This window comes from Osmerus mordax, chromosome 19 (genome assembly GCF_038355195.1).
Source record: "Osmerus mordax isolate fOsmMor3 chromosome 19, fOsmMor3.pri, whole genome shotgun sequence".
NCBI lineage: Eukaryota > Metazoa > Chordata > Actinopteri > Osmeriformes > Osmeridae > Osmerus > Osmerus mordax.
In genome coordinates this window covers 5,500,673-5,601,781 of record NC_090068.1, presented here as the reverse complement: position 1 = coordinate 5,601,781, position 101,109 = coordinate 5,500,673, and the positions used below count along the sequence as shown (strand labels likewise).

The window sequence follows — 101,109 nt, the reverse complement described above, 5'->3', positions numbered from 1 at the left end:
TCATTTGAGATTGTTGTTCTTCTTACTCTTCCTCTGCCTCTTCCTCTCCTTTGTCCACCTCCTCTCATTCTGACAATTCTGCCTCTTCCTCTGATATTTGCATCCATGATTTCAAAGTACAGATGAACTTACCTTTGTATTCATTCCAAACCCCTGATTGCTTGTTGAGTATTTTTCCTTGTTAGTGCTTACACATGGATAATTGGTTGTTAAGGGTGTTTGAATTGTATTGGTTTGAGTTTACTTATCAAACGGCAATGTTTTCTAAATGAGATAATGGTGACAATTGTGTCTTAAAGTGAGAGGTGTATTTAGACTTTTGCAAAGAAGTGTGAATGAACCTGAGTAATGTGTCAAAAAGGGTAAATTGTATTTAAAGACTGGGGTACATGGTCTTTTTGCTGGGAATTGGCAAAATGGATTTGTGAGGATGGCTTACACATACCATTTTTGTGTGTTAGCAATCGAGAAAAACTGTAATGTCATAGTTTAAACATACAGTATATAGATACCATGTAAAAAAAAAAGAGAATTATAAACTTAGCACTATAAACTTTGGAAAAATATGTCTGCTAAATTAATAAAACATAATGTAAATGTAATACAACATGCAATCATCTTTAGAGGATTTTTTTTTTTACATTTGAAAAAAGTTGCTTAAACAGGTGACCCTGTTTTATTCAGTAAAACCTTCAAAAAGAATGACTGCCATGTAAAAAACAGGACTTCATGTAAAAAACAGGACTTTTTTTTATCAAAGTCTTCGTACCCTGAGATTTTCCTTGAAATTATAATCATGTTCGAGGAAATGACGCGACTACTGAAGAGATCAGAAAATGTCCCCACCATGCAGCTACTCTCAACAATGACTCATGGGAGGAACGTGTTTTGACTACGTTTAGTAGTCGAGTTTCCACACAGCTTAATCTATGCTTTCCAAACACAGCGCAAGGTAGATTTCATTCAAATAAAACCACCGACTTTCTTTCATACTGACAGGAAGTAGCTACAATGCAAGAGAAAGTTGCATATCTACCTAGATAGAAACAGGATATGCGCAGGTTCACTTTCCAAGCACAAAAGGGACGGAGACAGAGAGAGTAAGGGGAAGGTGGAAGGAAGGTAGTGTCCCCATGGGAACAAGGTGATCCCACCTTTGTTTATTGTTGCTCTCCTGACGTATGTAGCTGTTTGTCAGCGTCTCGCACACGCATGCATGCGCGTGTGCCGGAGTTTGCTTCCCTCACAGATGTTGCACAGGTCTAACTATCAAGAATCGGTGCCAGCCCTCACTCCAAGGTCGCCAGGTGTGTGTGCTTTATCAGATGGGCCAGCCAGCTGCTGCGTTGGGGTGGCTGGATCTCAAGAGCTGGAAGGAGAAAGGATTTGGCAGCTCCCCAAGGTCGGATAGTCACCACCGTTAAGAGCGTGCTGGAAACTGGACTACAAGAGACCAAATGACAACCCTTCACACATCGTACACATTTCCCACAGGCACAAATTCTAAAACTTATCAAATGTGCACACCCACACAAATGTGCGCACGCACGCAGGCTCGCACGCCCGTCCCCCCTCCACACACTCCCACCCACCAACTCACTCACACATTCACTGACAAAAACATACCCACACACCCAGCCTCCCCCCTCATCTCCCGTCCCCTTGAGACACACACACCCACCCACCCACCCACACACATACACACACACACAGCATTAAAAGCATGTGTGTTCTGCTTGTCCCGGTCTGGTCAGTGAGTCACCTGTGAGTGCCTGGAGTTATTTACCTCCTGCCATTTACCCCAGAGGACAAGAGGCTGCATCAAGGACACTTTGCAGCGCTGTCATCTGAGATGTCACCACTCTGCTATATACGTTGTCTTTGGAGTGAATCACAACATGGACAAGTTCTTTGGAAGTTCCTTGGAAGGTCAAGTCCTCTGCACAGTACTGAGGAAACCGTTGAGTTGCTTTTAGATTTAATAGGTGGATTGATATTCTAGCTCTAATTTCTCTGCTCAATATTTGAGTCATCTTTTTTGAAGATAAAAAAAAAAAGATTTAGCCCTTCAGTTCCCTGACCTTACCAGAACATCGCAAATCGAGTCTCTTATGACTTTATTATTCTGCCCTCATTCATCCAAAAATAACCTCTGTCGCAAAAGAATAGTTTGAATCCTGTTTTTGATTGAGCGATAATGATAATAACTGTGTTTTTCCGTATGAGAAGACGGTCATAGGCTTGTGTGTCGTGTCCAAAAAGTGTGGTGATGTCATTGCTTCAAGCAACCCATGAGTCACATCGGATTATCAGGTTCCTCTCAGAATCTCCAGAAGTCCAGAGTGTCTGTCTCCATCTCTGTGGCTCTCCCTGTCTGTGAAAACGGTCAAACTGTCAACTCACCAGGCATTTCTGTCTAATTCTCTTTACCTTACATCATTTAGACTTTATATAATTGAAAAGGGTATTTTGAGAAACAAATACGGCATGACATTTCTGCCTTTAAAATGGTTACATCCAATGTTTTGGCTTTGATTCAGATGGATACATTTGAGGCGGTATGTGAGGGATAAGGGTGGTAACCTTAAAGATATCACCCACGCACACACACACACACACACACACACACCCAAACACGCATACACACACACACCCCAGATAGCCCGGTGTATCCAGTCATGTGTGTCATGTGTGATAATCCGTGACGTAAGCGTGGGGAGTGAGAGGACGAGGGGCGCCACGGGAAGCTACTTATTATTGTTATCATCATCAGCATCATCATTATCAGAGCCGGCAGATGCTGAGAGTCCCACCGTGCAGCGGTCCGCGTCACCGTTCTGACCAGAATGCTGGCCGCCCCCCCCTCCCCACCACCACTACCACCAGAAAACTACCCAACACCACCCGCTGCAACGCACCCGACCAAACAAAAGAGGTAAAAAACAAAACAAAAAAACAACCTCTGTTCGAATCACCCACCCTGGCACTATTTGGATCTCAGCCCCCCCTCTCATCCATCCCCTCGTCCATAGCCTGCCCCTCCCCTCCGTCCAATCCCTCCTTGCGGTCGTTCGCTTGCCTTTTTCCGTCTGGTCTCTCTCAGGCTTTTTTTTTTTTTTGTCTCCTTGTTTCTCCTCATCATACCGTTGTCTCCCGCCATCGCTTTTTCGCTGAAATCCCGGAATATCGCAGACTATGATGCGGTCCCGCCTCGCTCTAACCCCCGCCCCCCCCTCCCCCCCCCCCACAGTCCGCCATTATCTACCCCTAGCAGCCGACCTCTTCATCTCCCTCTCTCTCTCTCTCTCTTTTTCTCTCTGTCTCACACGCACAAACACACACGCGCACCCCTCCCAAAAATCCCTCCCCCACTCCACCATGTACCCACCCCCACCCAGACGCCCCCCCGCTAATCCCTGTCACGCCACCACCACCGTCATCGGTCCTTATCTCGCTCCACCAAATCTGCGATGACTCAAAAAACAATTTTCCTCTTATTTGTCATTTTACTGACACCCCCTCCCCAACCCCCCCCATCCCGGCCCCCCCGCAACACCGACGCCCGCCCGCCCGCACCTCCCGCCCCCGCCTACACCCACCCACACCACCCATCCCCCCTTCCACCGCCTACACGTCCATAAAACCCCCGACCGCACCGAGCCCCCGCCCCCCTCTGACGAAAAACCCAACCGAGACACACACACACACTCACAAACACGCCCAAAACTGAACGGGCGCCGTTGTTCTCCGCGTGCGAGGCGACTCGCCACTGGCATCCTGTGGAGGCTGCTGGGAACTGCATTGTGACGTCACGGCGGACTCAAGCCCGCTGGTTGGTGGGAAGAGGCTACGTGAATGAGTGTGTGTCTGGTGGGGGGGGGGGACCTATGTGGGGGCGAATGATTAGATGTGGGTGTGTGTATCGTGTGTTTGGACAGCGGGCGGGGGTGCCTCGTGTGGCAGCGAGCCCACTGCATCAACGAACCCGTGGACGCTCCACCTCCTCCACCCCCTCTCCTTCACCCCCCCCCCCCCTCCTCCTCCTCCTCCTCCCCACTCCTCGACGCCACTCCACGGCTCTCCTGTCCATCTTCTTTCCCGGTTCCTCCAACACATTGTGACTCAGGCCGCTATTGTTTTCACGTCTTTATTCTTCACTGACACACAAAAATGACAGTATTGGAAACAGCGGAAAGGAAGCGCTTCACTCAGGACAGTGGAGCGTCTTCACTACTGACTAATCCAAGCACGCCCAGAAGAATGGTACGTCAAACGTTCACATCATCGCGGCACGAGTGGAGTGGTGCACCGGCAGGAGTCTGAAGCTGTGACAGACACACACACACACCGACACACACACACTGCAAAATCAAATAAACACCGAAACGATGTGTTCGTATCTACACAGACACACAAGAAAAACCCAATCGAACACCTCACGCGTGAAGATTTTGCATTTTCTGTAGCCTTTCGCTCACCCCTTCCCTCTTTTTTTTGCCCTGTTTTATTTTTATTTTTTTATCTCCCTCCCTCCATCCCTCTACATCCATCCCACTCATCCCCTCTGGCTGCTCCATCCCGTTCAGACAAAGGAAAGCTGATTGACACACACACACACACACACACACACACACACAGCCAGGGTTGAGCAAGGGGTTGAGAGCACTGGTGAATGGACTGATAAGGACTGATTATAGTGTGCACCGTGCATTTAAAGATGTGTGTGCTTCTGTGGATGTGTATAATGTCCGTGTGTGTGTGTGTGTGTGCGTGCGCAGGTCTGTGTGTGTGCCCGCGTGTGTGCTACTATGTGTGTGCATGCGTGTTTGAATATGTGCCTGTGTGTGTGTTACTAAGTGTGTGCGTGTATGTGTGTGTGTGCTGGTGTGTGCGTGCCCTTGTTTCACTGTAATTCTATGCCTCTTTGTTCTGTCTTCGCCTCCTCTACCTCCTTCACTGCACCTTCTCTTTCCTGCATCCTTTTCTCACACCGGGGCCTTTTTCTCCTTCCATTTGACTCCTTCTCCCTCTCTTCACTCACTTGTTTTGTCATTTGATCCCTTACTCACCGAGTCTTATTTAAAGTTCACTCTCTCTCTCTCTCTCTCTCTCTCTCTCTCTCTCTCTCTCTCTCTCTCTCTCTCTCTCTCTCTCTCTCTCTCTCTCTCTCTACTGTCTTTCCTTCTCTCTCTCTCTCTCTCTCTCTCTCTCTCTCTCTCTCTCTCTCTCTCTCTCTCTCTCTCTCTCTCTCTCTCTCTCTCTCTCTCTCTCTCACACACACACACACACACACACTCGCTCGCTCGCTCGCTCGGTCACTCTTACACACACACTCACACGCTCTCTCTCTTTTTTACTCTCTGTCCAAGATCTCCCTCTCCATCAGCACCTGATCCCACTGCACCTCACACCTCCTGGCCGCTCCGCCCTCACAGAACTGGGCCAGGCGCTCCAGCAGAGAGCTGTGCATGAACACGTGCACCAGCACCGCCCTGAACACGTCCAAGCTCGCCCTCTCCAGGTGCTGGGTCAAGGCCTGCCGAGCTAAAGCCACACTGGTCCCAAACAGGTCCACACTCAGGCACTCCGCCCCGCCCCCAAGCGGGATTGGGTAGGGCCGCGTGTGGAGGCTGAGGAAGGAGGGACTCTGAGGTTGATCCACCAACCAGATGTGCTCCGGCCTGTCTAGCAGGGGGAGGTTGCTGTGGATTGGTCGAACCGGCAGCCAGTCACGTATGATGGATCCGGCAGGGAGGGAGACCCTGGAGGGGAGCGAGGGCAGGAGGAGGACCGACCTCAGATCTCTACCTTCAAGGAAGAGCAGCTCAGGCGCAGGACTCTTCTCCCCCCCCTCCTCCTCCTCCTCCTCTTCCTCCTCCTCCACACCAGGGTTCTTCCTCCCCTCCTCCTCTCCCAGCCTGGTCCGCAGATGAAACAGGAAGTCGTGGTACTGGCCAGCCTCACAGCAGAGGGAGAGGACAGACTAGGGGAAGAGTCAAACAGGAAGAGGTCAGTCTAGAGGCTGGAGGAAAGAGTCAGAGAAGAACAATGAGATACACGTCCCTAACTATGTAACTTTGGGACATTCATAGAAATTCCCTTTTTAAAATCTGGCGTTGTTACGCTTACTGGGAGATCCAGGCAACGACGCTCCCTATCTCCCAGATATTAGGAATCCTCGATCCCCTCCGTCTTCGGGAGGGGATCGAGGGATGCGTGATGACGCGCACCTGTTTGCAAGTCCTCAGCTGTCGCCAATTACGTTTTGTATATTTAAGGTGTGAGTTTGTGTTGTCATTTTTCGGGTATTGTCATGTTTTTCTTGTCTTACTATGTTAGAGCATGTCGGGCACCACCATTGCCTCTTTGAGCTCCGCTAGATTCAAGCGTGATTTGTTTTCCGTTTATAGTTTTTTCTAAGACCACCTAAATTTGTTTGCTGTCTTGTTTTTGCTGATGGACATCCATTAAAACACAACCTCCTGCATCATATCTGTCTCCTGCCTACGTTCGACTCAACATCCTTGTGATAGGAATGCATTTAATTGTTTTTACTAAACAACCCCCTTCCCACACCAGATATTCTATATAGAATTGTTTGTTAGCTTTGACGCACTTCCAGTCTAAAATGTAAGAGCTTACATCTGCATTTTATTGACGCAAACACAAAAACTTGACGGCTAAAAATCCATTTGAGATGGAAATGCGCACCCTTGCCATTTCCTTGCACCTGCACTCAATAAACAGCTTTTCACTCAAAGTACACTTCCCCAACGACTGATACTGCGTTCAGGCTTTGTGAGTGACTGTGAGCGTGACTGTGTGTGTGCGTATGTAAGAGCGCATACGTTTCTGTTTGTGTGTGTGTGTGTGTGGAGAGGGGTGCTTTGTATGGGTAATTGCGCGCTACCCAGCTGGCTCCATTATATGAGTGAGTGAAGGGGGTTTAAGCTAAAGGGGAAACGTGGGGAACGGTCGGATCAAAGTGTCATGTTGGCTTTCGATCAATCTTTTTAAAGTCCACAGTCCATTTATCCTTAGTCCCCTGTCTTCAGCAGGCCCCCTTAACCAGGCCCCAGTCATAGGATCTACTCTGAGTACTTCTCATCTCCACTAGACCATCAACCCCTCCCTCCCTTTCTCTCTCTCTCGCTCTCTTTCTGCCACTTGTCTCTTTCTCTGTCTGATAACTTTCCCTCCCTTTCCGTCTCTCTCTCTCTTTCTGTCTTAGTCTCTTTCTATCTCTGAAGAAAATCGCTCTCCTTTCTCTCCTGTCTCACAAATCGCTCTCCTCTCTCTCTCGACACCTCTCTTTCTCTCTCTCTCTCTCTCTTTCTCCCCCCTACTCACTCTCTCTCTCTCCCTCTCTCTCTCTCTGCCAAGCAGCTGATGAAGAGCAGGGCTGAAGGAGCCACCAGGGGGATGTGTAGCCACATCAGTCAAGGAGCCGTGGGGGGAAAAAAAATCCTGTCTTCGTCTTGGTGTTGATGTAGGCGGAAACAGCTGTTCTGGTGCAATTGACTGTCAATCTCGTCTCCTCCCGTGCGCTTCCCCTCTCTCCCACACTTCTCTCTCTCTTACTATCTCTCTCTCTCTCGTTTTCTTTCATTTTCTTCCTTCCTTCCTACAGCCTGCCTTCACTGCCCCCCCCCCACCCCCACCCCATCACACACACTCACACTTCAACGTCCCCCCCCTCTTTTCTACTCCACCCCCCCCCCCCACCTCCCCTGGGCCCTGTGATAATAAACCTCTTAGTCTGTTCCCTCTCCCCTGGGCCCCACCACCCCCCCCCCCCCCCCCCCCCCCCCCCGCCCCATAATGAGGCCATTTATAACAATCACAGCCTGTAATCAGCATGATCACCACCTCACCGTCAGAGCACATGTCACGGGCAGGGTTGAGGAGGGGGAGAGAGACGAAGGGGGAGAGGGAGTGGGGGAGGGTAAAGGTGCACAGAGAGCGAGAGGGGGGAGAGATTGAGCGAGAGGAGACAGACAAAACGGAGATAGAGAGAGATGGGGAGAGAGGGGGATAAGAGGGAGAGTGAAAGAGAGAGAGAGAGAGAGAGAGAGAGAGAGAGAGAGAGAGAGAGAGAGAGAGAGAGAGAGAGAGAAAGGGGAGATAGAGAGAGGGAGGGGGACAAAGAATGGAGAGGGGAGAAACAAAGGGCAAACGGAATAGAAGACAAGGTAAGGGAAAGACGACTGGATTAGAAGCGTCGGGAAAACATGGGCTGTAGCGTGACAGAAACGGGATGGAACACACAAGCGGCTCCCACCCCTGGCAGGAACCGCGCCAGAACAAAACCAAGAGCCGCGTGACCTCTGTCCTGCTCACCCGTTTGTCCAGCCAGGTGAGGCTCCGCTGTGGGCCGGGGTCGTCGATGCGGGTCAGCCTGGCCCGCTGCAGCGTGGGATAGCGTCTCTTGAAGAAGTCGTCAACGAAACACTGGAGGATCCCCGCCATGCCTCGGCCCCTCTCCTCAGGACTCACTCTCAAGCCCTCCACCACGACCGTCTCCGCTCCGTCCACCACCAGGCCCGATTCCAGACCCACCTCAGACACATTCAAGAAATACAAAAGATGTCCATGATACAGGTCATATTGTGGGCAGTTAGATAGCCAGACAGCTGTCCGTTTCACACCGTCTTTCCTTGCTGCTGCTGCTGCTGCCTCTAAACTGCCATTAAAACTCTAAAGCAGTGCTGTAATGTGTATCATTCATTATCAATCATTTAACAAGTGAACGTGTGAGTGTGTGTAGTGTAGCATTAGCGTTAGCATTATTGGGTGAACGGTAATACACAGCAGGGTCTGAAGGTGTAGGCTGACACCCAAGGCTGCTCGACGTGCTGACCAGCTGGGAGGAGCACTCAGAAAGTTTCAAACACTACAGTTCAAACACTTCATGCCATTTAATTACATAGCAATCAACGTGTACCTATGATGTTTTTACTAGAGGTATTGCTATGGGGATACGAGGTAGTTAATGTCACCTTGACGCAGGGCTCTCAAGTATTATCAAATGTTTGATAATTTTTTTTTATAATACTTAAAATGAATACTTAAATAGACAGTAAAGCTGTCCCTTTTTGACAGTATAGGTACTGGTGATGTTTCTGTTTGGCTGGTAGGTGGCATTTAACTCTGTATAACTGTTTAGCTATCATCACGGCAGAAAACTTTTCTCCTTATGCCTGTGCCTCGTCCATTAATTGTATATAGGGGGACAAGTTATCCCTTACTTCTCAGTGTGAGAAATACAAGGTGTTGCGTAAGAGCATGAGAAATGATTGAAATAAGTGAGTCTCACAACAAATGCGTGAGACTTGAGAGCCCTAATTAATGTAAAGTGTCACCTCAAATAGTCTAGCGATAATTTGCCACATATTAGTGGCAACTACAGAGTGTTAATGACTCACAATTATGGAAAATTCCAGGGTCATAGCGGGAAGCTTCCTAAAACTTGCAACTAAACTTTACAACTAATACATTTAATCGCTGTCAGCATGTTCAAACTTCTGGATATCATGGTCTGGCTACATGTCATCACATAAAGTAACCTGCAGTTTGTTAGTCCTGTCAGTGCAGCTAGCTTGTTGGTTAGCCTCTTATTTTGCTAATCCCATGATATCTGTACCATTGTGGATGGATTTCTAAAACGAGGACCTGGAAATTATATTTTTCTGTGAAAAAAAAGAAATAAAATATCTTAGAAAGTTAGAGATTAAGGGCCCTTTTCTGTGATCTCTCCTGAGTTTGACCTCTTGTTATCTATTGCTCCTGATGCAGTAGTACACAGTGTGTTCTCCGTTCTCACAGATTATTCTGTTATCTGCAATGCCCATGTGATTCATGTTCTACTGAAGACATTGTTTATATGGCAAGTATTAAAACTTCGGTCCCCAAGGAGATCCTTTAGAGAACGCTGTAAAACGTTTCTCTTTGTATCTCTTTTTGGGGGGATCTTGACGTCCCAGACTGGAACAGGTAATGCTTTACATCAATTTAGGATATTTAAGCATTGAACCTGAGAACGTCCCAAGTGTGTGTCCCAGTGTTGCCAGCAGTTCTAGCGTTTCCAGTCTCACCAGTTTGCTGTTCTTGCGTGCCAGTATGACCAGTCGATGGGGCTGAGTCATCCAGATGTGGTAGCGATAGGGCAGGTAGTCATTCCCCCAGTAGATGTCATCAGAAATGGACATGACCTCCTGGTAATCCTCCGGCCTGGCCAGCCAGAAGGTCAAGCCCTGACTCTTCCCTATGCACTCTGCCTCCTCCCCAGCCCTGCCACCACTCTGCCCTTCCATAACTCTGGGAAGGGCAGAGAGGAAGTGAAAGAGAACAATAAAAGGGAGAGCGAAAGGAGACTGAAGGAGGTTCTGAATTACCTGTTTTCTGAAGGAGGTTCTGAATTACCTGTTTTTCTAATAACTTTTTAACACTAAAAGATTATTCTTATAAGACTATATAAAAACTTCTGAAATACGTCTCAACATGACAGAATGCGATAATGGAGAATGTTAGTTTCAACTTTCAATGCAAACTTTCACTTACCTAGAAAGAAAGACGGTGAAAATGCCGGAACATTCACAAGCGTTGAATTTTCAGTGACCAAACACTTTTGAGTTTATGTTCTCTTCTGTCATGTGTCTAGGGATACTGGCTGAGATCCAGGTTCTGTATACCCTCCCTCTCTAGACCCTCATTTTTGCCATGCACACACACACACACACACACACACACACACGCACACTCCCTCTTGATCTTGTTCCAAGCACAGTCCAACTGTGAGAATATGTAACTCAGGAAAACTGTGGGTTATTTTTATGCTTCCTTTTTGGGGAAGTGCACTGGATTTCTTTCACACACACCCTTAATCTCCTAGTGACACACACACACTACATTCTGATGTATTCTCGGGTGTTTGTGCCCCCTCTATGGGTAAGCATATGGCACTGTCACCCACAGTGTAGCCGACAAAGGAAAGTTCATGGTTACCTTGAAAAAGAAATTTCACATAATGCAGTACTTATTGTAAGTTATATCATTTGTAGTTATTACAGTAATGTTTTTTATATACTGAAGAACTATTTGGCAATTTTGTAGTAGATGTATTTTTTGTTAATTGCATTTTTCATAACTACCAAGGACATTTTCTCATTACAACAATAACAGTAAGGATGGATTACAGTAACTTTTTATTGGAATATTGCGTAACCAATCTAATTGAGATGTTGTAGTGCTAAAACATTACTTATTCATAAGCTAAAATATTTAATTTCAGTGATCTCTCATTGCTACAATATTCAAGTTCAGCATCAGTAAATGCATGATAATGCATGATAAATAAAAATATACTGTAACTACAAATTTTGGAAATCTATTCAATTTAATGAAATGTTTCAGTAATGATAAATAGGTTTTGGAAAAAAAGAATAATTGTTTAGGTATTTACAATCAATTAATATAAAGATTTTGAAACAAAACTACATGAACCTTGAAAAACTAACCATAACGAAATCCACTCCACTTCTGCCAACTTCCAACAATTGCTGCTGGTGTTTTGCCAGCAGTCTTTCTTTTTTTTACTCTCTTTGAAGGTCTAACATTCTCCTTACATGCATGTCTTGTTGCCGTGGTCACACCGTGGTGGGTGGTGATCAGTTCTGCAAGTGATAATGTGTCAATGACCCCCAGCTGGTGCAGCCCTCTCTCTCTGACATATTTGGCCTTGCAATCCAAAAAGGCTGCATCGTGCAGAACTGTGTCTGTGATGCCATGATTTCTAAATGCCTGTCCCTTTCAGTGGATATTTGGATTTGCCGTTGATAACTGGACAGACGTCATTGCTGTGCAAACTTTCTTACCATCGTCTCCATCCTCTTACTCTGGCTGTTAATTGATAAAGTGGGTCTCTACCACGCCAGCTCTTTGTTTAACTGGAAATTGACCTGGACAGTGTTCATCCTCTGTTGAAGTATTTCAGTCTTTTTTTCTAAATGATCCATCTCCTTGCCTTTTGTCTTCAGTTTTGACTCAACCTTTCTTAAGTTGCTCCTTTGTTTTACAGGAGAGTGCATGTGTATTTTGGTTGAATTGAGGTTGATGCAAAAGTTGGGGTTGGAACTTTTTGATGGCCTAATTTTAGGAATTTCTAAATTACGTTTTTATTATTTACCCATTTGAGGGTCTTTTAATCATACATAGCAAGCATAGAGAGTGAACTCTTAGCCCATGATGTTGGCTGCAATGGGTTTGCTTGCCAATGTTTATATTGAACACCACAATAATGGTGGCCAGATAATGGACAGAAAAAATGACCATGCTGTGCATTATACGTCAGGTCAGATTATATTCTGAAAGCAGTTTGAGGTCAGTAGGTCAAATGACCAAGGAGGTCTTGAATTCAAAAATGTGAAAAATGCAAAATTGTATGGGATGAAAATGGACAATCAAAAGGGTGTGCAGTGCAATACTTGAGGCTAGTCAGTGTATATTCTGAAAGTAATATAAGGTCAGTAGGTTGCAAGACTGGAGAGCTATTGACATTTCAATAAATGAAATGGACCAGAAATTGAAAACTATTACATTTAGTCATTTAGCAGACGCTCTTATCCAGAGCGTCTGCTAAATGACGCTCTGGATAATAAAATATATTAAAAGCATGCGAGTTGACAATTAACAAACAAAAGGGTGTTCAATATGTGTGCATACTCAGAGGAAATTCTGAACCATATTTGAAGTAATTAGTCCACAATTTAAATAAAAATGTCAAAAATGATTGTACAATAGTGTGAGAATTGACAATCAAAAGGCACTATTTGGAGCTAGTCAATGGATACTCTAAAAGCAGTTTGAGGTTCTTAGGTCACATGACCAAGGGGCTACTGAAATTCGAAAATTATGTAAAATTGCATTAAACATTTACAAACAAAAGAGTGTGCTACATAGAAGGCTTATTTTTTAAGTAGTTTGAAATGTGTAGGTCACAGGACCATGAAGCTGATGAAATTCAAAACATTAAAAACACAAGGCAATATTAATTTAGTTAAATAAGCAATATATAGTCCTATTTTTTTCTACCTGGCTCCACAAAACAAGACGATGGCCAGATGTAAAATGACCTAATTTGTGCCGACACAAGGTTTGGAGACATCCTTTTATTTTATTTTTTGCATTTTCTGTCTTTAAAAAAAAGGTTTTACTATTCTTTCTTCTAATGTAAAGTAATAATTGTAATGTCTGTTTCGAGCCCCGCCGTTATTTGTGTCTCTGTAGGCCTAACAGGTCGACATGTTTTATTTCAACCTTGCTTATGAGTGGAGGCTGTAAAATACCCAGGCCGTTAAAGCTAGCCTACTCATGTTTGATGATAAACATTGCTATTACATATTGTTATTTATGTTACTTTCACGTACAAATAGGCTAATAATTAGTGTTTCTCGCTGGTTTCACCCTGCAGGGTTGTGTGAATCACAGAATACCGGTTTACAAAATGCCACTGTAAAAGTGCTACCTGGATGTAATGGATAATCTGGTGTTGTTATTGTAGTGTCAGACATAATTGAATAGGTAATGGTCGTAAAATAATTGTCCGGCATCCTAAATACTATGGTAGAAATGAAAAGTAGTCTGATTCAACCAATTATTTTGCCCTGGCTATGCGGACGTCATAAGAGGGCGTCACTACCGGTGAAAAACATGGCAGCGTACACATGAAAGTCATGCTACTCGCTTATGGTAAATTCATGTAATTTCATTACAATTTCCTTTCTCGTGTAATCTGCGGTTTTTGTACCCGATTTTAATAATATACCATAAGAACTCTTTACATATACGTCGTAGACATAGATTGCTTCAAGCAGCCCAAGTCATTTAAATTTCTTGGCTACAAAACTAGCTAGCTAGCATTAGCCTTTCTGACAGCCTTGCCATGGAATCTGAGCAACAACAGCTACGGAATGTAAGTTAACCTCTTAACGCATATAATATTGGCAAGGATTAGCAAGTTTTTGAACAGACATGTTTTTATAAACGTCGTTATTTCTAATCAACCACTGACTGTCTCCGTAGCTTCGGGACTTTCTCATGGTCTACAACCGCATGACAGAGATTTGTTTCCAGCGATGCTCCAGCAATTTCAATTACAGAAGCCTCACTATGGACGAGGTATGTCAGAAATGGGTCAAGTAGAGTGGTTTTCCATTCAAGTAGTCATCTGACTAGCCATTTGAAATGCTGCCCCACATGCACGCTTAATAAATTCCTGTCACTCGCTCGTCATTGTTGTTCAGTGAGCTTTGGCTTATCTAGCAGTCAGATAATAGGCTTCAATCATACGGTGTTATGAATTTATGGAGCTGAATGCTATTGATGATCCAATATGGGTGGCTAAATATCATAATGTTGTCCTTTAGGAACGCTGTGCGGATAACTGTGCAGGGAAGCTGATCCGCTCCAACCACCGCTTGATGGGCACTTACGTTCAGCTGATGCCCAAAATGGTGCAGCGCCGCATGGAGGAGATGGAGAGCAAGGCTGCGGAGGCAGCCAGGGCGGTGGAAGCAGCCGGGGCGGGGGCCTCAGAGGAGGCTGGGGCTGGTGCTCTTCCAGGGGGGTCTGCAGTAGCGGAATCTCCACTTCCCTTGGTACCAGCAGAAACACCCCAGACGATCTCCTCTGCGCTGAGTGGAGCAGGAGATTTCACAGGCCTCCAGACCACTACAACAGGACTTCCAGCTGATGTCCCTGTCATGCAGAGCCCAGGCCCTGTTCTAGGTGACACCCTAGGGACAGCAGAGGTACCGGCGATGTCCACCCCGGTCCTAAACCCAGCGTGGTTAGAGTCCCCTGCTGACCTAGTTCCTACTTCCTCTGTTTCAATTGCTGCTCCTCCCATGCAAGATGGCAAAATGGCCATCGCTTTGCCCGCCATCACCCCAGCAGCAGTGCCTCTCTCCTCACTATCCGAAGCTGTGAGCGGAACAGCTTTTACCGTAGTCCCACCTTTAGAGTCTCCCTCTGTTCTACATGGGCTCACAACTACAAATGTAGGCGTGTCGGCCCCTATCGTGCCAGGAAACTCTTCACAGGTAATATCAGTTCCACCTACGATGACATCGGCAGCAACAGCGATACCAGTAGAGGTTGCATCAGTGTCTAGTTCTGGGCTGCGTGATATCCCACATGCTCCAGCAGCCCCAGGGGTTCCTGCCGCATCTGCCCCAGTAATGACACCCAACCTGGGCCTGCCTGAAGGGGTCACTTCTCCTCCCGTCCTGGCTCCTTCTGGAGCCCCTTCACAGATGGTTAGCATCCCAGTTACCCGCAGTAGCGACGTATCCTTCTCCCCCAGTATAGAATCATCCGCTGTGACCAAACAGGACTCTCTGCCCCCTTCTTGAGTGAATGAGCAGATTAGTATGGTAAGTAAGCGTGGAGCTGGTTAAAGAAGGGTATCAGGCCTCGTCAATTTGTTTCAGCTGTTACCCGCACTTATAACCTTTTAAGATGGAGCAACTGTCCATTAATGACTATAATGAGGAGATGACAAATACCATGTTCATGCCTATGCTATGTTATTGTACACAGTATAGCCATGTGCAGTGTTGGATGACCAGAAAACATTTTTCAAATAAGAATAAAATATTATTCTGTGGAATTCCTGTGTCTCTGGTTTTCATGTGTGTTTCAGTCCTGTAGGAATGAGTGCAGTCTTAACAGCGGTTCTTATGATCAAGTTAAAACAGAGCCAAGACATCCATCTTGTTAATGGTGCAGTGAAGCTTACTTTACCTACTAGATATTCCTGTCTACACAAGAATGCTGGTTACTGAATACATCAAGGCATTGGTCTGGTGCAAGAGGATGGATGTATCTAGTGAAGACTTAAATGGGGTGTCATATAATTCCATTAGCATCAATCATGGATTAAGTTTTAAGTTGGTATATGTGGGCAAATGTGAAGCCATGTGTGACAATGCTTGTGAAAAGGGCCATGAAAATGCGATTTGTAGCCCATATATATCAACAGGTCCAATTTCAGTCTGAGGCGAAGTAGGGACTGTTTCGTTCCACAAGAGGGGGCAAATGTCTAGCAATACTCATCGTGACAGAATTACATCAAGCAAAGATGTTGAGTGGGGCGTGGGCACTGGGAGCGGGCACAACAAACTGTACCAAATGAAAAGGGACTTAACGGGAGCCGCTTTCTTGCACCGAGCAGGTAAGACCGCACGACTAATTATCATTCCTTCCAATTCGTGTGGTTTTTACCTCTGTTGTTCGATGTCAGACAGTGAAGTATACAGAGAGGTAGCGAAAGACGAACTGCACGCACAGTGAATTTATATTTATTTAAACCTAGAAGTTTGGATTTGTCGAGAAACTTTTTACGAGGTTTAAAACTAGGCTATAATTGACATTATTTACTAAAGTCGCACGGCTCCGTTGGCGTTGACTTTGCTCCGTGAAATATATCCGCCGTCACTCAAATGCTGCTTTGTGTATACCTCTAAAGAATTATGTGCTTTGTCTGCAACACGTTTATTAAGGACACATCATTTATGTCCGTTTTGGGAGGTGTAGGCGGCGTTGACTGTCTCAATCACTCATCCACCCCTTTCCACTTCCAGACTAGCTTAGTGACTGAACAGTTGCTCCCTGCACCCCAACCCTTAGTTGCCGTCCGACCACCGACCCCAACTGTCACAGCCTCCTACAGCCCAGAGAAACGAGTCAGGAGGAGTAGAGAGGGGGGAGGAGGAAGAAGGAGCCTGGGTAGAGGAGAGAAAAATGGATGACATCTTCACTCAGTGTCGGGAGGGCAATTCTGTAGCTGTGCGTCTGTGGTTGGACAACACAGAGAATGACCTTAACCAGGGGTGAGTGGAAACACACCTAGACACACATGCGCGCGCACACACACATATACACAGAACCACTGCAACAGGTCTCCATCTCTGGGATTGTTTCATGGGTATAGTGGTGTGGATGATGAAGATGACAATGACCAACATTCAGACTGCTGCACTTTTTTTAATTTAAAGCTTGAGTTTGGTGTTAAACATTGCCTCAACAAAATCTAATGCTTCATATGGGCACTTCTTTTGGAGGGGGCAGCAACAGTATCTCTCCCAGCTATACTCATCAATTATGTTAGTCTGCTTTTCCAGGCTTGGCGAGATGGGAGTCACCACACCACATCTGGTCATAGTGAGTGAGTGTGTGTGTGTGTGTGTGTGTGTGTGTGTGGAGGGGGGTGCATGTGTGCTGACTGCTTAGAGGGATCCCTGGCTCAGGAGAATGGGACCGAAAAATAGTTTCCATGTTACTCACTTTTTGGATTCCGAGGTTCTCTTTTCTCCTCAATTCTTTTTCTTCTGCTGATGTCATCTCCAGACAGAAATAGAACACAAAGTCCTGGCCTCCACAGCCTGTAGCGCCGAGAGCTCAGAGAAAAGACATGAGAGATGGAGGGAGTGAGGGTATGGATAGTCAGAGTGAGAGATGGATGACTATAAGGATCCCTTTCAGCCAGCCTTCAGTTGGAAGTGAAATAAACACACCTATCTTACCTTCACATCTCAGTGGAAATAAACAAAAAGTGAGCTTGACTTCAAGACCTTAAGTCTCTTATCTTAGTTTGGGTCAGAGGATTGGATTCCTAGAAAGGCAGAGACAGTTGCTACAGGAGTGCACATATAGCACACAGTAAAAGTTGACCCTCCCTCTGTCTAGTCTTTAGTCTAGATTGCTAGCTAGCTCGGGGTCAGTTACATTACATTTTACATTTAGTCATTTAGCAGACGCTATTACCCAGAGCGACTTACAGTAAGTACAGGGACATTCCCCCCGAGGCAAGTAGGGTGAAGTACCTTGCCCAAGGACACAACGTCATTTGACATGGCCGGGAATCAAACTGGCAACCTTCAGATTACTAGCCCGGTTCCATAACCGCTCAGCCACCTGCCTCCTCCCAGTTCATTGAACCATTCAATCACTGGCTTCTAATATTTAGTCATGGTGGTTTCCTCCCACACCCTGAGGAAAGCCCGACGGACAAATCTAGTTCCCTATTGAAAAAAAGTGTTGTCATCCTGCCAAAGAGAGATTAGAAAGACAGAAATGACAAGAGATGAGGGTGCCAAACTTTTCTTCATTTCGTAGGATTTCCGCAAGGCCGGGAGTTACCAGTACCACGGCGTGTAAAGGAATGTGCGTATGGTCTGATCACAGATGCGCTCATTACTAAACCGTGTGGTGCTAGCTGCACTCTCCTCCCTTCTACTCCATTGCTGTTTTTGTTCCAGGAATCAGTTTCAACGCCAGGATGTTAATAACAGAGTTGCCTTCCCAAGGCCAGCCCTTATATGAGCAGCGCATTGGTGTGTGTTTGTGTGTGTGTGAGCGCGTGTGTTTGTGTGTGTAGCCAGGGCTATTTCCTCTGCTCTGTTCGAGGGCTGGGCTACTCAGCAGTCATGTAAACACATGCTGGAACGCATCTGTACGTGCACGAGCACGCACACACACCCACACACTCACACATACACACACAAACACCTCGGAGTCCTGGTTTGGACATGATCATAGTGCCTCAGTATTTGTTTAAAAGGAACTACTGACAATTAATCGTAGGGGCTGGGAGACAGAGCGCTGACAACTTAGATACGTCATTGTGAATGTCTTTCTAAGGAATTGTCTGCCTGTCTGCCTTCCCCACTGGGAAGGCAGACAATTCCTTAGAAAGACAGAGAGCGATGAGAAAGAGAGACAGGAAAAAAGAGGGAGCGATTGGGACGAGGAAAGACGGGGAGAAACTAAGAAATCAAATGAGTTTTAGTTGGAAAACAGAAAGCAAAAGAATTGCAAAGGATGTGACAGAGGATTCCACCCTTGTTGTTTTTTCTCTCTCTCATTCCTGAGTTTTTTTCCCCCTCCATCCTGTTTATAGCCAACAGAGTCAAAGCATGGAGTCCCTTCCCATGCTATTGTATCCCAGGGATTAAACAGACAGGACAAGACAGGACACAGAGATCTATGGTTTTTCAGACACATTCTTGTGAAATGGCCAAATCACCTACTCTTGGGTTTTCTCAACCCTGTCATACCTATCATAGCATGGTTAAGAGGCCCTACTGGACATAGTGTTCTGTTGACAAACAGACGTGCGCGTGTGAGTGTGTGTGTTCTCTGGTGGTCTGGGGCTTGGCAGAGGATTGTGAGAAAGCCCAGCAGCTGCATGTGGGGGTCATGGGGTCAGATGTAGTAGGGGGAGGTCGCAGGGAACAGGAACAGGGATGTGACGTCACACTGGGCTTTTAACTGAGGGAAGCGGTCAGCGGGACACAGTCATGTGCTTACGTGAGGTCCATAAAAGTAAATTTAACCCACCGAGGCTCTGCGCTCGACACGGTAGGTCACCCAAGGGCAGGGGAGGGGAGGGAAAAGGGAGAGGGGGAGCTGTCGAATTAGCATTTTTGTCATTGCTAGTTCGCCACATTGATTTCCACCGCGCGAAAAACGCAACCAAATATGGCATTCGGCAAAATGAGTTGAATGAAAACCCGGTTCACAGTATCTGGTAACGTCTTCTCTCTCTCTCTCTCTCTCTCTCTCTCTCTCTACTGTCTTTCCTTCTCTCTCTCTGTACTGTCTTTCCTTCTCTCTCTCTCTACTGTCTTTCCTTCTCTCTCTCTCTCTCTCTCTCTCTCTCTCTCTCTCTCTCTCTCTCTCTCTCTCTCTCTCTCTCTCTCTCTCTCTCTCTCTCTCTCTCTCTCTCTCCCTGGTCTGTGCCCCCCTCCCTCAGGGATGACCATGGTTTCAGCCCCCTTCACTGGGCGTGTCGGGAGGGGAGGAGTGGGGTGGTGGACATGCTGATCATGAGAGGGGGTCGCATTAACGTGCTGAACAGAGGTGACGACACACCCCTCCACCTCGCCGCCAGCCATGGGCACAGGGAAATTGTGGCTAAGGTACACACACACACACGCACACACACACACACACACACAGACTCCTTAACCTTGCAGACAGACACGGCCACAGGGACATTGTTATCATTCATTATTATTAACCAGAACTTTTTCTATCAGTTGATCCAGTGCAAAGCAGACACCAACACAGTCAACGAACATGGCAACACTCCACTCCACTATGCTTGCTTCTGGGGACAGGATCTGGTGGCAGAGGTATTTCTGAACACACGCACACACGCACACACGCACACACTAAAGGTTACATTGCCCTCTACTGGTCCAAAAAAAGCATGAACAGCTTCATTATCTCTGGCTACCAGAATTCAACTGTTGTGATGCTGTTACCGAAAGTATAGTTCCTAAGGAACTTCTACACAATGTAAACAACATTTGGAGACACTGTGTGTGTGTGTGTGTGTGTGTGTGTGTGTGTGTGTGTGTGTGCGTCAGGACCTGGTAGCCAGTGGAGCCCAGGTGCATGTGTGTAACAGGTTTGGGGAGACCCCCCTGGACAAGGCCAAGGACCACCTCAGACAGATCCTCAAAGGTCAGAGGTCATTCTACAGCCATCTTCACTCATCACAATAAATCGAACTATATCATGGTTTATGCTTAGGTTTTGAGTTTTACTAACTCTATCTCAGGATGGCATTATGTGCCATTGGATCAGTGTATCTGATAGCTGGCTAATGGCATTGTGGATTGTGTGTGTATTAGAGAAGGCAGAGAAAGAGGGCCAGAGTCTCACCAGAGTCCCCTACAAGGAAACCTTTTGGAAGGGCACCATGCGAACACGGCCCCGTAAGTCCCACTTTGATGACACGCACGCATTCCAAATGTCTCCCCAAATTTGGCTCGTATTCCACGTTTTTGAGTGCAAGTGTGTTTCGAACTCAAGCGAGTAGACTTGGTCCTCTCGTTCTCTTTCACCTGCCAGGTAACGGCACTCTGAACAAGCAGGCAGGGCTCGACTACAAGCAGCTGTCCCTCCTGGCCAAGCTCAACGAGAACCACTCTGGAGAGGTCAGTCCTGGCTGCTCTGTCTCTCTCTGTGTGTGTCTCTCTCTCTCTTTCTCTATGTCTCTCTCTCATTCTCAGCCACCAACTCCATCAATCTCTCTAACTCTCCTTTTTCCCTCCCACGTCTCTCCATCTTCCTGTTTCTTTGTCCTCTCTTGCCCCCCCCCCCCTCCAGCTTTGGCAGGGTCGTTGGCAGGGGGACGAGATCGTGGTTAAGGTTCTACATGTCCGAGACTGGACCACGAGGAAGAGCCGAGATTTCAACGAGGAGCACCCCAAACTCAGGTACTGCCCCAACACTGTCCACGTAGCTACCGCTGGGAGAGTTACTGTCAGAACATGCTAGTCTCCCTCAGCAGATCTGACAGCATGCCTCTTATTAGAGATACAGTACACGGCACAGAACCAGAATGCACTGCATCCTGACACAGCACCATATCGAGGACCTACACACTGTATCTGGTGTGTGTGATTTAATAACCGTGTGTGTCCTTGTGGCCTAGTTGGATCTAACTGTGGTTACTGTGTCACCGACAGTAGCTCTCACTCTTTCTCCCTCCCCTGTTTCCCTCCCTCCCCTGTAGGATATTCTCCCACCCTAACATCCTCCCTGTCCTGGGGGCCTGCCAGTCTCCCCCCTCTCCCCACGCCATCATCATCACCCCCTACATGCCCTACGGATCCCTCTACAACATACTGCACCAGGGCACCAGTGAGTACTCGAGTGTGTGTTTACCAGAGCGCCAGTGTGCCATCTGTTACTGACGGCTCCTAGAATTCTCACCGTTCTCCATCTCCTCTTCCTTTTTTCTCCATCTCCCTCTCCTCGCCACTCCCCTCCCCAGCTTTGGTGGTTGACCAGACTCAGGCAGTGAAGTTTGCGTTGGACATAGCCAGTGGGATGGCTTTCCTGCACACTCTAGAACCCATGGTTCCCCGACTGTACCTCAACAGCAAGAGTGTCATGGTGAGAACACCACAACCTGGCCATCACACCTGGGTCGGGCCCTGCAATCCATGACATGAAAGTGCATTAAAAGGAATTTAAGTGTGCTGTCTTTTGGTACTGATCCACAAGTGTGCTCTCATCAGGCAAACGAAGTGTGACTAAGTATTTACCGGTATTGGAAATGAGAAATCAAGTGTCATATTTACGACACAAACACAACCCTATCTCTATTTAAACATGGGATGAGCACGCAAGATGATGGCATTGTATTGTTTGGTTCATGCTTGGTGTCATGCTTTGACACACTGTGTCTTTGATTGGCAGATTGATGAGGACATGACTGCTAGGATCAGTATGGCTGATGCCAAGTTCTCTTTCCAGTGTCCTGGCCGAATGTATTCTCCTGCTTGGATGGCACCTGAAGGTACATTACGTCTCTCTCTCTCTAGCTTTCTGTCTTTCTCCTCATCCCCCTCCCTTAGGCCTTTCCAAGTACACACACACACACACACACTCAATCTCTCTCTCTCTCACTCACACACATAGACACTCTCTCTGTGTGTCTCTCTCACACACATTCAGTGCACTTTACTAAGGACCAGGCCATGTTATTTAGCTCCAACTGTTAAGGGTTAGTCAGACTTAGTTCATCTTCTGGGCAGATCACTTTAACCCTTGTGCTGCCTTCGGGTCACATGACCCAAAGGTTCATAACGAACCATCGTTGTGTTTACCCAATTTTACCCAATACAAAAACAAATAAAAATAATTTTCTTTTAACTTTTGCAATGTGGGGGGTCTGAGACAGCCCAACAGTTAAAAGAAAATGCTTCACTTTGTTTTTGTATGCGGTAAAGTTGTCGCAATACGACGGTGGGTCACAATGACTGATGGGTCAGAATGACCCGAAGGTAACACAAGGGTTAAACGTGTTACTGTTACGTTCCCTCCCCCTCTCCTCCCCGTGCGCCTCAGGCTTTCTCACGCCAAATTGAATTCCGCCTCCCGTCTCCCTCCCTTCACATGTCATCCCTAACCCTCCTCCCTCTCTCCCCCATCCCCCCCCCCCCCGCCAGCCCTCCAGAAGAAGCCCGAGGACATCAACAGGAGGTCAGCTGACATGTGGAGCTTCGCCGTGCTAATCTGGGAGCTGGTTACCAGGGAGGTTCCCTTCGCTGACCTGTCACAGATGGAGATAGGGATGAAGGTGTGTGTGTGTGTGTACTGGTGTGTGTGTGGGTGTGTTGGTACAGGCCCTACATTACCGCCTTGTCGTCCCGTTCCTTAGGTGGCTCTGGAGGGTCTACGGCCCACCATCCCCCCTGGGATCTCCCCGCACATCTGCAAGCTGATGAGGCTCTGCATGAACGAGGACCCCGCCAAGAGGCCCAAGTTCGACATGATCGTCCCCATCCTGGAGAAGATGCAGGACAAGTGAGGGCCCGTCCAGACCCACTGCCCTCCCTCCGCTTCCCAGCGCCCAGCTCCGGATTCTCCTCCAGCTGTTCCCATCAGCACCACTTGAGTGTCCCTGTGTATTTATAATGCTGCCTTTCCCTTCGACCGTCCATCTATCTATCTTTCCACTGACTAAGCTAGTATCTACTCATTTTTTTTAAACGTTGGGCCAAAGTGGTGTCAACCAAAGGTTATGATGCTCTAGCTGCATAGAGCTTTTAATAGTTCACTGTGGCTGCAGAAAATCACCAAAGTCCTCATTCCTGTACTGAGTTACTGCATATTGCTTATAGAGAGACACGTGCACATGAAATCGATTTAAATATATGTACAAAAGAGCATTGTATTGTAACATGTTTCAACATCTATGCATATCAATAAACTTGATGCTTTCATGTCAAATGTTGTGTCATTTAGTCCATTTTACGCCTGAAAGCCTTTTTTTGCTTATTGAATGACTTTTAATGTTGTCATTGATTATTTGGAGAAAGTGTATGTAACCCGGTAGCCCATATCTGTTGTGAAATGAGCCATTGCGCAATGTTGACACAGTCATGCGATACGCAAAATTAATACATGATTCTTTTAAATGGAAACCCGTGCCAAAAAGACCAATTTAACAATACATTGCTGACTTAACCTGACTCTGATCTGACAATCATTCAATTAGTCAGCACATTTCTTATAAACACAACAGCCGCTGGTGCTCGATCACATGACCAGTCAGCTGATATTTTGTAGTCTGATCCTAACTTGAGAAAAGACAACGAAGTGATACCGATCATAGACCGTTGCTGAAGGTTTCACTGACCTTCATTTCTGTGAACTTCTTTTATGTACGGACATTTATCGTCGTTTCTAGTCCATAGGCTGAAAAGGGAAGATCGTGTTTGTCAGCTAGGCAGCAGAGCATATTTCCTGTTTGTTGACTGCGGTTGTTTTCTAAAGGAGGTGTTAACTGACTACATGCTTGATATAGTCGACTGTAAACCAGGTTTCTTTATGTCTGTTTTTTTTCGGCTACTTAAACCGTTTTACAGATCGTTTTCAATTAGCTCTGAACAATGAGGCTTGCATCCCTCCCGGTGACTCTTGGGTTGATATGTTTTGTTTTGGTGGTGTCGTCGCCGTACGGTTTGTCTCATCCCGTTCTTGATGAGCCGAACCTGACGTTTATGGACGAGATCGATAGACTTCGGGTCGGGTTCAACTGGCGGAATCTCACCTGTCCTATATGCAAAACCCTGTTCACTGTACTGGATATAGCTTTACTGGTAAGATTTTCTGTGAATTCGGTAATGTAAACAACGTGTCTAGCTCACTACACATTATTGCAATCAGGAACACTGTTTATACTGCGATAAAAACTTTGACAGCTTTTAAAGTTGTGCTGTGTTCCCTAGCAATCTGTATATTATTGAGAAACGACATTCTGTCTCTTTTAAGTATCTGGGTTTCTAGATGCGCTAAACGTAGGCTATTCTTTTTTTATGCTATATGTGCATGTACCTACCACTTTGAGTCATAAAAGAGCATTTGTATTGGCTGATTTATTTTCCTCACACTTAGCCTACAACTAATAATGCTGAAAGAGTTGGCTTACTATGCTTCCGCAAGATGAAGTTTCTCATGCCCCCCCCCTTCCCCCCTAGAGTGACGACAATATGGAGCGAGTGGCGTACGCGGTAGGCGAGGCGTGCATGCGTCTCCACCTGGCCGACGAGCGCGTCTGCCGCGAGATCACCGAGCTGTTCAGGGACGACTTCATCCGGGCACTGCAGCGCTCACTGCTATGGCCCTCCGAGGCCTGCGCCCTGCTGGTGGGCTCCTCCTGCGGCCGCTTTGACCTGTACGCGCCCTGGAACATCACCCTGCCCAAGGTCCCCAAGCCCCCGGTCGTCCCTCCCAGCCCCCCCAAGCCAGGGTCCCCTCAAAACAGGGTGCTCTTCATCACAGACATCCATTGGGACCAGGTGAGTTGGTGTGTGCAGCGGAGCAGCACTGTTCATGTTGAATAACCCTCACATTAATATTTGTTCTAGCTGTGTAGACTGTGGTAGTTATACAGTTAAAAGTCCCACTGGTAAAAGTGTTTATTTGGATTCCACCTGACCTGTTACAATAGCTGTAGTTTTGTCTTTGATGGCCAGGGTGTAAATAGAAATGTAACTGGATAACTGGTACAACCAGACACAGTGCTCTCCCTGTAAACATCTTTCATCTTGTTTCATTTTTCATCAGGCGTATGCAAAAGGAAGCAGTGCTGACTGTAAGGACCCCCTGTGTTGCCGTAACGATTCTGGCTCACCCAGCTGGCGTCAGCGGGAGGCGGGCTACTGGGGTACCTACAGCAAGTGTGACCTGCCACTGCGTACTGTGGAGAACCTTCTGGAGAATGTTGCCAGAACAGGGCCCTGGGACTGGGTGTACTGGACTGGCGACATCCCGGCTCACAACGTCTGGTCCCAGACCAGGAAACAGCAGCTCTCTGAGCTGACGGTTATCTCCAGGCTCATACACAAGTATGAGATTGATTGTCTCGTTTTGATCTCATACACACACACACACACACACACACACACACACACACACACACACACACACACACACACACACATATATATGAATACACAGGTCAGTCACAACCTCTCTAATTCTCCATCCCCCTTTTCTACCTCCCTTTCCAGACACCTGGGTCCCCACGTGAAGGTGTACCCCGCAGTGGGGAACCACGAGAGCACCCCGGTCAATAGCTTCCCCCCGCCCTTCGTCCACGGCAACCGCTCCTCCCGCTGGCTCTATGACGCCATGGCAGAAGAGTGGGCGCCGTGGCTACCCGAGCCGGCACTAAAGACCCTCAGGTACCGAACTCCTCTGAATCAGGAAGCGGTGATGAGGAAGCGGTGCTCCTGACGAGGAAGCGGAGCAAGGCGTTGGAATGGAGTACCTGGTTTACCACAGCTCTGTAGCTAGCTTCTGTAGCTAAACATAGTTGTGTAATGAAGGAGATTGGAACCCAGGTTTACCGACACGAAAGACCACGCACAAACATTGAGCTGAAGGTGACCTTAGTGTGAGTCTCAGTGTGTAAGTGGTGGTCTTAAGGTTTTGTGGCGGTTTGTTTTTTCCACTAGTTATTTAACCACCTGTGAACCCTTGCAACAGTTGATTTTATAGCCTCCAACCCCTGGATTGGTATATTGATATTTTGACAAAAGGGTATTAGCATCACTGAGGCTTGGACTCTCGCTCTCTCTCTCAGGCGTGGAGGTTTTTACACAGTGGAAGTCCAGCCTGGACTTCGCGTGGTGTCCCTCAACATGAACTTCTGCGCCAGGGAGAACTTCTGGCTGATGGTGAACTCCACAGACCCAGCCAACCAACTCCAGTGGCTGGTCCACATCCTGCAGACCAGCGAGGAGAAGGGAGAGAAGGTAATGGAGGAAGGGCGGGTGAAGGAATGAGGATCTTGGAAGATAAGGGGATGAGATGTTTCAGGAGATTTTGTTTGTGTGTGGGGAAGAAACGTCTGAATAGTAGTAAACTGAGTCGGTGTTAAAGAGGGTTGGTGCCGAATAGTCTGAACCAGCCTACATGGCTGGTTGTCAGATAACCCACCTCGATCCAGGTCCTACAGCTTTCTGACTTTCTCTCCGTCTGTCTCTCAGGTCCACATAATTGGACACATCCCTCCTGGGCTCTGTCTGAGTAGCTGGAGCTGGAACTACTATCACATCATGAACAGGTCCGTGTGTCAACATTTCTGACTTGATTCTAGCTACTTCCCAGAATCCCACTGACAGGTCAATGACTGCTGTGGCCACACTTTTCACAACAGTTAATTCCATAGTTCATTCTGTTCATCCACTGAATGACATCCATGAGTTCTTAGTTCTGTATTTAATGCAACTTAAAGCTAACGTAGATAGATGGATGAATGGATAAGCTCACGTCAGTGTATTTAGCACAATATTTCTGCCAACAAGCTTTTGAGGTGCTTACAGAAATGGTTGTACTGTTTGTGTGTATGGTCCCACCCCCAAACGAATATGATTTGTATGGTGGATAGATGGTAAATGTGTACCAAATAGATTTCTGGTAAAATCCTTTTTCAGATGATCAGCAGTATTGTGGCAAAAAAAAAAAAAAACACTAATCAGCTTAAACGTTGGCATCAAATCCTAAAACGGCAGTTTAACTTCCCCGTTAAGTTTCCCGTTTTAGTTTTTCTTTTACTGCGTAGAGATGAAGTCTACTCTCAGTTCTGACTTACTCGTAGGTGGGTTTATATGATGGGCTGGGCTTACGGAAAGTCAATAACCAGAGGTTGACTGAAAGGTTAATGATTTAAAATAGCATGTGATGCGTAGCCTAGGCACCTGACTATCATGTTGTTGTGTTTGTTGAGTTTATAGCTGGGGGATCAAATTGGTGCATGAAATGAGTGTGTGTGTGTGAGACAGTGACTTGAACAGTGTTTGCCGTTGTCTGGGGGTTCCACCAGGTACGAGAGCACCATCACTGGGCAGTTCTTCGGTCACACGCACCTGGATGAGTTCCAGATGTTTTACGACGAGGCCACCATGACCCGCGCGGTGGGTGTGGCCTTCATCGCCCCCAGCGTCACCACCTACATCAACCTCAACCCAGGTGAGGACGCGCCCCATCTCAATGCTTGCCAGAGGCCACCCTCCGTTGAGTTTCAGCCACAGCATGCTATTTGAACTGATACACAAAGTTTTAAGTGCTAAGGATCAAACGGCCACTGCAATTTTGTCGGGAACTCTTTGATGTCTGCAGACGAGGAGGGCACACCTGCTATCGGGCTCGAGGTGTGTTGCTCAAACGAACAATGATTTCAACAAGATATTATACACCCTCTTGTAGCGCTTCTTCAACAGTGGACTTTGGCGTTCTTGCACTTCATCTCAAACAGACGCCCACAAGTCGCATTGCTTCAGAATAGTTTTTCTGTTGTCTTTGTCACAAGTTAATCACATCAGTAACAGCAACGGTCAGTCACATGTCGACACTATCAAAGTACAAAGAATTGATGACATTGATCTGTCCTCAGAGCACTATTTCATACATGAAATGATAGAAATGATACTTCGGACATGTACAGCAATACATCAAACATCCTCACAGGTACCTCGGGAGTCAGGTGGCTGAGCGGTGAGGGAATCGGGCTAGTAATCCGAAGGTTGCCAGTTCGATTCCCGGTCTTGCCAACTGACGTTGTGTCCTTGGGCAAGGCACTTCACCCTACTTGCCTCGGGGGAATGTCCCTGTACTTACTGTAAGTCGCTCTGGATAAGAGCGTCTGCTAAATGACTAAAATGTAAATGTACCGTGTGTGTGTGTGTCACCAGGGTACCGTGTTTACTTCGTGGACGGCAACTACCCAGGCAGTTCCCGTATGGTTCTGGACCACGAGACCTACATCCTGAACCTAACCGAAGCCAACCACCCCCCTACCTCCTCCCCCCTGGCCCCCCACCCGGACCCCACCCCCAAGTGGACCCTGCTGTACCGGGCCTCGGAGGCCTACGGGCTGTCCAGCCTGTTCCCCTCCGACTGGGACGGCCTCCTCCGGACCTTCCAGAGTGATGACCGGGTCTTCCAGCGGTTCTGGTACCTCAGGCACAAGGGCCACGTGTCTGTGCCCTGCAAGGAGACCTGCAAGACGGGCCTCCTCTGTTTCCTGCGCAGCGGGCGTTACGACGAGCTGGAGCAGTGCGACATCCTTAACGGCTTTGGGGGGGACATGGTCCGAGCCGTCAGGAAGACCCTCTGCTAGACCGGGCCGAACCGGATCCGTCTGGTCTGGGCTGGACTTGGACAGCAACTTCCAAGTCCAATGCGAGCGAATGCCATATCAACCTATTGAAATTGTGACGCAGTATTGTGTGTGGGTTTTTTTGGGGGGGCGGGGTCAGAATGAAGACATGGTTTGATATAGCTACTCTTTTATCTTTGGTCTGGGATGACCACTAAGTCTACTATGATTAATAACCATGACAATAATGAATTTGTTGATACAGTATACAACCTCAGGGCCTCAGCTATCCTAAAAAAGGGGTAATAATCGAGGAATCCAACACATTGCGTCTACGTGTAGCTCTACCCAGAAGTTACGTCCAAAAATGGCATTGTTTATGACGGATTGTGCTGCTGTCTGGTTATATGTTGGGTCAGATGCCTTGGAATACTTATGAATATTGGATGTTATGTTTTTAAAAGTGTGAATCCCAAAGTCTAGCAAGTCTTGTTGTGGTGGGCTGAGGGGACCACTACAGTTCTGTTAGGATATTTTTGTTGCTTACAGAGTAAAAGACCGATTGATGGTGCCTTGATCAAATGTTTTTTTTTTTTTTGCCTGTCTTGTGAGGGGTTTGACCTGAAACGGTGTGGTGTGAAAGTGCTGTCTGAATTTCTTCCTGATTTCTGAAACGGCCTATAGAGGGTGCTGAAACAGCCTTCAGACCTCTGGTATGTGTTCTGACTATCAAGCTTCTCCTTAGTCTTTGGGGTCTGGGGTTTTGATCAACAAATTACTCAAATCTTCTGACCTGTCAATCAATTCAACTACTGGTTTATCCAAACCGCTTTGGTTCCCAGAAAGGCATCAGTCTAGTATCTGCACATGACTTGTTTAGGTTCAAGCGGTAGGGGTTGACTAGAGAATGATTGAGGCTAACAGGCAAGGCACAGCTTGTTTCGACCACAGTAGGATTGTAGAGATGTACGAATGTATGCTGCGAGTTGTTTGTCACACACTTGTAAGTATTTCAAGATTTGTCTAAAGTCATGTAAATAAAGAAACGCTGAAATTGACTTCTATTCTCCTGTTTAAGAATGCTTAGTCACCGAGTTCTTCAATAAAGGATTGGCGTTCCAGATCATTCAACACACCTGATTCAAATGAGTGGTCGTTAACAGGCTTCTGCAGAGCTTGATAACGACCATTGATTTGAATCAGGTGTGTTGGAGCAGGGGAAACGTCTAAAACATACAGGACAGTGGGCCCCAAAGACCCCTCCCCCCAAAAAAAACAGTTCCATACAAATTACTTTTTGGTTTATTCAACAGTACAGTGAAGAATGAACAAATGACATTGAGGGTAAACATTAATTTCTGCTAATCCTCACATCACAGCAATCAGTTCAGTCCAACAATACTAAGACTCCAGCTCACTTAATCCTCAATGGTCCCTTCAGAAATACAGGTACAAATGTAATGCAAATAAACAGGAGTGGTCTATGGCACAGTGCAATTAAACTTCATATTGAGGGATTCAACGTGTGGGCCCTTCCTTGTTCTCTCTGATAGGAGTGTAGACTAGCCAATCACAGTCCTCATATCAGATAGCTATTTGAAATATCAAAAGAAAGGTTGAAGGAAGGTGAAATATTGCTGTTGTGAGGTGGACAAACTGATCGTCAGTGCATCTCAATCTAGTGTGGCATCGCATGACATGAAGCAGCACTGACCAAAACAAATTGTCAACCATCGAGCACTTTTCCTTTCCACTATCCTGTGCTTTGACATCAACAGGGAGAGTAAAAGCAGTTTTGGGGGACGTGCATGGCTGTCTGAGAACCGCCCGCCACCTCGCTCCCAATCTTTCCACACTATTCAGGCGCTGTGAAAACGACGGTGACGCCAAAGTCCTCCTTGTACAGGTCCCAGGTCTTGGCTTTGTGGGGGTTATCCAACTCCTCTCTGGACAGGAACAGCCTTAAGGAGAGGGGGGGGGGGGGGCGACAGAGGGGAGGGTTAATGCAGGACTGAACATAGACAGCCTTGTTTTTGTAACGTCCTGTGGGAGTAAGCCCTGATGACATACCTGTTATCCTCTATGAACGACGCGTTGAACCAGAAGTAGAAGGGGCAGTCCTCGTAGCCCTTAGGCAGACCCTGGGGGTATACAACAACAAGATTTAAGAGGCAGGTAAAAAGGAAAGACAGAATTACGCTTGTGAATAATAAACCCTGTTCCCCCCCCCCGGCATGGTAGGGATCCTAGGTTGAACTCACAGCACTGGACTCAAACATGACCTTCACGTCTCCGCTGACCACTGGTCCGTCCTGCAGGCTGATGACAACCGCATTGCTGCCCACGTCAGGGAACACCTGGGGACGGATTGGTCAATGAACCAATCAGGCAGCCAATCAAATCAGCCATCAGCAATCACGAGTCATTCGGTCCAACTACTCGACCAGTTTATAAATCAGTCAGACACCGAGTGTATTAATCAGTCTATCCCATAACGCAGCTGTGCATGGAGTGTGTTTGTACTGGTGTGGCTGTGATTGTTGGGATTGGCCCACCTTGCAGTTCTCCTGTTTGGCACACACACACTGGAACACCAACTCCTTCCTCACTATGATCTTCACTTTCAGATCGCTGCCATTCCCCTTTCCAACACCTGCACAGATACATACAGTAAATACACACACGCACACACACGCACGCGTTGACATGGCCAACTGAAAGGTGCAGTGTAGCGCTGCGCTGACAGGTTGGCAGTGTGGAGATGTCTGAAGGTGTCTACCAGCGATGGAGTGGATACGAATGCTCTTGATCTTCAGGCTCTGTGGAGGAGGCAGCTGTCTGTTGAACTTGGACTTCATGACCTCATAGTAGCCTACGTATCTGCTCTGGAGGTGAAGAGAAGCCCAAAACACATAAAGGCTCCGTCTGTCATATTTCTCTCATGTGTAGACACGTTCAGTACATGTGCCGCAGTTCAGATTTACACTTGTTTTATACTTACATTTGTACACTACACGTGTTTTTTCCATTCAGACACATGCACAAACACTGTGCACCTGTAGGCTATAGGGTGTGTGTGTGTGTGTGTGTGTGTGTAAGTGGCTAAGTGGGTACCTGAGAGGGAGTCTCCACGCCCTGGAACTTCGAGCTGTGACTCTTGTCTGTTCTCCTCTCCCCAAAGTAGTCGAGACTGTCCTGGATCACGCGTTTGACACGTCACACAAGCCTCCAGTTTGTAACAAAAACTTAACAGTTCCACAACGCAAGGGTTTACTTTTACCACTGGGGTGCCTTACTCTGACGTAGGTCTTACCTGTGCACTATCAAACTGGTCACTGTCAATCAGCCAGGTACACACCAAGGTACCCGTCCTTCCTGTGAAACAGACGAGTCTCAATATGCAGGAAACGAACGAATGATCTGTTCTCCGGGTATCAATAGAGGCAATTCCCAGCTGTTACTTGTGAGAGCAGATGATTGCAACTTCAATGTTTCACCAGTAGGGGGAACACCAAGACTGCTCGTTATCTGGGAATGCAATGCTAACTCAGGACAAACCTTTGCCTCCTTTGCAGTGAATGGCAATTATGTTTTTATCGTCTGCAGCCATCCACTCCCTTACGTTGGCCGTGTATTTCAGCATGTCCCTGTAATACACACGCAAACAGCATGTAGACACGCAGACAACACATTTGGGGGGGGCGAAAACGCATTACAACTGCCCTGCCTGCAGACAATGTTATCAGTCACCTGGAGTCGACCTGTATAGACCACTGTTGGTACTTACTCCAACGAGGGGACATTGTGGTCATCGATGAACACCCTCTCCACCCGGTAGTGGAAGAACTTGGGGTCGTAGCCCTTCTCGCCTGCAGAGAGACAGGCACAGAGACGATAAACAGACGGAACAGATAGGAATGTTCCAAGTGTCTGGAACAGGACAGCACCTCAAAGACAAGCAGCAAGGTAGCATAACAACTTAAAAAACGGCTGAATGAATGTCTCAATCTTAGCTGCGGCAGATCAATTGTAGTCCTAGTACGAATAAAGCAGGCTAAAGTAGTGCGCACTTACTGCACAGGTTGTAGACTTTGTAGTGGTCTTCATGTTTGGCATCCAAGAATCTGGCAACTTCCTGACAGGAGAGAATAAAAACACGGGCTTAGTATGGTGTGTGTGTGTGTGTGCATCCATGTGTGTGTGTGTCTGTGTGCATTTTTACTCCAATGGGATTCCTGTAGAAAGATTGCTTTCCAGAAGAGGGGAAGCTCATGGCAATAATGCGATCTACAGAGAACAAGAAGGATATTAAGCTCAACACATTCATTCATGTAACAATAGCCATGTCTCTATCAAGCACAACTTAACCTTTTACACAACAAACTCTTGCCTTGATATCCTCTTTCTGTGTGTGCATCATCTCACCTGTGACATAGGTCAGATCAAGATCGAATCCATCCTTCTGGTAACGTCTTTTGTTCTCCGAGACCTGCCCAAAGGTCAGAGGTCAGGTAAGGAACGCACCTGGGTTCGCACAGGGTTCCCAAACTACAGCACAGCCTTACTCTAGACAGTTTGTCCAGTGGGGGCCACCGTAGGTGTGAAGGAGCTCACCATCCTCCGGGTGACCTTCTCCAGCTCCTTCTTCTGAGACGCCAGTCTGAAGAGCCTCACCAGAATCACGATCCTCAGAGCACGCAGGAATGTCACCACCCTGACGACACACACACACACACGTGAGAACGCACGCCAGTGAATTGACCCCTACAGGGATTCAGAGCACAGTAAGAGCCAGGGGTGTTCAGGTACCGTGGTATGAGGCTGGCTCCGGTCAGCTCAGTGAAGGTGTAGATCATGGTGACCACCAGGGTGATGATGACGATACAGGCGTCTATGATGTTGAACGTTGAGCTGAAGTACACTCGGAACCTGTAACGGGTTAGTATGTTAGCTCCTGCTTCCTTTAATTTGTTCAAAATGTGTTGTCCTACAAAATACCGCAAAGCAAAGAAAGTACGTTCTTGTGATTAAAGTGTGAACTTGACTGGCGCTGGGAAGAATGTTATTTGGTTCCTTGACCCCATTCATGAGTCATCAAGATTCCTAGCCGAGCAGCAAAAAAGTATGCCAGGACCATTTCCTGTCTCCCTTCCTGTTTTCCTGCTCCTCTCTACCTCTCTGTGTCCAGGAGTGCAGTACACACACACACACACACACAGGCTCACCCCTCCACGTAAATGCGCAGCAGAACATCAAAGAGGAAGAAGAAGGAGATGGCGAGGGACACTGCCTCCAGAATATCTCCCATATGTGCGCTCTTGGCCAGAGAGAAGTCCACGATCACCAGCACAATGTCCACTATGATCAGCACAATCCCGAACATACTGGTGAGGGGGGAAGGAGGGATGGGATGGGGTAGAAAGAAACAGAGCAGAGATACATTGAGAGAGAGAGAGAGAGAGAGAGAGAGAGAGAGAGAGAGAGAGAGAGAGAGAGAGAGAGGAGCAAAAACACAAAACATCACAGTAGTTTACCCTATAGGCATCCCAATGATCACCATCCTTCTCCATTCCCACCTTGTGCTCGTCCATACTCACCGAAATCCAAACGACATGACAAAAGGGGCGATCTTTCTCCGGATGAGACTGTAGGGGTGGGGCAGAGAGAGGAGGCAAAGGAATACTGGTCATTGGGCCTGTGTTTCTGGAGGGGGGGACGGGGACGGGGGACAGACGGACAGGGTGCAAGTCTTCCCAACGGTCACGTCAGACACTTACTGGTACATGGTGTCGGGATCATCCCTCACATCCTTCCCATCGTCGATCTCTACCTTAGCATCGTCCATCTTGTCGATCTTGTCGATTCTGGAGCAAGGGATGTGGAGATACAGAGATGGGGGGAGGTCAGAGGGGGGAAACAAATCAAACGTTCTATTTACTTGTACAACAAGTGCTGCCGTGGTGTTGTATTTCTGTTTGCATTTGTGCTGGTTTATACGAATCGCATCGCTCATCAACATCACTGCCTTGCAGGATAACATATAACTCGTATAAACAGGGTTCTAGTTAAAGGTTGACAGTTTTGGGTGTGTGAATGTGTGAGTGAGTGTGTTAGCTGTCTTTCTCAGATGAATGTTTACGTGATGCGCTCACCCATTAACTTCTTTGGAATCTGACCCTGGACTGAAATGAACAGATGACATGTTTGTTTGTTTGTTAGTGTTTTTGTAGCTGTAGCTCTTTCTCCTCTTTCCTTTTTGTATTCTCTCTTCTGAACACCTTTGTTATTTTCTCCTTTTCCTGAAGATAAATGAATCAATAGCACACACTCAAATTTCCTTTTAGTTTTCTTGGAGGAATTCATTGTTGGAGATTAGAATTTAGGAGCAAGGAAAGGGCACTGGACCATGACATGTGAGGACTGTGTGTGTGTGTGTGTGTGTGTGTGTGTGTGTGTGTGTGTGTGTGTGTGTGTGTGTGTGTGTGTGTGTGTATGAAATGTTACCACATTTTTAACAGTATCCTACAACCAGGTCCTTTGTTTGATATTCTTTTTTGTTGTGAGTACAAATGTTTTAAATATAAAGGAATCAATATTGCAAAGCCGTCAAAATTGTAATGATGATCATGATGATAATCAAGCAAGAAATTAAATTATCCGTACAACAATGTCGAATTTTGAACAATTTGAGCTAATTTGATTTCTCAAAGCAATACAAACCAAACCCACCGTTTTCAGCTCATGCAGACAGGAGCACTTCCAGAGATTCTCTCCCTTGCCTCGAGTTGGTTTGTTTGTCCCCCTAGTATCCAAACCTTTAATCCGCATGTAGTATCAGTTCATCAGATGTTTAACACCGCCTGGGCTTCGCTGGGGAGTAGACATTCGGGAAACTGTACGAGCTTTGTCTTGTGACTTTGTAGTAAAGGACGGTTCAAAGGTTGACGGAGCGGAGATAGTTTTTCTCTTCCATCCACAAGTCCGTTTCAGCTCTGCAAACGTAGCGGTTTTGAACTTCCTGAAGAGAAAATAAAAGCTCTGCCTTTTCCTCTTCCATCGCTTTCCTCAGCTCCTAGAGTCATTTTAACAATCCCGCAACAATGCGCTCATTGTTCATCTCTTGCGAATGTAGTTCAGCCATAAATTACAAGATGCAAAAATAAATACCTTTGTCAGGGCCGCGCTCTTTCACAGCAACTGTGAAAACATCTGGAGTCAATGAAGATTCCTGAAGTGTCCCAAAAACCTATAGAACCGCCCAATTTGGATAAGGACTAGCCAAGACAACTGGAAACTTACAGACATTACAATTTATTTTATAATTTAAAAAAATATGTTACTGTGTTTGAACATAATCAGAAAACATTCTTCCACGGTAGAGTCTAAATGTTACCATGGTATGTCAGGAATTAAGTGCGTTTGTGCCTGTAAAGTCATTCTGCCTGTCTGCAGATCTAGAAACAGACATCTTCAGGAAACCGTAGGCCTCACTAGTATAAATAATGAAGCTAAACTGACCGAAGTTCAGTTCTTAGGGCTACCTTAACCTATCCCAGTCTAACGCGGACCATGCATGACCGAGCCTATAAATATGAAGTAAAAACACCACCAGAGAACATCCCGCACCTGAACAGACCGAGCAAATCAGTACAGGATCTTGTGAAATAAAGGTAGGAATAACAGATGTCTGTTTCGGAGATACCGTTTGTTGTAATAATATTACTTTAACTGTTTTTGAAATTATGGGAAATTATATTTTCCTATAATTTATTTTCAGATGTCTCAACAGACACCTATCTGACAACTATGTCGTTGCTGCTTCTGGTGCTGTTTTGCCAAGTCATGGCCTCTGCGGATTTCTTTGTACGTATCCTAGGGTGCTGCTCCATACAAATCAATCCATGTAATTGTAAAACAATGAAAGTACTTGCTGATCCTAAATTCTTCCACCATTTTAATGTTCCTTCCTTCCTTTCGTCCTCCCGTCCTTCCTTCCTTCCTTCCTTCCTAACTTCCTTCCTTCTGTCCTTCTTCCCTCCCTCCCTCCCTCCCTCCCTCCCTCCCTCCCTCCCTCCCTCCCTCCCTCCCTCCCTCCCTCCCTCCCTCCCTCCCTCCCTCCCTCCCTCCCTCCCTCCCTCCCTCCCTCCCTCCCTCCCTTACTTACTTCCTTCCTTCCTTCCTTTCGTCCTTCCTTCCTTCCTTCCTTCCTTCCTTCCTTCCTTCCTTCCTTCCTTCCTAACTTCCTTCCCTCCCTCCCTCCCTCCCTCCCTCCCTCCCTCCCTCCCTCCCTCCCTCCCTCCCTCCCTCCCTCCCTCCCTCCCTCCCTCCCTCCCTCCCTCCCTCCCTCCCTCCCTCCCTCCCTTCCTCTTCCTTTCTTCCTTTTCACCATACTTCCTAAGTCCAGTGACATGTGATTTCTCTGCAGGCACATCAGGCCCCCTGTGAGCTGGAGCTGGAGGAGCTGAGGCGAAGTGTTCGGATGTTGGAGAACACGCTGTTGATTGGTGCCTGGAAAATCGACCACATGCGTAGACACAAGCACTTCGGCCTTCCACAACCCAGCATGAATCAGTCTGACCCAGCTCCTGACTCAAACCCCAAAACAAACCCACACCGCAACACGACAGAAGAGTTCGAAAGAGTACCACAAAACCCACATCCCACAGCAGGGAACCTCATTGTCCATGATAAAGGTGAGAAAGAGAAATTCCACTTAATTTTCGTCTTCTACAGTGCCTTTGTCTTTTTTTGTTCAAATGTAGCATTGGCGGATATGACCCACAACTTACAATCCTATTCATCACTTCTGCTACATGTCCTTCATCTTGACTCATGATCAACAACACAATATTAAATAATCACATCAATATGAGGGAGTCAGGTGGCTGAGCGGTTAGAGAATCGGGCTAGTAATCAGAAGGTCGCTGGTTCGATTCCCGGCCGTGCCAAATGACGTTGTGTCCTTGGGCGACGCACTTTACCCTAATTGCCTCGGGGGAATGTCCCTGTACTTACTGTAAGTCGCTCTGGATAAGAGCTTCTGCTAAATGACTAAATGTAAATATAAAATACACGATCAAAGTGTTAATCCCAGGCCTTGCTGTCTTCAGACTGCTCTGAGCTGTATGACAGACTGAGGCCTGTCAGCGGTTTCTACCGGATACGACCCAGAGCGACCCTGGAGCCGTTCCTGGCCTACTGCGACATGGAGGACGGTGGCGGCTGGACGGTCATTCAGCGGAGACGCCACGGGAGGGTCAACTTCAACCGGTACAAGAGACCAACAAAAGTCCCAAACTTTATTGACACAGACACTGTCTTTTGTGAATGGAAACATCAATAGGAGATTGGATTTGGAGGGTGGGGATTCCTTTCTGTGGCCTGACTCCATTTTTTTTCAGAGACTGGGTTGACTACAGGGACGGCTTTGGAGAGTTTAAGCTGTGGAACGATGAGTTCTGGCTGGGGAACGAACTCATACACTCCCTGCTGGAGGAAGGTGAGAGCCCTGTGACTGGTCCAGATCCCCAGTCACGTCGGTCAGACTTGGTTGTCCGTATGTGTGTGGATACCTGTCTCTCTGTCTGCAGGTGAGAACCTGATGAAGATAGACCTGACAGACTGGACTGGAAAGAAGAGCCACGCCATGTACAACAACTTCAGGGTCGCCGACGAAAAGGTCAGCCTGACAAACTCCTCGTCGTGGCAGTCAGCACCCTCAGACCCTCAGATAAAAGCAATCCTAACATCTGCAAATAGGGACATAACATTGTCAACAAAACTCTTCCAAATGACAGTTAGAAGACCCTGCTTCGGGAAACTCTTACTTTAGTAAACACTAGCTTCACACCTCACTAGGACTGAGTTTCAACACTCAGATTTTCCCCCACACCCCTCTCCCTCTCTCTCTCTCTCTCTCTCTCTCTCTCTCTCTCTCTCTCTCTCCCTCTCTCTTTCTCTCCCCCTCTCCCCCCCTCTCTCTCTCCCCCTCTCCCTCTCTCTCTCCCCCCCCCCCCTCTCTCTCTCTCTCTCCCCCCCCCCTCTCTCTCTCTCTCTCTCTCCTCCAGGATAAGTACCGCCTATCCTTCGGTCAGTACAGTGGGCGTGCAGGGGACGCCCTAAGCGGGGGCTCGAACATGGTGGAGCAGTGGTCTGCCTCCCAGGCTGGAATGTACTTCAGCACCAGGGACCAGGTCAGTCCAGTGACCAGCGAATGCCTCACACACCCAAACCCTCCCATCCCTCAGGATCCATATACATCTATCATCACTAGCTATTTGGACTCATGCCCCCTTGCCCCATCGACCCTTGACGAAGGTAAGGATAAAGAGGGAGATTCTTTTTCTGCTTTTTGTTGACAGGACAATGACCGCTTCCTGCAAGGCAGCTGTGCCCAGGAGAATCAGGGGGGCTGGTGGTATAACAGGTCTGGAAACACAAACAACGGGACTGGAAATGTTTGGAGCGCATCACTGTCAGCTCCGAATACGACGGCTCGCATGTCAGCCTATATCTGTATATCTCCAGGTGCTAAACGCCAACCTGTTGGTGTTGTGTCTGTCTTTCTCGCTGTCACCTTCTTGACCTCTCTTTTTTCGCTCTCTCTTTTTTTCTTTTTTCCTTCTCTCCCTCTAGGTGTCATGCTGCCAACCTGAATGGAAAGTTCTACCGGGGAGGGGAATACAAGGCTAAGTTTGACAATGGCGTGGTGTGGGGAACGTGGAAGGGCCTTTGGTATTCCCTCAGACACACCACCATGAAGGTGAGGCCCCGGCTCTTCCTGGACAGCAGCCTGGGCAGTGGAGCAGGGCCGGACGGATAGCTCCATCAGGAAAGTCAGAGGCTTCACCCTTGTTTTAGGCCTCAGTAAATGAAGGGGCTGTTTCAGCTAGACAAATAATATGTGTAATAGTGATAACGTGGAAAGACTTAGAGCCAATCAATTGATATCATAATGACTTAAATTCATTTGTATCTTTGTATCTTCATCTTACATTGTTTACACATCGTGTTCATATATTCCATAACTTTTTGTTCAAATAACAACAGATACGTCGGCATGCTAAAATAATAAATGTGCATTACAAACACAAAGGTCTCCCTGATGTTTCCCAAATTGCAACTAGAACAGTATGCCTCATATGAATACTGAAACAAACAGACATGTTACATCAGGTAGATTGCTTTTTCATACATAAAATACTGAGAGGCGCACATTTCATGGCGTTATTTTTCTGCTTCACAAAAACTTTCTGCCTCAACCCCCCCAGCCCCCCCCCCCCCCCTCAAACAAATACCAAGACTGTATCTCGACCCAACTTGAGACTCGACACGATGTCTATCATTCCCCTTGACAGAGAGGGAGGACAGAGCCCAGGGTGGAGGCAGAGCTGGGTGCTCACTTAGCCCTAGTGTTGTATCATGTGTGTGCCAGTTTCCCTGGCCTTTCAAGACACCGTCCTGTTCAATGTTGGTGAGTGTGACTGAATGTGCTTAGTATAAATGTTTGATTTCAATCAACTGACAGTGACCGAGTCTCAAGAGCCTACCACCGAAACCTTAGAAAGTATGCTTTGAGATGATAAGGAAGAGGCATTTTCTTTTGAGATGAGCAATAGTTGTCTTTGGAATAGTCACATTCAAGTGGTCCCTGGAAACAAGACACTTACAAAACAACAGGACAATTGACACATTTTACAGTGTAAGACATTGACATTGGTTCCCTTGAAACATTATGCAAATGGTGACATTATGGCTGCTTCTCATTCTTCTCCCTAACTGCTAATAGGTCCATGGACCTAGTAGCAGATAGGGAGAAGAATCATTGATACTAGATTCATGTTGTCACAGAACACTGTGGAATGACAACATTATAGAAGTAAAGACTGTACTCTTGATATGTAAAAAATACTCGATATAAAAAGCAAACAAACACTGACTTGACAATGTGTGACAGTTGAAGATGTCCACAGATATAGACACCCGAAAGTCTTGAGATTGTTTGAGCAGTTATCCCCCTCCCCTCCCCTCAGGTGTGTCCAGGTGAGTACTCCTCTTCCCCCAGGTAGGCCAGGTCCAGGTCCAGCATCCTCTGCTCCTCCTCACTCAGCCCGTAGGGGGAGCCACTGCTGCTGTAGTCCCCCGACAGGGGCAGCGAGCGGCAGCGGCTCTTCCTCTGCTCCGAGGCTGACGCGCTGAAGGTGGAGCTGCGCTGGCGCCCCCGGGGGCCGGAGGCCGGCGAGCAGGACTGGGCCTCCTTCAGCTTGCGGGCCAGGATGTTCCTCTGGATGGGGGACGGGCCGCGGCGGCTCCACTTCTGCTCCGCCCGCTCCACTCCCAGGTGGGCTCCGTCGCCACGTGTCCCCGGCCCACCGATCCCAGAGGTTCCCCCTCCTCCTCCTCTTCCACCGCCCCTCAGCCAACCCGGCATTCCCCTGACCTCTGCTTTACCGGCCAGCTCGGTCATGGAGGTGGCTGCTGAAGTGTTGGTCCCTGTGTGCTTGGTGTCGCTGGTAAGAGTGGGACCCGATGTCTCCAACCACGGCCTTCTCCGGTTGTCCCCAGGGGCTCTGGCTGGGCTCCTCGCCCAGTCGGCGGGCCCCTGCTCTGGGATGGGGTAGGAGTGGTAGGGAGGGTAGGCCTGGTTCTCCCAGGCTCCCCTGGTTTTGCAGCTGCCCTCTGGGAGGGTTCTGGGAGCCACCTGGAGTAGACAAGACAACAAAGAAGGGAATTAAACATTCCATTTATGAAACTCTTCATTTTAATTGTTGCTGCCCTATAGGTGATAAACACCCAGTGTAGAGACACTACAGAGACACATGATAGGGTAGAGTAAGTCATGGATTGATAGATTGCCGACCTGAGACATGCTCCTTTCTCTGTAAGGCCGAGAGGAGGCCAGGGGAGGGGGCTGGGGCTTGGTGTCGTGAAAACTTAGGGTCCGCCGGAAGTTGGGGTTCCTCTGATAGGGGCCCCCTCCCCCTCCCCCTCCTCTCAGCCCCCCCAAGCTGCTCCTCTCCACCATCTCCACCCAGTCGGCTGTGCGGTCGCGCCTCTTCGCGCTCCCCCCGCTAGCGTATCCCGCCGCGGGGGCCCCCAGGACGAGCTCCACCCTGGGGCTCAGCCTGTCCGGTAAGGTGTGGCAGCTCCGTGGTGGGGCCCACGCCTCGGGAAAGGGGACTGCGATGCGGAAGCCGCTGAGGTTTGCCTCCTCCTGGAGGTCCAGGGCCACGGGGCTGGGAGTGAGCCCAGAGGAGGTGAGCCCTGCTGGGGTTGGGGTGGAGGCGGCGGTGGGTGTTGCGGTGGTCTCCAGTAGCGTGTCGTGGACGGGGCTCTGGGAGACGTGGTAGACCTGGGTGGCCTCCTTCAGGCCTTTCTTCTTCATCTCCTTCAGCTGATGCTGGGCCAGGCGATAGCTGGGGAGGCAAGAAACGAAGTCTCTCAACAAGATTTTCATGAACCAACATTCAGTGCAACAGATACCTAATTCTTAAAAGTGTCAAACTTTTGCCAAATAATAGTTTAAAAAAAAGTTTAAAAAAATATAAATATGTATACATGAATTACATATATTAATTTTAAATAAATGACTGTAACATTTATTATTTTAACAGTTATATTTTTACAGAACTGTTAACAGGTACTGTAAGTGACATACCCAAAGATAGGTGGCAGCACCTTTTGCCCTGAAGGAGACAGCCTGTCAGGGTCCTGGGCCAGAGGGAGAACCAGGGGCTGCGGTAGAGCCTGGCCACCCAGCGGCGAAGTCCCTGCCTGGGCAAGCCCCAACCCCAGCGCCCCCTGGCCCTGGCTCTCCGACAGGCTGGGTCTCTGGAGGCTGTGCCCGCAGATGGAGGCCTCGTCGGAGAGCTTGCGGCCCCCGGGGGAGTGCATGGAGGCGCGGCGTACGGAGCTGCACGGAGGGGCCCTGCAGAGCTTCCTCCACACGGTCACCAGCACGGTGGCCAGGATGACAGCCAGGCACAGGGAGATGCCGGCCATCACCACCAGGTTCCCCCCCAGGAGACTCACCCCTGCCGGGGTGGGGGGGTTGGAGGGGGTGGGAGGGGCCAGCACTAGGAGAAGGGAGAGGAGGACAAGAGGGAGAGGTCAACTTGGTTGAGTGACGCGTGTACTTCACGGAGAGTTTAGAACTGGGAATTCATGTCTTCTGTTTGGCAGATAACTCCTCTGTTTGTCCATTCCTTATGTCCGTAGAGAATGAGTGACGTCAAGGCTTTTGGCGTTTAGGTATAATTCACAGCAACCAGCGAAGAACGGTGTAACGTGAGCGAGATTGAAAAAAGGATTGGAAATGAACACAAATCAGAGATCGACATATATGACAGAGACACAGAGCAAACCTGGACAGTCTTCCAGAAAGAATGGGGGAAGAATGTTTATCCATCTCTGAATGGAGAGAGTAAAACAGAGGATAAGGAAAGAAAAAAGGAGAAAAAAGAGAGAGTGTGTGTGTGTGACAGCTGACCTGCACAGTCATCCAGAGAGCAGAGCGACTGCTCCTTCATCATGCCGGTGCACTGCAGCCCGCCGCCCCCAGAGGGCAACAGACACTCACGCACCCGCTCCCTCACTCCTTCCCCACAGCTCACACTGCACATGCTCCACGCCTGCCACGGACCCCAGGTCTCTGCAGAGAGGGAGGGAGGGAGGGAGTAGGATGGAATAACATGCCACTTCGAATGTATAAATTATCATAATTATACATTATATGTTCCTTGGCATTATTATAATTGTCTGTTTTATGATTGACGATGATTAAGTTCTCTGATTCAAGTTAATAATAACATATTTAATTTGTTTTCACTGTGGACTGCTTTGGCAACATTATTTAACCAGAACATTCATACCAGTAAAGCATATTGAACGGAATTGACTTGAATTGAGAGAGAGAGATTTAAGGAAAAATGTGAAAGTGTAACGAGCCAACAGTGGCCGAGTTTGTCTGAATGGGTCTACTGTATGTTTTGTCTCCCGGGGTGTGGGTGTGGGTAGTGGGGGGTGGGGGGTGTTGGGTGGGGATGGTGGGGTCTCACCTGCACTCCTGTGGACCACCAGACAGGTCTGCGCCGGGCTGGGCGAGCGGCTGAAATTCAGCACGAAGCGGAAGCAGTACTTGTTCCGGCCCGGCTCGAACACCGAGCAGTTGAACTCCGTCTCGTTCTCCCCGTGCGTCAACCACTTGAACGCCAACAGAGGGGAGGAGGGGTCGTCCGGCCCGTCCAGCCCCGCCCCCGTCCCCCCGGGGCTACCGGAGGCCCCCCTCCCCCCCGGCGGCCCGTCCCGGTACAGGCGCACCTTCCCGTTGATGTGGGCGCAGGGCGGCGTGATCAGGCGCACGGAAACGGTCCCCTCGCAGCCGGTCCGGTAAGCTTGGGGGTTGTTCACCAGCAGCTTGTAGGAGAAGATCCGCGAGAGGTAGAGAGGCCCCGAGGTCTTCACGTCCTGGGCGGTGTGGGTGGAGCGCAGGGCCACGGTGACAAAGTCCCTCTCTGTGAAGGGGAAGGCGCAGGCCAGCTCCATGGTCTGGGAATGCAAGGCTTTGATGGGGAGTCGCGTGCGGGCGCGGACCTTGTCGATGCTGTTGCGGCCGATCTGGTTGAACTCCAGGTAGCTCACTTCCAGGTAGAGGGCGGAGCCGAATCCGCTGGAGCACGACTGGAAGTGCTCGTTGGTGGAGATACCTACCTGGGGAGGGGAGAGGAGGAGGATGGAGGAATGTCATTGGTCTGAACAGAACTGTCCAAAACTTAGCAATAGGATATTCATCCTGTCACTGACCTGAAAGGAACCTGATTGGTTACTGGACCTCTCCACGGCAATGTGGATGGTGGGCCACTCCACCTTCAGTTCTGGACTCCACCACAGGGTGGCCACTTCTGTACTGCCCATGTCACTCCCATTGGTATTATGGACTATAGCATATGTGGTCTGTTCCAGACGGAATCGGAATTTTCCGGCATACAGGAAGCAGGAGCAGTTGAACTCCACTCTGCCCTCTGATCGGTTGGAGGGGAGGTTCCTGGTCAGGACAGTGGTGTTGGTTTCCGTGTCGACCAGAGACAGGGTGGTGTTGCACTCCACCGTGTCGTTCCGTTCCGTGCTGTAGTCGATGAACACGCTGGCGTTACTAAGGGCTACGTGGAGTGAGGGCCAAAGGTGGAGTCCAGCCATTGCTATATAGAGGAGAGGAGAGAGAGAGAGAGAGAGAGAGAGAGAGAGAGAGAGACAGAGAGAGGAGAGAGAGAGAGAGAACAGAGCCAGATGAAGGACATTGGCCTGAGCTGTTTTGGCCTGTGAGCTGCAGGGGCCTTGTGATGTGTGCGCTGCCTGCCGCTGTGTGCAGCTCACATCCTGACCAGGAAGAACCCTCCAGAGGGCAGGGGCACAGTCTCCCTCCCTCCCCCCCTCCATCTTCCTCCCCCTGCTGAGTTGTCCTCCCCTTTTGGTTTGAATGGGCCTAAATTGACCTTCAGAGCAATTCAATATGGGGTGGGGCTCACCACAGCAAAACACTTTCGAGCTTTGAAATCAAAGCAGTTAAGCAGTGTGTGTGTGTGTGAGTGTGTGTGTGTGTGTGTTTCTTCTAGCCCAGCAATTACACTCCTGATTCAACCAGGAGTTCAGATGAAAAACTGCTCTGGTTGTGCCCATCTAAGGTCTTGAAGTCAGAGTGTGCTTTTCTGGATCTGAACCAAAACGTGCCCCTTTTACCTCACATACCTGCTGTCAAACTGCCCTCACGATGCACTGCCTCACATTTCCACCCCTTCCCCGCCCCTCCGCCAATCACCTCGTCCCACTCACCGTATCCCAGGAGCGCCAACAGGACTGGCAGTGGCGAGACGGAGCCCTGTGGCATTCCGACGCCCGGTGGCCCGGAATTCTGCTACTCCACATGACCCTCCTCCTCCGCCATCCCAGCACTCTGAAAACCAACGGCAGACCAATCACAGAGCAGGAAAAACACACAGCTGAACGATGAGAAGACAGCGTTAAAAAAACAGACCCATCATGTCAGAAGCCGACAGACAAGTTTACAACTGACCTTTGGTACAAAAGAAATATTTCTGAATATAATTGAAATGTATTTGTCTAGGTCAGCCTGACACTGCAGCATTGAACCACCTTTCTGTAACATAATACCAATTTCTATATACTTTTATAAATATGAGTATATCAAAAAACAAAGATAATCTGCATGGATACTGAACTAAACAGCCTAAAGGATACCGAATGGACTGTCTTCCCATGACAGTGGACCACGTCAGCTAGCCTACCCAAAGCTCCCACTTGGAGGGGCAGCCGCCAAGCAAACTGAAGCAGATCACCAGGAAGAGAGCCGGTAGAGCAGGAGCTGAGAACTTCAGATTTACAGTTCTTCCTTCCTCGCTAACCTTTCATCTCCCGTTAGGACAAATAACACACACCTCTGGAGGAGGTCCTCTTGTCACACACACACACACACACACACACACACACACACACACACACACACACACACACACACACACACACACACACACACACACACACACACACACACACACACACACACACACGTAGGCAGATCCTCTTGCCAGGCTGTCACCTTGTGTGTGTGTGTGTGTTTACACAGAACAATGGGTCGATCTCTTTCTCCAAAATGTGGTTTTCCTATCCAGCTTTGGTATCAGGAACAAGAAGCAAAAATAACTTTTTGTGCCAGTTCCTGTCCTAAACCCTCACCTGCTGCAGTCAAATACACAGAAGCCCTGAAAAGGTCACGTTCACCAAGCATCCCAGAGCCAAGTAACCTACTGAAGATCCCTGATTAAATTACATTTCTGGTGGAAAACTCGAGATCTGTTCTATGAACTTCTATTGAACTCTGTATTTTCTGTTTTCAGTCTTGAATGGTAACCCACAGAGTTGAATGAGTTTGTGTTAAATGACATGATTGTACGTTTTGACTGCTCAAAGTGACCGACTGTCACTGTGGTGAAACAACGTAAGATTAAAAACTTGTTTAGCAGGTGCAAGTGCTGGGAATCACTCCAGCTACATTTACTGCAAGCTCCAGTCAATCAGAGTTGACAGGTATTGACTTTAATCCCACTTTGTTGTGTGTGATAATAATGCAATTTAAATTAACCGTCGTATCTCAAGAGAATGAGCTCAGCGAGTGTGAGACGTCTAAAAAAAGCAAAAGATTTTTGGTCTAGGTTCATGAATGCCTGATATGCCTTGACTGGTCTCTGGAAGAAAAAAATTCTGTTGTTTTGTAAAAAAAAAAAAAAAAAAAGATTATGAGTGCTAGCCAAGACTTCAATGCAACAACCCTGTGACTCCAACTTTCCCTCTCCCTCTGTCCAAAGCCACACTTATCACTCACAGTCAGAAGGCGGCGGTTCAACAATTCAAAGAAGCGGCCAAACCCACTCTTATGCAGCTTTCTGTCCCGTTCAACAATAGGAAAACACAACAGCTTTTTTCAGCAACAAAAGTATAAAATAGATGCACTTCACTTACTGCATTCAGAGTTGGATTTGGAACTTGTTGTTTAATTGTAGCCAACATATTTCTGTATTGTAGGCTACACCAGCAAAAACTGTATTTTTTATAAATGTTACTATTACGCTTTTTGGGTATTACCAAATGTTGTTTATGTATGTAATATACTCTCGTGGATCAGACAGGATGTGTGACTTCAACCGAGACTGATCATTAAAAGTTAGCAAATTCAAGTTACTTACATTCCTTGTGATCTCAGCAAATCATCATTAAACATGCATTTCTAGAAGGTCCCAACCGAACAACACAAACTTGATCGTTGGTAAGGAGATCAGATCTGATGACAGCTTCGATCTTCTGCAGAATGTCAGTCACAGGACAGTTTGAGAGATATACGTCTATAACCGGTCTGCGTCCGTGGGAGAGTCTGTTGCGAGGTCGATCCGCGCTCCAGCGCTGCAACACCGTGAACGCGCATTCCCAGAATATGACCCTTCCAATTACACGGCTCTTCAGTTAAATATGAGACGGCATGCAGCCTTACGTGCTGTCAATAGTGTTTAAATTAATAAAGCCATTTAAAATAATACAAGGCAATGTATAAAATGGTTGTTTTTCGATTTACAATGAGCAACCAAGTGCAAATTTAAAGGGACATTTCACTCAAAGCAAACCGTCATGATTTGACTACAAATTATTTCGGATTGCACAAAAATAAGAGCATACAATTTGAATATGTTTATATATAATTTATTTATTTTTTATTACAGAAAAATACATAGACAATTTACAAAAGGCAGATACTATAAAATGCTGGCTGTACAACTGCTAGTCATGCTATCAAACGGGAAGGTCTAGAAGCTAAATGTTTTAGTCCATAGTTTCCTCTGTGTCAGGCGCACCAAGGAGAAGGTCACATCCCTTGAAGATGAATCACAAGGGAGGTTTTACCTGCCGCAGGTAATCCAACAGGCCTGTACAGCCTTCACACAGGGTTAACTGTTACATAGCACAGGTGCTGGCAGGTAGGTATAGGCAGGAAAACAGGCAGGCAGAAAAGCAAGCAGGCAAGAGGAAATGGACCATTCAATTTGGGTAAAACCATGAGCACACAGGGCCAGACTTCTTGATGGAGGTTGTGCCTCTCTGGCAGTTTCCTTTATATAATCATGTGACGATATCATTTTCGCTAGACTTATATCATATGGACTTTATATATACCTGTTTTCTTCACCAAATTATAACGTTTTGTTACTAACATACCCCAAAGACAGAGGCTGACTGGCAGGTCAGTCTGGTCGTCCTAATCCATCCGTGATGTAACTGGTTCAAGGTCACGGGGCTGGGAGGGGGAAGAGAGGAGGAATCTAACCATGATCCTAGACATCTGCGCCTGCATGCCATTCAGAGCAGACGCATGCCAGTGGGTGTCCTTGTGTGTGTCCTTGTGTGTGTGTGCCTCTCCTATCCAAGCTCTTAGGCCCTCTCGTCCCGAGAACCGGCTGAATCGTAGGCTATGACTTGTCTCCCCATACTGAACCAGACAGCCATGGAGTCCATTTTGGAATCAGACAATATCGGCCTAACTCACTAATACGCACAAGCATTTCTCAGGTCATTGCTGGCTGCTTTTTTCTACCAATCGAAACTATTATCAATGAACGAGCCACATGGCTGGATAATCTAATCGGAGCAGGAGCTCTGCGGTCCCTCGTGCTTCGACCAGAGGAAGCGAGCGGCTAACAGGAAGCCGCTCCGGAGTAATGGGCTAAAACCCAGTTTAGCGCTCAGCCGCAGACAATGAGAACAAAGAGCGTGCTAGAGGGGGCTAATCTACGTTTCTACTAACAACGTTTCAACTAATCCCAGATCCATTGAGGGAATTACTTTTCAAGATTAAACGACCCCGAGTTAAAATGGCCGCCGTCCTCGCTAGGCTTGTACTCTTGGGGGTTAGAAGTGGGACCAGGTTGCCTTTGCGCTCTCTTTATGGACTAGTAGGGCCTGTTTATTTGAGGTAGTTCTGGGTGTCCTTTCGAAGCCTTTTATGAGGAAAGGCGGTCAAAAAGTTTGACAATTGTATTGGTGCCACATGCATTAAACCTGTGGCCTTCGGTCAAACCTGGTCCTCAGGGCCCACTGTCCTGCATGTTTTAGATGTTTCCCTGCTCCAACTGGTATCAGGTGCGCTGGAGCTGGGAAACATCGAAAACACGCAGGACAGTGGATCCCGAGGACTAGGATCGAAGAGCACTGCAATAAACCAATTTGAAAGGATGAAAGAGACATTTATTTGGGTTAAGATCGTCCACTGTTGGGTGTAGTGTAATGCAATCATAGTAGACTAGATTCCTTTTCCTTATACAGTGAACAAAACAGAACTATAACAACTTGTTAGGGGAGCAGTAAGAAAACAACAGATACTGTACCAGTGATTTGATTTGCAGACCCAGACTGTGTTTAAGACAAAGGGAACACATCAGAGATCGCCTAGAGAACATCGCGAGGGTTCTAATGCACGCATATACGCTGTCCTCAGATGGCTATGCCAAGAACAAATAAGCACAAAATCAGACGTCACGTGTTTGTCCAAAACTAAATTTAATCTGACTGGGGAGGGGGCTTATCAGAGACACTGTTTCAAACAGGCTCAGGCCCATAGCAGGCTGTAACATAGACATGAACTGGAGGGAACAGACCCTCAATGACATTTCCATTGAGACAGGGTCAATCTTCTGTACCTGAACCTGGCCTGCAAGACTCAACTGCGGTCTTCTACAGTATATCAAGCTCTACTCCTTGTAGCATTATATGCTCCCTATCCTCCATTTTGTTCATTCCTCTTCCGAAAGAAAAAAAGACGTACAGTATTAATGATGGCAGAAACCCCATGGCGCATAAGCTATTCGTTCATAAAAAAAATAAAACAATTGCCCAAATTGGATAATTAATTGCTGAGTGAAAGAATCTTTGGGGAACACCCTTGCATAATCTTTTTTTGTTGTTTTTTTAAGGCAGCATAGCCAGGTTATCGCTGTCCTTGTGCTGCTATCATACTATACAAACACAGTACTGTTACAGGACATCCAATGATTTCTAGTCCCTTAGACCTGCATTAGCTCTGTATCCTTCCTGATAATTATGTTCTGGTTCTCCAGAGACATTGTGGGATATGCACCAACCAACCCCTTATCGACCAGTCACAGAACACCCTTTGCTTTAGAAGAGAAAAGGGAAGAACATTGATATAACGTCGGTCTTTGACGTTGCCGAAACATGGATGTGAATTACACATCGCGTTGCTTAGAAAGTTGATAGTGTCACATCTGGGGGAGCGCGACCGGGTCAGAACAGGTTTGGGTAAAACCTCAGGCCCTCTACGGAGTCGTCTCGGCACAGGTGGCCCATTTTCTCCGCCAGCAACAACCTGGGGCCGTGAGAGAGAGACACAGAGAGAGAGAGAGAGAGAGAGAGAGAGAGAGAGAGAGAGAGAGAGAGAGAGAGAGAAACGAGAGGAGGACAATGAAAAGGAAGGAGCCAGAAAGAGAGGAAGAAAGCAAGGACAAACTTGTTGTACTGCTTGTTGCACCATGCCGAGATCCTGTTGTGTTGCAAACAGACAAAAATGTGTTGACCATGTTGCACTCGAGAGACGAGGTTGCTATTGTTGCACGGTCCGATCCGAAGAATCATGTACTACTGAATTTGTTATTGTTGCACTGTCTGGCCACCCCTGGTAGACTCTAACCATTAAGTCAACAGAACGTAAAAATGCTAATGGTTGCCACAACAGCAATCTGGCAAAGCAACCTTTCCTTTTCAAACCCAAACAGTAGCAGCTACCTCTCTTTGGAAAGCAGAACCGAGAGGCCCAGAAGCTTGGCAAACTCCTCCGCCGTCAGCGAGCCCTTATCAGACACCTAGGAGACAGCAAACAGGGAGGGAGACGGACAGAGAGTGAGAGAGACAGAGACAGAGAGAGAGAGAGAGAGAGAGAGAGAGAGAGAGAGAGAGAGAGAGAGAGAGAATGTCCACACAGTAACATGAACACAGTGGGATGTGCAGTAGTTGTCGGCTAGAAGGCCAAGTGCAGGTTCTGACGGGATTGGAACCTACACTGTCGAGCGCTGATGCGATCATTTCCTCTTCACTGTGGGACTGGAGCTGCACCACCATCACCCCGCTGTCGAAGACACGCAGCCTGCCACGGTCGGAGGGAGGGAGAGAACGGGGGGGAAAAAAAGAGAAGAAAAGGTAGCTATATTTAAAATGCTTTTACAGTGTGATGGCCTCAGAGTTGAACTTTTGAGTCGACATAGACACACACACGCGCACACAGGGCTAGGCAGTGGTCAGTTATAGAGGCACTTGGACTTGGTAGGCGGTGGAAACAGGCCGTGTTTTCTTTTGAAACTCTGGGAAGTGACAGGAAGTGACACGGCCACATAGGGCGGACACAACCTCCAACAACAGGAAGTCAGACAGGAAGAGCCTGGCCGATTCCCTCCTGGCTCACACGCCCATGCGCGCTCACACACACACACACACACACACACACACACACACACACACACACACACACACACACACACACACTGAGAAACCTACCTCAGTGGAAGCTTGAGTGACTCAAACATCTTACATGCGTTCACCAAATCTTCTGGGGATAACAGCTAGGAAACAGAAAAGAGAGTGAGGGTTGAGGGGCAGAGAGAGAGAGAGAGAGAGAGAGATGGGGGGGTGGAGAGAGAGAGAGAGAGATGGGGGGGTGGAGAGAGAGATGGGGGGTGGAGAGCGAGAGACAGGGAGTGGAGAGGGAGTAGGAGGGTGGTGAGAGAGAGAGAGAGATGTGGGGAGGAGAGGTTGGAGAAAGACAATAAGAGGATATTAGTTAAAGACTACAAAGGCCCATACCAACACAGACATGACACGGACAGCTTCCTGAGAAGATGAATCAGCGTACTACAGAAGATGGACCAGTCCCTCTTGTTTTAACTTCGCTCTCTCCCCTTCAGATGAGGGTCTCAGATACCAGTGTTTCCCCTACCATTATATTAGGTGGGCCCCCCCAACGCCCCCCCCCCCCCCCCCCCCCGGAAGGTCAAGTTAATAAAATAAACTTTTCTTTTATATATATATATATATATTTTTATATATACAGTATATATAGCGCCAGATCACAAAATAAGTCATTTAAGGTTACCTTTCCTATACAACAGGTCTATAGCTTGCTGTTTTATTAAACAAACTAAATGGCCTTATGTTAGTTATCTAATTTACACGACGGCATGTCATTTCTGTCTCTACAGGGTCACCGCCCCCCCCCCCCCCCCCAAAGCTGTAAACGTAGGGGAAACACTGGATACAATTAACCAGCACTTGCTCATTTGACAAGTCTGCTTCATGTGCATCACTGCTAGCCTGCGTGCGTGTCCTCACCTCCATGCCACGCGCTCTGTTCACCAGACAGTACACCTCCGTCATAGCCATCATGCCTCCTCGCTCCTGACGACGGGCGAAGGGGGAGCGAGAGACCGAGAAGCAGAAGGAGAGGGAGAGAAATTGAGAGAGACAGAAAGAAAGAGAGTGAGTGAGGGACAGAGATATAAAGAGAGAGAGGCAAAAGTGAGAGAGTGATAGGCAGAGAGAGAGGTTGGTCAAGTGTGAGAGACACAGACTGCCTAAATAAGATCAAATGATCATGATGCGTGTCACACACACACACACACACACACACACAAGCGCACACACACCTCCAGGGGGGTCTGCAGTATGTCTCCCAGCTGTTTGGCCAACTGCATGTGGTAGTGTGTGCCCGAGCCATGGGTTTCCCTGGTAACGGGGTCGGCAATGCCCATGCTCAGCAGGTACGACTTGAAGCGGATCGTCTGTGAGGGAAGAGGACAGCGCAGCATTCTCCATGTCATGACTATTTAGCATGTTAGCTCGGCTAGCCAACACGGTTCGGGATCCCTGTCGCATTATAACGTGAAAGAATGGAGTGTGCACCCGTGTGTGTCCTCAAGAATACAGTTTGCCAAGTCCAGCGTGGATTAAACCTATCGTGTTTGGAAAGCACACAGCTTACAAACACCACAGGGGGTCAAGAAGACACGCACGCGCACGCACACACACAGAGCCAGCAACTTTCAGCCCATTCACACTCTCGACACCGTCGTTGAACAACAATGCAAAGCACAGTAAACATAACTGAAAATAAAGACGGATGTTTGAGAGGAGGAGAAAAATGTTTATCAAGGGAACTTGAAGGCGTACAGTCAGGGGGTGGGTACTGTAGTCTAAAGTCCTCCTCAATCCCAGAAAGCCTATTAAGTGCAGGAGTATTATGGTAAGAGCTGGAAGATCACATGGGTGCTTTCAGCACCAACAGGCTATCTAAAGCCCCCTCGGGGCAAACCTGATGAGGCAACTCTGTTACCCTACTCAGATATGTGCATGTCTGGAAAGGCTGAGTTTCGAATCCCATGTGTGTACGGTATGTCAGTGTTATATGCCTGTACAAACCTCATCCTCTGTAATGTCTCCTTGTTTCTCTTTGATTTTGTTGGCAATGGATCGAGACAGCTCCACCATCTCTTTTGCCTACAGGGAAGGAGAACACACACACACACACACACACACACACACACACACACTGAAACACACCGAGTCATAGCCGTGACGGCACTGGGGGTGAACTGCAGGGTCTGAAAATGTAGCTGCTATTCATACAGTACTAGCACGTGCGTTTTGTAGGGGAAATATCGTGATGAGTCTTTCAGTACCTTCACCATGAGCTTACTGAGGTCCTCAAAGGCCTGAGAAAGAGGGACGGAGCGAGGAGAGAGAGACAGAGAGAGAGAGAGAGAGCGAGAGAGAGCGAGAGAAACTAAGTATAAGTACATGTTGGATAACAGACAAAAAACAAACCCTAACCACAGATATCATTTAAAAGGCCACCCCTCCCTCTGCTCCAGGCAGCAGTGAAACCACACATATTTCAGGGGCTTCAGCCCCGGGCCGTCCACCGAGCCAGCCAGCACGGCCGGCGCTCACTCGGCTGCCTTGCTGCCAGGAAACATGGAACTTAATTCTTGAAAAGGCTCGACGGGACTTTGATCCTTCTAGTACGTCCGCGGCGGCACACAGACATCCCACGCGGGGCGCGCTCGGGGGCTGGAGCGCACGGTACAACCAGGAGGCCAGAACCGAGCGTCATGCTGTCTACTGGCAGAGCCCCCCACCCCCACAACCCACCCCAAGGTGCTGATAGAAGAGCTTCACAACACGCGAGCTGGCAATATATCCACGCCCACGTCCCCTTCCCCCAACACACTCTTTAAGCCTACATCTGTGTGTGTGTGTGTGTGTCACCTCAGAGATGTTTTTGTCTGTCTCTTTCCTCTTCTCTTCTATCTTCCTCTCGATGCCGACAATTCCCACCGCGCGGGTCCTTCCTGCCTGCAGCCACCACAGAAGAAGAAGAAGGAGGAGGAGGGCGAGACACAGTCAGAACATGGCTGGCATGAAATACACAAAACCCAGAATACAAAAGTACGGGTCCGAAACACGTGATTGGAAAAGGGTTGACTTGAAGTCAATGTTCCAAACTGCATCACGAAATGTAGACGTATCTATCGCGCCTAGTTCATACCTCAAAACCTAGCTATTTCTGTGATTGAGTTCATGTATAGGAGGCAGTTTCTATTGCCAAAAGCGCCATCATGTGGATGCAAGTTGCATTACAGGCTGTCACAGAAAAACCTTTGCAGTCACAGAACAATACTAACATTCAACCATTACATTGTTTGTCAAACCTATTTAAGCGAAATATTTCTTTGTTACAATATCACAGCACGCAAAAAGCCTAGTAGTTCTGAGCCGTGACAGAGGAAAACCCGAGTCTCATTGGCTGAGTCTTCTCTGTGACCTCTGACCTGAGATCCTGTTGCTGTGGGGATGGGCTGTGACACAGGTGTGCTCTCCCATCTCTTCCGGGTCATCTCCTCAGTCAGTCTCCTGTAGAACTAGAGAAAGAGCCACAAGGGGGAATAGGAAATGAGACGTAGGAGACGCTTTGATCCAAAGGAGTAGGAGAAGTCCAATGAGCGCATAGTAAGTAGGCTACAGCAGATCATTGAGAACAGGAAAAGCACATGCGATGCACACGATGATCTGAAACACACAAACTAAACATGACAGGAGGCTAAGCCATATGGCGACACAGAGATATCACTCTCACACTGTGACCCCGTTCACCTCGATCTGTCCATGCTCTTTGAAGGAAAGCTTGATGAAGGAGAACTTGCTCTTCTGGTAGGGCCCTGGCTCCTTCTTGGGTGAGGCTGCGTGCAGGTGGATGACTATCTTTGCACTGAGGATTTCAAGACGGACACTTAGCACATTCTGTGAAATAAACGTAACTACACTGTAGTAACAGGCATGTCAGCCGTATTAGCATGAGCAGTACAGCCAGATGTCCTTGTTTGACACCACAATAACATATCTATGAGGTTAGAGAGCTGCAAGGCAATCACCTTTTTCCTATTCCGGCAGCTTGTTCCTCAAAGAAGATGATCTGGGACAGGGGTATGGATATGCAACACTCCTACGCAGAAAAAATAACCCAGAACGTTGACATACAACCACTGTGCGCAGCGTTGACAAATAGATCACATTATCGAAATATTGTCACCTACATGATTTTTGGAGTCTCTCCAGATTAATTGATGAGTGGTGAGAATAGCCACTCCGACATCCATCTTGACCTGGGGTTTAAAAAAAAAGTAAGAAATAATAGGCTTTGGGGTGAAATGCTTCTTAAATGCCAAGTAGACCAAGCAGAAATTATTTCGCGAGTTAGCTATTGTTGTTGCCACTTCCAAAAGAGTAACACTGCCTGACACAGGCTAGCAGATCTTTAAACGTCTGGCCTACCTACCTTATCGTCTCCGTCATATAGTTTGACACCTCGTTGTTGGATTACCAACGTTTCGTTCATTTCCAGGAGGCCATTTGACCACGTGAATCTATCCATTGTATTGTTCCAATGTTTCACTACAACCAATATGCTTTGCTACAACCAGCCCATAAAAGAGAAATAAGTTGCTACTAGTACAGTAGGAACGACAGTCTTCATGTCTGTTTACTTCCTGACGAGTGTTCAAACAGGAGCCTGTATGGGCTATCCTACTGCCTGAACAAATATGGTTACTTATGTCATTTGTATTGAAGGAATAGTGTACAGGTACCAAAAAATGTCAATAAACTCTAAAACTACTCTCATGGATAGTACTAAAATATTTTTTTATGAAGCAAAAGTTCCACTTTTAAACATGCTTCGCCCATGGTTGGATGGGTCCTAACAAAGGAAGTTTTCCAGCCTGCTGTGCCGCTGGGAGCTGTCAATTGTGTGTGTTACTAGCTAGCTAGTCTACACGAAACTAGCTAGAAAAAGAAGTATCTAGTTTGTGCACTTTAATATGTGGACATAGCTAGTTGGAGGTGGTATATTAATGACTTTACTGCAATATGAATTGGGACACAGTGAGTTGATAATTTGATTTTATATAGCTATACAGTACATTAATTCTAGTAAATCTTGTTCGTTATTGTGACACAGTTAGCTCTAGCTGGCTAGCTTGTTGTCAGACTAGCTAAACTAGCTGTTAGCCAATTTAGCTATACTAGCTATCAAGTTGCAGACCGCATGCTATCAGTTTCTTTATATTAGCCACATCTATTTTCATTGCGAGGCAATATCATTGCAAGCTACTTCGGTGAACCCACCAATGATGATCTGAAGTCCACTTTACAGTAAATCTTACTGTAAACTGCAATTTTACGAGTTAGCTAGCTAGCTCGCTACCTATTCCAGCGAGGCTTCCTTCAGTCCTCAAACATGGACAAGAAATCATTTGACATCGTCTTGGACGAAATCAGAAAGGTGAGTGAACAGATCAAGGTACTAAATCATAGCCTATCCTTGTGTTGATAAACCGCTGCATGAACGCTTCAAATAACTGTTGAAATGTTTTTCCAGTGTGTCCTGACGGACCAGCGGATAAAGGCGATAGAGCAGGTGCACGGCTATTTCTCCAGCGAACAGGTAGTTAAACGTTGTTTACGGTCCGTTATCTCGACTCGCTAATGACTGATTGCTATATGAATAGCAATCAAAGCGACAGTGTGACTTTTTTTCAGCAGATGTTGATTCTTGAATGTGTATTTGCATATGAATGAGCAGCGAAAGTGAAGGTGTGAAATGTGGCACTCACTGTCCCCCGCAGGTGATGGACATACTGAAATACTTCTCGTGGGCAGAGCCGCAGATCAAGGCAGTGAAAGCTTTGCAACATGTGAGAATAAACAATTCTTAAAATCTGAAACATCCCCACGGGGTATAGCTTAGTAGGGAAGGGTATTAGTTCAGTGACTACAGAGCTCACAGGTTCAAATGCCCCAATGCTGAGCGTGGCTTCGGATTAAGGCGTTACATGAACTAATTAACGAAACGTTATTTAAACAGTAATTAGCTGGTTCTGACTGCCTGCTTTCCCTAACATCTGTCATATCTTTACAGAAAATGGTTGCCATCCCCACAACAAAAGTTGCAAACATCTTGAACTGTTTCACCTTCTCCAAGGACAGACTGGTGGTTCTGGAGTTGATAGCTCTGTGAGTACATCTAGGCTACAAGTGTGTCAAATCACGCCCTGTGACCTTCATTGCTTTTGAGTATGACAGACATTTTACATTTACATTTAGTCATTTAGCAGACGCTCTTATCCAGAGTGACTTACAGTAAGTACAGGGACATTCCCCCAAGGCAAGTAGGGTGAAGTGCCTTGCCCAAGGACACAACGTCAGTTGGCATGACCGGGAATCGAACTGGCAACCTTCGGATTACTAGCCCGACTCCCTCACCGCTCAGCCAACTGACTCCCTGACAGACACGATTGCTCGAGTGAGAAAGCCACACGGCGGGCGACATCATGTCGGTCCAGACTGTTGACCGCTAAGTGTCCACCCGGTTCACAGAAACATCGCAGATGCACAGAATTACCGTCCCGTGGAGGACCTGTTCCGCATCCACCTGTCTGAGAAGAAACGAGCCCGCCGCATCCTGGAGCAGGTGTGATCGCACGCACGCACGCGTACACACACACACGTCAAACCACCTGTCAATATTACAATTACAATGTCCAGGACGCCAGAAGGTGTTCATCTGAGTGTGTCTGTTTGGGTTGGGGAAGGTGTGCAAGGTGGGCTGCAAGGCTCCCGTGGCGATGATCTCATCCTGTGGAATGGTCCCAGGAAACCCCTACCCGAAAGGAAAGCCCAGCCAAGTGACCGGAACATTCCCAGTGAGGATCAGCCAACCCCCACACACACACACCCTACCTCACCCCCACACCGCACACACACCCTACCTCACCCCCACACCACACACACACACACCCTACCTCACCACCACACACACACACACCCTACCTCACCCCCACTCCAAACACCACACACACACCCCACCCTAGCCCCACACACACACACCCTACCTCACCCCCCCCCCTCCACACACCACACACACGCACCCCAGCCCCACACACCCCCTTCCTCACCCACAGCCCACCCCACACACACCTTCCCCCTACCCCACAATCACCCCACACACACCCCAACCAACCCCCCGCAGACCCCTTCCCCTCAACACCCCCCCCCCCCCCCCCCCATCCCACACACACACCCGGCTCTGCTTTAATTCTTTGAAGAGAACCACCATTCTTCTCAGAAGTCACTGATCAACGCGTGCCTCTGGTCTGTTTGCGCTTCAAGGGAACTCCTCCTGTGAAGAAGGAAGGAGAGGAGGGCGCTGCAAACATGGAGGGGAAAGGGATCGCTGCCCGCATCACCGGACCTTTTAAGCCAGTGAGAGCCTGTTCTTTCCCAACCTCACACTAGGAGGCGCTCAGCTGATACGGGCAGCTGGTTCACGCTCCATACTAGAAAACCTGCGTAGAAACGTTGTCTGTCACGTGACATTATTGACAAGTGGATTTGTTTTGTAACTACTCATTGACTGGTGTACTTACCAGGGCATCAGGTAGTCAAAATATTAGGACTGGTTGATGAGAAGTTTTTCAATGTTCTTTTAATGGCCCAGGTTGAACTTAGAACTTGAACCTGATGTTTTTAATGGTCACCTTCTTTTTTGCCCCCCTCAGTCGCCGTCATCCTACAACCCCCACCGGCCCGTGCCCTACCCCATCCCACCCTGCCGACCGCACGCCACCATCGCACCAAGTAAGACCCCCCCGCCCCTCTCCCTGAACTCACCGCAACACTCGGAAGACATCTCGCCTTACCACAGACCTGAAGCACTCATGACTGTTCTTAACTGTGTGGATTTGAAGTGCACATTGGAATGGACTTTCAGTCACGGCAATAGTGTGCGAGGGACACTCGAGAATGGGTGTGTTAGACACGCGTGTGTGTGTGCGTGCGTGTGTGGTGGGCACCGTTAACGTTTGCCACTGCCACCCAGGTGCGTACAACAATGCTGGCCTGGTGTCTGTGGGAGGGGTGATAACGGCCAGCGTTCCCCCTCCGCCCTACAGCGCCACCCCCAGAGCAGCAGGTACAACACGCTGGAGAGTGTGTGTGTGTGTGTGTGTGTGTGTGCGGGAGTGTGTGCGCGGGAGTGTGTGGACACATTTCTAAGCTTGTTGCCTAACCACCTGGCATGCTGCTTACCTGTGCTTTTGAGGGAATGCGGGAACTGGAATGAGCATTAGGACTTGGCTAGACGTGGAGCTAGAATTAGAACTAGAATTAGTACTAGAACTAGAATTAGTACTAGAAATTAGTACTAGAACTATGTCTGGGACTCAAATTAGCACTAGGACTTGATACATACAATTAGTACGAGAGATAAATGGGGAACTATAATTAGTACTGGAGCTATGTTTGAAACTGGAATTAGTTGTAGAACTAGATGTGGAACTAGAAATAGTACTAAAGCTAGGAGAGGAGGTAGAATTAGTATTCTTGAACTGCATTGTTCTTGTGCTCCTGGAAGAGAGAAGTGTTGGTGGCTGTGGTGTCAACCTTGATTCACAACCTCATTCTGCCTGTCTTGAGCTGTACACCTGGAGGGGAATCACTGTCACTAACTCCTGAGTCACAATCCAATCCTACTTGATTAATTTCCGCTGATTTGCCCCAATTCCTTCTTTATTTGCAGGCTTCTGATTTGGCTTGTGCTTGTAGGTTTCTCAACGCGCTAGTTCACTGCTTCAGAATGAGTTAACTGTGGTTCTTAATCCTGCGGCTGGCTGCTTGCTGCCACCATAACCCCCGACACACTCTCTCTCTGTCTCTCTCTCTCTCTCTCTCTCTCTCTCTCTCTCTGTCTCTGCCTGCCAGTCTCTTATCTTTGCTGTTCGGTTCTGTCTCTGGTGTGAATGGCTCGTCCTCCCTGGGTGTGTGTGGGGCCCGGGGAGCGTCTCTGAGGGCAGTGATGCAGCTCCTCCACCTGCACCGCCCCGCCGATCAGTCCAGACCCTCTGGGGGGTTTGAGCTCCCCCCCCGTCCGCCAGTCCACTGCCACTGACCCCTGTCTCTCTGTCCTCCAGCCTACACCAAGCCGGCCCACCACCAGAACGCCACCCCCGGAGTCAACAGCACGCCCCTCCCCTCCCCCCGCGGCGCCACCCCCCTCCACCCCGGTCCCGGCCCAGCCCTCGGCCGGCCACCCGCCCCTGGCCACCCCCATCACCCCGGTCTTCCCCGGCATGGTGCCCTCGCAGACCCACGGGGGCCCCTCCCCCTCCGTCATCAAAGGGGGGCCCGTGCCCCCCGCTGCCGCCTCCCCCCATGTCCCCCAGAGCCCCGGCCCCTCCGCCTCGTCCGTCATCAAAGCCCACACCCCGTCCAACACCCCCTGCGGGACACCCGGACCCAACCCTGGGGGGTTCTCCCCCTTCCACGGAGGGGCCTCCCGGTCGGGCACCCCTACCTCCAGGAACCCCCCAGACCCCCTGGGGCCGCCCCAGTACAAGGGCTTCCCCCAGCCCACCGACCCCCAGGCAGGGCCACCCTTCCCTGGCATGGCCTCCCAGCAGGGGAACCCTCCTGGGTCAGTGATCCGCAGCTACACCCCCTCTGGACGCTCCACTCCCGTCATGCCCTCCTCCTCTACCCCCGGTCCAAACTCGAAACCCTCCCCGGCCCTGTCCACCCAGGCCCAAGCCCAAGCCCAGGCCCAGGCCGCATTGGGTCAGGCGGGGGCCTTCTACAGTGAGCAGCACCGCGCCACCCTCACCAGGCATGGAGGCGGCAGTGGCAGTAACAGCCCGGTGCCTTCCGCCTTCATGGGGACGTCCCGCGCCGGCACTCCCTCCCTCAGCTCCCTGGTGATGCCCGGCTCGGCGCAGGCCGCCCTGGCCCGCTCCCTGGGCCTCACCCACCCGTCCGGATCCCCCCAGGCCTCCCTCCCCAGCCCCGCCGCCATGGCCGGCCTCCAGGTCCTCTCCTCCAGCCCAGCCCCCTCCCACTACCCCGGCCTCTCCCCCTTCTCCTCACTCCCTTCCGCCACCATCCCCTCCTCCATGGCTCCCACCACCAGCCTGGGCAGCCACGCCCAGACCTCCGTCTACCCAGGCCTCGGCCCCGGCATGGCCCCAGGAGGAGGCTCTCCTTTCGGGTTGGGCCTCACCACCTCCCCCTCCATGTTCCCCGGCCTGCCTCCCGGCTCCGGCCCGGCCTTCCCCGGTTTCGGGGGCTCTGGTGGCCCCGGGGCGGGGAGCCCCGTGCTGTCTTCCTTCATGGGGCTCCAGGGGGCTTCGGCGTCGTCCGTGGCGACGGTGGCTCCGCTCCAGGCGGCGGCGGCGGCCGCGGCGGCGGCGGCGGCTGCTGCGGGCGTCCCCTCCTCATCTCCCGTGCTGCCGGGCTTCGCCTCCGCCTTCAGCTCCAACTTCCAGCCGGGGTAAGTGTGTGTGTGCTTCTGTCTCTGTGTGTGTGTGTGTGTGTTTTTACCTGTGTGTGTGTGTGTGTGTGTGTGTGCGTGTGTGGAGGTGTAATCGATCTTTTTTTAACGACCATCCTCTTTCGAAACCATACAGTCTAATGGCAAAACCGAGCCATATACATTTTCCAGCCTCTTGCGCAACAGCCCTGGCATCGCTTGACTTGGCCGTCGAGTCATGGAAACGTCCTCAATCCTTTTGACGGTTACCTTTCTCCGCCAGTGGAAATGGATGTTATGTGTGGCCAAGGGCGATGCATGTCTTGCGACATGACTCACTGTTGCCCCGCTATAGCCAGGGCGCATATACGTTTATAGCGTACTCGTCTGCCCCCCCCCCCCCCCCCCAGCTGCAGAGCCAAAGTCCAGCTGGCGTTTAAACATGTCTGCACACCTCGAGGGGGTGATTGATAGTGTGTGCTCTTCCTCTTTCACACAGAGAGCCGGGGTTTTCCCCCAAATACTTCTGGATCCTGTCCAGGCTGAATTGAAACCTCTGGTTCTCACCAGGATGAATATAACCGGTTGAATGAGATGCTTGAGTGTTTTGGGGAAACGGGGTGGGTATCTCGTGTTTCCTGTCTGCGGGGAAGGATGGGAGCGGTTCGTGGTTTCGAGCGGCCAAACGTGGCGGTGAACGCGTTAGTAATCCTACAAATAAACAAACTTTATTTTACACTCGTGGCAGAATTTCTGCAGTGCCCGGTTCTCGAGATTATTGAGATACACACACACACACAGGAATTCTTGAAAGTCTTTTGTAGTAAGACACTGTTGGTATCACTGAGTTATTTAGGGCTATCTAAATGCTATACCCCAAAGTTGCAAGTACAGTCAAGTCATGGATAATAAATCAATAGCTTTATTAAGTGTTTTATCAAATAGAATATGTAGGCATCGATTCTAATATGACAAACAGCGGTTGGCCTCACAGCTACACAGCAGGTGCATGCAGTCAAGCTGCCTTCATTAGCCAAACAAAGAGAGTGGAAATCCAGAGTCCTGAATGGTGGCGTTATCTCAGGGTAAAGTCTACCAGGTAGAAGGCTCCACAGTCTGTTTACACTGGAATAAGACCTTGGGAGCCGCACAACGAATGCACCGTCGAAGACACAGAAGTTGACACTCGGGTGTGCGCGTTTGCCTGTCGGACTTTGGCCGGTTACCGAGCGACCGCGGAGGCGTTTCGTCGTGAGGTATGTGGGAAAACAGTCGGAGGATGGGCGTGTTGAACAAGTGTGTGTGTGTGTCAGGTTGAGCAGCGGGCTGCAGCCTCCAGGAGGAGGGGGGTTCCCAGGCCTGCTGTCCTTCGCAGGGATGCCCGCCTTCTCTCCCTCGGCCTCCCCCGCCGCCCTCTCCGGCCTCCACAACTCTGCCATGCAGTCAGCCCTGCTGCAGGTATACACACGACACACACACCAAAACACAAGAGCAAAGGGGCGGAAAGTTTCCGGTAAATTTCCGGAAAGTTTCCACGGGAATTTTGGCTCAGGAAAGTTTTTTTTGCCAAAGCATATAACAGGGAACTTCAATGTAGTTGAAACTAGTCTATGCACACCTAGCTCAGCTGGACCCTGAATGCAGCTGGTTGGGAACATTGTCTGCCAGAAACATAAACCTAAACGTAAGACGTTCTGTTGTTTTTGAACGTCTTTGTCATCAGTGTTGCGTCTGAGCGTTTCAGCCCTATGCCTGGCAAGTGAGAGCGCCAAATTGCGTAGAGGCCAAGAGCGGTATTGCAGATTTCAATTATAGCTAGCAACATATTGAAATACATTTTTGGAGCTGTGAACTTAGTTAAACATTTTGAATTATGAACTGAAATAGTTCAGTTTATTCCCGTATATTCCCATTAATTCCCGTGGAAAGTTTCCAACTTTGAACATTCCCCGAATTTTGCAACCCTAATTTATACACAAACACACACACACCGACACTGAACACTGGCCAGCTCCTACACGCACACACTCATTGTCACTCGCACACTGTCATTGTCACACACACTCGTACACACACACACACTGTCCCCATCAGAGAGACTGGGCTGAACTCCAGTTGCTCCTGTGTTCCAGGGTCACCCTGCCTCTGCTCTGGACAGCTACGCTCCTCAACCCAACGGTTTCTCCAACTACCCCCCTGGACCCGGGAACCCCTTCAACCCCCTGCAGCCAGGCCTCCACCACCAGCTGGGCTGGCAGTGAACACACACACACACACACACACACGCAGGCACACAGGAGAAGAAAACCAATATACACCTAGACACTCACTCACACTATGCTAAGACTCATACAGACACGTGCACACTCGCATCCACTTGACTTAACCTAATCATACGCACACACACACGCTCAATCACACCCAGATCCACAGTCAGAGCGTAGACACTGAGAATGGGAGGATAGCCCTCGTGTTGACCGCCCTGACCGAGAGGAACCCCACTTGTGGTCGGACAGAAGGGAGGATGTGAAAGTTCCTTCCGTGGACCTCCTAGAAGCCAGGCAGGCTGGTTGAGAGGACCGATCAACCGCGCGGTCATCGCTTGGTTCCTGCTGGCCACACCGAACAATGTGGGCGTGGAACAATGAGTATGTTGACTTAAAAACAAGGACTTGTTTTGAACGCGACGTCGGGCATGAAATGAATTCCCGTAGAGGGCTGAACACTACCGTTCACAAGTTCACTCAGAAATTCCTTGTTTTCCCTGGATACATGAAATGAGTTTGAAAAGGAAATCTAGCTAAATGAACATGAAATGTAGTCATTGACAAGGTTAGAGTCATGATAGTAATCATTTTGTCCTTCAAACTTTGCTTTGGTCAAAGAGTCCTCCATTTGCAGCAATTGTAGCCGTGCAGACCTTCGACATTCCGGTTCATTTGTTGAGGGAATCTGAAGAGATGTCACCCCATGGAGCATACACCCCCCCACTGTACCCACCCCCCCCACTGTACCCTGAGTTTGAACACATGACGTACTATGCACACAGACACACACGTGTATACCTGCGATACAAAGGAAAAGTTCTCGAAAATCCCACCAGATGTTCTCTGAGTCTGAGCTATCATATTTTTTTTGACTGGAAGAAACTTGTAAAATGTTGATGTCTGTATTTGCTTTGTTTTTAAATGTGTATTTGTAGCACATTCTGAGCCATTAATTGTCGTTTCTGCAATGGACGTAGAACGTGCGTGAGGGTGTGTGCAACAGTGTGAGAGAGAACCTGTGTCCCAACAACGTGTGTGTGTGTGTGTGTGTAACTACACATTTGACATTGTTAGTAGTTTGACGATGATGCAAAATGGAAACAGGTTTCTCGAAGATGAATTACGGCCAGACCGGCAACTTGAAAATGGATTTGCAGCATGTTCAGTCAGTGTATTTCAGCTACACTCCAATGTACATGCTGACTTGAAAACAAATGGGTTGACTATCACAAACCAACATGACCAGTTGCTGACATAGGGGTATCCTCTTACTGTACGTTTATCCTTGATCTGTAATAAAAAGATACCGTTTTTTCTTAGAGTTTCCGATTTGATCGTTACTGTGTGCCGAGACAGAAGTTGATTTTAGAACACCTCACCTCTCCCCTGGCAGCTCCTTTTCATTCCAAAATATCATATTTTCCTTTCCTTATCACCCTGTTAATATTCAGGGTGTGTCTGAGCAGTAGTAGGTATTCAGGTTAGTGTGTTTAGATGGAGCACATGACTGTTTACAACTTCTACAATCTGCTTCTTCTGCTGACGACACTTTGTGGTTTAACCCCCGATAACTGTTGGCATAGAATCCTTGGCACGTAAGACAAATAAAGGTAGTCTTTTCATCTCGTGTGACAAACACACGTGACATGGGCTTCCAACTGACTAGATCAAACCGTAAGTCGTGTGTCACTGTAGGGTTACTTCCACTTTCTGAGGAAAACCTGAAACACAACCCCAATACGCTCTTGAAATGTTTAAATATCAAAGGAAAGTTCCATGAAACATGACAAGACTAAGCACAAACATGCAGTATGTTTGCACACCAGTGTGCCTTATGCTCTCAGTCACAAGTCTGGAAAGCTAAACGTTGGATAGGGCAGTGTTGTCACGAGTTTCAAACCCCCCAAAAAGTTAAAAAAAAATGGAATACAATATTTCAGCCTTATCCAACAGCATGTCCCAGATGAGCTAATTATGACTCCTCACTATCCCGTGACTACTCTTGCTTCACACTAGCGGAAAAGTCTGACAATGATCTCCTCCAAAGCCACACCCCCCCCCCCCCACGGCCAAGCCTATGGCTGTAACTGTATTTAAAAAAACTTGGCTCCACAGACCTCATACACTCCCCCCAACACACACAGATACACTCGTAGGAGGAAGTGCCGACGCAACACATGGAAATGGAGAACAACATGGAGAGCCAGAAGAGACAGGTTATTAGCACGGATGATCTGATAGGTACGTTTTTACAACCAAAAAGGTTTTTCCCTCCTTGTTTCTCATCCTCTCTCTCTTGCTCTCGCTCTCTTTCTTTCGTTTTCTTGGTCTCTTTCTCTGTCTTTCTATCTCAGTCCATTTACCTCTTCATTTCCTATCTGCCTTACTGTCTGCTTACTCTCCCTCCCTCCGTCACTCTCTGTCTGTGTCGCTCTCAGTTGTGTGTTTGGTCCATGACTGTTGTCAGGGTCGTGCCTCTGTCTATCTCATCCCAGCTGTGTGGACGAAGAGAGAGAGAGAGAGACAACATGTTTAAAAGAAAAACGTTGAAATGATGGGGGCAACCACAGGGCCGGCTTGATTCAATTATGGAGGCCACCTGCTCACAACTGGCTTCCTTGTCATGGAGACGGGAACTACAATGACTCAGCTCAGAACATGTGATCTTGTGTGTGAGCGTGTGCCTGTGTGTGTGTGTGTGAGTGTGTCTGTGCGCAGGCATGTGTTGTAACCTATAATCAACGTCGGGTAGGGGGCAGCATCAAGTTACAGTGGCCGATATTTTTCCGGCTGATGTCTATTTTTTGGTTGTCATGACAACCGTCGGGGGGGGGGGGGGGCGCATGCAGAAACCGAAATGTCCAAAGTCATCCCTCCCTTCCATTGCATGTGCGAGCAATCGTGTACATGATACCCATGTGCTAGAGTTGGCCCTGTGTACACATCATGTACATAGAAATGGAAATCTACTGAGATGCCCGAGCACGTGGAAAAACACAGCGATCACAATGGAAGGACTGAACAGGTGCCTTTAACGTGGAGCTGTGGGTGGATCATGTGACATGCCCTGTCTTTCCATTGTATATGAGTAAACAACCTTCTACTCTCCCCGGTGAATCGCTTTATAGCCCTCGGGACCGTGTGTGTGTGTGTGTGCGTGTCTGTGTGTTCAGGTGTTCAAAGGCGTGTGTGGCTTTTCATTCGGTACAGGTGTATGTTTATTTGTGTGTCGCAAACAGCATGTTTCTTAGACAACATCTCTGGGTCAGGTTTCAGGGTAATGCGCCCATCCGTCAATCAAGGAGTCAATACTGTGGACAATGGTCCATGTCATCATTAGCGGAATAGAGGTCTGCCCCTGACCCATGCTCTCACGCTTCCAATATCATTCGATTTATCCAATTTGATTACGTTCCGGTGTTTTTCTCTCGTTTTATTCCCCCACACTATTCACCATTGCAGTTTTGACATCTCGTTCATTGACTCTCTCCCTCTCCAACCTCTCTCTCTCTCTCTCTCTCTGACTCTCTCTCTCTCTCTCTCTCTCTCTCTCTCTCTCTCTGACTCTCTCTCTCTCTCTCTCTCTCTCTCTCTCTCTCTCTCTCTCTCTCTCTCTGACTCTCTCTCTCTCTCTGACTCTCTCTCTCTCTCAGCCGATAGGACTGGTTCTCAAGGATGTTGCGGCTGGTTTCTGGTCATCCTCTCCGGCCTGTTTGTCCTCCTCACGTTCCCCGTCTCCATCTTCATGTGTGTCAAGGTGAGTGTGGTTCTCAGTCACGCGCCCTCGCCAGATGCCGCTCCCCTGTGAGCTAGCCCGATTTTGAACGACTATCTTCCGGGTTCCAGATTGTTCAGGAGTATGAGCGCGCTGTCATCTTCAGACTGGGCCGCATCACGGACAGGAAGGCAAAGGGACCCGGTAAGACGAATCAAATGCACCCTCAGCGAGATCTGATTTTACTGTTTTGTCATTGATTTCTGTCGTGGACTTGACACATACACATGCATGCATGCATGCACACACACAGACACACACACACACAGGACAGGAGGAAGTAAGACCTTCACACTTCCTTTCATCTCCAGGTATCTTCTTTGTGCTGCCCTGTACTGACTCCTTCATCAAAGTGGACCTGAGGACCATTTCATTCGACATCCCACCTCAGGAGGTAAAACCAGCAGCCACACTTTAACCCTGCACAGTTTCTTCAAAAATCGGCAATATCTCAAAGGATTTCCTTCCTCATAGTATCCGAGGTGAGCCGGTGAAAGACCGTTACCTGATAGCATTCGTGCACAGACGCACACGCGCAAAGAAAAGTTGGAGGTCAAACAGGAGTCAAAGGATTTATGTTGTGTGATATTATCTCTCTCTCTCCTCCTCCCTCCCCCTGGATACGGTAAACTAGGAATTGACGTCATTAACAGCGACTCTGTTGTTTCCATCTCTTTCTCACACCCCCTCTCTCTCTTTTCCTCTCTCATGCTCTCTTCACCTCTGACCCCCCCCCCCCCCCCTCGCCTCTCTTTCTCTCCCTCTCTGTCGTAGATCCTCACTAAGGACTCCGTGACCGTGTCTGTGGATGGCGTGGTGTACTTCCGGGTCAACGACCCCATCTCCTCAGTGGCCAATGTGTCCAACGCCGACTACTCCACCCGCCTGCTGGCCCAGACCACCCTCAGGAACGTCCTGGGAACCAAGAACCTGGCCGAGGTTCTGTCCGACCGCGAGGGCATCTCTCACAGCATGCAGGTACGAAGCAGAGGAAAGTCGATGTGGTCGACACAATCGATGGACTTCCGAGGCTTTCATCGCGGATGACATTAGCTGAATGCCGCCTCCTAGTGGACACGATTGTCACGATTTAACCCTTGTGTTATCTTCGGGTCGTTCTGACCCATCAGTCATTGTGACCCACCGTCGTATTGCGACAACTTTACCGCATACAAAAACAAAGTGAAGCATTTTCTTTTAACTGTCGGGCTGTCTCCTACCCCCCACATTGCGAAGGTTAAAAGAAAATTATTTTTATTTGTTTTTGTATTGGGTAAAATTGGGTAAACAAAACGATGGTTCGTTATGAACCTTTGGGTCATGTGACCCGAAGGCAGCACGAGGGTTAAAGGAAAGTAATACAGTATTTGAGAGAACCTTTGGACAGTGGAAGGAAGGTGACTAAGCAAAAAAGAAAGAGGTAATGAAATGAAGTGTAGAGGGATGATGACAGAAGGGGGTGAAGGTGATAAGGTGTAAGTGAGGTGACACCAGAGAGGGATGAGAAGAGGGACAACTCTGCTTGCTTCCCTGGGGGAGGAGGTGACCTCTCCAGAGAATCTTCATATACCAACCAGACAATTGTTACCTCATGGAAAACAACCTTTTCCCGAAGCAACAAAGCCCTTGAGAGTGTATGTAGAGCATGCTGTTAATTGTACAGGTTAATGGCGACTGTTAGTTGGTAGTCTTGCCATCTCTCTGTGCTTGACCAAAACTCTCGACCAGGGATTAGAATAAACAGGATCTATGTCACACACATGATGTATGATTTACATTTGAAGGTCTTTTCACTAAAGCGACATACAAATAAGGTGCTGTCGACCGCTTTGTCAACACAAGCCAGTGGCAGGGCGCAGGGTCGTCGGGGAGACGTCCTCTCTGACTTCCCGTTCCTTTCCTGCGTCGTAGAGAACGAACGCAGCGCAATGTGTGTCAGGTGTTGCTAACATGCTAACATGCTAACGTGCTAACTCCTCCTCTCCGCAGTCCACGCTGGATGTGGCCACAGACGTGTGGGGGATCAAGGTGGAGCGCGTGGAGATCAAGGACGTGAAGCTGCCCCACCAGCTGCAGAGAGCCATGGCGGCCGAGGCGGAGGCGTCCCGCGAGGCCAGGGCCAAGGTACCCGCGCAGACAGGGCAGCGCGCGCGAAAGCGAGCGCGCTCCTTTGCTTTGGACGCAGACGTGGAAGCGTTTGTTTTCCCGCACGCCGCATGCGCAGATCTAAAAACATGTCAAGATGCCTGCGAGTGTGCGCTCGCGCGCAAAATCTCTACTCGGGCCTCCTGTAGTGCCGAACCGTCTTTTTGTCAATCCTGCTCTTCGTGACCCGATGTATGTTTGAGATGTTTCCCTCTTCCGACGCACCTGATTCACATGAATGGATTGTTATCAGGCTTGAACCGCATAGCTTGATGACCCATTCATTTGAACCAGGCGTATTGGAAGAGGGAAACATTGGAAGGCAAACATCTAGAGCAAACAGTGTTGTGAACCTGTTGGGTATGTGGCTCTGTTCCTAACCTGCCTCATGTGTGTGTGTGTGTGTGTGTCTACCTGTAGGTGATCGCCGCAGAGGGAGAGATGAACGCGTCTCGCGCCCTGAAGGAGGCCTCCCTGGTGATCGCCGAGTCTCCCTCCGCCCTCCAGCTGCGCTACCTGCAGACCCTCAGCACCATCGCCGCCGAGAAGAACTCCACCATCATCTTCCCCGTGCCCATGGACATGATCAGCCACTTCATGCAGAGGAAGTGAGGTCATCAACCTGCGCCCCGCCGGCTCTTCAGATTAGCCTTGGCGCTCGACAGGAATCTCAAACCGTTTTATTTCTTCCTTGTGCATGTACGGACTTCTTTTGATGACACCGTTTCCTCAACCAACATAAATACGTAGAACTTGTGACTCCAATGTTTGTGTTTTTACTCTGTGACTAAATAGTGTTTTCTAAAAGTTCTCTGTGAAATGCTCATTCTGTAATCAAGTGCTATTTCTCAACACCTCATGCAATGCATTTGCTGTTTACTGTTTGATTGCCATCCCACATGAGTAAGGTTTAAATTAGTATGAAATTACAAAATGTGACCTCTCAACTAATAAGAAATAAACTCAGGGATGGGTACTCTGAAATGTAAGAATGAATGTACAGAACATATACATGTGCTTGATAGTTGTCAAGTTTGAAAGGTTGAATAGTTTCTATTTAATTAAATACATAATAGTTATTTTTCTAATTGACCTGTTTTGATACTCCAATATAATAAACCACCGTTTGGAAATCATTCAAGTGACATTACATTTTCTTCATGATCTTGTACAAACTTGAAAACTCAATGAAAAGTCTCTACAGAAACTTTCAGAACATACTTTCAAACAGTAACAACTTCTCACGGAAACCCAGTCTTTAGTTTCCCATGAGACAGGTGGACGTACCATATAGAATTAAAGTAGGCACCACACGTGTCTAGTACGAAAGTCATTTAAAATGAATTTCAGACCATTTCAGAGAGCATGTAAAAATGTATTAGGGCCAAATCAAATGTTTACCAGACAGTGAGGCTGAATAATATGTTGGACATTGCTTCAGAATCATCACAGGCAGTCATTTTTGGGTAGATGATGTCGTGGTTTATTGATTATAGGGCAGGTAGGCAGGTAGGTTAGGTATCCAGTGGTCAGGAAGACAGGCCTAGGTTTGGGCTGTGTTATCTGTGCAGCAAAAACATGTCCTGAACTAGTCTCAGGAAGGAATGTGGTAGCAGGGGTTTCGGAAAGTTGAGAAAAGGACAACAGCAGATATGGTGCCAGAAGAAAATAGAATGCTCTCTAAGGAGTACGGGGGGGGGGGGGGGGGGGGGGAATGGGGGGCAGGGTGAGTCAGCAATATGGGGGACTGTGGTGTGTGCTCGTATCCCAGACAGGGATTGTTATGATTCCAAGAATCATAACGGATTGCTCCCTAGGACAGGGAACAGGGAAGTTGCCAAGGGTTAACAGCTGGGAACACTCCTACTTGAAGGCCTTGCCTTTGGGTTACTACTGATTCTGGGATCTATGTTCGCTCATGGGAAGAAGTAAGGGCTAGCAGTGGCAGGTCAAGCTGACCTATCCAGATAAGTAAGGGGGGGTCACACGTGTCGGTCTCATTGAGAGGGATGCACATTGGCTGAGTAGAAGGGGGTGAACTTGGGGTTGGGGAGAAAAGGGAACACAGAGAGAGGTATTGAGCCGACAATAGAGATAATAATCAGTCAACAGCTTTGCATCTGGTTTTCAGTAATATAGCATATGCTAAAAAGAGGTGATTAAGAGTTTCATTTTCAATCATATGAATTCATAATCATTACCCATCTTCATAATTACAACAGTGGGATGTGTTTTTCCACAACACTACCTTTACTACACACACATTACATTCAATAAGAAACTTCAAACTAACCCTAATGTCACAGGAAAATGTAACTACTATTGAAATTGGAGAATCCACACACATGTCCCACATTGTGCATCTAGAAAAAGTTATTTATTGAGTACTCACCTTGTATTAGACCTGGACTGGATCTGTGTTCTGGTCGATCTTAGTGGCTCTGTGTCTTTTTGTCTCTTTGACTATGAACGTTTTTAAGATGTGTCATATTACACACGTACAATGGGTGTGGTTTCCTTTCATAGCATCTGCAAAGATGTATAATAACCAAAGATTTATTTCAAGTTAGTTTACAGTGTTGTATGGTTATTATAGAGTTAAGTCAAGTTTTCAAGTTTTAAGTTTATTTGGCTTTTGCAACTTGTAGCAGTGTAAGTGCATTGGAATTCTTGGGTTACGTGTCATTTTAAAGATTCACGGCAAGTTTCGTTTTCTATTTCAGGGAAATTTTTTCTCGTGCAGAAAACTTACAAATGAAACTGAAGGAGAGAGATAAAGGTAGTTGTAACTGCCACTGCAGTTTCGTGGTTCACGCATCCCTTTTACGCCCCCTGCTGGTTCCCCTGGTTTTGTGTGTTCCTGTCCTGCCTGAATCCTCCACACCTGTCACCCCTTACCTCACCATCCTGCAGTACTTCAACCCCGGCTTTCCAACCACGCTTCGTCAGATCATTGTCACAGCTACCATGATAGTATTCGCTTCCAGACCCCTCAAGTACTACTTGAACTCTTGCATTTGCTAACCTGTTCTTCCTTGTTCCCAGGATCATACACTGCCTGTGTGCCTAGAAATACTACTATCCACATCCAATATCAGATCAAATACATTTTCCTTTATATAATATCATCATAAAGGTGAAAGGGCAAGTTGTGTGTGGTTTTAAAGAGTAACAGAAACAGAAACAGGTCTTGAAAAGGGATAGATTCATTTGTAATTGACTTTATATAATGAGAAGGACACGGCAATTATTTGAACCTGGAATCTTCACTGACTAACGTCACTGATGAGTTATGGTTGACAAGAAAACCAGCACTGATTAAACTCCTCAATCTTACATTACAATGAATAAAGTCGTTTATTTTTCTCATCTTTTTATTAATATGTTAATCTCTCCAAAAAGTGCAAATAAAGGCATCAACATACTGTAATACATGACATTTGTATCTGTTTCATTCCTCGGTCCTAATTGTTTTAGTCTACTGCTACAGCTGACCATTACAATGAAGAGAGGTAAGAGTAGGAGAAAGGAAGGAGAGCAAGAAAGGACAAAAAACATGCTTCCGCTAATCTGTGTGTGTGTGTGTGTTTGTGTGTGTGTGTGTGTGCGCGCGCTAAGTCGCCACACGGGTAGTAAATGTATTTACACTGAAATGTACAATCAGAGACAGAGGAAAACCAACATCACAAAATGGAGACTTTGATGACATTCTTCAATTGGACAAAAGTCTCTCGGACTATGGTGGGCATTGTCTTATCCTCTGTTGTCACATGGTACTGGTGCTGGCTACCAGTAAAGTCACGTCAGAATTCAAATGTTGAGGCTGGGAGCACACCGTGGCTAAACTGTTTAGTGTGGGCTTTACCTCATTACTATCAAGTGAAGTTCTAGAGCTTCATCTATCTCTCTGCAGGTCTTTCTCTCACAGCGTGGACATTCATGAGTCAGCAGACTCGATGTTCAGACTGGCCGTCATGAGGAGAACGCAGGCTACAGACCAGCTAGCTGCTACAGGGTGTGCTAACACACAACAGTTCCCAACCTGAAGCACTGAAGCATCCACAAGAGCGCACTCTACCAGCAAACGTTCTCAGAAAGGATTTTTGGGCCCAGTTTCCTGTTGTTGACAGGTTCCAACTAGTGGACAGCAACTGTAGGCTCTTCCATGTCAAAAAGAGTGTGAATGCTAAAGGAAAAATCTCTTGTACGTATGCAACGTACACGGTTTGTGACATTCAGTTGGTAGAATATTGAGATGTTGATGTCCACAGGACACATGGGAGAGTCAATGCAACACATCTGATTCAAATGAATGGATTGTTATCAGGTTTGAACTGCATAGCTTGATGACTCATTCATTTAAACCAGGCATATTTGAATAGGGAAACATCTAAGACAAACATCTAGAGCGAACAGTGCTGTGAAACTGATGGGCATGTTGCTCAGTCCCTAACCTGCCTCCTGTGTGTGTGTGTGTGTGTGTCTACCTGTAGGTGATCGCCGCAGAGGGAGAGATGAATGTGTCTCGCGCCCTGAAGGAGGCCTCTCAACTACCTCTCAACTAATAAGAAATAAACTCAGGGATGGGTACTCTGAAATGTAAGAATGAATGTACAGAACATATACATGTGCTTGATAGTGGTCAAGTTTGAAAGGTTGAATAGTTTCTATTTAATTAAATACATAATAGTTATTTTTCTAATTGGTCTGTTTTGATACTCCAATATAATAAACCACCGTTTGGAAAACAGTCAAGCAATTTTCTTCATGATCTTATACAAACTTAAAAACTCAATGAAAAGTCTCTACAGAAACTTTCAGAACATACTTTCAAACAGTAACAACTTCTCACTGAAACCCAATCTTTAGTTTGCCATGACACAGGTGGATGTACCATAAAGAATTAAAGGAGGCACCACATGTGTGTCTAGTACAAAAGTCCCTTAAAATGAATTTCAGACAATTTCAGAGAGCATGTAAACATTTATTAGGGCCAACTCAAAGGTTTACCAGACAGTGAGGCTGAATCACATGTTGAACATTGCTTCTGATCCATGATAGCCAGAGATTCTTGGTTGGATGACATCTAGAATTTGTATGCGATTTGGATCCCAGATGCAGTCCTCCTCAAGACCACTGGGCACCATGCCACACATTGGTGGCACCCAAGCAGTGTCAAAACCGTTTTGGTGCCAGGTTTTCTGCATGGGGTGGCCCTGGAAGTTAATTTTCTTCACCTTACCCACATTGGCAGTCATCCTGATGACCACCCTCTGATGTTCAGGCAGGTTCAGGGGGTAGCGGCTGGCCTTCTGCAGGTCTCGACTCACGTACACCCCCGGCCCCAACATACCGTCCTTTGATTGCTTGAAGCCACGAGTCATGATGCTCTGGGCGCTCTGCCTGTCGGTGCCGTGGTACATGATGTAGGTCTGGTTCTGCACAGGTTCCTGCAGCTCCAGTCGTTGGACTCCATGAGGAAGTACAAAGTCATTCTCTGCCCACATGGTAGCTGTAGAGAAGAACGCAGGTTAACCACCAAGTACGATGTCAGCCATCTGTCTGCCACAATACCTTTATGTTTACTTGTACATATTTGAATACATGTCAAACCAGTTGCATAGTCAACATTGTGAATTATTCTCTCATTATGTTGTACCATAAGTCCTTGATGTAAACTACAGTACATCTTCCCAATTTTATAGAATCTGTGTCGTTACCAAATCTTAATCGAGTCAAATACCTAAAGTAATGTGACACAATTGTTGTGTTAAACACAACTATTCAGCATTGATGGTGGTCGTTATTTTGAAATGCACCTTTTGCCCGACCTTCACCACACACACATTACATTAAATAAGAAACTTCAAACAAACCCTAATGTCAAGGGAAAATGTAACTACTATTGAAATTGGAGAATCCACACACATGTCCCACTTGTGCATCTAGAAAAAGTTATTTATTGAGTACTCACCTTGTATTAGACCTGGACTGGATCTGTGTTCTGGTCGATCTTAGTGGCTCTGTGTCTTTTTGTCTCTTTGACTATGAACGTTTTTAAGATGTGTCATATTACACACGTACAATGGGTGTGGTTTCCTTTCATAGCATCTGCAAAGATGTATAATAACCAAAGATTTATTTCAAGTTAGTTTACAGTGTTGTATGGTTATTATAGAGTTAAGTCAAGTTTTCAAGTTTTAAGTTTATTTGGCTTTTGCAACTTGTAGCAGTGTAAGTGCATTGGAATTCTTGGGTTACGTGTCATTTTAAAGATTCACGGCAAGTTTCGTTTTCTATTTCAGGGAAATTTTTTCTCGTGCAGAAAACTTACAAATGAAACTGAAGGAGAGAGATAAAGGTAGTTGTAACTGCCACTGCAGTTTCGTGGTTCACGCATCCCTTTTACGCCCCCTGCTGGTTCCCCTGGTTTTGTGTGTTCCTGTCCTGCCTGAATCCTCCACACCTGTCACCCCTTACCTCACCATCCTGCAGTACTTCAACCCCGGCTTTCCAACCACGCTTCGTCAGATCATTGTCACAGCTACCATGATAGTATTCGCTTCCAGACCCCTCAAGTACTACTTGAACTCTTGCATTTGCTAACCTGTTCTTCCTTGTTCCCAGGATCATACACTGCCTGTGTGCCTAGAAATACTACTATCCACATCCAATATCAGATCAAATACATTTTCCTTTATATAATATCATCATAAAGGTGAAAGGGCAAGTTGTGTGTGGTTTTAAAGAGTAACAGAAACAGAAACAGGTCTTGAAAAGGGATAGATTCATTTGTAATTGACTTTATATAATGAGAAGGACACGGCAATTATTTGAACCTGGAATCTTCACTGTCTAACGTCACTGATGAGTTATGGTTGACAAGAAAACCAGCACTGATTAAACTCCTCAATCTTACATTACAATGAATAAAGTCGTTTATTTTTCTCATCTTTTTATTAATATGTTAATCTCTCCAAAAAGTGCAAATAAAGGCATCAACATACTGTAATACATGACATTTGTATCTGTTTCATTCCTCGGTCCTAATTGTTTTAGTCTACTGCTACAGCTGACCATTACAATGAAGAGAGGTAAGAGTAGGAGAAAGGAAGGAGAGCAAGAAAGGACAAAAAACATGCTTCCGCTAATCTGTGTGTGTGTGTGTGTTTGTGTGTGTGTGTGTGTGCGCGCGCTAAGTCGCCACACGGGTAGTAAATGTATTTACACTGAAATGTACAATCAGAGACAGAGGAAAACCAACATCACAAAATGGAGACTTTGATGACATTCTTCAATTGGACAAAAGTCTCTCGGACTATGGTGGGCATTGTCTTATCCTCTGTTGTCACATGGTACTGGTGCTGGCTACCAGTAAAGTCACGTCAGAATTCAAATGTTGAGGCTGGGAGCACACCGTGGCTAAACTGTTTAGTGTGGGCTTTACCTCATTACTATCAAGTGAAGTTCTAGAGCTTCATCTATCTCTCTGCAGGTCTTTCTCTCACAGCGTGGACATTCATGAGTCAGCAGACTCGATGTTCAGACTGGCCGTCATGAGGAGAACGCAGGCTACAGACCAGCTAGCTGCTACAGGGTGTGCTAACACACAACAGTTCCCAACCTGAAGCACTGAAGCATCCACAAGAGCGCACTCTACCAGCAAACGTTCTCAGAAAGGATTTTTGGGCCCAGTTTCCTGTTGTTGACAGGTTCCAACTAGTGGACAGCAACTGTAGGCTCTTCCATGTCAAAAAGAGTGTGAATGCTAAAGGAAAAATCTCTTGTACGTATGCAACGTACACGGTTTGTGACATTCAGTTGGTAGAATATTGAGATGTTGATGTCCACAGGACACATGGGAGAGTCAATGCAACACATCTGATTCAAATGAATGGATTGTTATCAGGTTTGAACTGCATAGCTTGATGACTCATTCATTTAAACCAGGCATATTTGAATAGGGAAACATCTAAGACAAACATCTAGAGCGAACAGTGCTGTGAAACTGATGGGCATGTTGCTCAGTCCCTAACCTGCCTCCTGTGTGTGTGTGTGTGTGTGTCTACCTGTAGGTGATCGCCGCAGAGGGAGAGATGAATGTGTCTCGCGCCCTGAAGGAGGCCTCTCAACTACCTCTCAACTAATAAGAAATAAACTCAGGGATGGGTACTCTGAAATGTAAGAATGAATGTACAGAACATATACATGTGCTTGATAGTGGTCAAGTTTGAAAGGTTGAATAGTTTCTATTTAATTAAATACATAATAGTTATTTTTCTAATTGGTCTGTTTTGATACTCCAATATAATAAACCACCGTTTGGAAAACAGTCAAGCAATTTTCTTCATGATCTTATACAAACTTAAAAACTCAATGAAAAGTCTCTACAGAAACTTTCAGAACATACTTTCAAACAGTAACAACTTCTCACTGAAACCCAATCTTTAGTTTGCCATGACACAGGTGGATGTACCATAAAGAATTAAAGGAGGCACCACATGTGTGTCTAGTACAAAAGTCCCTTAAAATGAATTTCAGACAATTTCAGAGAGCATGTAAACATTTATTAGGGCCAACTCAAAGGTTTACCAGACAGTGAGGCTGAATCACATGTTGAACATTGCTTCTGATCCATGATAGCCAGAGATTCTTGGTTGGATGACATCTAGAATTTGTATGCGATTTGGATCCCAGATGCAGTCCTCCTCAAGACCACTGGGCACCATGCCACACATTGGTGGCACCCAAGCAGTGTCAAAACCGTTTTGGTGCCAGGTTTTCTGCATGGGGTGGCCCTGGAAGTTAATTTTCTTCACCTTACCCACATTGGCAGTCATCCTGATGACCACCCTCTGATGTTCAGGCAGGTTCAGGGGGTAGCGGCTGGCCTTCTGCAGGTCTCGACTCACGTACACCCCCGGCCCCAACATACCGTCCTTTGATTGCTTGAAGCCACGAGTCATGATGCTCTGGGCGCTCTGCCTGTCGGTGCCGTGGTACATGATGTAGGTCTGGTTCTGCACAGGTTCCTGCAGCTCCAGTCGTTGGACTCCATGAGGAAGTACAAAGTCATTCTCTGCCCACATGGTAGCTGTAGAGAAGAACGCAGGTTAACCACCAAGTACGATGTCAGCCATCTGTCTGCCACAATACCTTTATGTTTACTTGTACATATTTGAATACATGTCAAACCAGTTGCATGGTCAACATTGTGAATTATTCTCTCATTATGTTGTACCATAAGTCCTTGATGTAAACTACAGTACATCTTCCCAATTTTATAGAATCTGTGTCGTTACCAAATCTTAATCGAGTCAAATACCTAAAGTAATGTGACACAATTGTTGTGTTAAACACAACTATTCAGCATTGATGGTGGTCGTTATTTTGAAATGCACCTTTTGCCCGACCTTCACCACACACACATTACATTAAATAAGAAACTTCAAACAAACCCTAATGTCAAGGGAAAAGGTAACTTGTATTAAAATCTGAGAACGCACGTCCAACATTGTGGATCTAAAAAAGGTTACTTATTGAGTACTCACCTTGTATTAGACCTGGACAGGATCTGTGTTCTGGTTGATCTTAGTGGCTCTGTGTCTTTTTGTCTTGTTCGACTATAAAAGTTTTGAAGGTGTGTCATATTGCAAACGTGCAATGGGAGTTACTAGTAGCAGTGTAGGTACATTGTCATTTTTGGCTTACGTGTCATTTTAAAGATTCACAGCAAGTTTCATTTTCTATTTCATGGAAATTGTTCTAGTGCAGAAAACTTGGAGAGAGATAAAGGTAGTTGTAAATGCCACTGCAGTTGTCTGGTTCCTGTCCCTTTTACGCCCCCTGCTGGTTCCCCTGGTTTTGTGTGTTCCTGTCCTGCCTGAATCCTCCACACCTGTCACCCCTTACCTCACCATCCTGCAGTACTTCAACCCCGGCTTTCCAACCACGCTTCGTCAGATCATTGTCACAGCTACCATGATAGTATTCGCTTCCAGACCCCTCAAGTACTACTTGAACTCTTGCATTTGTTAACCTATTTTTCCTTATTCCCAGGATCATACACCGCCTGTGTGCCTAGAAATACTTCAATCCACATCCAATATCAGATCAAATACCTTTTCCTTTATATAATATCATCATAAAGGTGAAAGGGCAAGTTGTGTGTGGTTTTAAAGAGTAGTTTGCTTATATCTTGTCCCATCTGGCTCTGATTCTCCAGGTTAATCAGAAACAACCATTATCAGAAACAGAAACAGGTCTTGAAAAGGGATAGATTCATTTGTAATTGACTTTATATAATGAGAAGGACATGGCAATTATTTGAACCTGGAATCTTCACTGTCTAACGTCACTGATGAGTTATGGTTGACAAGAAAACCAGCACTGATTAAACTCCTCAATCTTACATTACAATAAATAAAGTCGTTTCTTTTTCTCATCTTTTTATTAATATGTTAATCTCTCCAAAAAGTGCAAATAAAGGCATCAACATACTGTAATACATGACATTTGTATCTGTTTCATTCCTCGGTCCTAATTGTTTTAGTCTACTGCTACAGCTGACCATTACAATGCAGAGAGGTAAGAGTAGGAGAAAGGAAGGAGAGCAAGAAAGGACAAAAAACATGCTTCCGCTAATCTGTGTGTGTGTGTGTTTGTGTGTGTGTGTGTGTGCGCGCGCTAAGTCGCCACACGGGTAGTAAATGTATTTACACTGAAATGTACAATCAGAGACAGAGGAAAACCAACATCACAAAATGGAGACTTTGATGACATTCTTCAATTGGACGAAAGCCTCTCGGACTATGGTGGGCATTGTCTGATCCTCTGTTGTCACACGGTACTGGTGCTGGCTACCAGTAAAGTCACGTCAGAATTCAAATGTTGAGGCTGGGAGCACACCGTGGCTAAACTGTTTAGTGTGGGCTTTACCTCATTACTATCAAGTGAAGTTCTAGAGCTTCATCTATCTCTCTGCAGGTCTTTCTCTCACAGCGTGGACATTCATGAGTCAGCAGACTCGATGTTCAGACTGGCCGTCATGAGGAGAACGCAGGCTACAGACCAGCTAGCTGCTACAGGGTGTGCTAACACACAACAGTTCCCAACCTGAAGCACTGAAGCATCCACAAGAGCGCACTCTACCAGCAAACGTTCTCAGAAAGGATTTTTGGGCCCAGTTTCCTGTTGTTGACAGGTTCCAACTAGTGGACAGCAACTGTAGGCTCTTCCATGTCAAAAAGAGTTTGAATGCTAAAGGAAAAATCTCTTGTACGTATGCAACGTACACGGTTTGTGACATTCAGTTGGTAGAATATTGAGATGTTGATGTCCACAGGACACATGGGAGAGTCAGTGCAATGCCAGTTCCTGATAGAGACCTAAGCCCATACACAGAGGCAGAAACACCCATTAAAGGAGCAGTCAGTCATTTTCCATTTCCTGTCGCAGTGGACTGCTTGACCACATGTTTGTAAACGGATGAAGTGTTACACCTATATTTTTTGCTTTATGGCTGAGTGGCATCTGAAAAGTAACAAAGTGCCCCTTTAAGAAGTGTATGTTTACATGCAGGGATATATATACTTGTTTTCCCAAAGATCCCTTTAAGCACTGAGAGCTACATGATAGGCTGGGCCTTTCCATAGGCTGGGGAGCTGTAGAGAGCTACACAACCTACATTAGCTTATAAACTGAGATATAACATATTACAAGTTACATAGTACACAGGTTTTGCATCTGGCTGGTTTGAGTCATATATGAAAGTCATATTGAGGTGCTTTTGGTATCGGAGAATACTGTATATGATCTAATCTGAGGAACCTAGAACGTGGGGCAGCCAGTTGTATCAACTGCATACATACATGATCTGAAATCACAGTGACTGTACAAAACTCACAATGTGTCAGTTATACTGCTGGTAAGAAAATGAATAGGCTAGACACTTTGAAAGAGGAAACACATGGGGTACACAGAAGTGAGTGGATTGCCAAATATCTACTAAACTTTGAGTTTGGGGGAAATGTTCTTGGTTAGACGAGATCCATACCCTGTATAAGACCGTCAAAGGTTTTCAGTGTTTGTTAGACTGACCCTCTGGTACAAGCTGGTATGAATGATTCACTGTCTGGACTTTGACTAGAGCAGGAAAGGACTACCCTTCTGTTCTGTCACACTCTCACTGGAGGGGCAGCCTACGACATTCCGTCGTAGGCTGAAACAAATATTTTGTTCCAGAAGGTTCCTTTATAGGAAGGAGTGTCAATTTTGAATGAGTTTTACTATTATGGTAGACTGTCCCATATAGCCAGAGGGGAGAATACATAGCATGCCAATTGACAGACATAAAAAAAATGTTCCTCAGTGAATGGGTTTGGCTTGTACTTAGTTGATACATTAGCGATCAATGCCCATGTTTAGGACCCTGAGAGGTGCAGGTCATCATTTAGTGTTTACACAACAAGTGAGTTATCACATACCTCCATCATTAAGATGACATATTTTTCAGCTCTTAAATACTGTAGTTCAATTGCAAGGAGAGACAGTGACTAATCTAAGCACAGAAATGTTCCCTGAACAACATTGTACACTGAGACCTTAAAGTGGAGTAAACCATTGCAGTTTCTCTCTCAAATTAATTGAAGATACAACTAATAATTTAGAAAAGGACCCTATCAGTGAAAAATGAAATCAGGATTCTTGTTTTAAAAAACATTCTTCTGAAATACATTTGTTATTTTATTTAAAACAATCTTGTGACCTATTTCTGATTTAGAAAGCTTTTAGGTTTAGCATTCCTCAAACCGTTTTGCTCTAATAGATACTTATGTTCCCTACTGCCTTTAAAGAGGTAAAGGTTACTTGTGTTTACTTGTCAACATACACCCTCGGACTTACCCTCCTAAACCACTCCTCCTATTATTCAGAAGGAAAACATCGATCATGGTCCAGAAAGAGAAAAAACACATTCTTCTTCATTGGTCAGGAGAAGCTCTAACTTCCTGTTTTGTAAGTTATAAATAATTGTCCTTCAACAGACCCAGCAAAGAAGATAGACATCACAAAGATCGGACGTACGCATAAAGACTGGAAGACTTTCACAGCACATGCTCGCTAACAGTAGCAAAAAAGTCCAATAAACAAGTTACAAATGTCACGATAAAAAACTGAAACCACAACAACAACAACCTTTACAACAACAATTCATGTGGTCGGCATCTGTACATCCATCCACTTAGCTTTAAGTGTCTATATGTGTGTGTTTGTGTGTGTTTGAGTGTGAGTCTGTGATTTAATGTCGAGACACTGAGACAAAGAGCCTCTCCTCTGAGGCGAATATACAAAATGGCGGACGGGTTGACCTGAGGCATGTCCAGTTGAGCGCTCATCCGTGGAGGAGAGACAGGAAGACCAGACTGGTTTTAGGTAGGCAGACTCTGGAAGCGCCACTGGGTTTGCTTTTTGAGCCTTACATTGGTTCGGTGGACCCAGGGGAAGAGGGTTGGCACAGGAAACTGCCCCTCAAGGGTCAAAGGTTGAAACCTGCTCGTAGGACACAGGTCTTGACCCTGGCATCTTCTGCTGGTGGGATAAGGCGCTTTTTTCGAGGGACTGGTTTGGGGTCTTCTGAGAAGGTCATCAGATTTATGCTTACTCCCTTTTCAATGCTCACTTCATTTTGCCCCTTCATTTGAAACGGCACCATCTAAATAGTAGCAGACTGCAACCACACCTCCGTAACCGTAGAGACGTATACAGTATGTAACTATGCATGTATGTATGCATGTTTGTATGTTTGCACAGCGCGTATGTTTGTACGGCATGTCCATATGTACAGCATGTATGGTTACATGTATATATGTATTATGTATCTATCTCATATGTATGTCTGTAATAACCCTGGTCTACCTACACGTTTGTGATGATGACGGTTCAGTGTCTGTTCACGTGGTCAGGCCAGGACAGACTCTTGCTGGTCCTGTCACACATCTACGTAACCCAGGGACAGCATGTGGATCGACACACACACAGACAGACACATACACACACACACACACACACTGCCCTCTGCCTGCCTGCCTGCCTGCCTGCCTGCCTGCCTGCCTGCCTGCCTGCCTGCCTGCCTGCTTGCCTGTCAGTCAGTCAGTCAGCCTGTCTGTCTGCCTCTGTACATAAATGACCATGCAGAGGGGAATCATATCTACAGTCTGCATTCCTACGCAGTGGTTGAAAACAAACACCACATGTTACATTTCAACACTGTCTGTGGGTACAGGACAACTTCCAAGCCCAGTGGGAATGGGTGGAAAGAGAGAGAGAGAGAGAGAGAGAGAGAGAGAGAGAGGGTGGAGGGAGACAGAAAGGAGGAGAAAAGTGAGGCCAAGAGAAAGGAACAGAGAGAAGCGGAAAGTACGAGATAAGAGAGAAAATCCCCCCAAGCGACGGACAAGAGTGCTCATCGTTGCAGGGGGTTAACATGGCCAGGCGACTGACAGTGATTGGCTGACCCTCGGTGAGTCGGCGTGGACGGGCCCGGGGAGTAATTCTGATTGGTCGTCGCCCGATGCGTCGGCGTCGCCGGGCCCGGCGAGAGATTCTGGTTGGCCGCGGCCCTGTGCGACGGCGAGAGGCAGTGGGAGGCGGTCGCCGGGTAGCCGCAACAATGGGCGGGGGAGTCGCTCCCGAAGGCCCCCCCAGGGGGCGAGGAGGAGAAGAAGGGGGAGGAGGGCATGGGGGAGGAGGAGAAGGAGCGGTGGATGGGGGAGGAGGAGGGCGACATGAGGGGGCTGGTCTGGAGGCGCCACAGCAGCTCCTCGTTGTTGCGGCTCAGGCGCTTCTTCTCGCTGCTCTCCTTCTCCACCGAGCCCTGGAGGTTGGCGTTCTCCTCGGACAGTTGCCTGCGGGGTCACGCGCACGCACGCGCACACGCGCACACGCAAACAATATTCAATTACATCCACCGTTTCTCCGAGCTATTTGACCGAGTTCTGTGTAAAACACGAGCAAATAGATGTGAATGTGTGTGTGTGTGTGTTACCTGGACAGAGCTAGGTTCTTGTCGATACGAGCCATCAGGTCCTCGTTCTGCTGCTGGAGAACCTGGACCTTCTCCTCCAGGAAGACGTTCTTTTGGGCCTGCTCAAGAACAGAGTGGAACGGCGGAGGAACCTTCAATTCTCCAAACACACACTATGTATAAGGTATGTAAACAACATCAGTTGTGTGTAAACTATTGTGGCATTCTAAATCCATGCGGTGAGGATTACATACTATATCATGTCCACAAGGTGGCACATACATGCTAATGTTCACAATGTTACTGTAAACTGTATGGACACAGTGTGTGTGTGTGTGTGTGTGTGTGTGTGGTGTGTGTGATGGCATATTATGCCTACCACTTTCTCCAGATCAGATATCTTTCTCTCCTGTTGATGTATCTGCTGGTTCTTCATCTCCACCACTTCTTTCAGACTCTTGAGTTCTTCATCAATATGCTGATATGGAGCCAGAGCTTCCTATTATACACACACACACACACACACACACACACACACACACACACACACACACACACACACACACACACACACACACACAGTTTACGTCAGTTTAAAAGGTTTGTGTCTGTGTCTGTTTATGTGTGTACTGTATGTGTGGTGTGTGTGTGGTGTGTGTGGTGTGTGTGTCTGTAGCAGAGTACCACTATCTGTTCGTCTGTGCTTCTCCTGAGAGCCTCTTCAAAGCGCTTTGCTCTGTCCCTCAGACTCTGGTTCTGGAATGTGAGCGTGTCCACCTGGTCCTGAGCACACACACACACACCACACACACACACACACACACACACACACACGCACACACACACCACACACACACACACACACACACACACACACACACACACACACACACACACACACACACACACACACACACACACACAATGCATTATGCTTTATGTCCCATTTTCCTATCAATAGCAGCAAAGGCTCATCTTCCTGACAATAGGAGTAAAAATGAACAGCTAAACCCTTTAACAGTTGAAGAGTGACTGTACCGCCACTTCCATCAGTCTAACTGTACTGAACCTCCGGCAGTCTAACTATACTGAACCTCCAGCAGTCTAACTATACTGAACCTCCAACAGTCTAACTATACTGTACCTCCAGCAGTCTAACTATACTGAACCTCCAGCAGTCTAACTATACTGTACCTCCAGCAGTCTAACTATACTGTACCTCCAGCAGTCTAACTATACTGAACCTCCAGCAGTCTAACTATACTGAACCTCCAGCAGTCTAAGTGTACTGAACCTCCGGCAGTCTAACTGTACTGTACCTCCAGCAGTCTAAGTGTACTGAACCTCCAGCAGTCTAACTATACTGTACCTCCAGCAGTCTAACTATACTGTACCTCCAGCAGTCTAACTATACTGTACCTCCAGCAGTCTAACTGTACTGAACCTCCGGCAGTCTAACTATACTGTACCTCCAGCAGTCTAACTATACTGTACCTCCAGCAGTCTAACTGTACTGAACTTCCGGCAGTGTAACTATACTGAACGTCCAGCAGTCTAACTATACTGAACCTCCGGCAGTCTAACTGTACTGAACTTCCGGCAGTGTAACTATACTGAACGTCCAGCAGTCTAACTATACTGAACCTCCGGCAGTCTAACTATACTGTACCTCCAGCAGTCTAAGTGTACTGAACCTCCGGCAGTCTAACTGTACTGAACGTCCAGCAGTCTAACTGTACTGTACCTCCAGCAGTCTAAGTGTACTGAACGTCCAGCAGTCTAACTGTACTGAACGTCCAGCAGTCTAACTGTACTGTACCTCCAGCAGTCTAACTGTTCTGTACCTCCAGCAGTCTAAGTGTAACTGTACCTGCAGAGAAAGTCGCAGCTTCTCAAAATTCTCCTCCAGAATCATTTTCTGCTGCTCATGGGCTTTCCTCAGGTCTGCAAAGACAGAAAGGGAGGGAGGGAGGGAGGGAGGGAGGGAGGGAGAGAGGGAGAGAGAGAGAGAGAGAGAGAGAGAGAGAGAGAGAGAGAGAGAGAGAGAGAGAGAGAGAGAGAGAGAGAGATGGGGAGAAGTAGAGTGGGACAAGAGAGCGAGAGCGGAAAGAGAGGGAAGAGAAGGTAAAAAAAAGGATAATCATATTGGAAGAAAGAGAGAAAGAGATGGAGAGACAGGAAGAAAGGGAAAGAGAGATGGGGAGACAGAGAGGAAGAAAGCGGAAAGCGAGAGATAGAAAGAGAGCGTGGAAGGGAGAGCGAGAGAGAGTTAGGGTGGGGTCCTGATCTGATCTGTTTACACACGGGCTCTTTGTCACACACGTACCCCTCACAGTGCGCACATGCTCCTCGTGCAGTGTTGCCATGGTGATGTTGTGCATGTCTCTCAGCTCCTGAACAGCAGCCTGATGGTTGATGGTCAGTTCCTCCATCTAACAAGCACACACACACGCACACACACACACACACACACACAAAGAGGTTTTTTCAAAATGATTGGGTATCCTAGTAGTCAGCAGATTGGCTGAACAGATTCCCGGTTGCGAACACTGGAAAGACTACAATTCCCACGCTGCCTCTCTCTAACCTGTTCCTGCTGCTGTGCCCTCAGCTCCTCCACCTCTGACTGATGCTCCGCCATCAGGTGATCCGTCTCGCCTGAGTGACACTTCCTGAGCCCGGCCTCCACCGCTGCTAACTCCGCCTCCTGCTGTTGCTGCAGTTCCTGGAGCTCACGCTCAAACCCCGCCTCCAGCTCCTCCTTCTCCCGCTGAAGCCTCTCCCATTGGACAGCGTTCGCAGCTGGGTGGAAAGGGGAGGCAGTATTACATGAAGCAATTTCAACTTGGTTGAAAAGTAAATATTCTGCAATACATACGTTTTGGACCGCTTTTCAGGACTACTGTTGTGGTAACGGAAATGAATGGAGGGAGTTACTCACCCACTTCATGTCTGATCCTCTGTATTTCATTGTTCAGTTCCTTCTCATTCAGTGAGGCGCACTCGACCTGAAGCACACACACACACAAAATTACCCCAAAATCTTTTAGTGGGTTAACCGTTCGTCAAATTGGACCTGAACAGTTCCATCACGTGAACAGCAGAGGGCGTGGTTTCTCTACTCCAAGCGGAGGCTTTCGTAGAAGAATTCACCCTGTACTCATCATTCTCAAACCAGCAAACAGGGGTGAAATTAGTATTTAAAAATGGATCTAAAATGATTTCTAATGGTATTCTCAGTACAGATCTCATAGTCGATCTGTACCGCATGAGTCATCATTGTAGCACTCTCCTTCAGGAACTCAGCCATGAGTCACTCTCTGCTCCTCTGGGTGACCTGCCTTACACTTACCTCCTGACTGTAACCATGGCACCCTAACCAGCTCATATGCATATCTCCCAGCGGCCTCGGGGGCGGCTGTGTCAGCAGAGACAGAAACCGGGACAGAGTCAGTCGGCCGTGTGACACTTTAAACAGGTGACCAGACACTCTCTCTAAGAGTACAATGCTCTGACCGCCAGCTGAACCATCACCCTGAGACCTGGGTGTGTGGTTGTGTGTGCGTGTGTGTGTGCGTGTGTGTGTGCGTGTGTGTGTGTGTGTAACTGTGTAAAAGAATGTCTGTGTTTGTGTGTCAGAGAGAGAGAGAGGGAGAGAGGGAGAGGGAGAGGGAGAGGGAGAGGGAGAGAGAGAGAGGGAGAGGGAAAGGGGAGAGAGAGAGGGAGAGAGAATGTGTGAAAGTGTCCGTGAGTGCCAGTGTGTGGGCGAGACTTGGCATGTCTGCGTGCTCGATCTGTGCTCGATCAAATGCGCCCCCCCGGCCTGGTTATCTTCCAGTGACAGGCAGAATATGTGGTCCTGGGGAGCCCTCAAAGGAGACCGTCTGGAGGTGTGAAGACCAGCAGAGCTGCGGTCCTCTAGTCCTGTACTCTGCCTGCCTGCCTGCCTCATCTGTCAGTCAGCATGGCCTCTGCTCTTTCTACGCCTACACTCCACTCCACTTCACCCACAAATACCCCAAACAACATGGTGTATAAACATCCTGGCTGACATGTCAGTCAGGTTGTTAGTTACTCCGACCCATGTGCTCATGAGAATGCAAGAGCCTTGTCGGAAAATACCTCACAACGAAACCAACAACGAGTTTGTTAGACATTGTCCAATCTCATTATCTCAGCATTGTTTGGAAGGCCTTTGCTGTGTCTCTTTGAAATCCGAGCCAGGTTTGCGGTGGTGCCGGGCTAGCTACCTTCTGGCAGTAGTGCTGTGTGGTGATGATGAAGACCTCCAGGCCCAGCGTGGTCCTCCTCAGCTCCTCCCTCAGGCTCCTCAGACGCCCGTCCTGCTGCTCACAGCAGCCCTGCAGCCTCTGCACCTGGAGCACAACACGGAAGAACAAGGTAGAGTCCAGGAGAACATTATAGAGTACAGGAGAACATTGTAGAGTACAGGAGAACATTGTAGAGTACAGGAGAACAGAGTAGGATGTAGTATGGTGGCGAATAGTGGAAAATAGCAGACTAGAGTAGAACTCAACAGAGTAGAATGTAGTAGAGTATAGTAGAACATAGTAGAACATGGTTGAATAGAGTAGAACATTGTAGAGTAGAACATAGAAGAGTAGAATAGAGTAGAACATACTAGAGCACATTACAATAACGTAGAAAAATAGTAGATTAGAGTACTAGAGCAGAGTAGAACAGGTTAGAATAGAAGAGAACTGAAGAGAACGTTCCATAAGTCGTTATCAGCGGACTGGTGTGAGATACCTCTTCTCGCTGGTTCTCCCTCTCCCTCTCCCTCTCCTCCGCCTCCCTGTCTCTCTCCCTCCGCTGTGCCTCCTCCTTCTCCCTCTGCAGGCTCTCCTGCTGCTCCTGCTGCTGCCTGAAGGGGGGCGACGCGCCGGGGAGAGCCGGGGGGGACGGAGCCTCGAACCGTGGCTGCAGGACGCTGCCTGGACTGGACTGGAGAGAGAAAGAGAGAGAGAGAGACAATGAGACAGAGAGAGAGAGAGAGAGAGAGAGAGAGAGAGAGAAAGAGAGAAAGAGAGAGAGAGACAATGAGACACAGAGAGAGAGAGAGAGAGAGAGAGAGAGACAGAGAGAGAGAGAGAGAGAGAGAGCAAGAGAGAAAGAGAGAGAGAGAGACAGAGAGACAGAGAAAGATAGAGAAAGACAGCGAAAGACAGAGAGATAAGTGAGTCTTAATCATACATGTCTTTGAAAGAAAAATAAGCTTATGAGACACATAACCAATGAACAGATTTATCATTTATCAACCATCTGGCTGCTTCTATTTTACAAGCCTGCATCAACTAACACATAAAACACCTCTATAACCACTACAGTGAAATACATTGCCTGAAAAGGTTAGTTTGAGGAATGTTTTAATCAGAATATTAATAGAAATCTTGCTTAAAGGCAGGGTAGGTAAGTTTTGCGAAACTAGCTATTTTGGCTTGAGATCGAATGGATTCAATCTAAATATCCCACCACCTTCCTTCTAAGCCACTCCCCCAAAACACATGAATAGGTAGACAGACAGACAAGTAGCCTTTCCAATCATTGCATTCGGTCCGAAGAAAATTATTGGTTGTGCTTATTACATTACATTTACATTTATTCATTTAGCAGACGGTTTTATCCAAAGCAACTTCTAAGAGAGAGCTTTACAAAAGTGCATAGGTCAACGATCATAAACAACTAGATAGCCCCAAAAAAATTGCGGGTAGCCAAAACATGAAGCATACATTGTGAAAAGCAAATAAGTGCCAATGGGAAGAAAACATAAGACCATGTAGTTAAACAAATGACAAATTAAACAACATGAACCCCAAAAGTGCAAGAGAGCTTATTACAGTCCTGCAACACCCACATATATAGGAGTTATTGAATTTTACTGTCAAACCATTAGATTTATTGGGTGCCATCAGGATGCAAACTTTATTTAAACGAATTACAAAAAAGTGCTTCTCAACAACATTACCCTGCCTTTTAGAAAAAAAGAAAAATTGGGTGGGGAATGATTCTTTCCATCCATCATTGTATCCTTCTGTCCATCCTTCTATCATTTTTAAGGCTTTTTCTCCATCCTTCTATTCCTCTTTAATCCTCTAATCTATCACTCTAGAAAAGGGACAGAGTGAGGTGAGTGACAAGGAGTGAGCCGGGAAGACCATTCCAAGCTGCCCCTTGACATCATCTGAAAGGTGAAGGCTGGTGTTGCCTCATGGCTGTAGGTGAGCGTCTGGTCACGAGACACTCAGACAATACTGGCTTGGCATCACAGTTGAATGTGTGTGTGTGTGTGTGCATGTGCGTGTGAATGTGTGTGTGTGTGTGTCTGTGCAGATGGGGTTGATCGTATCAACAGCCTGCTGTCTTTATTGAGCAGGCCCAGATGACAGGATGATCCATGGGCATCATTAATAACAGGAAATGCCACGAGGGACAAAGGGGAAGTGTGATTGTGTATGCGTGTGTGTGTCTGTGTCTATGTGTTGGTGTGTGTGTGTGTGTGTGTGTGTATTTCACCGGTTCTTTCTGGGCACAGAACCCTGACAGAAGGATTGTGTCACAGGTAGACATTGTGGGCTGATGACACACGTCCTGGTCAGGTGCATGATGGGTAATTTCAGGGTGTTATGTGTGAGTGATTGGTCTCACTCATCTCCAAGCAGACAAACACACAACCTCAGGGATGGTTTTCCTCCTGAGAAAAGGGGCAACCATTAAGGGGTCATTGATTCACAGGAGGGACGATTAACCTCAATATCTGTCTGTCTGTCTGTCTCTCTCTCTGTCTCTCTCTCTCTCTCTCTCTCTCTCTCTCTCTCTCTCTCTCACTCTCACACACACACATACAAAAAGGTGCCCATGCAGACGTTCAAACTCACACACACACACATGAACACACGCGTGTCCATGCACGCAAACACACTAACACACACTTTCACACACATCACACAGACCCCCCCCCACACACACACAGCCGTTCATAGACAATCCCTTCTAACTGCTTCCACTTATCCCCGTGGGTTGGTCTCCATGGCGACCTGAGATGGGTGGAGGGTGGTGGTCTTTCCCAGGTAATGAGTGAGAGAGAGGGAGGGAGGGAGGGAGGGAGGGAGGGAGGGGAGGGAGGGAGGGAAGGAGGGAAGGAGGCAGAGTGGGATCAGGCCCCTTGGCTTTGGCTGACAAAAGGGAGAGAAGAATATGCAATCCTGAGAAAGGGGGGGTGGTGGCTGGAGCAGGGTGATGATGGCAATACATGGAGGAGTGAGGAATGGGGGGATGGGGGGATGTGAGGGATGGATGGATTTAGGGATGGAGGGATGGGGGTAGGTAAGGGATGTGAGGAGAATAGCCCGGCAACAGAAATAATGTGGAGAGAACCCGACATCTCTGGAGACAGAGAAAAGGACTGAAGACACACACACGGCCTCACACTCACGTACACATCCCCACAAATCCACACACACAAACCGGCACACAAGCCATCATTTCATGTGCCAAAAAAATACCATTCGTCTCCCCGAAGAACAGTAGAAGGATTTCTTCCCTCTGATAACGACTTTTGGATGCCATGTGTGCACACACACAAACATACACGCACACACACAGTCTAGCATAAAGGTTCGGGAGAGAACACTGAATTCTAAGTGATCTTGGAGAGCAGAGCGTGAAGAGAACATAGATGATGGAGGTGTGTGTGTGCATGTGTGTGTGTGTGTGTGTGTGTGCCTGTGTGTCCATGCGTGCGTGTGGTGTCTAAGCGTGTGTGAGTATGCGTGCGTGCACGTGTGCGTGTGTATGCGTGTGTGTGTGTGCATGTGTGTGTGAGGGGTGCATAATGATGAAGGGCTGGCGGTGAGAGTTAACAGTGGGGGGAGGAAGAGAGATGGAGAAGATGATGAGGAGAATATGGATGGTGAGAGGATGGGTGGGTGGGTGGGGGGGGGTGTATGGGGAGTGGGGAGGGGAGGGTGGGGGTGGCAAGGGGGGTGGTCTGGAGGAGTGGGGGGTGGGTTGTAGGTGAAACCAAAGAGAATACACCAGACATTTGGTAAAGGCTTTTGTGTGTGTGTGTGTGTGTGTGTGTGTGTGTGAGAGAGATAGTATGTCTGGGTGTTTTAATGTTGGGCTCTCCATGATGTGTTCTAATGTGTGTGTGTGGTGTGGTGTGTCTCACCAGGGGACTGGGGTTTGGGGGGAACCACAGCGAGCCTCTTGGGAGAGGAGGGCAGAGAGCGAGTGATCTCTGAGCCTCTCTGGAACTCCTTCCGGCCAACTGTCAAGAGACACACAGGAACACACCAAAAAAGGTCATTGTAGTTTTCTCAACATACCCAATATAAATCCAAATGTACTTTTTTCCCCCACAAAAATGGTCTTTCTCAGACTATCTCGAACTCAGAACTCCGTTTCATCTCTCATACTCTCTCTCTGAGAGTCTGAGTTGGAAATGTGATCGATTCGCACAAGAGCTTATTTTTCTTCTGCTAAGTTGGAACTCAGACTGCACTTTTTCAATCTCTTTTGCTCATCTGTCCAATTTCTCTTCCCATCACTCCCTTTCTCATCTCCCATCTCTCTCTCTATCTCTCTCTCTCTCTCTCTCTCTCTCTCTCTCTCTCTCTCTCTCTCTCTCTTCTCTCCCTCCCTCCCTCCCTCCCTCCCTCGTTTCCTTTCTCCCTGCTGTGCTAGTTGTAAGATGGTGTGTCACTGTAAATGGATTTCCAGGAGCTCTGCTGAGCAGCGATATGGCCTCCCTCTGTCAGGAAAGCCATCTTGGAGTGGAGAAGGAATCTCCCTGCCCTGAAGAAGAGGGCCCATTTCTGGGTCGGGACAGGAGGGAGGGAGAGGAGGAGCGGGAGGGGTGGAGCGAGAGAGGAGGAGCGAGAGAGGAGGAGCGAGAGAGGAGGGGCGGGAGAGGAGGGGCGGTAGAGGAGGAGCGGGAGAGGGTGCACGAGGAGGAGCAGGTAGGGAGGCAGACGAGGAGGAGGAAGGAATGAAGAGCAAGGAGGAAGAGGAGGGCGAGAGGAGGAGAAGAGGAGGAGAGCAGGAGACAGGAAGGAGGAGAAGAGGGGGAAGGCGAAGAGAGGAGGGAGAGGAGGACGCATTGGGGAGAAAGTAATTATAGCGGTGATCGAAGAGGAGTCTCTGATCCTGAACTAATCCCCACATCACCCTGAGAGACACCCTGGCCCCCTCACAGACACACAGGGGCGGTGGGTGGGTCTGGAAGAGACCATATTTAGCAAACAGGGACTAGATCAACAGGAATACACTAGTCTGTGTGTGTGTGTGTGTGTGTGTGTGTGTGTGTGTACTGTATATGTGAGTGTGTGCTTGAGGGTGAGGAGGAGGGGGGGGGGGGGGGGTTATCAAAGCCACCACTGCTCCCAAGGTGATTCATTATTGCCAACTAACTCCCCCCCACACACACACACACACACACACCCACACCCACCCAGACACCCCAGAAGGCATCTTCTGCCCCTTACTCACCAGCTGTTCCATCATGAGACCCCCCTCCCCCCCTACTCCACTACTGCCCCAGCACCAAGCACACACACTCAGTCTGGGCTACACAAGCTCAACACCTCGCTCTGGGGAGCGCACTGGGGGTCCCTGCCTGGCAGTTGGTGTGTGTGTGTGTGTGTGAGAGAGAGAGAATGTGTGAGCATTCTGTTTGAAGATTGGAAAAGCTCAGGAGATGAGTAGGAGGGGTAGAATTGGCGTGATAACGCATGTCGGTGGGTCTCCATGCATGTGTGTGTGTGCGTGGCTTTTGCCCATACTGTACAGGGCACGCTATAACCCAATCCTTTCCACCTCCATGGGCAGCACATTTCAAAATCGGCCCACGTCCACACCCAGACAGCCAGAGGGATGATGCATTTGGACCAATACATCCACAACCGCTTGTCTGCATACACGATTAATACTCCCGTCTGTATCTGAGATGGAGCCTTGTATTCACATGCTGGAGTATTCTGCCATACTCTCTCTCTCATGAACTTGTTCTCCTTCTCTCCTCCTTCTTTCTCACTCTGTCATCCAGTATCATAGGCTTCTAGTGGCCTACTTCCTGTTACCTGGGGGGAATTCTGACAACGCTTCGTTTCTCTGCTATACGAGCGACCAGTCAGAGGTCACACGCACGCACTGCACACACACACACACGGACACACACCAGCTCCAAAACACACAGACTGCACATCAACTGGTTCCGGCGGTTTGTACAGTCTGTCTCCAGGTTGATGTGTACTCATGCATATTGGTAAGTCTACAGTGTCTGGTTGCGTGTTCTGTGTCTGGAAGGCGGGGGGTGGGCTCTTCTCCGCTGACCTCCAGGGGAGCCTCGAGGCTGGGGGGGGCAGGTAGCGTCTGGGCAGGGCCGGGGTGGACGGGGGGCTGGGAGGCTGGGGCCCACAGGCCTCAGGTGGTCCACACACAGAGGGGTGCCGGTGGTCACTCTGTGAAGGGGAGGCTCCTCGCTCACACTGAGACCTGGAACACACACACACATGAACACACACACACACTGTATTACACAGAGCGGTCAGTGAGAATCTTGTTTTGGTGCGGTAGAAGGAGGTCATTTTGGGGGCTTTTTATTGAGTGGTGATAAAACAATACATCCAATATCCTTCATTTCCCCTGGCAGAGAGTGAACATTGTAGAAATGAGGAAAAGGCTGGAGTGTTGAAGGCGGTGACAAGGAAGGTCACACAGACGGAATCCCGCTTTATTAGCTGCTATGCTGAGTGAGAGGTTGCTGTGCTGCTGAACACACGGTCATGGCGGATGCGTGGGACTGGGTGCGAGTGTGTTGCTGACTGGCTGTTTCTGTCTGCCTCGAGAGTGTCTTGGTCGGTTGCCTGTTTCTGACAGTCGTCGGTCCATGGAGCTAATGCGACTGGTTGAGGTAAACCCTTTGGTGGGCAGTGAAAACTGCTTTCTCCAGGAGTCTTAGCGGAGTTAACCTGGTCCTCCACAATACACGAAGGCACACACACACACACACACACACACACAAGTGCAGGTGCTCACACACTCGCTGTTTTATCACTCTGATAAATAGTGTGCATCCTCTTGATGTGCAACGGACGCTCTCAATCTTCCCGTTGTTAACCTGGAGCACACGCACACACACACACACACACACACACACACACACACACACACACACTGTTCTGGCAGCCCTCCCCACCCCCCATCACACTTCATCTAGCTACAGTGTACACAACTATAATCTCTACCAAATGGCTCGTTAAACACACATGACCCCTAATGCAACACGCACACGACACGCACGCAGGCACACAATACTATCTTGCTCATCTTCTCCAGTCTAATCAATAATCCCACACTCGACCCTTCTCACCTCTCCACCCTTCGTCGAGTCAGTGTGAAAAGTAGGGGGTGAAGCCCACTATAAAAGACGTGAGAGAAAGAGAGATATAGAGAAAGAAAGACGAGAGCAAGAGATAGGGAGAAGCGAGAAAGAGAAAGAGAAGGGACTTGTGAAAGGGAAAGAGAGAGACAGAGAAAAAGAGAGGAACGAGAAAGACAGATGGAGAGACAGATGGAGAGAGAGATAGATGGATAGAGAGAGAGAGAGATAGATGGATAGAGAGAGAGAGAGAGAGAGAGAGAGAGAGAGAGAGATACTGCTCTGGACATTTTTACACATGGCTACAGCTGACCACAGCAGTGAAGGCTGGACTGGTGTCCCGTTGCCAGGGGAACCTGAGTGTGATATAGTACTGTCCTAGATCTTAGAACTAGAACTAGTGTTATGGTACAGTACCAAACAGTACCATGGTACAGGTAATCCCTGCAGGCTATTTTACCCCCCCCCCCCCCCCCCCCCCCCCCTTAGGTCAACACAGTAGCTCCTTGTTTTCTATTCACTGTCGATTGGATGTGAATGTGAGTCATTGAGGGGTTATTCAGGCCTGCAGGGAGAAGCTGTACTAGGCTAGCGTTTAGATACACACACACACACACACATACACAGCACATACACACACACGTTAGTGCATGCAGGCACTCACCCACCACAACACACACACACACACACACAAACACACATCCATCATGTTATACGAGAACACCCCTCGTGCAAACCTATCACTTGTCGCAGGTACAAGCACCATGCGCACGTGCACGCACACACACACACACACGTGCACCAACCAACTCGTGGCGTTATCGCCAAGTCCCTGAGGCCCTCATGGTGTGAAGATTAGGGTGCTGCTCCACGGGAGGGCGCGTGGATTTGATAGGCTGAAAGGAGATGGAGCTGTTCTCTGATTGGCCGAGAGCAGGCCTGTATCTGTGAGCGGAGTGTAATTTGGAGAGAGGACCCTGTTATTGTGTGGAATTGGGTTAGCAGCTCAGAGACCATCTCCCTCTCCTTCCCCTCCCTCCCTCCCTCCCTCCCACCCTCCCTTCCACCCTCCCTCTGTTTCTCCCTCCTTTTCCCTCTCCAACACTTTCTCTCCCACTTGCCCACATCCATTCTCCCTTTTTTCGTTCTGTCCCTCCACATTTTCTGTAGCTCCCGCCATTTCTCTTCTTCTTCTTTCTCTTTCTCTCTCTCTCTCTCTCTCTCTCTCTCTCTCTCTCTCTCTCTCTCTCTCTCTCTCTCTCTCTCTCTCTCTCTCTCTCTCTCTCTCTCTCTCTCTCTCTCTCTCTGTCTCTGTCTCTCTCACACACACACACACACACACACTCACACATTCACTCACACTACTTCATGTTTGAGAAGGCCTCCTCTTTCTCTTTGCTGGCTTTTCTCTGGGGCTGAACAATCTGTAGTTTGTAGAGAACATCAGACCACTTGGAGAAGCTAAAAAAAAATCATCATCAGTTTGTGTACACACACACACGGACACACATACCCACACAGGCATACGAATGCACATTAACACACACACAGACACACACGTAGAGGCATACGAATGCACAATCATAGATACATACACACGTGCACACACACACAGGTACAGCATACGCGCACGTTTTATGCATACCCAGTTACATTCAGTCACCCCATACACACACACAGAGACACACACACTGACACACACAGACTCACACACACACACACACACACACACACACACACACACACACACACACACAGGGACACACTCAGACTCTGACTCACTCACACACACACACACACAGGGACACACTCAGACTCTGACTCACACACACACACACACACACACAGACACACACTTCACTTACAGCACACAGACATAAAAGCCCACAAGCAAATAAATGAGGACTAGAGGGGAAAGCTTGTGCCGATTCTTAACTGCCAAAATGGATTTGCGTCTCCCCTGGAGATGTTCAAATGATAAAGAGATGCTGACATTCAAAGATAATGAAGACAAATACAGCAGCATATGTGTGTGTGTGAGTACTGTATGTGTGTGGAGGTATGTGTGTGCGTGTAGTGTGTGTGTACTGTATGCGTGTGTTTGTGTGTGTGCGTATACCACTGATTCATGGTTTGATGTTTTGCCACATTGCAACTGGACTTCATCGTGATGGAGGAGGGATTTATTAGTGGATGGGTAGAGCCCCTCCCCCTAGGGAGCTGATTGGCCGGGCAGCTAATAACCCTCCTCATTAGCCAGGACAAGGACATGGGCGTCATCCGAGAACTCGTTCTGCATCTCTGATCAACCAGCCAGCCCGCACCGATGAATCAGATAACCTCTTTCACTCCACCACAACTGGAGAGATATTCAGAGAATAAGAAACACACACATTACATTTACATTTAGTCATTTAGCAGACGCTCTTATCCAGAGCGACTTACAGTAAGTACAGGGACATTCTCCCCGAGGCAAGTAGGGTGAAGTGCCTTGCCCAAGGACACAACGTCATTTTGCACAGCCGGGAATTGAACCGGTAACCTTCAGATTACTAGCCCGACTCCCTTAACGCTCAGCCACCTGACCCCCGCACGTACAGCTGTACCTGTGGTGGCAGTGGCTGAGACCTGTCACGAGCTCCCTCTGAACCACACCCCCTCTTTCACACACACACACGCACACGCACACACACACGCACACAAACACTGGACAGACACAAAGAACATGGGCCAGAGGATGAGGGGGGCAGGACTACGCGTGTGTGTGTGGAGGGAGGGGGGCGTGAGAGAGGGAGGAATGGTGGAATGGAACAAGAGAGAGGGACCGGCGGATCGGAGGACGGGAGAGAGGGGGAACGGGGGAGGGGAGGCGGGGGGAGATATAGATGGGTGACAGGGGGAGAGGGGGCAGACAGAGAGGGGAACAAAAGGGGGAGGAGGGCTGGGTTCCATTAGCGGGGGGGCGGCGAGGTGATACGCACCGCTGATTGGCCGAGCGCCAAGTGGTGGACGGATGGAGGAAGAGACAGACGAAGGGAGGATGTATGGCTAAATCACCCACGACTCTGAGAGGAAGGAAGTGGGAGGCGGGCGGGCGGGCGGGGGGGTAAGGGGGAGACCGAGGCGGCGAGACGAACGGAGGAACACATTAGACGGATAACACGGCGAAACCAAAGCAAGCCCCATTCTAGAGTCGGAGAATGAGACCAGAATGAAGGGGGGGGGGGGATGGAGAGAGAGAGAGACAAGAGGAGAAAGAAAGGAGAGAAAGAGAAAAAGGAACGAGGACGGAGCGAGGGAGGGAGGTGGAGGGGTGCTTCTCCGCGCTCGGCGGGGGAGATGCTTTGAGTCGTCCGTCTCGGGCGCGGAGGCAGTGAGGCTCGGCGGCTCTCCGCGGCCTGACACGCAGACAGCGTCTGAGCGGCGCACGCGCTCGCACACGCATTTACACAAACGCACGTACGCAGCACCACGCACAGTGACACGGCACTGTGCACAACGACAAAGGCAGCGCTCGACAGCACAGACCACATGGCCTCCAGACGTTCCATTCACCGTAGCCCTGGGTGGGTGGTTGAGGGGGTTGTGCAGAAACACACACACACACACACAGACACACACAGGCACACAGACACACACACAGCTGCACAAACGACTCTGCATGTGCACACAAGCATACACACACATACATCAGTGTGCACATAAACACATATGCAAAGGCACGCACACACCCACACACACTCACAGGGCCTGTCTGATATGTATTCCATGCACACACACAGTTATATCTATCAGTGGGGTTGGGAGCGATGGCTTCTATCTCACACATCCTGCTG

The 101,109-nt window shown here is 47.8% G+C and overlaps 11 protein-coding genes across 13 annotated transcripts; 6 read left to right on the top strand and 5 right to left on the bottom strand.

Annotated features, from left to right (window-relative positions):
* Positions 1-5,208: 5,208 nt before the first annotated feature.
* Positions 5,209-10,686, bottom strand: nat16l (N-acetyltransferase 16, like). Its single transcript, XM_067257132.1, has 4 exons — positions 10,561-10,686; positions 10,095-10,317; positions 8,341-8,559; positions 5,209-5,983 (listed from the first exon to the last, which is right to left on the bottom strand). The coding sequence occupies exons 2-4, from the start codon at positions 10,311-10,313 to the stop codon at positions 5,354-5,356; spliced, it is 1,068 nt and encodes a 355-aa protein (XP_067113233.1). The 5' UTR covers positions 10,314-10,317; positions 10,561-10,686; the 3' UTR covers positions 5,209-5,353.
* A 3,049-nt stretch (positions 10,687-13,735) lies between these two features.
* timm10b (translocase of inner mitochondrial membrane 10 homolog B (yeast)) lies at positions 13,736-15,639 on the top strand. The gene is made up of 3 exons (XM_067257492.1): positions 13,736-13,969; positions 14,080-14,175; positions 14,424-15,639. The coding sequence occupies exons 1-3, from the start codon at positions 13,940-13,942 to the stop codon at positions 15,408-15,410; spliced, it is 1,113 nt and encodes a 370-aa protein (XP_067113593.1). The 5' UTR covers positions 13,736-13,939; the 3' UTR covers positions 15,411-15,639.
* A 555-nt stretch (positions 15,640-16,194) lies between these two features.
* Positions 16,195-23,811, top strand: ilk (integrin-linked kinase). 2 transcript variants are annotated; one of them, XM_067256973.1, is made up of 13 exons: positions 16,195-16,231; positions 16,687-16,889; positions 19,814-19,979; positions 20,100-20,195; positions 20,433-20,529; positions 20,700-20,783; positions 20,920-21,005; positions 21,178-21,287; positions 21,587-21,714; positions 21,848-21,969; positions 22,276-22,375; positions 23,028-23,158; positions 23,240-23,811. In XM_067256973.1, the coding sequence occupies exons 2-13, from the start codon at positions 16,801-16,803 to the stop codon at positions 23,387-23,389; spliced, it is 1,359 nt and encodes a 452-aa protein (XP_067113074.1). In that variant the 5' UTR covers positions 16,195-16,231; positions 16,687-16,800; the 3' UTR covers positions 23,390-23,811. The 2 variants fall into 2 exon arrangements, with proteins under 2 accessions (XP_067113074.1, XP_067113075.1); XM_067256974.1 differs by lacking the exon at positions 16,195-16,231 and having other exon boundaries at positions 16,674-16,889.
* A 365-nt stretch (positions 23,812-24,176) lies between these two features.
* smpd1 (sphingomyelin phosphodiesterase 1) lies at positions 24,177-30,246 on the top strand. Its single transcript, XM_067257576.1, has 8 exons — positions 24,177-24,683; positions 25,062-25,382; positions 25,651-25,931; positions 26,097-26,270; positions 26,672-26,843; positions 27,078-27,154; positions 27,914-28,059; positions 28,782-30,246. The coding sequence occupies exons 1-8, from the start codon at positions 24,474-24,476 to the stop codon at positions 29,207-29,209; spliced, it is 1,809 nt and encodes a 602-aa protein (XP_067113677.1). The 5' UTR covers positions 24,177-24,473; the 3' UTR covers positions 29,210-30,246.
* Positions 30,247-30,474: 228 nt separating this feature from the next.
* Positions 30,475-36,183, bottom strand: tpte (transmembrane phosphatase with tensin homology). Its single transcript, XM_067257092.1, has 18 exons — positions 35,918-36,183; positions 34,966-35,052; positions 34,786-34,833; positions 34,414-34,572; positions 33,998-34,117; positions 33,803-33,902; positions 33,614-33,677; positions 33,411-33,475; positions 33,263-33,323; positions 32,976-33,057; positions 32,747-32,835; positions 32,502-32,563; positions 32,303-32,383; positions 31,968-32,073; positions 31,744-31,841; positions 31,450-31,545; positions 31,259-31,329; positions 30,475-31,149 (listed from the first exon to the last, which is right to left on the bottom strand). The coding sequence occupies exons 2-18, from the start codon at positions 35,031-35,033 to the stop codon at positions 31,044-31,046; spliced, it is 1,476 nt and encodes a 491-aa protein (XP_067113193.1). The 5' UTR covers positions 35,034-35,052; positions 35,918-36,183; the 3' UTR covers positions 30,475-31,043.
* Positions 36,184-36,805: 622 nt separating this feature from the next.
* Positions 36,806-40,273, top strand: fgl1b (fibrinogen like 1B). Its single transcript, XM_067257609.1, has 9 exons — positions 36,806-36,858; positions 36,966-37,051; positions 37,614-37,881; positions 38,299-38,458; positions 38,590-38,687; positions 38,779-38,867; positions 39,256-39,381; positions 39,550-39,614; positions 39,824-40,273. The coding sequence occupies exons 2-9, from the start codon at positions 36,995-36,997 to the stop codon at positions 40,008-40,010; spliced, it is 1,050 nt and encodes a 349-aa protein (XP_067113710.1). The 5' UTR covers positions 36,806-36,858; positions 36,966-36,994; the 3' UTR covers positions 40,011-40,273.
* Positions 40,273-48,078, bottom strand: LOC136963465 (thrombospondin type-1 domain-containing protein 1). Its single transcript, XM_067257608.1, has 8 exons — positions 47,944-48,078; positions 46,016-46,136; positions 44,990-45,384; positions 44,245-44,896; positions 43,677-43,838; positions 42,846-43,263; positions 42,048-42,603; positions 40,273-41,888 (listed from the first exon to the last, which is right to left on the bottom strand). Exons 2-8 carry the CDS (start codon positions 46,068-46,070, stop codon positions 41,217-41,219), a joined length of 2,910 nt encoding a protein of 969 aa, XP_067113709.1. The 5' UTR covers positions 46,071-46,136; positions 47,944-48,078; the 3' UTR covers positions 40,273-41,216.
* Positions 48,079-50,283: 2,205 nt separating this feature from the next.
* Positions 50,284-56,847, bottom strand: vps36 (vacuolar protein sorting 36 homolog). Its single transcript, XM_067257760.1, has 14 exons — positions 56,643-56,847; positions 56,401-56,469; positions 56,239-56,309; positions 55,961-56,075; positions 55,639-55,728; positions 55,076-55,162; positions 54,487-54,519; positions 54,227-54,304; positions 53,455-53,589; positions 53,141-53,206; positions 52,310-52,374; positions 51,818-51,902; positions 51,545-51,621; positions 50,284-51,128 (listed from the first exon to the last, which is right to left on the bottom strand). The coding sequence occupies exons 1-14, from the start codon at positions 56,736-56,738 to the stop codon at positions 51,047-51,049; spliced, it is 1,149 nt and encodes a 382-aa protein (XP_067113861.1). The 5' UTR covers positions 56,739-56,847; the 3' UTR covers positions 50,284-51,046.
* A 352-nt stretch (positions 56,848-57,199) lies between these two features.
* On the top strand, positions 57,200-66,244 carry proser1 (proline and serine rich 1). The gene is given in 13 exon segments (XM_067257117.1): positions 57,200-57,647; positions 57,744-57,809; positions 57,991-58,059; positions 58,284-58,378; positions 58,742-58,835; positions 58,957-59,067; positions 59,534-59,626; positions 59,923-60,001; positions 60,243-60,335; positions 61,333-61,412; positions 61,414-62,684; positions 63,977-64,121; positions 64,796-66,244. Coding segments are annotated over 13 exon segments (2,370 nt in total). The 5' UTR covers positions 57,200-57,602; the 3' UTR covers positions 64,925-66,244.
* An 805-nt stretch (positions 66,245-67,049) lies between these two features.
* stoml3b (stomatin (EPB72)-like 3b) lies at positions 67,050-71,995 on the top strand. Of its 2 annotated transcripts, XM_067257629.1 has the most exons (7): positions 67,050-67,171; positions 68,584-68,687; positions 68,777-68,849; positions 69,017-69,099; positions 69,480-69,683; positions 70,695-70,829; positions 71,271-71,995. In XM_067257629.1, the coding sequence occupies exons 1-7, from the start codon at positions 67,108-67,110 to the stop codon at positions 71,460-71,462; spliced, it is 855 nt and encodes a 284-aa protein (XP_067113730.1). In that variant the 5' UTR covers positions 67,050-67,107; the 3' UTR covers positions 71,463-71,995. The 2 variants fall into 2 exon arrangements, with proteins under 2 accessions (XP_067113730.1, XP_067113729.1); XM_067257628.1 differs by lacking the exon at positions 71,271-71,995 and having other exon boundaries at positions 70,695-71,170.
* Positions 71,996-75,813: 3,818 nt separating this feature from the next.
* Positions 75,814-80,466, bottom strand: LOC136963531 (uncharacterized). The gene is made up of 3 exons (XM_067257680.1): positions 80,402-80,466; positions 79,462-79,944; positions 75,814-76,362 (listed from the first exon to the last, which is right to left on the bottom strand). The coding sequence occupies exons 2-3, from the start codon at positions 79,937-79,939 to the stop codon at positions 75,878-75,880; spliced, it is 963 nt and encodes a 320-aa protein (XP_067113781.1). The 5' UTR covers positions 79,940-79,944; positions 80,402-80,466; the 3' UTR covers positions 75,814-75,877.
* Positions 80,467-101,109: the final 20,643 nt, after the last annotated feature.

What these genes read in the sequence shown, in the direction of transcription:
- timm10b (XM_067257492.1), top strand. Translation starts at nt 13,940, where the DNA reads ATGGAATCTGAGCAACAACAGCTACGGAAT. An exon ending in AGCAACAACAGCTACGGAAT is followed by an intron (nt 13,970 to 14,079) that starts GTAAGTTAACCT and finishes CTGTCTCCGTAG; the next exon opens with CTTCGGGACTTTCTCATGGT. An exon ending in GAAGCCTCACTATGGACGAG is followed by an intron (nt 14,176 to 14,423) that starts GTATGTCAGAAA and finishes GTTGTCCTTTAG; the next exon opens with GAACGCTGTGCGGATAACTG.
- LOC136963531 (XM_067257680.1), bottom strand. Translation starts at nt 79,939, where the DNA reads ATGTGGGCAGAGAATGACTTTGTACTTCCTCATGGAGTCCAACGACTG. An exon ending in AGAAGCAATGTTCAACATGT is followed by an intron (nt 76,363 to 79,461) that starts GATTCAGCCTCA and finishes TCTTCTCTACAG; the next exon opens with CTACCATGTGGGCAGAGAAT.
- smpd1 (XM_067257576.1), top strand. Translation starts at nt 24,474, where the DNA reads ATGAGGCTTGCATCCCTCCCGGTGACTCTTGGGTTGATATGTTTTGTT. An exon ending in ATCTCCAGGCTCATACACAA is followed by an intron (nt 25,932 to 26,096) that starts GTATGAGATTGA and finishes CTCCCTTTCCAG; the next exon opens with ACACCTGGGTCCCCACGTGA. An exon ending in CCGGCACTAAAGACCCTCAG is followed by an intron (nt 26,271 to 26,671) that starts GTACCGAACTCC and finishes TCTCTCTCTCAG; the next exon opens with GCGTGGAGGTTTTTACACAG.
- fgl1b (XM_067257609.1), top strand. Translation starts at nt 36,995, where the DNA reads ATGTCGTTGCTGCTTCTGGTGCTGTTTTGCCAAGTCATGGCCTCTGCG. An exon ending in TGGCCTCTGCGGATTTCTTT is followed by an intron (nt 37,052 to 37,613) that starts GTACGTATCCTA and finishes ATTTCTCTGCAG; the next exon opens with GCACATCAGGCCCCCTGTGA. An exon ending in ACACTCCCTGCTGGAGGAAG is followed by an intron (nt 38,688 to 38,778) that starts GTGAGAGCCCTG and finishes CTCTGTCTGCAG; the next exon opens with GTGAGAACCTGATGAAGATA.
- nat16l (XM_067257132.1), bottom strand. Translation starts at nt 10,313, where the DNA reads ATGGAAGGGCAGAGTGGTGGCAGGGCTGGGGAGGAGGCAGAGTGCATA. An exon ending in CACGCAAGAACAGCAAACTG is followed by an intron (nt 8,560 to 10,094) that starts GTGAGACTGGAA and finishes AATGTGTCTGAG; the next exon opens with GTGGGTCTGGAATCGGGCCT. An exon ending in TCACCTGGCTGGACAAACGG is followed by an intron (nt 5,984 to 8,340) that starts GTGAGCAGGACA and finishes CTCTTCCCCTAG; the next exon opens with TCTGTCCTCTCCCTCTGCTG.
- LOC136963465 (XM_067257608.1), bottom strand. Translation starts at nt 46,070, where the DNA reads ATGCCACAGGGCTCCGTCTCGCCACTGCCAGTCCTGTTGGCGCTCCTG. An exon ending in GGTGGTCCACAGGAGTGCAG is followed by an intron (nt 43,839 to 44,244) that starts GTGAGACCCCAC and finishes CCCTCTCTGCAG; the next exon opens with AGACCTGGGGTCCGTGGCAG. An exon ending in GAGAAAGGAGCATGTCTCAG is followed by an intron (nt 41,889 to 42,047) that starts GTCGGCAATCTA and finishes TGTCTACTCCAG; the next exon opens with GTGGCTCCCAGAACCCTCCC.
- tpte (XM_067257092.1), bottom strand. Translation starts at nt 35,033, where the DNA reads ATGGACGATGCTAAGGTAGAGATCGACGATGGGAAGGATGTGAGGGAT. An exon ending in AGAAGGTCACCCGGAGGATG is followed by an intron (nt 33,678 to 33,802) that starts GTGAGCTCCTTC and finishes ACCTTTGGGCAG; the next exon opens with GTCTCGGAGAACAAAAGACG. An exon ending in CCAAACAGGAGAACTGCAAG is followed by an intron (nt 31,546 to 31,743) that starts GTGGGCCAATCC and finishes ATCCGTCCCCAG; the next exon opens with GTGTTCCCTGACGTGGGCAG.
- vps36 (XM_067257760.1), bottom strand. Translation starts at nt 56,738, where the DNA reads ATGGATAGATTCACGTGGTCAAATGGCCTCCTGGAAATGAACGAAACG. An exon ending in CAGACAAAAACATCTCTGAG is followed by an intron (nt 54,520 to 55,075) that starts GTGACACACACA and finishes CCTCTTTCTCAG; the next exon opens with GCCTTTGAGGACCTCAGTAA. An exon ending in TCAGTAAGCTCATGGTGAAG is followed by an intron (nt 54,305 to 54,486) that starts GTACTGAAAGAC and finishes CCTTCCCTGTAG; the next exon opens with GCAAAAGAGATGGTGGAGCT.
- ilk (XM_067256973.1), top strand. Translation starts at nt 16,801, where the DNA reads ATGGATGACATCTTCACTCAGTGTCGGGAGGGCAATTCTGTAGCTGTG. An exon ending in GAGAATGACCTTAACCAGGG is followed by an intron (nt 16,890 to 19,813) that starts GTGAGTGGAAAC and finishes CCCCTCCCTCAG; the next exon opens with GGATGACCATGGTTTCAGCC. An exon ending in TGCTTGGATGGCACCTGAAG is followed by an intron (nt 22,376 to 23,027) that starts GTACATTACGTC and finishes CCCCCCCGCCAG; the next exon opens with CCCTCCAGAAGAAGCCCGAG.
- stoml3b (XM_067257628.1), top strand. Translation starts at nt 67,108, where the DNA reads ATGGAAATGGAGAACAACATGGAGAGCCAGAAGAGACAGGTTATTAGC. An exon ending in TAGCACGGATGATCTGATAG is followed by an intron (nt 67,172 to 68,583) that starts GTACGTTTTTAC and finishes TCTCTCTCTCAG; the next exon opens with CCGATAGGACTGGTTCTCAA. An exon ending in TCGACATCCCACCTCAGGAG is followed by an intron (nt 69,100 to 69,479) that starts GTAAAACCAGCA and finishes TCTCTGTCGTAG; the next exon opens with ATCCTCACTAAGGACTCCGT.